This window comes from Rhinopithecus roxellana, chromosome 17 (genome assembly GCF_007565055.1).
Source record: "Rhinopithecus roxellana isolate Shanxi Qingling chromosome 17, ASM756505v1, whole genome shotgun sequence".
In the NCBI taxonomy this organism is placed as follows: Eukaryota; Metazoa; Chordata; class Mammalia; order Primates; family Cercopithecidae; genus Rhinopithecus; species Rhinopithecus roxellana.
This window is the reverse complement of record NC_044565.1, coordinates 99,250,536-99,391,291: the sequence shown is the minus strand read 5'-3', so window position 1 is coordinate 99,391,291 and position 140,756 is coordinate 99,250,536. Positions and strand designations below refer to the sequence as shown.

The 140,756-nt window shown below is 40.5% G+C and overlaps 1 protein-coding gene and 1 non-coding gene across 3 annotated transcripts; one reads left to right on the top strand and one right to left on the bottom strand.

The window, feature by feature from the left end:
• The first annotated feature begins 59,289 nt into the window (after positions 1-59,289).
• On the top strand, positions 59,290-139,164 carry PPP1R21 (protein phosphatase 1 regulatory subunit 21). Of its 2 annotated transcripts, none has more exons than XM_030921490.1 (22): positions 59,290-59,519; positions 71,075-71,143; positions 75,261-75,407; positions 78,824-78,925; positions 80,433-80,597; positions 80,771-80,829; positions 81,818-81,912; positions 85,486-85,538; positions 86,040-86,189; positions 97,686-97,787; positions 97,878-97,966; positions 101,245-101,381; positions 106,517-106,609; positions 113,089-113,216; positions 117,576-117,728; positions 121,901-121,993; positions 124,397-124,639; positions 128,984-129,016; positions 130,858-130,974; positions 133,823-133,921; positions 135,133-135,261; positions 138,483-139,164. In XM_030921490.1, exons 1-22 carry the CDS (start codon positions 59,463-59,465, stop codon positions 138,510-138,512), a joined length of 2,343 nt encoding a protein of 780 aa, XP_030777350.1. In that variant the 5' UTR covers positions 59,290-59,462; the 3' UTR covers positions 138,513-139,164. The 2 variants fall into 2 exon arrangements, with proteins under 2 accessions (XP_030777350.1, XP_030777351.1); XM_030921491.1 differs by having other exon boundaries at positions 75,222-75,407; positions 138,483-138,905.
• On the bottom strand, positions 125,324-125,427 carry LOC115894399. The gene has a single exon (XR_004054526.1). It is a non-coding gene; the product is annotated as a U6 spliceosomal RNA (small nuclear RNA).
• Positions 139,165-140,756: the final 1,592 nt, after the last annotated feature.

Sequence of the window (140,756 nt, the reverse complement as noted above, 5' to 3'; positions counted from 1 at the left end):
ATGTTTAGAGCAGCATTATTCACAATAGCCAAAAGGTGGAAGGTACACAAATTTTCATCAATAGATGAATGAATAAAATATGGCACATACAATGGGTTATTATTTCACCTCAAAAGGGAAGGGAATTTTGACACAAGTTTTACAACATGGATGAAACTTGAGGACATTATTCTAAGTGAAACCAGTCAGAAAAAGAAAAAAAGCTTACTGGTACCTACAATAGTCAAACTGATAGAAACAGAAAGGAGAAAGATGTTTGCCAGGGGCTGGAGGAAGAGAGGAATAGGGAGTTGTTTAATGGGCATGGAATTTTGAATTTTGCAAAATGAAAGAGATGTAGAGATTGTTTGCACAACAGTGTGAGTATGCTTAACACTATTGAACTGTACACACAAAAATAGTAAATGTTACATATATTTTACCACAATTAAAAAAACAAAAACGAAAAAATGAGATATCAAGCTATGATGGAAATTTAAACACATGTTACTAAGTGAAAGAAGCCAATCTTTGACTTAGTTGAAAGGTTCACTTACTGAGCCTTAGAATTCTCTTTTCTGTGATTCCAACTACAATCTTATGTCGCTTACCAACAGGAATACCTTCTGAGAAAAGTGTCAGGCAATTTTCTTATTGTGGGAACATCATAGGGTGTACTTACACAAACTTAGATGGTATGGCCTACTACACAACTAGACTATATAGTAGACAGCCTATAGCTCATAGGCTACAAATCTATGCAACATGTTACTGCCCCAAATACTGTAGACAGTGGTAACGCAATGGTATTTGTGTATCTTAACCATATCTACACATAGAAAAGATACAGTAAAAACACAGTATAAAAGATAAAACATGGTACACCTATATAGGGAACTTATCATGAATGGAGCTTGCAGGACTGGAAGTTGCTCTGGGTGAGTCAGTGAGTGTGAGTGGTGAGTGAATGTGAAGACCTAGGACATTACTGTACACTACTGTAGACTTTATAAACACTACTCTTAGGCTATACTAAATTCATTTGAAAATTTTTTCTTCAATAGTAAATTAACATTAGCTTACTGTAACTTTATAAACTTTAAATTTTTTTTTTAACTTTTTGACCCTTTTGTAATAACACAGCTTAAAACACAAACACATTGTATAGCTGTACCAAAATATTTTTTCTTCATGTCCTATAAGCTTTGTTCTATTCAAGTTTTTCTTCTTACTTTTTAAACATTTTTCTTAAAAACTAAGACACAAACACACACATTATCCTAGGCCCACACAGGATCAGGATCATCAATATTACTGTCTTCCACCTCCACATCTTGTCCCACTGGAAAGTCTTCAGGGGCAATAATATGTATGGTGCTATTATCTCCAATGATAGCAATGCCTTTTTCTGGAGTATCTCCTGAAGGACCTGAGTTTGTTTTACAGTTAGCTTTTCTTTTTTATAATAGGAGTATACTGTAAAATAATGGTAAAAAGTATAGTAAATATATAAACCAATAGCATAGTCATTTATTTTCAAGTATACTGTACCTTATTGTATGTGCTATACTTTTATATGACTGATAGTGCCGTAGGTTTGTTTATACCAGCATCACCATAAATACAGAATGTATTATGATAATATGAGGGTTAAGGCATCACTAGGTGATAGGAATTTTTCATCTTCATTATGATCTTATGGGACCGCTGTCGTCTATGTGGTCTGTCCTGGCCTTCGACTGAAACATCATTATGCAGCTCATGGCTGTATATGACATTCTAGAAAAAACAAAACTATGGAGATAGTAAAAAGATCGGTTACCAGGGGTTGTGGGGGAGCATGGGCTTTTTAGAGCAGTGAAACTATCCTTTATGATACTGTAATGGTGTATATATATCATTATACATTTGTCAAAACCCACATAAATTAAAACCAGACAGAGTGAACCCTAATGTAAACTATGGATTTTAGTTACTAGTGATGTATTAATATTGGTTCATCCATTGTTGTAAGTGTACCACACTAATGCAAAACATTAATAATAGGAGAAACTGGGGCTGTGGTAGGGGGCACAAAGGAGAGTATAAGAGACTTCTTGGTACTTTCCACTCAATTTTTCTGTAAACCTAAAACTACTCCAAAAAAATTAAGTCTATTAATGAAAAAGCAAAACCTAAAACAACTGGCACTTGAAAGTACTTCCAATGGCCAAAGCTAGAACAATATGAGCACCAAAATAAAAATGCAGTCTTCGCTGGTTGCAGTGACTCACACCTGTAACTCCACCACTTTGGGAGGCTGAGGAGGGCAGATCACAAGGTCAGGAGTTCAAGACTATCATGGCCAACATGGTGAAACACCATCTCTACTAAAAACACAAAAATTAACTGGGTGTGGTGGTGCGCACCTGTAATCCCAGCTACTCAGGAGGCTGAGGCAGGAGAATTGCTTGAACCAGGGGTTGCAGTGAGCCGAGATCATGCCACTGCACTCCAGCCTGGGCTACAGAGCAAGATTCCATCTCAAAAACAAAACAAAACAAAACAAATGTAGTCTTATGTCTTAATGTATAAAATATCTATGAGTCCATACTGATATAAATAAATGATTGAATATGTTAATACATGAGGGAAAAGAGACAAATCTCCCATGCAGAAGAATAACACATAAATTATACAGCTACTCCACCCTAAAGGAGGAAGCATAACTTCCCATTTCTTAAATGTGGGCTTGCATAAGGGCTTCCTTCCAGAGTTTAGTGTGGAAGGGACAGTGATGGGGGTAATACCTTCATGGTGGAGAAACCTGACAGACACTACTTCAGTCAGGCATCCTAGGTCAACATCAACAGTCATGACTCATGTTGATAGCACGTGTTGTTAATATTATATACAAATAGACTTTACCTCTGTGATCTGCCTCTCAAAACTAATAGCCTAATTTTTAAAAAGAGATCAGACCAATTCTAGTAGCTTGGCATCCTACAACAAGCCTGACCAGTATTCCTCAAATCTGTCAAGATAATTGAAAACAATCAAAATCTGAGAAACTTTCATAGCCAAGAGGACCCTAAAGAGACACAGCAACTAAATGGGATGTATCCTGAATGAGGTCTTGGAATGGAAAAATGGTATTAGGTTAAAAACTAAGAATATCTAAATAAAGTATAAATTTGTGTTAATAATAATGTATCAATAGCAGTTCATTAATTATAACAAATGTACCATACTAGTGTAAGAGATTAGCAGCAGGGAAAACTGCAAGGCAGGGGGCATATGGAAAGTATCTGTATTATTTGCTCAAATTTTTTAATTCTAAAATGGCTCTTTAAAAAGTTTAGTTTAAAATAAAAAAAAAAAAAACCTCATAGCAAACTCCAAGTCCAGATGGCTTCACATAAATTATATTTATTATTTAAGGAAGAAATAATACCATTATACCCAAACTCCTTAAAAGCAATAAGAAAAAAAGAAGACAAGAAAATATGTCATAACTTGCTTTATGAGGCTATAGGTTTAGCATTAACCTAATACTAAAACTGAGTAAAGACATTACCTGCTGGGTGCGGTGACTCATGCCTGTAATCCCAGCACTTTGGGAGGTCGGGGCAGGTGGGTTGCTTGAGGTCAACAGTTCAAGACTAGCCTGACAAACATGGTGAAACCCTGTCTCTACTGAAAATACAAAAATTAGCCAGGTGTGGTGGCACATGCCTGTAATCCTAGGTATTTGAGAGGCTGAGGCAGGAGAATCACTTGAACCTGGGAGGCAGAGACTGCAGTGAGCCAAGTCCAGCCTGGGCAATAGAGTGAGACTCGGTCTCACGGGGAAAAAAAAAAAAAAAAAAAGACATTACCAAAAAACTACAGACCAATACGCATCACGAATGTAGACACAAAAATTCTTAACAAAATATAATCAAAGAAAATTCAGTAATATACAAAAGAGACAATAACCAATGGGACTGCCCCTAGGAGTGCAAATTGGTTCAATATTAAAAATCATCATTATAATTCACCATATCAACAGAGGCAAGAAGAATAATGTTGGGAACTGGCTCCAAAACTGGCTATAAACAAAATCTCTGCAGCACCGTGACATGTTCGTGATGGCCATGACACCCACACTGAAGGTTATGGGTTTGCCGAAGTGAGGGCAAGGAACACCTGGCCCACCCAGAGTGGAAAACCGTTTAAGGCATTCCTGAACCACAAAGAATAGCATGAGTGATCTGTGCCTTAAGGACATGTTCCTGCTCCAGATAACTAGCCAGACCCATCCCTTTGTTTCAGCCCATCCCTTTGTTTCCTGTAAGAAATGCTTTTAGTTAATCTATAATCTATAGAAACAACACTTATCACTGGCTTGCTATCAGTAAGTATGTGGGTAAATCTCTGTTGAGGCTCTCAGCTCTGAAGGCTGTGAGACCCCTGATTTCCCACTCCACAAGCTATATTTCTGTGTGTGTGTCTTTAATTTTTCTAGTGCCACTGGGTTAGGGTCTCCATGACCGAGCTGGTCTTGTCAAGTGGTGCCCATATGTGGGGCTCAAACCCAGGTTGAACGGTTGCCAGAGCGACAGTTGGAGAACGTGGAACTAAGGAGGACACCTGAGTAATCTTAAGCAATCCCCACAGTGAGTAAGAAGGGGAGCTCGGAAGCATCAGGGTAACAATGGGACAAGTGTGGGCTCTGGTTCATTCCACCTTGGAACCTTTTCACACTGATCATGAGGGGGAAGGAGAGTATAATGAAGTAACAGCAGGTTTGTTTGCCAGCTAAAGCTAAACTGGCAAAGGAGGGAGAGGTTCATTCCTACCCTTCTGCACCCCCCTCCTTATTTTGAAGAAAAAGAGTGGCCTGAGCCTCCAGATCTTTCTTTTCCGGAGGACTCTGGGCAAAAGGTAGTTGCCCCAGTGACTGTTCGAGCAGCACGTCGAGTGACCACTCTCAGTTCTATTCAGGCAGGAATCCAGCAAGCTAGAAGAAGGTGATTTAGAGGCTTGGCAGTTCCCTGTTAGAATACACGCCCGAGATCAACAGGGAAATATTATAGCTACATATGAACCTTTTTCTTTTAAATTAGCTCGGTTACAGGAGTCTCTTAAAAAGGTGATTGCAGGCTGGGTGTGGGCTCATTGGCTCATGCCCGTAATCCCAGCACTTTGGGAGGCCAAGACAGGCAGATCATGAGGTCAGGAGACTGAGACCATCCTGGCTAACATGGTGAAACCCCGTCTCTACCAAAAATACAAAAAAAAAATTAGCTGAGGGTGGTGGCGGGTGCCTGTAGTCCCAGCTACTCAGGAGGCTGAGGCAGAAGAATGGTATGAACCCAGGAGGTGAAGCTTGCAGTGAGCCGAGATTGTGCCACTGCACTCCAGCCTGGGTGACAGAGTGAGACTCCATCTCAAAAAACAAAACAAAACTAAACTAAACTAAAGGTGATTGCAGATTGCAGATTTGGCTGCTCAGGATATAGTGTTGCGGTTATTAGCTTTCAACAATGCTAATCCCGATTGCCAGGCTGCTCTGCGACCTATTAGAGGGAAAGCACATTTAGTTGATTATATCAAGGCCTGTGATGGTATCTGCATCAGGCTGCTCTGCTAGCCCAGGCAATGGAAGGACTGAGTGGATAAAGGAAATACATCGTTTCCTGGAGCTTTTAACTGTTTTAACTGTGGGAAGCATGGTCATGCTAAAAAATGTAGAAAAAATCAGTGAGTCAGTTTACCAGATAGGGGAAAAAAGAAAACTGCTGAGCCTGAAGTATGTCCAAAATGTAAAAAAGCAAAACATTGGGCTAATCGGTGTCATTCTAAATTTGATAAAGATGGGAACCTCATTTCAGGAAATGTCATGGGGGGCCTGTCCCAGGCTCTGTTCCAAACCAGGGCATTACTGGCTCAGGTTATTCCCTCACCCCTGTACAATGTCTGTCCCCTGCCACAGCCGGTAGTGCTGCAGTAGATTTATGCTACATGAAAGCTGTGAGCCTTTTGCCTGGAGAATCCCCGCAAAAGGTCCCATCAGGAGTCTATGGACCCTTGCCAGTGGGTATGATAGAATTACTTCTAGGAAGGTCTAGTTTACATTTAAAAGGAGTACAAATACGTACAGGAGGCATTGATTCAGATTACAATGGGGAAATTGACATTGCTATATCTACTTCTGTTCCCTGGAAAGCAGAGCCGGGAGAGCATATAGCACAGCTCCTGATTATGCCGTATGTGGAAATGGGGAAAAGTGAAATTAAATGAACAGGAGGATTTGGAAGCACAAATAACCAAGGCAAAGCAGTTTATTGGGTAAATCAAATTACTGATAAATGTCCTACCTGTGAAATAACTAATCAGGGAAAGAAATTTAAAGGTTTGGTAGATACAGGAGTGGACATTTTAACCATTTCTCTACAGCACTGGCCGTCCACTGGCCAATTCAACCTGCTCATTTTAACATAGTTGGAGCTGGTAAAGCCCCTGAAGAATATCAAAGTAGTTATAGTTTGCGTTGTGAGGGGCCCAGTGGACAACCTGGGACTATTCAACCAATTGTAACTTCTGTACCTATAAATTTATGGGAGAGAGATTTATTACAACAATGGGGAACACAAGTTCTAATTCCAGAACAATTATATAGCCCTCAAAGTCAACATATGATGCATGAAATGGGGTATGTCCCTGGTATGGGACTAGGAAAAAATTTGCAAGATTTGAAGGAACTGCTTCAAGCGGAAAGACAAAATTCCCACCAAGGTTTAGGATATCGTTTTTTATGGTGTCCATAGTTAAGCCTCCAGAACCTATACCTCTAAAATAGTTGACAGATAAGCCAATTTGGATAGAACAATGGCTGCTAAGTAAAGATAAACTGGAGGCTTTAGAAGACTTAATTACTGAACAATTAGAAAAAGGACACATAGCTCCAACATTTTCCCCTTGGAATTCTCTGCTTTTCGTAATTAAGAAAAAACCAGGTAAATGGAGAATGTTGACAGATCTTAGAGCCAATAATTCAGTTATACAACCTATGGGGACATTACAGCCAGGATTGCCTCCTCCTGCTATGATTGCAAAAAATTGGCCTTTAATCATTGTAGATTTAAAAGACTGTTTCTTCACTATCCCCTTAGCTGAGCAGACTGTGAATGGTTTGCACTTACAATTGCTGCAGTAAACAACCTGCAGCCTGCTAAGCATTTTCATTGGGAAGTGTTGCCACAAGGCACATTAAACAGTCCAACAATTTGCCAGACGTATGTGGGGCAAGCAATTGAACCTACTTGTAAAAAATTTTCAGTGTTACATTATTTATTATATGGACGATATACTTTGTGCTGCCCCCACTCGAGAAATATTACTCCAATGTTGTGATCACTTGCAAAATTCAATTTCTTGCACTGGTTTAATTATAGCTCCTGACAAAATTCAGACTACTACTCCTTACTCCTACTTGGGGACCTTAGTAAATGACACTACAATAGTGCCACAGAAAGTAACCATACATAGGGATCAATTGAAAACATTAAATGACTTTCAAAAATTACTAGGAGACATTAATTGGATACGACCTGCTCTAGGCATTCCTACCTATGCCATGAGTAATCTATTTTCTATCCTTAGAGGAGATCCTAGTCTCACTAGCCCTGGGCAATTAACAAAAGAAGCTGAGACAGAGTTACATTTGCTTCAAAAGCAAGTCCATAAGGCTCAAATAAATAGAATAGATCCAGAGAAGACTCTAGATTTGCTAATTTTTCCAATTCAGCATTCACCTACTGGTGTTATTGTCCAAGAGCAAGACTTAGTAGAATGGCTTTTTCTTTCACATACTAATTCACAGACTCTAACTCCTTATTTGGATCAAATCGCTACTAGGATAGGAAATGGGAGAACTCAGATTGTTAAATTACATGGATATGATCCTGGAAAAATTATTGTCCCTCTCATGAAGACACAAATACAGCAAGCTTTTATAAATAGTCTTGCTTGGCAAACCCATTTAGTTGATTTTGTGTGTATTCTTGATAATCATTTTCCTAAAATGAAACTGTTTCAATTTTTGAAATTAACTGATTGGATCCTCCCTAGAATAACTAAATTTAAACCAATTGAAGGTGCTGAGAATGTTTTTACACATTGGTCTAGTAATGGTAAAGAATATTAAACACATTACTGGCATCCCATATAATTCTCAAGGACAAGTCATTGTAGAACAAATGAATCTCTCCTTGAAACAGCAGTTGCAAAAACAGAAAGGGGGAAATAGGGATTATGGGACAGCCCATACACAGTTGAATCTAGCATTATTCACTTTAAATTTTTTGAGCCAGATGTTATCAGCAGCTGAACAACATCTACAGTAACCAGCTGCAAAGACAGAAGCAGAACAACTGGTTTGGTGGAGAGATCCAATAACAAAAAGTTGGGAAATAGGTAAAATAATAACTTGGGATAGAGGTTATGCTTGTGCAGCTGATTTGGATAGCATCAAGACAGCTGAAGACTTATCATGAGCCAGATGCCGACGAAGAGATTCCAGGAGGATCCTGAGGACCCCCCGGTTGCGGCCATGTCGAGACTGATGCTGAGGAGGACCCCAACTGTCACGAGCAACACCCATCGAACACAGCCACCTACTTGGGGACAGATCAAGAAGCTGTCACAGATGGTGGAAGAAAACCTGAGGAAAACTGGACAACCAGTCACAATGAGTAATTTAATGATAGCTATGATAGTGGTGATCATGATTGCTGTGAGTATTCCTTCAGCAAAGGCTGACACAGAGAACAGTTATACTTATTGGGCATATTTATCAATCTTGGCTGGCAATAATGCCTGGATGTAATCACTCTATGACACATTTACACATGCTTTCTGATCTCATTATTTACCATAATAAATCTGCTCCTATAATTGAGGCATACCACCCTCAAAAACCTATTTGTAAACAGAATTGGACCTGGCCAGACAAAATGAACATACTTGTTTAGGAAGACTGCACTGCAGAACAGGCAGAGGTTCTGCTCAGTGATTCCTATGGAATCATTATAGATTGGTCCCCTAAGGGGATGTTTATCTTAAGTTGCACCACTCAGTCTGAATGCCATGGCCACACTATTTTCAGCTGGTCTGAACAAAATGGTCAGATGGTAGACGTGGTAGAAATGATAAGAAGTATGGCAAGAGTTCCTATTATCTGGAAACATGGCATTATAGTGGCACCTCAACCTCAAATGGTATGGCCTGCTGTAGGAGCTAAACATGAGGATTTGTGGAAACTCTTAATAAGATCAAAATTTGGGAAAGAATAAAAGAGCATCTAGAAGAACACTTGTCTTTGGATATTGCATAATTTTTTTAAAAACTAATATTTAAAGCATCCCAGGCACACCTGACCTTAATGCCAGGAACTGGAGTGCTTGAAGGAGCTGCAGACAGATTAGCAGCTAGTAACCCATTAAAATGCATAAAAACACTTGGAAGCTCTGTGATTTCAATAATGATTGTGTTATTAATCTGTGTTGTTTATCTTTGTATAGCCTGCAGATGCGGATCCTGACTCCTGTGAGAAGTAGCTCACTGTGACAAAGCTGCCTTTGCTTTTATCACTTTGCAAAACAAAAAAGGGAGGCATGTTGGGAACAGGCCCCCAAAACTGGCCATAAACAAAATCTCTGCAGCACTATGACATGTTCGTGATGGCCGTGATGCCCACGCTGAAGGTTGTGGATTTACCAGAATGAGGGCAAGAAAAACCTGACCCACTTAAGGCAGAAAACCACTTAAAGGCATTCCTGAACCACAAACAATAGAATGAATGATCTGTGCCTTAAGGACATGTTCCTGCTGCAGATAACTAGCCAGACCCATCCCTTTGTTTCGCCCATCCCTTTATTTCCCCTAAGAAATGCTTTTAGTTAATCTGTAATCTATAGAAACAATGCTTATTACTGGCTTGCTGTCAATAAACATGTGGGCAAATCTCTGTTCAGGGCTCCCAGCTCTGAAGGCTGTGAGACCCCTGATTTCCCACTCCACAAGCTATATTTCTGTGTGTGTGTCTTTAATTCCTCTAGTGCCACTGGGTTAGGGTCTCCACGACCAAGCTGGTCTCGGCAAAATAAAAAATATGATCATTTCAATAGATAGAAAAGCTTTTAACAAAATTCAGTATCATTCATAACAAAAATTCTAACCAAACCAGAAATTAAAGGAAGTGTTTTTATTGGAAGACAATTTTCTATGGATGTCTTTTTTTTTTTTTTTTTGCAATGTTTTAATTCTAGCAAAATATGTAACATAAAATTTTAATCATCTTGAAGCATACAATTCAGTAACATTAAGTACATTCATGATGTGATGCAACCATCACCAATTTCCATTTCCAGAACATTTTCATCATCCCAGACAGAAACTATATTCATTAAACAGTAACTCTCCATTCCCTGCCCCACCCCTGTAACCTCTTTTTACTGTTTGTCTCCATGAGTGTGCCTATTCTATGTACCTCATTGTACATGCAATCAATCATACAATAATTTCCCTTTTGTGTCTGGCTCATTTTCACTTGGCATAAAATTTTCAGGATTCATCTATGTGGTAGCATGTGTCAAAATTTTATTTCTTTTTAAGGCTAAATAAAACACCATTGTTTGTATACAATATATTTTGTTCATCCATTCTTCTGTTGATGAACATTTGGGTTGTTTTCACCTTTTGTCTCTTGTGAATAATGCTGCTATTAACATTGATGTATAAGTGACTGTTGGAGTCCCTGCTTTCAATTTGTTGGGGATCTATCTAGAAGTAGAATTGCTGGATCATACGGGAATTCTGTGTCTAACTTTCTGAGCAATTGCCAAACTGCTTTCCACAGCAGTTAGACCCTTTATATTCCCACCAGCAATGCACAAGTGTTCTACTTTCTCCATATCCTCTCTAACACTTAATTTCTGTTTTTATGTGTTTTATTTTCATAATAATCATCCTAATGAGTGCAAAGGAGAGTGTCACATTTTTTCATGTCTTGCAAATAGAGGCACTGGCAGTAGTTTTTTTTCCAGACTATCTTTTCAAGGATGTTTGTATAGAGAACAGCCATGAAAAGTAGATATAGTATCTCTCTCCAGAGCAGATGACAAGTTTGTTTGCTGTCCAGTATCATAAAGATAATGGCTTTCTCTGGGGCAAAGGCTGGACAAGTTTGCTCGTACCCTTTGTAAAAATTTGGATTTCCTAAGCAGCCTCCAAGTGGGCTACTCCGCATAGCCCCAAAGGAGTGATGGGAACCAATGTGATCATGAAGCTGGTGTTGCTTGCTGAGCTATAATAAATTCTTTGGTCTTTGACCCAGAAGTCTGATGTCTTTTGCCAGCATCCATGAAACTATTGCAGGCTAGCCTGTTAGCTTGAAAGTAATATAAAAGTTCACACCCTTCACCGTTCTGGACATTCTTCTGCCTGATAAAAGCCATCTATTGAAAATCTACAGTAAACATTATACTGAATGGTGAGAGGCTGACTCCTCCTTCTCCCAATAATGGACCAGCCGAGTATGTCCATACTCACCCCTTCTTTTCAATATTGTTCTGGAGGTCTTGGCCACTGCAATAAGGTCAAAAACTAAAAAAGAAGGAGGAAGAGGAGGAAAAAGAGAAGCAGGAGGGAAAATAAAAGGCATACAGCATGGAAAGGAAGAAATAGAACCATCTTTATTTACAGACACCATGATTATGTATGTAAAAATTCCTAAGGAATCTATAAAAGGCTATTAGAACTAATAAGTACATTTAGTAATGCCACAAGATACTAGGTCAGTGTTTTAAAAATCAATTATATTTATATTAGCAACAAACTTTTGGAAAATTAAAATTTAAGAAGCAATACCATTAACAGTAACATACAAAAAATGAAATACAAAGGGATAAATTTAACAAAATATGTGCAACACATGTACAATGAATGAAAACCACAAAACATTGCTGACAAAACTTTAAAAGATTTAAATCAATGGACAGATAAACACTGTGTCCATGGATTCAAAGACTTAAATATTGTCAAGACGTCAATTCTTTCCAAATTGATCTATACATTCAATTCAATCTCAATCAAGATCCTAGCTGGCTTTTTTTTTTTTTTTTTTTAAGAAATTGGCAAGCTGATTTTAAAATTTGTATAGAAATGCAAATGACAGAATAGCCAAAAATTTTTTGGAAAAAAGGAAAACAAAATTGGATGACTTATACTACCTGACTTTAAAATTTGCTATAAAGCTACAAAAACCAAACCGTATGGTATTGGCATAAATCTAAATATATAGATCAATGGAACAGAATAGTTCAGAAAATAAAAACTCACATATACATAAGCAACTGTTTTTTGACAAGTACCAAGTTAACTCAAAGGATTAAGGATAATTTATTTTTCAACAAATGGTGCTAGAACAATTAGATATATATCAACAATGAGCTTTGACCCCTACCTCTCACCATACATAAACATTTATTTGAAATCAATCACAGACATATATGTAAAAAAAAAAAGCTAACAGTGTAACACTTTTAGAAGAAAACATAAGAGAAAATCCTTCTGATTTTGAGGCAGGCAAAGATTTATTAGATAGCACACACACACACACACACACACAAATTAAAAATTAGCCAGACATGGTGGTTGTGTACCTATAGTCCCAGCTACTCAGGAGACAAAGGATGTAGTGAGCCATGATCACACCACTGCACTCCAGCCTGGGCTACATACTGAGACCCCATCTCAAAACAAAACAAAATAACAATTAAAAAAAAAAAAAAAAGGAAAGGTGAATAAACACATAATGCTGAATTCTTACAATGGAACAAAAAACTTTTAATTTTTTTTCAGAAATAAAAAGAAACAAACTGCTGATACAATGTATATGAAACCAGTCTCAAAAGAACACACATATGTGATTCCATTAACATGAAATTTTAAAAAAGACAAATCTAATCCTCTCTACAGTGACAGAAAGCAGATCAGTGATTGCCTAGGACCCAGGCTTGGGTGTGGAGCATTAAGAATCATGCACATGCAGCAGAAGGGAGAAGAGAAGAGCTTCTTAGTATTCTAATTCAGTGTCTGCAAAACGAAAACAATTTGTCCTGCTTGACCTGTAGAGTAAGAGAAATAATACAAATTTGCTATTAACATGAAAAATTGAAATAAATTGGACAATTTCTATTACTTTCAGAGCTGATGGTTGAATAAAAAAACCTTCAAGTCATACTAATGACTCCAATGTGGAATAGAGATGGATTAAAACATGGCTGGGTGCGATGGCTCACACCTGTAATCCCAGCATTTTGGGAGGCCGAGGTGAGTGGATCACCTGAGGTCAGAAGTTGAAGAGCAGCCTGGCCAACAGGGCGATACTCCATCTCTACAAAAAATACAAAAATTAGCTGGGCGTGGTGGCGTGCACCTGTAATCCTAGCTACTTGGGAGGCTGAGGCAGGAGAATTGCTTTAACCTGGGAAGCAGAGGTTGTGGTGAGCCAAGATCACGCCATTGCACTCCAGCCTGGGGGACAGAGCAAGACTCCGTCTCAATAAATAAATAAATAAGAAAAAGAGGCCGGGCGCGGTGGCTCAAGCCTGTAATCCCAGCACTTTGGGAGGCCGAGACGGGCGGATCACGAGGTCAGGAGTTCGAGACCATCCTGGCTAACACGGTGAAACCCCGTCTCTACTAAAAAATACAAAAAGCTAGCCGGGCGAGGTGGCTGGCGCCTGTAGTCCCAGCTACTCGGGAGGCTGAGGCAGGAGAATGGCGTGAACCCGGGAGGCGGAGCTTGCAGTGAGCTGAGATCCGGCCACTGCACTCCAGTCCAGGTGACAGAGCGAGACTCCGTCTCAAAAAAAAAAAAAAAAAAAAAAAAAAAAAAAAAAAAAAAATAAATAAGAAAAAGAAAGAAATATTAAAAGGTGAGGAGGGTTGGGTGGATGTGGGGAATCAGTCACTAGAAGTTTAATGGCCTTTTTAAAAAAAAACTTCATTAAGAATATTAATGGAATGTAGGCTGGGTGTAGTGGCTCACGCCTGTAATCCCACCACTTTGAAAGGTCAAGGTAGAAGGATCACCTGAAGTCAGGAGTTTGAAACCAGCCCGGCCAACATGGTGAAATCCCATCTCTATCAAAAATACAAACATTAGCCAGGCATGGTTGCAGGCACCTGTAGTCCCAGCTACTCGGGAGGCTGAGGCAGGAGAATCTCTTGAATCTGAGAGATGGAGGTTGCAGTGAGCTGAGATCATGCCACGGCACTCCAGCCTGGGTGAGAGAGAGAGACTCCAACTCCAAAAAAAAAAAAAAAAAAAAAAAAAAAAAAGAGAATACATGGAATGGAATGGAAGAATAAGTACTACTTACTGATTATTTACCACTTGCCACTTGCCAAGCAGGGCAATCACCAAGCCAAGAATTTATATATTGTTTGTTATTTCATTTAATCCTCACATTGACACTATGAAGTTAATGAGGTAAATGTTACCATTTATAGATGAAGAAACGCAGACTGGAGGAGTTTCAATTGCCCATGGTTACACTAGTTAGTAAATGATTAAAAAAACAAGTCTGATTCCAGAATTTGTGCCTTAATTACCAGGCTTTACCGCCTCTGGGTTATAGGAATATACAAGCATGAGAACAAGTTTGGCCATTGATTAATTTGCTAAACAAATCAGCAGGAAGCACTTTTTGTTGTTGTTGTTGAGATGGGGTCTCCCTCTGTCACCCAGGCTGAGTGCAGTGGTGCAATGTTGGCTCACTGCAACCTCCACCTCCCACATTCAAGCAGTTCTCATGCTTCAGCCTCCCAGGTAGCTGAGACTACAGGCACACACCACCATGCCTGACTTGCTTGCTTTGTGTGTGTGTGTGTTTTTTTTGTTTGTTTGTTTGTTTTGTTTGTTTGTTTGTTTTTGTATTTTTAGTATAGACAGGGTTTCTCTATTTTGGCCAGGCTGGTCTCGAACTCCTGGCCTCAAGTGATCCACCTGCCTCGGCCTCCCAAAGCACTGGGATTATAGGCATAAGCTACCGCACCCGGCCAGAACACGAAGCACTTTTTTTTTTCTTTTTGAGATGGAGTTTCACTCTTGTTGCCCAGGCTGGAGTGCGATGGTGCGATCTTGCTCGGCTCACCACAACCTCCTGCCTCCCAGGTTCAAGCGATTCTCCCGCCTCAGCTTTCCGAGTAGCTGGGATTACAGGCATACACCACCACGCCCGGCTAGTTTTCTTGTATTTTTAGTAGAGACGAGGTTTCTCCATGTTGGTCAGACTGGTCTCGAATTCCTGACCTCAGGTGATCCGCCTGCCTTGGCTCCCAAAGTGCTGGGATTACAGGCGTGAGCCACCACGCCCAGCACATGAAGCACTTATTAAAGCCCCACCACTGTATTGGGCCTTGGCAGTTGGTAGTGAACAAAACAGACAAGTCTCTGCCCTCGTGGAGCTTATATTCTAGTGGGAGGATAATAGACAAAATAAGAAATTGAAATAAAATATCAGAAGTCATAAATGCTATGAAGAAAAATAAGGTGAGGAAAAGGAAGTAGAATCAGGGTGACAGTTGCTATTTTAGATGAGTTGGGCATCTGAGCAGAGCAGGGAACGGAATGATGTGCAGAAGACTGTCTGCCAGTATCTAGAGGAGGAGCCTCTAGGCAGGAACCAGGGAAGGTAAAGGAAATGCAGCCCTTTGATGTGTTCACAGGAACCGCAAGAGTAGGAGCTACTGTACCCAGAGGAAACTGCGAAGGAAAGACTGGTAGGAGATGACAACTGAGAAACATTCAGGTTCCAGGGACTATGTCATGTGTGGACCTCGGCAGGGGCTGTGGTAAGAACTTAGAACTTAAGATCAGGGGAGCAAGGAACCAAATGTACATTTCAAAGAGTCACTATTGTGTCATGAGATTCGAAGATTGCTCATAGCAAATCTTAAATAAAAAATCTTGGTCAAATACCTTCTGACAAAACAGTATATCCTATGTACTATAAGCTGTTACAGTTACCCTTCAAGCCAAAATAACTCCTACATCACGAAACATATAATCCAGGAAGTTAAGAAAGAAGGAGTTGTTTCTCTAAACTGGTATCCATATTACTGTACCTTATTTAATTATTTACTTATTTTTTTTTAGAGATAGGGTCTTGCCCTGTCACCCAGGCTGGAGTTCAGGGGCACGATCATAGTTTACTGTAACCTCACACTCCTGAGTTCATGCAATCCTCCCACCTCAGTCTCCTGAGTAGTTAGGCCTACAGGCATGCATTGCCATGCCCTGCTAATTTCTTTTTTATTTTGTAGAGATGGGATCTCACTGTGTTGTCCAGGCTGGTCTTGAACTCCTAGCCTCAAGCGATCCTCCTGCCCTGGCCTCCCAAAGATTACTTTACTTTATTAACAAATGGTTTTATAGGGTAAAATCTTACCTATTCTCATTTGTATAAAGGTCAGCCTACATTATTGAAAAGTATATTAAAATATATACTTACTGCTTTTAAATGTAATTGGAACTAAACCATCCAAGTTTTTCAGGACATTAAGGGAACAGAGAAAAGTAACGTTATAATTAGCCTATCTGATAGATTTCATTAAGCAATTCAAACATTCTCTTGAGGTCTTGCTTACAGTATTGCATCTCTTAATAAGTAGAGTAAAAGTAAGTAAAAAGCTGAATCTTGATCAAATTATAATACTATCAATTCTACAACAACATAATTTAGCTGAAACACTTACTAATCTTTCAAGTAACTGCCAGCCAGCACACACTTTAAGAACTCAGATGTTTTGGTGTCTTTCTAGTCAAATGAACAAGAAGCAGTAGGAAGTTTCCAGTAGGAAAACTTCCCCTCACATCATATTGATTTAATTTAAAGGACTCCCACCCACTTTCTGCCTTCACTTGCACACCATTCTGAATTTTTCTATTTTAAAATATAAATTTTTTCTCGAATGAAAATATTTGATGATAATTCTGTGTTTCCTTGTAATTTGATTCTGTGTAACTACTATCTTTCCCTTCTTTTAAATGAATTTTCCCCAGGAAATGTATGGTCAGCTTTAATCCACTTTAAGAACAATCGTTGATTATTCAAATGAGAAATTGCAATGTTTAAATACTTTCAGCCAGCTGTTGGAAGAGGCAATGGTGTACTGACACTTTCAGCTGATATACTACAGGCTCTTTATCAGCGGAGGTAAAAGCATGGTCATATATAATTCATTAGTATTCTCTCTCTCTCTCTAATTGCTTTCTAGTAGAATTGCAGAAAGGAATTCTCACTCTCTTCTGTTTCCCTTGGGGGTTTGCCTTTGTTACGACTCAACTATAAGCTTTATATGGAGTTGCAGATTTGAAATAGAGCATTAATTGGAAGCAATTATTCAATTATAGCAGCTGTGGCTATGCTGTATCCTGAATATTTACCAAGAAAAGAAAGCATTTAACAGATGATTTAATATAGCAGCTTGGCAATAATGAACCTGAAACCAACACTGCAATTGCATAACTAATATCTTCAATAGCTGAAATATTCAAGAGTACATGGTATAAATTTAAAAATAAAATAAGACTATCAGGCTTGATTTTCAAAGCACTGCAAAATGTGTGAAGTCAATTCAAAAGTAATCAAAGAACTTATGTTTGTTTATTATCTAAAAATGTGTGAGATTTCTCCAACTGCTTGATTTTAAAAGTAGGTATGTTTTCAACTTTAATCGATTTTTTTTTGTTTTACTCTTTCGATGCCTCATGTATGTACTCTGAAGTCTTATTATAAGGCTGCCCTTGAAATTGATGCTTTGGAACCACTTTAGATACTTCTCAGATAAGCACCAAGAAGAACCTGCCCTGTGTGAAATTCCACTCTGTAACCAATGGTGTGATAATGAGCTGCCAGCTAGTCATTTTCTGCCTGTAATCTATTCAGCTTCTCGAGTGCTGACCAAGTGCTTGGCAGGGAATGGCTTTGGCTGGGCTAGGATTGATTAAATGGATGTGAAGACAATCCATATGCTGTCAAAAAATATTTTTATGGGCAAAAATCCACTACTAATACCTGCATTATTGGTTCTGAAAGAAATGGAGAAAATGTTTCATCAAATTTATTAGCTCTATGTTAAAGAAACGAAACAAAGGAACCGAAACACTTTGCTGCCAACTCTTGAGTCATCTTATTGGTGCTGTCTTGACAAAGAGATGCCATTCTTTTATTTGCTATGATGTCACCTTTGTCCAATCATAACCTTCCTTATGAGAGTAGGATAACTCTGGAGACAAGGTGAGTGACAGCAGCAAGCAACGCAGCAGTCACTAGGCAACAAGATCCAGCCTTCAGTGGAAGAGAATCTTAAAACATTTAACCCTCACACTGTCTGGGTGTCTCATTGCTGAAATGGCAGTAATCTCTGGACAAAAGCCTAATGTGAATAGGTAGCTTGTTTCTAAAGCCATGTTTTTTCAGGCACTGTGAGGAAACTTCCTTCTTAGACTAAGAACATTACTCAGTTTGAAAAGATTGGTAGAGTTAGAAATCTTTAAAACTGCTTTTTCACAGGGTCACAGTTTAAGCCACATGAGGATCCCCCCAGTGTGTTTAGAACTGTTATTCAATTGCTCCCCATAAGGCAGGCTGCTGCACAGGTCTTGTAGTCTGTACTCTGCACAAAGTCATACTGTAGAAGGGGTGAGTGGGACTGAAATCAGCCTGCACCCCCTTGCCAAGATATACCCTTGCTAGGGCAGTCTGGAGAAGGGTGTCTTTATCTAATTGGTTGCCCTGATGGGGCACCATTTTGTAATTTGTCTGCCTGGAGGAGGCACTTTTTTCTAATTTGCACAAAATTGCTCAGTGAGCTCTTAGGTGCGGGGCACTGCAAATACATCTTGTGTCCCCCACTAGTCAAAAGCTCTCCAAGATGGTCTCTCCTCTTTCACTTGACTCTTGCTGTAGAATTTAGCACAGGCTGGACAGACCAGGTGTGGACTCTCCTCTTTCACTTGACTCTTGCTGTAGAATTTAGCACAGGCTGGACAGACCAGGTGTGGACTGGTGGTGTTGTTTCCAAACTGGATTTCCAGAATTGCCTCATTCAGATTGTTTTGGTTTGTTTCCAGAAAAAAAAAAAGGCACTTAAAATTTTTCTCATGAAGCAAATGTTTTGTCAGTTTTTGAGAGCTTAATAGTTTAATATTATTTTCTGCCCCCAAACAGTTACACAGTATAATGATTTTCTTCAGATAAACCCTACTGATTTTAGTCAGATCAAAAAGTGATTTACAGGCATTTATTAAGTGGGCTTTTTCAGAACAGTGGGTACCATGTTTCTCTAACAGTGTCTGGCACAGAGTAAGTGCACATATCTCTTTGCATGAGTGCATTAATCAGTTGATTAGTTAATTAACAGTATTCACTTGGTGGAATCCAATAGTAGAGTTATATAATACTTTGGAATTATTAGAAAACCTACAGGGTTTTTTGGTTTCTTGTTTTTGAGAAAAGGTCTCATTCTGTTGCCTAGGCCGGAGTGCCACGGCATGATCATAGCCCACCGCAGCCTTAAACTCCTGGGCTTGAGCAATCCTTGCCCTTAGCCTCCAAAGCATCTAGGACTACAGGCATGTGCCACCATGCCCAGCTAATTTTTGTAGAGATGTGGTCTTACTATATTGCCCAGGCTAGTCTCGAACTCTTCACCGCAAGTCATCCTCTTGCCTCAACCTCCCAAAATGTTAGGATGAAAGACATGAGCCACTGTACCTAGCCAAGAAACCTCACAGGTTATCCAGTACAACAGTTGTTATGCAGTTGAGGAAACTGAGACCCAAATAACTAGCCAATTTGTACATCTAGTTAAAAGCATAGCCAAGTGTCCCTATAATTAGCACAATGTGGAGACTAATTTAGATTGTAATCATGTAGAGGGCAAAGATCATTTCCATTGACTTTGCTACACGCCTAACCTATAGTATCATTAAACCTGCATTCAGTGTTGGTGACAATATAGTTCATGACTATAATGAGTTTGCAAAAATAAAAATTGGATCCTGTTCAGAAATAACCATGCCGTGGTTGGCTCATTGTGACTACTTTTCTTCTGAAATATAAAAATCTCATATTATAGTGATTATTGCTTTGCAACCTGTATTTTGTTCTGTCACTGAAAGTTTTTACAGTCTAATTAAGGAGACAGGACTAACACAAGATAAATTAGAGAAAATACAGCCAAAGACTTACTAAACCAGGCATTTTATATCTTATCCTCACAAAGGGCAGATCCAGCATATCAAACCAGTTTTCTTATTCTGAAACGTTTTTATCCTGAAACCAATACTTCCCAAACTTGTCCTTCATATTTTTCATACTGTCACCTGTGCTATTTCTTTAATATTTTTCTTTAGATTGACCCACTTTTATCTTAGTGTTATTCTAAGTCATAATACTCCTTAATATGTATAACAAATACATATTTTTCCCAATGTACATGAATATATCTAAAAATGTTTATTTGTGTGCCTTCAGCAGTACAGGGTCACTCCTTGGGAAACAGCAGACTACACCGTGCTTTTAAATGTGCAATGACATTAAACATTATTGAGTGCCAAGCAATGCCATGCATTTTCCAAAAAGGAGGAAAGCCAGTACTGACTTACAACTGATTTAATTTGACCCTAACAAGATCTTCATGAAATTAAGTTAGATATCACAGTCTTATGTTCAAATTTAGCTGCTAGTTCAAGCTTTGCCATTAAATGGCATGATCTGGTATCCTTCTGTTTCCTCACAAGTCAAAGAGAAGATTGGATTAGACAAATTCTGAAGGCCAACATTATAGGAGCTCAAATCATCTGCATTACTCGTCTCTCCAGTTAGACAAAGGATCCCTGTATGCTGAGAGATCCCCATGCAGGAACTTAAAATGTGATGGAAACACAGTGGCCATAGTAAGTGTGAATATGCTAAAGTTCCTATTAATGACTTTCAAATGATTTCTTTAAAGACCAAAATTAGGTATGTTGTTAACAAGACATATTTAAACAAAATGAAAACCACTAAAAATAAAAATAATGGACTAGACAAACATAGCAAACAAGCCTCCCCCTGCAAAAAATAAAGGTGGTAAAATTAATATCAGACAAAACAGCATCTAAGGCAAAAAGTTTGAATAAGAAGGGGTATTTCTTTAGAATTAGGAGTATTTCTTTTTTTTTCTTTCTTTTTCTTTTTTTGAGACTGTCTCACTCTGTCTCCAAGGCTGGATCTCGGCACACTGCAACCTCTGCCTCCCAGGTTTAAGCAATTCTGGTGCCGAGTAGCTGGGACTACAGGTGCGCACCCAACACACCAGCATTTTTTGTGTTTTTAGTAGAGATGGGGTTTCACCATGCTGGCCAGGCTGGTCTTGAACCCCTGACCTCAGGTGATCCGCCCACCTTGGCCTCCCAAAGTGCTTGGATTACAGGTATGAACCACCGCACCTGGCCAGGAAGGATATTTCATTTTGACAAAAGTATAGTCCATGAAGAAGATGTTATAATAGTTGTGAATATTTATAGACAAAACAATTAAAGTAAAATTGTTAGAAATATGTAGAAAATTTGACTAAATCGCAATTAGAATGGAAATGTTAATAAATCTTCCTCTGGATTTACAGGATACATAGAGCAAAATAAGATAAAGAGAGTCTGAATTATGTATATACTTAGTAAGCTTGAAAATATATATATTCTTGTCAAACAAAATTTGTAAAAGTAAAAATTACACCTTTTTTATTGTCACATTCTCTGACGGTAGTGAAATAAAACACAAAATCAATAAGAAAAGGCAAGTTTCCCTCCCACCCAATTACATTAGTTGGCAATATTCATACAAATTTAAGTCAAAGAGGAAATCAGAACCGAAATTATAGATAATTTAGACATTAACAAATGAAAATATACAGTAAAAGATATTAATATATTCAGGGGAAAATCCATAAAGTTAAATGCATTTATTAATGAACATGAAATGTTGAAATACTTGAAAGAAAGTAGAAGGAACAACAAAATAATATGAAGGAGAAATTAAGAATTAATGAAAGGATCAAAGCAGAATCTGATTTATTAGAAAAAGCAAAACCAGCTTCGTATATAAAACCAGGAGTTGTCAGTCCGAAAAACAACGAAATAGAGAAACTTCTTACAAGTGTGATTATGAGAAACCACAAATACACAATGATAGAAGTGGAAAGGGAGTGTAATGACAGGCACAACAGAATTTTTGTTACAAAAATGTTTATAGTTTTATGCTGATAAATCTGAACATTTAGATAAAATGAAAAATTTAATAGCAAAATTGAAAATCCAAACAGACCAATTACCATAGACAAATGAAAAAGTTTGTCAAACACCTACTACTTCCATTCCCAGCAAAACACCAGTCCAGGGGCTTCACAGTGAATACTACCAGTTTTTTCTAGGAGTTTCTCTCTTGTTTCAGCTGTTCTAAAGAATAGGGAAGGAAGGAAGGAAGGAGAGTGTCTTAGTTTATTTTATAAAGTTATAAACACCTGGTACCAAAACCAACAAAACATCACAAAAATGCTACAGATCAATCTCCAGAACTGGCCTTTTTCACGTATAAAACTGGCATGGCCAATGTAACTTAACACTGGCTCCATGTTGGCAGGTGTACGCAATGGTACAACCTTTGTGTCAATGAAATTTTGAGTGTTCACATTTAACCTAGAAATTCAATTTAAAGGAGTTTATCCCAAGAAAATAATAAGGCAAATGTGCAAAAACACATAAATATTTTAAAACTTCATTGCAACATCCGTGATCTGATAAGTGCAAAAGGAGATTATAAATAGAATGTGTAGCACTTACCTATCTGTTCAGCAAAAATCTAACAAGTATGTGTGTTTATACATTAAGAAGTCATGTTCTAATTCCTGGAACCTATGAATGTGTTACCATTATATGGCAAAGAGGAAAGAAGGTAGCAGATGAAATTGTTAGCTAATCAATGAACTTTAAGAAAATTATCCTGGATTATCTGGGTGGGCCAGATGTAATCACAAGGTCCTTAAATGTGAAAGAGTGGGGCAGGAGAGGGAATGTCAGAGTGGTGTTATATGAGAAAGACTAACTCTGGCATTGCTGGCTTGAAGATGAGCCAACAAAGCCTCTAGAAGCCGAAAAGGGAAAGGAAACACACTCCGCTTGGAGACTCCAGAAGGAACAGAACAGCCTCGCCAACACCTTCATTTCAACCCAGTGAGACCCCTTTCAGACTTCTCACTTCCCAATAATAAATTTACATTGTTTTTAAGTCATTAAGTTTGTGGTAATTTGTTATAGCAGCAATAGGAAACTAATATGATAAATGCCTTCATTTCTTAGTAAGAAAACACATTTTCTAAGATTTCCTCCAAGGGTATCCTGAAAGTATGGGACAGGATCACTTCTTTAGTGGTATTCTAAACGTTTTTCCAGTAGAGTTAATGCAAAAGATAAACACATATTATCTGTAATCACCTATTTCAGGGATCTTAAAATGATCTTATGGCATCAAAAGAAATTATTTGCATGTTGAACTTTTCATTTTTCCCTATTTTCCAAAATTAATAACATTTTGCATCAGCCAATGACACAGGTTGAAACCTTCCCCTTTTGCCAGTGGTAATTGGAACCCAGGTCCTGGCTGCCTGAATGTGCCTAAGTTCCCATTCTTCAAGGGATTTTTTTTTTTTTTTTTTTTTTTAATGAGACGGACTCTCACTCTGTCGCCCAGGTTGGAGTGCAGTGGCGTGATCTCGGCGCACTGCAAGCTCCGCCTCCCAGGTTCACGCCATTCTCCTGCCTCAGCCTCCCGAGTAGCTGGGACCACAGGCGCCCGCCACCTCGCCCGGCTATTTTTTTTAATTTTTTAATTTTTTAATTTTTTAATTTTTTTATTTTGAGTAGAGATGGTGTTTCACAGCGTTAGGCAGGATGGTCTCCATCTCCTGACCTCGGAATCCGCCCGCCTTGGCCTCCCAAAGTGCTGGGATTACAGGCTTGAGCCACCGCGCCTGGCCGGATCATCTTTTTTAAGTGAAATTGTTAGTATTGAAGTAGAATTGGGACAGGCGTGGTGGCTTATGTCTGTAATCTCAGCACTCGGGGAGGCAAGGAGGGTGGATCACCTGAGGTCAGGAATTCAACACCAGCCTGGCCAATATGGTGAAACCCCGTCTTTACTAAAAATACAAAAATTAGCCGGGCAGTAGTGGCATGTGCCTGTAATCCCAGCTACTCTGGAAGCTGAGGCAGGAGAATCATTTGAGCCTGGGAGGTGGAGGGTACGGTGAGCCGAGATCGCACCACTGCACTAAAAAAAAAAAAAAAAAAGAAAGAAAGAAAGAAAGAAAGAAAGAAAGAAAAGAAAGAAAGAAAAGAAAAGAAAAGAAAAGAAAAGAAAAGAAAAGAAAAGAAAAGAGAAGAGAAGAGAAAAGAAAAGAAAAGAAAAGAAAGGAAGAAAGGAAGTAGAAAGTAGAACTGATTTCACTTCTCCTGAATATATGATGGTAAATCAACATCATTGCCAATATTTCCAGGGATTCTGAGCCCACAGGGTTGGGTAAAGATGCTTTTATTTTTGCTAGGGATAGTGATGATCAAATTTCCACTGATTTTTCTTGATCTCCACTCTGCATTTTGCCTCTCATCTCTGTTCACCATTTTATATACCTTGTTACTCAATTAGGTATTTTCCTTTCCAATCTCTTCACTCTGCCAAATACTACTATGACTTAAGGCAATGGCCATAGCAGGCTTTATTAAACGTTTAGAGCAATGGAGGGTTGCACTGCATAAAACACAGACAATCACTTAACGTTGTATATTAGAATTCCTTACTTTTAAATGTGTGTTGGTCATTTTCAGGACTGGGGAACAACATCACTTTGACTTGGGCTCCAGCCTCCTGCTATGATGCTGCGTCTTCTCTCTTCTTCCCTTGATTGCTCCTTTCCTCTTTAGTTCGAAGTTCTCCAAACCTCAAATTACTGCTCATTTCTCAGGGAGAACCATTTACTTTCATCTCTGTCCCAACTTAGGCCACCCTACCTTACAAGAACGTTATTTTATTTTATTTTATTTTATCTTATTTTATTTTTTGAGACAGTGTCCGGCTCTGTCACCCAGGCTGGAGTGCAGTGGCACAATTTCAGCTCACTGCAACCTCCATCTCCCAGGCTCAAGTAATCCTCCCACCTCAGTCTCCCAAGCAGCTGAGACCCCAGGCAGCCACCACCGTGCACAGCTAGCTTTTGTATATTGAGTAGAGATGGGGTTTCACTATGTTGCCCAGGCTGGTCTCAAACTTCTGGGTTCAAAGTGATCCCAGCCTCCTGCCTCAGCCTCCCAAAGTGCTGAGATTACAGGCATGAGGCACTCTGCCTGGCCAGCCTTTTTTTTTTTTGACACGGAGTCTTGCTCTTGTTGCCCAGGCAGGAGTGCAATGGCACAATCTCGGCTCACTGCAGCCTCCACCTCCCGGGTTCAAGCAATTCTCCTGCCTCAGCCTCCCAAGTAGCTGGGATTACAGGCGTCTGCCACCATGCCCGGCTAATTTTGTATTTTTAGTAGAGATGGGGTTTCTCCATGTTGGTCAGACTGGTCTAGAACTCCCGTCCTCAGGTGATCCACCCACCTCGGCCTCCCAAAGTGCTGGGATTACAGATGTGAGCCACTGTGCCCAGCCCAGCCTTATCTTTTTAATAAAAGTTTTTGAAGAACAGATGTTCCAAGACAAGACATTTCTTCCTGAGGGAATTTTGTTTTGTCAGCTTGCTGCAACAGTTGTTCTTCTCCCGCTACCCAAGTAATTTAGTAATTTAAAATTTCTTAACACTTATACTAAATGTCTATTTCATAGTATATGGAACGTATCTCAATTTTTGAAGTAAAACAAGAAATTAAAAAGAAAAAAAAATCTCTACTGCACTGGGGCTATTTCACACTACAGCCCCAGGCCCCAAAGGAGGCACGTGTACTTTCACTCCCTTTCGTGGTTAGGGGTACTTAAGTGGAAGCTTCAGAAGCACTGGTCTCTTTCTGTTTCACTTTTTCATAATAAAAGTTTTCAAGTGAATGCAAAGTAAGTACAAAAAGATAATAAATTTTTATGTATTTATAACTCAGTTTCAATAATTATTAACATATGGCCAATGTTATTTCAAACAAATCCCCCTCATTCTCCACGCTTTCTCACACTAGATCATTTTGCAGTGAATTCCAGATGTTATATTCTGTCCATAAATACTTCATTATCTATATCTAGAAGATAAAGATACGGGACCCTAATTGTCCCATGAAAGGCATTTGACAGTTGTTGAGAAGCACTGTTTTCAGGCATTACGCCCTCTCACAATCCGAAAATGCATACATTTATTAGCTCCTTTCATGGGAGTAGTTGGCACTCAGTGATGAAAAAGAGATATTGTTCGAAGACTAGTCCAGCTTTGCTTATTTTATTTTTTTCTTTTTCTGGAGCAAGACATCTCCAGAATAGTCTATTCTCCAGACTAGCTGAATGACATTTTAATTTGCTCCATGAGCAGTCTCAGCCTTACAAACAACCAACGAACGACTTAATCATACACAAGGCTTCCTCCACACCTGGACCCTCTGTTGCCGAACAGGGGAGGTTTTAGAGAATCTGTGCATTCAGGAGTCAAAGGAGAGAGAGTTGTGCAAACGAAGGCCAGCCAGGGGGATGGACCCTCCAGAGAGGGATGACTACTACCAAGTCAAGGCTTCCTCACTACCTGAACTGCCCAGCTACTGTGCACCAGAAATCAAGTGATTCTACCCAGTGAAATGCAGCCACTGTTTGCTGTGAGCCCCCACGGGACAGATGCTTGTCTTGCTGACCTTTGTATCTCCAGCGCCTAGCTCCAAGTCTAGCAAACAGTGGACTCTTAGGAGACTGAAGCTCCAAGTTCAGACTAGTATCTTCCTGAAACTGGCAGAATCAGGTACACTGGGGGAATTGGGTGCCTTGGTGAGGAGGACGTGTTAGTAAGGGTGGGCAATTTGAATTGCGCAGGCCTGGGGAGTATGGCACAGAGAGGTGCCTCACAGCTCCAGCTCTTTGTGGTGAGGCAGTTAGAGGTGAAATATTGATGCAAAGTGAATGGTCAGAGGGATTTGCTGACAATGTTTGCCTGTTTTAAAGATGAGCCCTGATTTGGCTAATTTCAAGGGACAGAAATTTTTTCTTTATTCTCTCCCTCCTTATTTCAAATGTATGCTGTATGGTCTTTTGTTGTTAAATAGGCTGTTTAGGGATGGCCCAGGAACTGCCAGAATCAGGGTTGGCGGGCCAAACTGGAGAAGGCAAAAGCTGGGAATCCACCCTGACATGCCAGATATGCAGGAGGAGTTAGTTGAGAATCCTCTGAATGAGAGTTAGAGGCCTTTCTCACCAGATGTAGAAATTTAGATGAATGTGCTATACTTTTATAGTTCATGCCATTAAATGAGGTAATTCTAATACGGGTCCCAGGGCTAAAAAAAAAAGCAAACAAAAATATCTTGGAGGAATGTAGCCTTTGCATCTTCGGGAATTGGTGCAGGACTTAACACATAGTAGGTGCTCAATAAATATTTGTTGAAGGGACAGAAGGGTAAAATTAAAGAATAGACACAGAAATGCATTTCAGTTCTCAAAGCTTTTGTTACATGGCAGATTTGCCTGTATTTGGCTATATTTGCTACAGTCACATGAACCAGTGAACAGAAGGTGGTTTGAAGTCTTGTGAGCTCTTTTAAGCAGCCAATAGATATGTAAAATGGCACTCATTGTCCAAACTAATCCCAGAGAAAGCCTCACAATGAAAATATCATGGTAGGGTAATACACTGTTTAAGGACACGTTTGGGTGGATTAAGTCTAAAATATTCTTCAGATTTATTTATTTATTTATTGAGATGAAGTCTCACTCTTGTCACCCAGGCTGGAATGCAGTGGTGCGGACCTCGGGTCACTGCAACCTCTGCCTCCCAGGTTCAAGCGATTCTCCTGCCTCAGCCTCCCAAGTAGCTGGGATTACAGGCGCCTGCCATCACATCCAGCTAATTTTTGTATTTTTAGTAGAGATGGGGTTTCATCTTGTTGGCCAGGCTGGTCTTGAACTCCTGACCTCAGGTGATCCACTCACCTGAGACTCCAAACTGCTGGGATTACAGGCATGAGCCACCATGCCAGGCCTGTTCTTCAGTTTTATTAATTTTAGTCTGGTTGACTAAGGTTTCTTAGAAGTGAATCTTATAAGGAAAGTTAAAAAAAAAAAAATGCATAAAACAAAAACCTAATGTGCCAAAATGTATGGGATGCAGCTAAAGCAGTGTTTGGGGCAGGAGCAGGGGGAAATTTATAGCTAAAAGCCTATATTAGAAAAGAAGAAAGATCTCAAATCAGTAACCTAATCTTCCATCTTAAGAAACTAGAAAAAGAAGAGCAAACTAAACTCAAAGCAAATAGAAGATGGGTAATCATCATGATAACAAGGGAAAGAAATAAAATAGAAAAACAATAGAGAAAAGTGATGAAACCAAAAGTTGGTTTTTTGAAAAGATCAAGAAAATGGGTAAACCTTTAGCTCTCCTGATCAAGACTAAAGAGAGAGAGAGACAGAAAAGACACAAATTACTGAAATCACGAATGAAAGTGGAGACATCACTCCCAACTTACAGAAATTAAAAGAATTCTAGAGGAATACTGTGAACAACAGTATGCCAATAAACTACTTAACATCGGGAAACATTCCTAGAAAGATATGAATTACTGCAACTGACTCACGAAGAAATAAAAAATAAACGTGTGTACATGGACATTGTTTTCTGGAAGAGTATTTGCCCTTTAAGAATTATTTTTCTTCTAACATATGTACAATGCAGGTAAAGAAATGAAGTACAGCTAAACAAAAAAGGGGAAATAACTTCATGACCAAAGGTAAGTACACTGATAACTTTTTTTTTTTTTTTAAGAGGCTGAAGTGCAGTGGCACAATCATAGCTCTCTGAAGCCTTGAACTCCTGGGTTCAAGCAATCCTCCTGCCACAGCCTCCCGAATAGTTGGGACTACAGGTGTGCCCCACTACGCCCAGCTAATTTATTTTTATTTTTCGTACAGATGGAGTCTTACTATGTTGCCTAGACTGGTTTGAAATTTGTGGCCTCAAGTGATTCTCCTGCCTTGGCCTCCCAAAACATTGGGATTACAGGTGCAAGCACCCAGCCTACTGACAACATTTTGAAATGAAACCTGCAAATATGTGAACCTGTAAATGTATATAACAGGGTGCTAAAATTGGACTCTTCTTGCTTACTTTTGGTAAAAGCTCTGAAGGCTGATAACAATACAATAGATACCCAAAGATTCCCACATCCTAAATATCCAAATTGGGTGCCTATTCCTCCTATGTAACCTATGTAGAGTGGACTTGAGAGATTATGAAACTGATTCTGCAGGAAATAAGCAGTCAATGAAAAGTGAGGGCTGAAGCATTAGTGAGTGAGGATTTCATGGACAGCCTGTGAGTGAGCTGGGTCCCACCTTCCTCCCAGGGGAAGAGGAGGGAATGCATGACCTCATCCCAAGCCAGTGAGAGGGCCTTCCAAAGACCCCCTTAGAGAGCTTCACATGGGCTCCCTGAAGTTTGGGGACTGGTGTCTGCCTTTTGCCAAGAGAAGCTAACAGGGGAGACTCTGGCTAGAACTAAATGGGGGTGGCAACAAAGAGATAGAAGTGGCTGACAAAGATGCATGAGTTTTACTGGGAAGCCACGCAGACCTGGGGAGGGAGCTGGCCTGGGTTGTTTTAAAGGAGAACCGCACAAGAGGACTCCTGAGGAGGGGGTAAAGGGCCAAAACAAGAGGGTTAATATAAGGGACGCTGCTGGAAAGCCTGGGCTGAGGGGAGAAGTGGAAGCTTCCAGCTGGAGGAGAGACAGCGTCCTCCATAAAGGATTTTGGGGACAACTTGCAAAACCACCTGCCAGAGAAAGAGCCTGCAAAGGTGCCTCTGTCACACCCTCAGGAACCAATGGTGGCTCAGGACAGTGCCTGCCAGGAAAGAGGGCATCCTTCGCCCCATCCCCATCCTCAGGGACCCACCTTGAGGGGCCAGAGACCGAAGCGAAGAGGACAAGTTGTGAGGGGAGGATGGCAACCACTAACCCTAACCCCCAACTTCTTCAGCCTGCAAGCTTGAAGTAGGTTGGCCTGGAGGAGGAGAGTCCTTTCCGTTGAAAGCGGTTCAGATTGGGCTGGACATTTTAATGACTGAAGACAGTCCAGCTGACTGAAAGGGACCAGAAGGCTTTGAGATCTGCCTGAGATTTCATCCAGGGGCAGGAAAAGGGCAAATCCCGAGAGTGAATTTGAAATAAATGTAGGAGAAAGGAAATCGTTGCTTCATTATTGCATTTGTGCTTGTCTTGTTCAACAAAGTAGTAACAAATATTTTTAAAAGGTGTGTTTGTTTGTTTTTGTTTATTTTGAGACAGGGACATTCTGTCACCCAGGCTGGAGTGTAGTGGTACAATCTCAACTCACTGCAGCCTCGGCCTCCCAGGCTCAGGTGATCCTCCCACCTCAGCCTCCTGAGTAGCTGGGACTACAGGCGCCTGCCACCACACCCAGCTAGTTTTTATATTTTTAGCAGAGATAGGTCTCGCTAATGTTGCCCAGGCTGGTCTCAAACTTCTGGGCTGAAAGTGATCTGCCATCTTTGGCCCCTCAAAGTGCTGGGATTACAGGCATGAGCCATGGTGCCTGGCCTAGAAAATATTTTTAAACAAGTTTTGAATCATACTGGGTTCTTATATAAATAAAATGACAGCATATATGTAGCGCTCCTGGCATGATGTTTGGCACATAATAAATGCTCCATAAGTGTTAGTATTATTATCACTACTACTGTTTTGTAATCTGCCTTTTTTCACTTAATATATCCTAAATATATTTTTATGTCAATAAATACACTTATGGCAGATAACTAGAACAAGAGTTCCACACCATTCCGTTTACTAATATATCCTTCTATTTACAACAGTGCTTGGCACATAGCAGGTAATCAATGAACAGTTGTTAAATGAATCATTTCAAGTGGATGCAATGTGGTGCTGTATGGAATGTACAATATTTATTTATTGATCGGTTATTTTTGGTTAGAATATGTTGGAAACAACCACATCAAGGTGGATTCCAATCTTTCATTATTATAAACCAGACTCTCACAAACATCTTTATTTTTTGCATCTTTGTGTATATCCTTAATTGTTTTCTTGGTATAAATTCTTAGGAGAGGAACTGCTAGGTCAAAGGGTATGAACATTTTATTCAAACTTGGAAAATTGTCGCCAAATTGTCCTCCAGAGGGATTTTGAGGTTAAGGAAGAAATAGAAATTTATTAAGTATAAAGATTATTTTTATTATCTTGGCATATCTCTGGATATTCCCCAGTTCCAAGAGTTTGGCATGGCTTTAGCCCAAAAAGGATTTCTGCAAGAAAATCCTTGCAGAAATAAAATAAAAACATATTTCAGTAACTTTTTCTAGGGCATAGTTGATGGGATAAAATGGAAGGGAAAACAGAGCATTCAGCAACAGAAGCAGCTGTGAGTAACTCCTCAGCCCAAGAAACCTTAGCTCTGAAAAGAACAGAGTCCTCTCCCGGCATCACAGATAAAAATTACAAGTCAAAATACAACTATTCATTGAGCACTTACTAGGTATGGCACTGTGCAGCTGTCATGGACAGACAGTGCTTGCCACATTCCTCCCTCTCCCTCTGCGCTGACTTCAGAGTGCACTGGCCTGTGTTCCCACTCTCTCCCCTTGCCCCATGCCTGGACTGTAAGCTCTCCAGAAAAGGGAACTTGTTGGTTTCATCTTGCATCCCTGGAATGCAGCATTGTATGTTTGCAAAACTGAACAGAACTGCCCTAGGAGAACTCCAAAAGGATTGGTGCAAACTCTGGAAAACACACAAACTTATATGCATATGAATGACGAAAGTAAAAAGTGTGGGAGTCTAAAACACCGCCATCTTGATTTCTCACACAAGAGACTGAAGCAATTTGGGGGATTTTGAGCCCCTTATCCTCAGATGGGCCTGCTGTCCCAAGATTTAGTTTAGTACCAGGATCTAGTCACCATGGATCATGGCGACCAGATCCTTCCCTCTGCTTCCTTGCATAAAACAGCAGCCTAAGATTGAAGCCCATGTGAGCTTAAGCCCATAACTCAAGCAACCCAAAAGACTGCCTACCTCTCTTAGAACCTGTGAGTTGAATCTGTATTTGGGGGCTGCAGGAGGTTCCCCAGACATTGTCTGTGGGTGAAACAATGTGGTAGGGATGGCTAGCTGCCTACCCAATATCCCATCACTTTGGCTTTCTCGCCATAGAGCTCAATATTATTAGAGACAGCAAAGCACCTAACTAAAAACTTCTATTTCCAGGCCTGTTTTGAGGACAGGGATGGCCAATGAGATATAAAGAGAGTTGTTGGGTGGGATTTCCAGGGATACTCCTAAAGGAGGTTTATTCATCTACCAGGTGGCTTTGCTCTTCCTGCCTTCCTCCTTGTTTACTTCTTCCTACCTAGATCACAGATGCAATGGTTGGAGCTTCAGCAACCATTCTGTTACCAGGGATTTGAAGATGGAAATCAATGCTAAATAGGGATGTTAAAGCAGAAAAGATAGGAGGCTTGGACAAACGAAGCTAAGACTGCTAACTGCCAAGTTTATCTTATTTGAGAGAGAAACAAACCCCTATCTTGTTTAAGCTATTGTCAGTTGAGGACTCTGTAGTAATGACCCAAGGTAATTGTTAATGAATGGCTTTCTATAGGTTGAAGGACACTGTACTAAGGGCACCTTGGAATTTTTTTTAGAGAGATTGCATTTTTGGTTGTCACAATGAATGGGAAAACTACTTGGATTTAACAGATGAGAGCCTAGGAGGTTCCGTCCCAGATGTTCATGTGGATTCAAAGCAACAACAAAATGTTTATAATCAATTACCTGTGCCTTGAACCTAACTATATTTTCCATGTGAAAACAACATATTTTTTGCAAGGATTCAGACGTACCTAATTTTCCATGAATTTAACTGTCACGTAAAACAAATAAATCTTGAACTTTGCTTTTTGGACCTTTACTAGGATTTGTTCACTATTTACAGAGTTATATCACCACTGGCAACACTAGCTGTATTCAGTATAACACACCTGTATTAATCTGTGTTTATAGTTGTCCTGTTTATGGTGGATGTATGAATAAGTATAGAATTTGACCCCTTCATCATATCTTCTGGGGTAGCTGGTTCTAAGCATTTCTGTATTGAAATACATATTACTTTATTAAAAATTACTTCCCTTTTATTTCTCCTTTGCATCTTTCCAGGGAAAGCCTTATGCTGATTCTCTTTTTGAGAAGGTATGTGTAGGTAGATTATATTATCTATAAATTTAATTTCAGGATCATAATAGTTGCCCTACAAATTTAGCAGGGAGAGCGCTTTGCTCTTGACCATGCCTGTTGTCCTAACTGATACCGATGAATAAACACTCAGCCCTTTGTCTGCCTTCTTTGCTTTAGTGCTAAGAGGCAGAAAGGACTGACAATAGCCAGCTAAGTGTTTGGGGTCTGTATTTCAAACGAAACAGGAGTGATTTTAAATTCATCTGTGGCAAGCCTGGGTTTGGACACAAATGCAAAAGATGCCTCCTATGCAATGTGATTGGACAGCTAATTCTCTCTGAGGGTTAAGTATTAATCCAAGATCTTCCATGAACTATTCTGTACACATTAGTTTATTAGAGGACACAGATTGGGATAGGACTCTCTGTTGATATGGGGGAGGCAGGGCCGATACAGCTCTGGAACTCTAGGGGCTCAGAAAGGGAAAGAGGGGCAGGTGAAGAAACCACACTGGCCATCTGGGGGGAGGAAGGAGTGCCAGGAGAAGCAGCATGCACAGGGCCACTGAGAGGACCTGAGGCCAGTGATGCCAACCTCACCGTTTGCCTTGGTCAGCTCGCTGGGGTGACTGAATTAACCACATCTCTCTCTCCTTAATTGGAGCAGATAATTGGCAAGCTGGCTTTGTGCACAGGAAGTGTGTTCAGATAGATTTGGCGGAGTGTAACAGGAAGAATGGGGACCACCTGATTTCATCTTGTGCCAAGGAGGGCGACACAAAGCGGCAGTGTCTCCTATGGAGCCTGGCCCAGGCAGAGCAATGGGGGCAGAGAGCCCTGTGCAAACCCATAGGCCGGTGCTCCCTTCAGGAACCTCAGCTGGCTGGGCTGAACCGGGAGGATGCTGGAGCAGCTGACGCCCAGGAGCCCCGGGGCGGGCTCTGTAATTCAGTTGCTTTGTGACTTTGGCCATGTAATTTAACCTCTCTGTCGGTTTCCTCGTCTGCAGAACAATTGAAAAAGAAATGTTATAACGCCTTTAAGATTATGTCACTCTACGCCATGCAACCTACAGATGCTGCCTGAACGCCTCCTCTGTGGGTAGAGCTGCTCTGGGAGTTCTGCCGACTTCCTGGTGGTCCCTTTTAGGAGTGAGAGGAGTGCAAAACACAAATATAAACAATAGACAAATCACTGCAGGACCATTTAAATCTTCACCTTCTCCCCAGATAAGTCTTCAGCACTTTCACGTCAGGTTGGAATATATGGCCAAACCTCCTCCCCCAGCCCTTTGCCCAACTCTTTTTCAGAGATACCCCCAGGAGAGGGACTGTTTAGAGATAGTTGTTGCCAGGGTGACAGAAACCAAACACTGACAGAAGTGTCACTATTTCTAAGGATATGTTGAGTGAAGTGCTCGCCTGATGACCGACCCCATGACTGCCAGAGGCTCTTTTCCAACTACTTTTTGGAATCTTTATCTTAGAAAACCCTTTGTTGCTGTGAAATGATCTCAGGTCCAGAAAGGAAGTGAGGGTCAGTCAGCAACGCAATCACAACCCCCCAGCGCACACATGCCCGTACTTGCACACAAACAGCACTGTGGAATAGCAACTGTTTTTGAAGGACTCATCTTCATTTGCCCCTGGCTTAGAGTCGGTCTGTGAGGGCTGTTTCCTGGGGATTTCCACCTGAACTGCAAAGAGCCCTGGTCCCAGCTCATGCCATGTGAGGGACGGAGACAGCTGTATTTCTTGTGTGACTTTCTCTGTGTGACAAGAGGTAGATGAAAGGAGTCAAGGACAGAGCAAGTCTCTCTACAATCCTGAGCATCAACATAGCAACAGAAGCATTTTGTAACTTGTGTTCCTAAGGGTAAGTTTAGGACAAATTACCAAAGCGCATAGAATACACATTTGTAACTGACATTATTATCATTATTTTGCTTTTAGCTCAAGATTTATTCTTCATGACCTAGCAGTTATTCAAATGAGGATTTTCTTTTAGTAAAATCATTTGGCTTAGAGCTATCCATCTATTACTATTATCATTTATTACAAACGTTTGAATGCAGACACGCATTTGTATTTTTTAAATTAATCTTAGTTATCATGGATAGTTGGGTTTGAATTACAGACATTTGCAAGCTCATAAAAACTGTAAGGGGGATACATTCATAAAATTTATTCTACAGATAAATAAGCTGTAAGAATCGTCAAATATCTCCAAAGGTAAAATGAATCAGGGAGTCACATGTCATTCTCATGACCAGCTTCTTAATCAGAGATTCCATAATTACATTCTCACTGAGCTGTTGTTCTTGTGAGGCTTCAATAAGAATATCAAGTTCTTGGTGCCCAGTAGGCATCTAATAAATGAGAGTTGTTATTGATATGTTTAATCCTCAAAAACAGACATACCTACAAAGACACGCGCACACACACACACACACACACACACACACACACACTTCTGGTCCTTTTACAGGAATTCCATCTTTGGTGGAGACAGATGGATACCCCCTTCAGACTCTGAGCATGAACACTGAATATCTATTCTTTGCTTTTTTGGAGCCTGGGTCACCTGAATACAATAAATGTCCCTGAGAGCCTCTGTGAGTTCAGCCCTGGCTAGGTCAGCCCTGAACACACGCTACCAGGCTAACTGGGAAAACAAAACATCTAAGTATGAAAAACATCCCAAGACTGCATCTCAGTAAGTAATAACTATTCTGTGACATAGGTGGGGTTTGAACTTCAAGATCCACCTGGAATACAATTGCAAGTGCTGTGCGGAAAGACTCTGTGGAGCCAGGCGCGGTGGCTCATGCCTATAATCCCAGCACTTTGGGAGGCCGAGGCAGGCAGATCACTTGAGCTCAGGAGTTCAAGACCAGCCTGCGAAACATGGTGAAACCCCATCTCCATAAAAAAATTAAAAAGTAGCCAGACATGGTGGTGACACGCCTGTCATCCCACCTGCTCAGAAGGCTGAGGTAAGAGGATCACCTGAGCCCAGGATGTGGAGGCTGCAGTGAGCCATGATCGTGCCACTGCATTCCAGTCTGAGCAGCAGAGTGAGACCCTATCTCAAAAAACAAAACAAAACAAAACAAAAAACTTCCTCCTGGCCCTGATGGAGGAATATCTTCAAAACTGCTTGGAAGTTCTGGCTCCTGTCTGGGGTACACCTGAACAGGACCCTCTTTTCCAACCCTGTCTGCTGCCTCTGCCCACATAACTGGTTCAACAGCCACACTCCTCATTTCTGTCCCCAAATAGAATGTGTGCTTATGGGCGTGGCTTTTCACATGCTGTACCCTGTGCCTAGAATGCCTTTCCTCCCATTTCCCCTACAACGTCTACCAAAGCTTGGAGCCCCCTGAACTGCTCTCCTCTCATACCCCACACCCTGTCTGCCAAGACATCCAGGTGGGTTTCTATATGCTGCCTTCAGAAAACACCTAGAATCTGCCTTTGAGTCACCATATTAGTAGTGAATACCTAATCTTTGAACATGTTCTCTCTTACCTGAAACACTGCAAGAACATCCTAAATGTTCCCTGCCTCTGCCCTTGCTTCCCTGGCCCGGTCTACTCTCAACACAGCAGCCAGAGTGACCTCTTTGCAACACAGTCAGATCATGTCATATCTCTGTTCAGAACTCTCGGAAGCAGAGGTGGGCTGGAATGGCAAGCACTGGTTAGTGAGGGCCAATCCTGCACATCGCTTCCCTACTCTGTGGTCAGGAATGCCACACTCATGGCTTGAAATAGGCCAAGGTGGGAGATTTACACCACAGAAATTGGCAAATGCTACAAACCAGGGTTTGTTTTTTTCTTTTAGACCTAGTTTGCCAGCATATCGCTGCTCCTATGATGGCACATTTCTCTCAGAGCCAAAGTCTAAGTCTTTAAAACTCCCCACAAGGCCCTCTGCAATCTGACCTTATCTCCTCCTTCCCTGCCCTCTGCTCCAGTCACACTGACCTTGCTGTTCTTCAAACATGCCAGCACATTGTGGTGACGGGGATTTTTGCCCTGGTTGCTCCCCATGTCTGGATCACTTCCCCTAGATAACCATACCTGGGGTCTGCTGTTTTCTTCTCTTACGGTAAGTTCTTGCTCAAATGTCACCTTCTCCATGAGGCTTACCTGACCACCTCCTCAAAAATGCTAACCCATCTCCAACTCTCCTGTCCTCCTTACGCCGTTCTATTTTCCCCTACAGCATTCTAACCTGCTATCGAATGCACTTACTTACTTATTCTGTTTTTTATTAATATTTATGCTCGGCACCCCCACCGCCACCCCACTAGAATGCCACCTCCATGTTTTCTTTCCCTGATGCATTCCAGCACCTGTAACTGCCTGGCACCCAGAAGGCACTCAGTAAACATTTATTGGCTGACTGGCTAGCCTGATCTTCAAATGCCCACCTGCTCTGTAAATCTTCCCTAAACTTAGCACCTTCCTATCTTCCTCCTCTCCATCCCCAGAAGATCCAGGCTCTTGTCCCCCTATGTTAGTGGAGTCCTCTTTGTACGTGAAGCTGCTAAATTGCTTCTGTTGCACCATAATGTTTTTCTTACTAACTGCCTCCCCCGTCAGCTGGCTGTGTCTGAGCTCTTCAAAGGCATCTCCAGCACCTATCCCAGTGCCTGGCACACACACCACTGCAATGGTCTGTTAAATGAACACGTGAATGTATAGATGAACAGTAGCCAGAATTTAATTTTTCACATTGATTCCTTTTCTCCTCCAGAGGCCCCCTCTGGTGACAGCTCTGCTAGGAAGGCCTAAGCAGGGAGGGACTGGGAGATATCATAGAGGGAGGCAAAAGGGGTGCTTCTGGACTCCATGCTCTGAGCAGTCTGGTTATGACTATCATGCTCCTGACACTTCTCTGCTCAGCCCTTACTCCTGCCTTTCATAAGCTCTGATCTCCCTTGATCCCAGGCTAGGGTCAGCTTTATGCACAAGGAAAGGAGACTGCTGATGGTGGTGTGATGCCAAGAGCTTCAGGAAGGTTCCTCATTCTCAAATACTTTATTTCCCCTTGTGCCACTTTCCTTGGGGTCTTCTTGGAAAGCAAAGCCTCAGCTACCTGGTTCACTGCTTGAGGTCGTGATGGATGTGTGGAGTATTTTCAGTTTTTCAAAAGGTTTTATGGAAATGCTGTCGTTTCTGTGTTGCTCAGAGTCTAGTGGGGGAGTCAGAAGCATGGGGTTATGGTTGTGGCAGAAGCTTCCAAGGAAAAACTCAGGATGCAGGAAGAATGCCTGAGGGGAGGCCTTTGGCTGGGAGCATGAAGGGGTCCAGGAGAGGAACTCTTCAGGGAGAGCCAACAGCACCTCGTTGAGTACAGGGCAGTCGGGACTCAGAGGGCTGGAGGGCAGTGAACACGGGCAGCGCAGAGTGGCACTGAGGAGGGAGGGGCTGATTGTGCAGGCCCCCTAGGCCATGACAGGGCATCTGCTTTTTACTGGAGGCCACAGGGAGCCATCCGAAGCTGCCTCCTGTAAAGGATTTTCTTGAGCGGGAAGTAGCAGGATCAGATCTGCAATTGAGAGAAACTCTCCCTCTCTCATCCTCCCCCTCAAGCCCTGTGTCCTCTGAAGACCTGGCTCATGGAGCAGGAAGGTGGTCTGGAGCCCAGCAGGCACTCACTGCATGGCCGGAGGGAACGGGAGGCCCAGGGGTGTGCAGGAGAATGGGCGCCCGAGCCTGCAGAGCGCCTGGCAGTTTAGAGCGGTCCTGCCTGCCACAGAGGCTTCTGAAGGTCGAGGCCCCTCATCTGTCCCCAGTGACGCCCCTGTCCACATGGGCCAGCTCACTCCTGCTCTGCCAGCCAGGCCTACTCAGGACAAAGAAGGGGCCGTGCCCCTGCAGAGAGGGGTGACTCGACTCCCTTCCCAGCCATCAAGTGAGGAGGAAGGGTCCACACCCAGAGCTAAGCCCCAGGGGAAGACAGGATGTCCCAACACATCCTGTAGAAGCACCTAGTCATCTTCCAGTTACTAATTTGCCTTACTTGTTCTGTTCAAACAGGGTAATTGTTTCCCCAAAAAGACTCGGGTATAGTGGAATGAGGTCACCAGAGACGTGCCTAAACAATGACAAACACTGGTCCTGGGCGCGCCGAAACCCTAGTAACCAGTTACTCAGACTGCGGGGCTGATTTTATCTTTCCTGAAGCAGCCACGGAGCAAATTCAGTGAGGGCGCGACCCCTGGTGGTAATACGAGGTTCTACCAGGCAGAAAGGACCGTTCTGGGAAGCGATTCCTCTGGGTGGAACGGAGAACGGGGGGAGGAGGAGGAGGTTTCCGGACGTTCTCAGCGGCACATATTCATAGTTAATACTCAATAAATACTGATTTGTTGATTGAAATATGAAATAAAAGTGATTAATGTAACCATTAGTAATCAAGGTCTTGGAATGTGAGAATTTTAATAAAAGGTAAATCATCAGCCAAGGCAGGAAGAAAGCAGGGAGAGTTGGTCTGATAAGAGAAATAACTTTGAGAGCGTCCATATACTTTCTGCTTTGACACTGTGGGTATTATATACTCTCTTTGTTTACCTAAGGCAGCCTATCTTTTTATTTTGAAATTTTTCAAATATATACAAAACAATGAAAATAACTATAAATCCCCGTATACCTACCACCCAAGTTCTGGAATATCAAGTTTTTGTCACTCTTGCTTTATGTATCCGATTTTTTATATTTTGAGAGAGAGTTTTGCTCTTGTCCCCCAGGCTGGAGTGCAATGGCATGATCTTGACTCACTGTAACCTCCGCCTCCCAGGTTCAAGAGATTCTCCCTCTTCAGTCTCCTAAGTAGCTAGGACTACAGGTGCGTGCCAGTCTAATTTTTGTATTTTTAGTAGAGACAGAGTTTCTCTATGTTGGCCAGGCTGGTCTTGAACTCCTGACCTCAAGTGATCTGCTCACCTCGGCCTCCCAAAGCGCTGGGATTACAGGCGTGAACCACCTTGCCAAGCCGGCATTTTCTTACATAGCCACATGCTATTATTTCATCAAAAACATTTTATAATTCTTTGGAGTCATCTACATGAAGCTCGTCCAACCCGTGGCCTGCAAGCCACATGCAGCCCAGGACGGCTTTGAATGCAGTTTGATGGAAATTCGTAAACTTTCTTAAGACATCATGAGATTTTTTGGTGTGATTTTTCTTTTATCAGCTCATCAGCTATCATTAGTATTAGTGTATTTTATGTGTGGTAAAAGAATTCTTCTTCCAATGTGGCCCAGGGAAGCCAAAAGATTGGACACCCCTGATCTAAATGACCATATAAACAGTCTACATTTAGGCTTTCTTGAAAACTTATTGCAGTTATCTGATTGTTAAGTCTCTCTCTCTTTCTCTCCCTTCCTCCCCCCCCCCCTTTCTCTCTCTCCACCTCCCATTCCTTGTCCTTCCCCTTCCTCCCTCACTGACTTATCCTTACATATAGTGAAATGCACAGGTACTAAGCACACAATTCAATGAGTGTTGACAAACGCACACACCTGGTAACCCACACTCTCATCAAGATAGCCAACATTCCCACCACCTCAGAAAGTTACCACCTGTGCATTGGCAGCGACCTGTGTCCTCACCCCCCAACCATTTCTCTGATTTCTTTCACCATGGATAAGTTTTGCCTGTTCTAGAATTTTACATTAAATGCACACTTGCAGTATGTAGTCTTTTTGAGTATGGCTCTTTGTGCTCAGCATGATATTCTTGAGGTTCATCTGTGTCGTTACTGAGGTGCATTCCATTGCTTGCATTTACTACAATTTGTTTATGCATTCTCCTCTTACTGAGCATCTAGATTGTTTCCAATTTGGGCTATTATGAATAAAGCTGCCATAAATATTTTTGCATAAATCTTTTTATGGACATATGTTTTCAGAGTGTATACTTAGGTTCAGCTTTATGAGAAAACCTTGTCTCATCTAAAGCATTTCTTGGTCTCCCTTTTTGTTCAGTTGTCCAATAGTTCAATATTCTGCACATGCCCATCAGCTTCCTTGTGGTATCACTTACCTGGTCCCTCCTTTGATTTCTAGATTTTGTTTGTTTTTTTGTGTTTTAGAGACATGATCTCAGTCACCCAGGTTGGAATGCAGTGGTACAATCATAGCTTACTGCAGGTTTAAACTCCTCCTGAGCTCAAGTCATCCTCCTACCTTAGCCTCCCAAGTAGGTAAAACTACAGGTGTATGCCGCCATACCCAGCTAAGTTTCAGAAAAAGACTATTTTTTGTAGAGATGGGGTATCGCTATGTTGTCCAGACTGGTCTTGAACTCATGGCCTCAAGCAATCCTCCTGCCTCAGCCTCCCAAAGTGCTGGATTACAGGCATGAGCCACTGAGCCTAGTCAAAATTCTGAAGGAAAATGCTGGAGTTTTTATAAACTGGAAGTTGGATCTAAAACCTGGAAGAGGGAGGCAGAGGTTGCAGCCAGCTGATATCGCATCACTGCACTCCAGCCTGGGTGATGGAGTGAGACTCTGTCTCAAAATAAAAAAATAAATAAATAAAACCTGGAGAAGATTCACGTTAGTCACTCTGGCAAGAATGACTCAGAAGTGATGCTATATAGTTTATTCTGCATCTCATCAGAAAGCACGTAAGTGGCACGCTTGCCCCAGTTGCAGTTAAGACAATAAGACCGATCAGTAGATCTAAGGAGTGGAGGCCTGATTCCTCACTGTACCCTGCATCGACCTCTCATCTTTTGGCTTCAGATGATCTTCGCTTTGAATCAATTCCTTTGTTAAGAATTACAAAATAGTGGTTTTTAAAATTCTGTCATCCCTCCACATTTATTTTCTGGAATTTTTCTGTGAAGAAGCTTCCTTTATCAACTTTCCCTCATTGTCATTTGGCAAAGGCAGGAAAATGTGTAACTATTTGTCTTTAATTGCATGTGCCACTAGCAGTTTTAATGCACTAGCAATTTTAATTGCTAGCGAAAATTTTTAATCTGGCTTATTGGTTGTTAGAAACTTTCTAAAAGCTAAGACAAGAAAAGCTCTCATAATGAAGTATTATTCAAAATGTAAATATGAGGGCTCCCTCATCTTGCTTTAAGAAAAAGATACATAATACAGAAAAACATTGACGTATCAATGGACTTGGATCCACTCTGGGCTAAGCAGTTGTAACTGTAATGATAATAACTACTAACATTTAGGGAACATTTCTTATTGATTTAAATTAATTAATAATTCAATTGAATGAATGTTTATGATAACAGTTATCATGAAGATAAAAGTGCTAGTCGTTGTGCAGTCTAGAGGGCTTTAATAAAGTTAGATTTAACTTTTCCCCTTGAGGAAATCATGGATTCGTTTCATTTAGTTGACATTTATTGAGCATTCACTTCGTTGGTAAAACAAAGATGAATTAGACCCAGACACTATGAGGCCTCGAGGGACCTAGTAGATGAATTTTGTCTCAGTGGTTCCTGGGACTTGCTTTGGCCAGATATTTATGGTCTTTGTTGTGATATGTACAAAGAACACCCTGAAGCTCTTGGCAACACCCCAAGGTCAGATATCACCCGCCCTATATGCAGGTGACAAATAACCGGCTCTGGGATGGGGGAAGGGAGAAGGTTTGATTGGTATCATTTGCCTATTTCCATGGTGCAAATACTCCCACCATGGCCTGTTTCAAGCTGCCAAAATGATGTCACTGAATGCAGAGTTGCAAAGATATGCATAGCACACCTAATACTATATAGTATTTCCACTATACAGATGCAATAGAGGTAAATGACTTCACAAGCACAGATAATGATTAAATAAAGTAAGGAACAGATGAGCTTTGAGTATTTATTATCTTTGTAATATAACTTAATTGTAAGTTTATATAATTTAAGTTTTAATGATGACTATGTTTAACAAGTGGTTTGCACAATCTCTGAAAATTTAACAATTAGCTCTAGAGAGCCAGTATGTATGAGCCTGCTCCAGCACACCACTGCTTACACTCATGCAGTAGTACAAGATAGACACTGTAATATACTCATGGAGCTGGGGACTTGGAACAATGTGGCTGGGATGACACTCTGAGTGGGGATGGTCAGTGGCCTTAGGGCATGGTAGAAGAGAGGAGCTGGGTACAGTAATATGGGTTATTTCCTTTTCTCTTCTGTGGGGGTTATTTAGTTTCCATCTACTGGTGTAACAAATTATCCCAAACTTAGTGCTTTAAAACAATACAAGTTTATTATCTCACAGTTCTGGAGGTCAGAAGTCAGACAGGGTTCTCAATGGGCTAGAATTAATGTGTTTGCAGGGCTGTGTTGAAGGCTCTGAGGGAGAATCCTTTTCCTTACTTTTATCAGCTTCTAGAAGCCACCCACATTCCTTGGCTTGTGCTCTCTTTACTCCGTCTTCAATGTTGGTAAAAAATTAGCAACATTGGTCAAGTCCTTTCCCATTGCCATCTCTTCGATTTTCAATTTGGAGAGCTGATTAGCAACCTTAACTCCATGTGCAAACTTAAATCCCCTTTGCCATGTAACCTGACACATTTTTAGGTTCCAAGGACTAGAATGTGGCTATCTTTGAGAAGCCATTATTCTTCCTAGCACAGGGGTGCTGACAGATATCTCCAGCTGACTCTGCACACACTGTACTCTGGGATAACCTTCTGGAGAAGGTGCTTGGAGCCCTAGAAGGTAAGATACAATGAGAATCCCATGGAAGCTGCTGATTTGCCTCGGGTAATCAGCAAGTATAAATAAGTGTTAGGAAGAAAATAAATAGCAGGCAGAGAGAGAGAGAGATGGAGAAGTATTTTAGTAGATGGTAAGGGAAGGTCTCTCTGAAGTGTTGATATGTGAGCTAAGACCAGCCATGCCAAGATCTGGGAAAGGCCAGGCGAAGTATAATGTCACCAAGGAAGTGCTGGTTGGGGCTGGAGTTTAACTGCCTTAACCATCCTAAATAAGTAAAGCGGTGTGTTTACTATGCACTCAACTTTTAAGCTAAGTCCGCCACCTCATTTCCTCTTCCAATCAGGTTTATCCTGTTAAATCTCTCCTAATGGAAATTGTGGCATGCCACTGGAGAAAAATGAGTACAAAGTTTCTGAAGATTGGCATGTTTGAAGAACAGAAAAAAAGAGCAGTGGAGATGAAGGCTAATAGCTTGTTATAATAATGGCACGCAGAGAATCATGCTTCCCTATGTCCATGCCCCTGTACAATTGATGTTCTGCTCTTTCTGTCAAGAGATATTATCTGTTTTTCCACCCCCTTAAATCTGGGTTGGCCTTGTGACTTGCTTGTTCAGTAGAAAATAGCAACAGTGGTAGTGTACAATTCCAGAGCCTAGACCTTAAGCGGCCTCGGGGCTTTGCTATCATCACGCTCTTTGAACCCTACTATGCCATGAAGAAGCTCTGTCTAGCTCACTGGAGAATAGGCGGACACAAGGAGAATAACTGAGGAGCCCAGCCAATAGCCAACACCAACTGCTTCACATACACATGAGGCTGTTTAGACCTTCCAGCCATAGCTGCACCATCAAGATGGCTGTACCTGTGTGAGTGCTTTTAGGTGAGGCCAGCAGAAAAACCTACAGAATCACAGGAAATAATAAAGCATTGCTGTTTTAAATCACTATTTTTTTTTGGTGGGGGGGTTGTTATGCAGCAATAGATAACTGTTACATGAAATGGGGAGGTCTGAGGGACCAGATCACATAAAGGTTTATTAGCCATGGTAGGGAACTTGGATTTTATTCTAAGTACTCTAAGGAATCACGGGGTTTTAAGAAGGAGAGTGACTTCCTTTAAAAGATCATTCTGGACTGGGCATGGTGGCTCACGCCTGTAATCCCAGCACTTTGGGAGGCTGGGGTGGGCTGATCACTTGAGGTCAGAAGTTCAAGACCAACCTGGCTAACATGGCAAAACTCTATCTCTACTAAAAATACAAAAAATTAGCCTGGCATGGTCGCAGGTGCCTGTAATCCCAGCTGCTTTGGATGCTGACGCAGGAGAATCACTTGAACCCAGGAGGTGGAGGTTGCAGTGAACTGACATTGCGCCACTGCACTCCAGCCTGGGTGACAGCAAGACTCTCAAAAAAAAAAAAAAATAAATAAATAAAAGCCGGGTGTGGTGGCTCACACCTGTAATCCCAGCACTTTGGGAGACTGAGGCAGATGGATCACCTGAGGTCAGGAGTTCGAGATCAGCCTGGCCAACGTGGTAAAACTCTGTCTCTACTAAAAAATATAAAAACTAGTCAGGCATGGTGGCACGTGCCTGTAGTCCCAGCTACTCGGGAGCCTGAGGCAGGAGAATTGCTTGAACCCAGGAGGTGGAGCCTGCAGTGAGCCGAGATCGAGATCACACCACTGCACTCTAGCCGGGGTGACAAAGTGAGACTTTGTCTCAAACAAACAAACAAACAAAGAAACAAAAGATTATTCTGGGGTCTATGTGGAGAAAGGATTGCAGTTGAGCAAGAATAGAAGCAGGGAGACGAGTCAGAAGGCTTTTTCAGGCATGCAGACAAGAGATGATAGCAGTGGAGATGGAGAACAGTGGACAGATTTGGGTCCTGCTAATGGACTGGCTTAGGAAAGAAATAGTGAATAACAATCTTCTTTGAAATTCAGAGCTATATAAATAAATGTACTTTGGACTGGGCGTGGTGGCTTATGCCTGTAATCCCAACACCTTGGGAGGCTGAGGTGAGAGGATCACTTGAGCCCAGGAGTTTGAGACCAGCCTGGCCAACATAGTGAGACCCTGTCTCCACAAAAAGTAAAAAGAAAAAAATTGTCAGATGTGGTGATGTGTGCCTGTAGTCTCAGCTACTCCTCAAGAGGCTGAGGCAAGAGGATCACTTCAGCATGGGAAGTCGAGGCTGCAGTGCGCTGTGATTGTACTACTGCACTCCAACCTGGGTGACAGAACAAGACCCTGCCCCAAATAAATAAATACATACATGTACTTTGCATTGTCTTTTCTTCCTTTGGTGGACAGGGCGGTGCTTGACAAGTGACAGTAAAGAGACAGAAACTTGGAAGCCTGATGAGCACTGAAGTTATGTTTTGAGGTGCGGTCAACATTAACAAAAACTTTTTTTGTTTTGAGAGAGAGAGTTTCATTCTGTCACTCAGGCTGGATAGAGTGCAGTGGTGTGATCTCAGCTCACTGCAACCTCCACCTCCTGGGTTCAAGCAATTCCCCTGCCTCAGCCTCCCAAGTAGCTGGGATTACAGGTATGCGCCACTACTCCTGGCTAATTTTTGTATTGTTAATAGAGATGAGGTTTCACCATGTTGGCCAGGCTGGTCTCAAACTCCTGACCTCAAGTGATCCACTTGCTTCGGCCTAACAAAGTGCTGGGATAACAGGTGTGAGTCACTGCGCCCCTCCAACAAAAAGTTAAAAATAAATTAAGTTAAAAAGCAATTGTCTTGTAAATGTTTTGCTCTGAAGGATCTGACAGGCAAAAGACACCAACAGGCTTATGGACAATACCACTGCCCTAGTAGATTGGGAAACCAGAGCCTTGGGAAGTGAAAGCCATGAAAGTATGGGGGAGGGAACACAGAGGAAGAAGATGAAGGGGAGAGAGATCAGAGGGAGAAGGTGAAAATGGAAACCCATTCAGAAGTGGGCAGAAACACAATGGGAAAAGTAAGAAAACCACCCTGTGTTTGTGGGAGTGTCATGTGGCTGCTTTCTTTCTGATGATGGACTGCCCTGTACCCCTCCAGATGCTGCAGGCATATTTGGGGGCTTACTCAGGCATCCCTGAGTATAGAGGGCTAAATAAGATGCAGTCCTAGATGAGCATGGTGGCTCATGCCTGTAATCCCCCCTGGGAGGCCAAGGTGGAAGGATCACTTGAACCCAGGAGTTTGAGACCAGCGAGGGGCAACATAGTGAGATCTCGTCTCTACCAAAACAAAAGACAAAAATAAATAGCCAGGCATGATGACACATGCGTGTAGTCCTAGCTACACAGGAGGCGGAGGTGGGAGGATCGCTTGAGCCTGGGCAGTCAAGGTTGCAGTGAGCTGAGATCACACTACTGCATTCCAGCCTGGGCAACACAGCAAAACTGTCTCAAAAAAAAAAAAAAAAAAAAAAAAAAAAAAAAAACTTCTCATTACTTCTCATGCTAAGAATCTTAAAGTTTAGTCAAGGGCACATGACTACACATGGTATAATAGGCATTTAAATGTAAATAATGGTCCACATTTTAAAAGTGCTAAAGTGCCAAATGATCTCCAAAAATGGGGAGGAGATAATGTTTGAGAAGGAGTTGTGGAGGTGACAGGGAACAGGGAAGAGGGTGTGTGCAAAGACACAGGGGGTGCTGGAGAAGCTAGTTGAAAATCAGAACTATTGAAGCTGAGTGCAGGAAGCAGGGTGGGGTCCAAGAATTCGGGTCTTTTCCCCTGGGAATAGAAACTTGTTTTTAATCTATGAAGCTAGTAATCTGTGGCAAGAAAGGGGATGGACTGGAATCAGGGAGAATGGTTAGAAGGTCGTTTCTAAGTAGACCAGCAGCCTCAGATGAGGCTCATCATTGCTACTATTTGCAGAGCTGTGGAGTAAGGCAGTACCACCCCGCACCTAAAGGGCTACTTACAGAGTCCAAAAGACCTGTGCCCTTACTCTGCCTCTTTATGTGATACTGGCAAGGAATAAAATAGTGACATTTGTAGTAGAATAAGAAGATAAACCGTAGACAATGGTAAAGCATCTTTAAATACTGAAGACACAAGTGGGTGGGTGATGAGAAATTGCTTAGTGGGTACAATGTACGTTATTCGGGTGACGGATACACTGAAAGCTCAGACTTCGCCACTACACAATATATCCATCTAACAAAATTTCACTTGTACCCCTTATATTTATACAAATTTTTAAAAATCAGAAAACAACCCCGAGGACATAAACACGCGCATGAAAGTATGTTCAATATATGCATTAGCATGTTCATCGCAGCATCATTCACAATGGCAACGAAATGGAATCAACCCAGGTGCCCATCAGTGGTGGGCTGGATAAAGACAGTGTGGTACATATACACCATGGAATGTTACCAGCCATAAAAAGGAATAAAATCTTGTTCATTGCAGCAACAGGCATGCAGCTGGAGGCCATTATCCTAAGCGAATTAAAGCAGAAATGGAAAACCAAATACCGCACGTTCTCATTTATAAGTGGGAGCTAAACATCGGGTACATGTGGACACAAAGATAGGAAAAATAGAGGCTGGGGACTATAATACCGAGGAGGAAGGGACGAGGGCAAGCATTGAAAAACCACATACTGCGTACTATGCTTACTGGGTAACAGGTTCAATCATACTTCAAACCTCAGCATCACACAATATACCCTGTAACAAACCTGCACATGTATGGCCTGAATACAAAATAAAAGTTGAAAATTTTTAAAAAGCATGTTCAATATTACTAATTTTCAGGAAAATGCAAATCAAAACCACAATGAGAAAGCACGTCTCACCCTCTAGTTCAGCTACTATTAAAAAAATTAAAAAGCATGTTCTGTATCACTAATCACTAAGGAAATGCACATCAAAAACCAGTGAGAAAACACTTCTCACCCAATCGGTTGGCTATAATGTGAACAGACAAACAAAAAAAGATAGCAAAAGAAAGTAACAAGTGTTAGTAAGGATGTGGAGAAACTGGAACTCTTGTACATTCCTGGTGGGATGTGCAGCCACTGTGGGAAATGGCATGATGGTTCCTCCAAAAAAAAAAAAAAAATTAAACATAAAATTACTATATGACTTTGCAATTTCACTTCTTGGTATATCCCCAAAACAACTGAACATTCTCGGTATATCCCCAAAACAAGTGAACACAGGAACTTGAACAGATATTTGTACACCCATGTTGATAAGAGCATTATTCCCAATATCCAAAAGTTGGAAAAAAACCAAATGTTCATCAATGAATGGATAAAAAAATATGGTATATACATACAATGGAATATTATTCATCTTTAAAAAGAAATTCTGACACATACTACGACAGGGCTGAACTTTAATGACAATATGCTCAGTGAAATAAGCCAGACACAAAAGGACAAAACATTATATGAGTTCACTTATATGAGGTCCTAGAATAATGAAATTCATAGAGACAGAAAGTAGAAGAGTGGTTGCCAGGGGCAGGGGGCAGGAGGATGACGAGTTTTCATTTCAGGGATATAGAGTTTCAGTTTGGGAAGATAAAAAAGTCCTGGATGAATGGTGGTGATTGCACTACAATATGAATGTACTTGATGCTATGGAACCATACACTTAAAAATTGTTAAAATGGTAAAATTTATGTTATATATTTCAACATACACATACGAACCCCCTTCTGTACACACACATAAACTGAGGACTATCCCCTACCTCCCCACTCTGAAGGGCCAAACTTAACAATCCAATACATTCTACCCTCCTTTATCTGATCTGGTCACTCATTGCTCCTCAATACACATCTTTTGTTTTACAGCCAGTAAGTAGAAAGAACAAAATCAGAGTTTAAGAGCCTAACAATGGAAAAAGGGAAGGCATGACTCATGCTTAAGAAAAGAGAACTCTTTAATATCTAATTTTAATTCAATATTAATATCTATTGGGTGTTGAACTATATAACAAACAGAGTGGCTCTCCAAAAGAAAACGGTGTGAATTTGGGAATAGAACATTGCAGTGGGAATACGTACGAATGCCATAGTGGGAATACGTACGAATGCCATAGTTAACTATGTGTGTGTTCAGGGAGGTAAAGGAAGACAAAGGTTTTTAAAAGAAGAAAATGAGAAAGATTACACAGTTGTTTCAAAAAAATTATCTTTGGCTACAAAGATCAGTAACAAGGATAATGCCCTAATGCCAGTCCAGGTTTGGGCAGACAGTTGCTGGGCAGCTGTCCCCGCAGAACTATTTTTTGTTTAATGTTGCGATAGCATTTGTGTAAGGTCGTGGTTTTTCCAGAGTCTTTTTTGCTACCAGGTATACAAGTGTGAGAACCCTCTTTTCAAGGCCTCCCCAGTCTTTCTTTGTTAAGGTTTTTTGTTTTTAAGTACTAGTGACTCTATTTTGATTGTGACAACATTCACATAGGTTATCAAGATTATCAAGATTAACACTTTTCTAGTATGTGCCCTTAATATATTGAAAATTACACTTTATCTGTTTTTCCTCCCAAAAATTCGGCCTCAGCTATCATATGGAAACATTAGCCAAATTCCAACTGAGGCATGCTATACAAAATACCTGACCAATATTCCTAAAAACTCTCCAGGTCAGCAAAAATAAGGAGAGTCTAAGAAACTGTCACGGTCAAGAAGAGAAAAAAGATGTCAGAAAAAAAACAACAAAAACACCTTAGGGAATATGAATAAAGTATGCACTTTAGTTAATAATTACGTAAAAAAGGGGGAGCTCGGGTTGGGCATGGTGGCTCACGCGTATAATCCCAGCACTTTGGGAGGGCGAGGTGGGCTGATCACTTGAGGTCACGAGTTTGAGACCAACCTGACCAAATGGTGAAACCCCATCTGTACAAAAAACAAAAACAAAAACAAAAACAAAAAAATTAACTGGGTGTGGTGGTGGGCGCCTGTAATCCCAGCTACTCAGGAGACTTACTTGAACCCAGGAGGTGAAGGCTGCACTGACCTGAGATGGCGCCACCGCACTCCAGCCTGGGCAACAGAGCCAGACTTCCATCAAGAAAAAAGGGCCAGGGGAGCTCTTTTCTCTTAGAGATGTGTACTGAAATATTTAAGCATAAAATAATGTCTGAGATTTATTTTAGATGAATCAAGTGGGGTGAGAAAACGTGGATGGATTTATAGACCTAAAGTTGGGAACTGCTGAGACTGGGTAATGGGTACATGGGGTTCACTACATTCTTATTTTTATTTTTGCACATCTTTTAAAACTGTCCATGATAAAAAGTCATAAACTTAAAAAAATCTAGTATGCTAATTTATATAAATCTGGGTGCTGTATGTGGCTATTTCCTGCCATTAAATAGGCAGGCAGGAAAAAAAACCAGTTTTGGGAGAAGAGAATAAACAAGAATGAAGCAGAGATAGAAGGAGAGAAGTGGAGAGAGATGAAGTTCGAGCTGTAAAATGTTACTGTGTCTGCTTCCCACCCACTCCCTGAGACGCTGCTCTTGGATTTTGTGAGCAAAAAAAGTACTGGATACTTTTTTTTTTTTTTTTTTTTTTTTGAGACGGAGTCTCGCTCTGTCGCCCAGGCTGGAGTGCGGTGGCCGGATCTCAGCTGCAAGCTCCGCCTCCCGGGTTTACGCCATTCTCCTGCCTCAGCCTCCCGAGTAGCTGGGACTACAGGCGCCCGCCATCTCGCCCGGCTAGTTTTTTTTTATTATTATTATTTTTTAGTAGAGACGGGGTTTCACCGTGTTAGCCACGATGGTCTCGATCTCCTGACCTCGTGATCCACCCCTCTCGGCCTCCCAAAGTGCTGGGATTACAGGCTTGAGCCACTGCGCCCGGCCAGTACTGGATACTTTTATCAGCCCACCCTGATCCCCTGATCCCCTCCAAACAACTCTAATGCTATGTTTTTGTGAAGGTACAAGTTCAAACAAATACTGAGAAATATAAGGCTCGTTTGGCACTTCACCCCGGTCTAGAACTCATTCTTCCTCTTTTTAAGCTAAAGAGTAAAGTGTTTCCCACATGGGGGCACTTAGCCTAACTTAGGGAAAGTACAATCTGCAGTAGAGGTGGAGTACCTGGGTCCTGGTTTCGATTCTGCTGTGCCGCCATGTGACTTTGGACAAGATATGTCAGGACTCTGTGCTTGCTCAGTTGGTCTTCTGTGTTGCTGTAACTGAGATAGGAAAAGCACTGGAGTAAAGTCAAAAAAAAAAAAAGTTGCAAAACTTCAAAGTACTGAATTCCTATTTTTAGTAGGACTCCTCAAAGTTGCAAATCATCAGAATTTGTTCAGATTTTTGCCTCAGTGAGCACTTATTAAACCTGAACTTTGGAGCTAGTTGCTCAAGAGAAAATCACGTGAAGGAAGAAAGTTCTTTTCTTCCTTGCCCACCCCTCTCCTCTTTTCCTTTCAATTTAAGATAGAGTGACATGCATTTTTGCACTGGATTAAAAACAAAAATAACAACAAGGACAGTATGTTGTAATAAAAAGCCCACCAGGTGCCTTCCTTAAATCTTCCCCTCCGTCCTTCCATATATACATCTTAATTGTTCGTTAGCCCAGTAATCAAGTATGGTAACCAGCCATGGGGACTGTAAAACCAGGCCAGAGAAAATCTTTGCTTAGTTATTTTAGTGACTGTTTGGGGAAGTGCTAGTGGGGCTAACTGGTCTTCCAATATCACTGTAGTAGCTGCCACATTCAGCAAGTTACTATGAAGTAGAATGCATGATTTAAAGGACGTGGAGAGAGCCCTGAAACTTGAAAGAAGCTCTTGATTTTCAAGTGTGCGCAAACATGGAAAATGTATCCCACAGCCAAGATAGTAAACACACGACTCTACTGATGGCATAATCAATGATTGTTTGTGTGACCAAGGGAAGTTCCACACTGTTCTCGATCTATAAACAATTCGTTCTCATTACTTATAGTAGTTGTACTCTAAAAATTGCAGCAAACACTGAATCAGCAAATCACATTACTCCTAAGGAAAATACAGGGTTAAGTTCCTGTGACCCTCTGGTCATAACATTTTCATCAGCCGATCAATATATAACTTTGTTTTATGTGTGTTTCTGTTTAAATATACCTTACTAATATATATTGTTAATTCATTAACATCAAACAGCACCATAACTCATGCCTGAATAAAACTTATCATACATCTGTATTTTCTCCATTAGGCACACCACAGCCTTCTGGTGCTTAGGAATACTGGACGGCACTTCAGCACTTTGCTTGCAGGTCATTTTAAAGAGCAAAATCACCAACAGAAATGCAAAAAACATGATCAGCAAAAGGATCACACATTTACAATATGAGAGCTAAAACAAGAAAGTGAGCATCGTCTTCTCTGACTGCAGCTGGGAATGTGGGCTTCCAGTGACTCAAATCTTTTCACTGCTCTGTGCATGTCTACAAATGACCATGAAAGTACTGTGAGTATTGATTTGGGGGTGACAAATAAATTTTAGCTGGTAGGCAAATTCGCAGATACAGAGTCCATAAATAATGAGGATTGACTGTAAACACTACATACCAGAGCCTGCTGTAAGTCAGCAAAATCCCATTTTTTGCCCCCATTATGTGAATTTTTAGGGATGTGAGGGGTTAAGTGTGCAATGTATTCAAATATGAGTCACTCACTGTTAGATTGGATAGATTATGTATCCAAATGGCATTGCATTTAAAATAGTCCTCAATTAAGAGTTCAAGACCAGCCTGGCCAACATGGCAAAACTCCATCTCTACCAAAAAAAATAAAATAAAATAAATTTGCTAGGCCTGGTGGTGCACACCCATAATCCCAGCGACCCAGGAGGCTGAGGCACCAGAATCGCTTGAATCCAGGAGGTGGATGCTGCAGTGAGCTGAGACTGCACCACTGCACTCCAGCCTGGGTGATGGAGTGAAACTGTATCTAAAATAAAATAAAATAATAAAATAGTCCTCAAATCAGGAGCTATTCTTTCATCTTAAAGACTTGATACCCATCCTCCAAATCATGGGTTGCCAAGCTTCACTCAGTATCTCACTTTTCATCTTTGTATCAGCCATTATCTACGATAATAAAATAAGTATGTACCCTTCCACTACTATGCAGTTTTCTGTCTACCCACCCACCTGCCACATGCCTCAAAAGTATCCAATCTTTGTGGTATGGAACATCCTCCACATAAAAGTGAGGTAGCCTTTCAGACAGGACCTGGATGGTTCCTATCTTAGTCCCCTTTTCTGCCCCAGGGCCCAACTTAATCTTGCACAGTCTCCTATATGAGAGCTGGCAAGCTCTGTTCTCCATCACTATCCCTCCATGATGCATAAGGAACCAAGTCCTGTTTTATGCCAGATCTATTGTTCAGGGTGATATACGAACAAGACAAGCAAAACTTTTTTCTTGCTCATGCTGTGTGACCACAATTGATTCATATTATGCTTAGGTATGCAGAGAAAAGGCAGCCTATCCTTTCTCTGTGACAGATCTAGTCTTCCTCAAAAGTCTATACTCCACTGGAAGGGCAACGGCTAACTCAGTTAATACTATCCTAGTCTCTTCAGTGTAAACAATTTTCTTCTGGTTCACAACGGTTCCTTCTTTCGTAAATGCTCATTTGTTCTGAGTTGTCTTCACCCTCTCGCCTCCCAAGATGGCTTCTAGGTATGTGCCTTCAAGGGAAGGGCAGGGAACCTTGATCTGCATCATGCAGGGCCTGATGTTGCCTTCTGACCCTTGCTGGCCTCTGTGGTGGTGCGTTCCTTGCTTACCCTGGTGGCATCTGCCACAGAAATGTTCGTTCAGGGAAAGAGTGATCTAGTCTATCTTGGCTTGGTCAGGACCTAGGGGTCCTCCCAGCTGACTTGCCTGCCTGTGTAACTAAAACCTCAAGCTAGATCTGACTGTTCCAGGGATAGGCACCTGACTGAAGCAGGGCCAATCACAGACCCTCCCTGAAATTTTTTCAAACTGGAGCTAAGCAATCTGGTTCTTCTTTGGAGGGAATGGAAGCAAAACCATGAGATGGAAGGCTCAGTGCAGTGGGCAACTATGCTTGCTGCCCTGTAGAAGCTGATATAGACCTGCAAGAAGAGACAGAGAATGTGAGAGCTGAAGAAGCATTCAGATTTCTGGTCTAGGTTGTGTCTTAGGTCCTGTATCTCCTAATTTCTTCCTGTTTTTCTGCGAAATAGCCACACATCCTTCCAGTAAATTCCCTGAGTCCAAGCTAATTTGAGTTCAGCTGCTGACACTTGCAACTGAAATTTTAAAAGCCCCAGCAGTATGTTTTTAAATGACTTAATGACCATTCTAGCACTTGTGTATTTATAATTCCCATCAACCTTCCTTTACACCATTCCCCAAAGTATACTATGTTTATAGGTTGAAAATTATTGCTGGCAAACATGAGACAATTGAGATTTTTAAAAATTTCATTGGCCAGGTGCGGTGGCTCACGTCTGTAATCCCAGCACTTTGGGAGGCCAAGGCAGGCAGATTACAAGGTCAGGAGTTCAAGACCATCCTGGCCAATATGGTGAAACCCATTCCTACTAAAAATACAAAAATTAGCTGGGTGCGGTCGCAGATGCCTGTAGTCCCAGCTACTTGGGAGGCTGAGGCAGGAGAATCACTTGAACCCAGAGGCGGAGGTTGCAGTGAGCAGAGACTGTGCCACTGCACTCCAACCTGGGTGACAGAGTGAGACTCTGTCTCAAAATATATATATAGTGAAATGTAATACCAATACAAAAAACTACACAGAACATATATGTAACTTGTAAGGAATTATCATGAAGTTAACACAGCCGTGTCATTATTACACAGGTAAGAAATAGAACACTGCCTATACCCTCTAATACCATCTCATTCCCCATACAAATAGTTACCATTTCCTCCTCCCCAAAAGTAATCATGCTCCTGACTTTTATGGTTATCACTTCCTTACTTTCCTGTTTTATTTGCCCAAGCATGCATACTTGAATCTTTACTTGAGTTCTACCATTCTTTGAACACTATGTAAACAAAATCATACAATGTAATTTGTTTTCAAAGATCAGACTTTTGCTTTGGATTATTTGAGACTTATCTAAAATTTACTGCAGCTGTAGGTCAGTCTTTTTTGCTGCTGTTTAGTATTCCATAACATGAATGAATACTCATTTACCTATCCATTTTGTTGATAGACATTTGGAGGCTTTTTTGTGCATTTTTGGCTATTATGGATAATGCTGCTGTGAATATTCTTGGTGAATACACGCACATTTTTACTGGCCATTTACATAAGAGTAGAATTGCTAGGTCGTAAGTATGTATCTTTTCTCTTCTTTTTTGAGACACAGTCTCACTCCTGTTGCTCAGGCTGGAGTGCAATGGCGCCACCTCTGCTCACTGCAATCTCCGCCTTCAGAGTTCAAGCGATTCTCCTGCCTCAGGCTCCTGAGTAGCTGGGATTACAGGTGCCCGCCACCACGCCCAGCTACTTTCTTCTATTTTCAGTAGAGACAGGGTTTCACAATGTTGGCCAGGCTGGTCTCAAACTCCTGACCTCAGGTGATCCACCCATCTTGGCCTCCCAAAGTGCTGGCATAACAGGTGTTAAGTCACCGCACCCAGCAGTATCTTTTCAAATAAGTAGATAACACTGATTATTTTTTTGTAATTGACTATTCCAGTTTACATTCCTACCAGCATTTTATGAGTTTCTCGTTTCATATCCCCACTAACACTTGTCTTTTTAATTTTAGCCATTTTTGTGTGTGTGCTGTGGTGTATCACTGTGGTTTGAATTTCACTTCCTCCTCATTATTAATGGAACTGAACACCCTATTGCCTGTTTATTGGCCATTTGTCTACCTCCCTTTTTGAAGCCCATTCTATAGGCTCTCATGATTCTCTTCCCCTCTGGAAGTCTCTTGGCCATTTTTCTATTTGGTTGCCTTTTTTCCTTAATGATTTGTAAGAGCTCTTTATATATTTGGATAAGAGACCTTTCTACATTGGATATACATATAGAAAACATCTTTCGCCCTGTGGCTTGTCTTTTCACTCGCTTAATAGTGTCTTTTCAGTAAGAGATTCTTAATTTAAATGTATTCAGATTTATCAATTGGGAGTTTAAAACAATGCATCTGATAGAGCAACTGGATTCAGTAGTGCAAAATAAAATTCTAAATTCAGTCAAATGAACTTATACAGACTCTCTGGCTAACACTGCACATTCTTTCCTTGGAATGTCATTTCCAGAATGGCAAATTTTGTTTTTTTTTTTGAGACTGAGTCTTGCTGTGTCATCCAGGCTGGTGTGCAGTGGCGCCATCTCGGTTCACTACAACCTCAACCTCCTGGGTTCAAGCAATTCTCCTGCCTCAGCCTCCCAAGTAGCTGGGATTACAGGCGCCTGCCACCACGCCAGACTCATTTTTTGTATTTTTTGTAGAGACAGAGTTACACCATGTTGGCCAGGCTGGTCTTCAACTCCCGACCTCAGGTGATCCGCCTGCCTTGGCCTCCCAAAGTGCTGGGATTACAGGTGTGAGCCACAGCACCCGGCCGGCAATTTTTTAAATAATAAAAAATTCCATTATTTTACATAGCATTGAGACACACTTACAATATTTAATTCTGCCTCTTGGTGGTGCCATAGAAAACTAAGAGTAATAATTTTAAAAATTATTGTTCTGAAAGTTTGCTAGACAGTGGGATCTATGAGCAAATTGAAAACTATGAACATTTTTTAAAAGTTTGTAATTCTCTTACACACTACAATGGCTGAAAATTCACTATAAAATTCCTGGCTAATAGTCAAATAAAAATAGCACCAATACTTTTTTACTCATGGAAATTTTCAAGCATTCTAAAGTGCCAATGTAATATTCCTCTATCTATTACCTAGATAATAAACGTTAAAATGTTGTTATACTTACTTTAAAAAATTAAAGAAATAAGGAGAAAGTTTATGCTCCCCTCATCTCCTTTCCCCTTTTCTCACTAAAGGCAACTACTATCCAGAATTTGATGTGTTCCCTTCCAGTTTTTGTTTCTGTATTTTTAGTACGTGTCCATTAACAACAAAAATGTTACTCTGTATTTTAAAAGTATCCTTTCATACTATAGTATACTGCAATTCGCTTTTTACATTTGACATGGTTTGCCATGTTTATATACACATATATAGATCTAGGTTATTAATTTTAACTGCCACATTGTAATTTATGAGAAACATATACCCCATATTTACTCATTTCTCTATTAATGAACATTGTAATGCTGCAACGCATACACTACCTAGAACAGTATCTTTAAAACATTTAAATGAAGGAGGCAGGCTTTTAATTCAAGCAATATCCGCATAAAATCTCTCAGGCAGACTATTTTTGCTTCAATTTTTTTTTCGCTGTTCATATCTACTCTGCATGCATAGAAGGAATAAATACCTGAAATTTCCTAAAGGTCTTTTACTCAGTCCCCAGAAAAAAGCAGCTCTGATGTGGTATGTGTAAAGGGGGAGGAGTGGGCGGATGAAGTGGGTAGAGACGGACACAAAGAAATGTCAATGACAAAATACATAACAGTGAAAGTTTGGAGCCGGGGCCAGTGGCAGCGGCAAAAGTTACCAATTTGGGGGAGGTCTGAGAGTTTACAGTGCAGAGCATGTTCTGTGCTATCATATGCGGATAACAAAATAGCCGAATACACAAATCTTTCCATGCTTGTGAAAGACGTAACTATCTAGCTACAGGCGGTTGCCATGGAAACCCGGGGCTGCGGGGAGTCGGCCAGAATTCTTGATGCGCTTAGAATGTTTCTTCTTCTGGCCTTCTGCTCTTCGCAATTATCGTCCCTCTCCTAGGTCCTACGCCCATTTTATAGGCTCTCATGATTCTCTTCCCCTCTTGATTCTCTCGTTGCGCGTTCCAGGTCGCCACCTTGGACCATGCGTCAAGATGGCGCCCCGTGGTCCCAGAGGTACAGCCCAGGCACGCCGGGGACGCTACGCACGCACGTATTCGGGTGCGAAGGGTGGGGCAGTGACGCCAGACGTCTCCCCGCCCTCTGTAGTCGCTCCGCCCCCGGCCCCACTCCGCCTTCCTCCCACCCCGCGAACCCGGAAGTGGAGGAGGAGGCGCGGCGGCGGCGGTGGCCAAGCAGGCAGAGACTCCCTGAGCTGTTCCCGGGAGCTTGTCTGGGTTTGGGGGCGGGAGACAGGCTGAGCCGCCTGGGCGGCCTGGCCTGTACGGGGAGGGGGAGGCCATGGCCTCGGCTGAGTTGCAGGGGAAGTACCAGAAGCTGGCTCAGGAGTACTCGAAGGTACCCATCGTGATCTGGGAGTAGGGGGTCCCCTGCCCTGCGGCCTCGGGTTGCTGTGGCAGCGACTTGTCGGGACCGAAGGGTACTGCGGGAGGGGCACGCGAGCGCGCCCCACCTTTTCCCTCCGCCGCCTCCGTCCACCATTACGATGCCTCCACCTGCAGCTCCTAGGAGATGGGGCCGGGCGGTGTCTGCGTCCGTGAGCGTTTCTGCAGGAAGGAGCTGGAGTTTGATTCTTGCTTTTCACTGAAGTAGCAGGCTTGGGACTGGGATGTCAGAAATTCTGGCTTCTTGCCTCTAATGCTGGCCGAGAAGGGAAGGGAAAGGTGTGGACCACTCCTCCCCTCGCTGATTCCTCAATTTTCTCAGCCTAGGGATGGGGAAGATCAACCCTTCTCCCCTCCCACAGGGATGATATGAGGTTAAAGAGATTTATCTTCCCCCGAATCAATTCGAGAGGGTGGAGACATTCGGGTAAACTGCTTCACTAGGGATGCGTGGTTATGAATGTATTCACTGCTTTGGCAAGAGGTTGTCAGGAATGATTTTGAAAGCTTGAGTGCTACGGCTCTATCCTTTTCTTTCTCTTGTCCCTCGGTCACCTGGAATGGGGTAGACACCCAGCAGGTGCTCAATACATGTTAAGCAACATGGGGACCTGCCCCTTTGTCGTGTTTATGGCATCAGTCTTTTAAACGATAGAACCCTTTCCTTGGAAAAGGATGCTGCAGTTTCTGGGTGGAGTGTTTCTAGTTTAAGAATATTTTAATGAAGTTATTAAAGCAGAATTTTACATCTTTGGAAATTGATTCAACAATCATTAAGCTTAGTTTTCAGTGATCTTGGCATTCATGGAGTCAATGGGAAGATGGTAATCCCTTTTTGCAATTTGGAGAAACTGAGACACATTTTATACGTTAGGATTTCATTCAATAATAGCAAGATGAAATATTCTTTGAAAAATAAAACCAGTGCCTAAACATACACACTTAAGTCCTCACCATCAAATAGGAATATTTCGAGATACTATACTTATTTCAGTGATGCTACCATTAGCAAAACTTTGTTGCATTTCCATTTGAAATTGTCTTAACAGCCTGTGGCACAATGTTAGTGATGGCAAGTCTTCATTTTTTGAAGGAGTATTTCCTTGCTTGAAGGGCCAGAAGTTGTTTGGAACAAATCCATGTGATGAAGGGAGGTGGGTGGAGGTTGGCAATGCTCAAATTTGGCTCTACTATTTTTGGTTGAAAATGTTTCATGATCAACACCTGTGAAAAGAAGGAAAAAAATAAGAAAATGTTTCATGAGTATAAAGAGAGGGGACTGATTTTCTTCTCCAGAGAGCCAGCAAGCTCAGAAGGCCATTCCAAATGGCAAGAGAGGCGTTCGAAAAATGTTTTGAGTAGGGACTACATTGCTGAAATAATTGTATAGCCTCCCAAAGTAATAAAAAGTGAAAAATTTTTGGATATGTAAGCTTGTTCAACACACAATATTGCCCCCTGTGAGCAGTCTGCCAGGGTCTGTTGAGTGAGTCAGGGTTCCAGCTTAACAAGTCACCTTTAATGGAGTATTCTAACGTAGTACATAGTTATGATATAGTATGACAAGTGTCAGTTCAGTGGGACTACCGAAGACATTGAGTAAACGTTGAGGTTATAGTGGGGATTAGAGAAGAGGAAATGAGGGAGTGGTAGCTTTCCAGGCAAAGGGAACAGTCCATGTTTGCTGGTATGAAAGTTCATTAAGATTAATCTTAATGAGCCTTCACACGGCAGAGAGTGGTGAAATGAGGTTGGAGAGATAATTTGGACCCCATCATGAAAGGTTGTGAATGTCAGGTAAGAAGAGTGAACTTTACCTTTTGAGTAATGGAGAGACGCCAAAGGTTAAGCAGGGGAGTGACGTTACTTTTAGGAAGGACACTGATAACTGTGAAGGATGGATTGAAATAGGGAAAGATTGGTGGGGAAAAAAGCAGACAGTAGACTGTTGAAATAGATTTTGGGAGAGTAATGTAGGTTTGTATAAAGTTAATGACTTCTGGGCTGTAGAGAAGGGGCTTGATTCAGAAATTATGGTTAAAAAATGCTTTTCAGCTTTCCTTTTTTTCGAGTGCCTGCTATGTGCATGGCACTAACGAAAGATACAAGGCATTCATCCTTGCGTCTCATTCATTTTGGGACTTGGTGAGTGTGGGAAGACTCAGAGTTGTCCCTGCAGTTCTGAGCCACCGACACAATGAGGGCTGGCAGGAAGAAGGGCCCCTTAAGAGTGAAGGGCTATAAGGGAGGTTAGATACAGTCTAGGAATTTTAGGGTTGGAAGGCACACTAAATTTGTTATTCACGTATGAGGTGATGTTGGAAGTAATGGCTGAAACTTTCTAATGGAGATGGACTGACTAAAAGTCAGGACAAAGGCTAGCACTTTTGGAGTTAAGTCCCATCACGATGCACTTTGAGAGTTAATCAGGGTGGAAATTGGGAAACACGTGTGGGAAGGATGTGCCTGGAGGAGGAAGAGATGCTAAGGAGACTGTAGGAGGCCTGCCAGACTTGGGGTCATCTCCCCTATTGGACCAGGCCAGTTTTCATTCTTTTAATTGCAATGTGATGGGAATTTCAGAACACAAGAGAACAGATCCTGAAAAAAAGATTTCTTGTGCTTTTTATAACCTGTCAATTCTAGTAGCAGGCAATTTCTAGATAAGATCTGTGTTCTCTCCAGCCCTGTGCCTAAGGTATTCCACCTTTTTATTACCTTCCCTGGTACAAGTATCGTTGTACGTGTACAACTTGTACAACTGGGCTGATGTTGAAATCCAGTTGCATAATTTTTCTGCCTTATTTAGGATACAAAGGAAAAAGATGTCCTCTTAATCTGGAGAAGGAAGCCCATCAAGAGAGCAGCAAGCATGATCTCTAAGCCAAGGACACTGGCAGAGTCTTACTCTTCTTTAATGCAGATTTCAGCCTTTGTTCCAGGAAAGGTCCCACCACTCATAATCTTTCCTCTTGAAAAGGAAGGAAAAAAAAAAAAAAGAAACAAATAGTGGTCTGAGGAGCTCCCATTACAGAGAGTCCAGTTAGATAAAAGATGAACTGTGGAGGTCAAAGCAGATGAGAACTGCTGAGGCAAACAGGTTGCTAAAAGAAAGTGTTATGGAAAGGTTAGTAAAAATGAAGATTAAGACCCAGTGGTTTGGGCAATTAGAGGGTCGTTTGAGGTTTTTAAAATTTCAGGTTCAATAGAGTTTGGGGAGGGAGAATGAATGTGTGTAGAAGTTGGTTTTCAGAGGTGTGTGAAGTTAATAAATAACAGATGCGAGTTACCTCCTTGAGATGTGAAGGAAAGTTAATCAAGACCTCAGTTGCTACATTATAGATTAAGTATGAACAACCATTTCTGACTTGCTGTTTCTTCCATGACCTGCTCAGCTTCTGATGCTCTGTTGTATCTTCATTGTGGAGAAGAGAGGCAAAAAGTGCTCAGTTCTGGCTCATTTGATTTTAGCCTGCTTTCTTTATGGGAGCACTCTTGCCTGGCACCGTGGTATGTGTGTAAGCAAGTTTCAAGTTCTAACTGTCTTCCCAGGGTTTGTGTTACCCTGGGTCAGTGATTCTCAAAGTGTGGGACCTGAAACAACATCATCTGGAAGTGGATTCGAAATGTAAATTCTTGGGTCCACCCTGCACTACTGCATCTGAAGCTAGCAGTGAGACCCAGCAATCTGTGTTGTAACAAACCTATCCAGTGATTGGATTCATGCTAACATTTGAAAATCATTGCTCAAGGAATGGTATTGGGAGAGTAGCCTTGGCAGAAATAAACATAATCTTTTTAAAGCTTTTTTTTTTGTTTTTTTGAGACAGTGAATGCCAGCAGGAAAGCCAAACATCCATTATTTCTCTACAGTTTACTTTGCAATTGATGCTTCCTTTACTTGCAAAGGGGATTGCCTTTGGGAACTTTTTAGACTTCTGCTCTTAGTACACAGCTCCTCATATTGAGAAAGGATCAGTTTTGATCCAGCATGTTTGCTCTCCAGATAACAGGATTTGGCAGTACCTGATTTATCACCCACTTTTATAGAGAAATAGACTCAGGAGCTGGATGGGGTTAAAATTGAGTATGAGCTTTTTTTTTTTTTTGACCCTGATGTGTAGGTAGGATTCACTAGTAAAGTTGGGTTGGAAAACAGGTTTGTGTTCAGTGCTATCCAGTGGAAGTTTCCATGAGAATGAAAATGTTCTGTGTCTGTGCTGTCCAGCAGGGTAACCACTAGCCATGCATGGCTGTTGAGTGCTTGAAACGTAGCTAGTGTGTGACTGAGGAACTGAATTTTAGGTTTTATTTAATTTGAATAATTTAATTTAAATGGCCACATGTAGCTATTGAGTACTCTGTTGGACAGTGCTAGCTTAGACCCTGGGTCTGTGCATCACAGACGTAAATGTCTAAATTACTCACTTGAAGACCTTGTTAAACTGCAGATTCTGGGTTAGTAGGTCTGGGGTGGGGCCTGAGATTCTGCTTTCAGGTGATACTATTGCAGCTGTCCAAAGACCACACTTGGGACAAGGCCCTAGAAAGACAAGGGGCAACCTCCTCTTCCTCTTTAGTTTAACTGATTTACTCACCTGTTCATGGAGGGTCAGCTAAACTGCAAGGGTTGGGGTTTTGTCCTAGTGAGTTTCCCTGCATGGGAGCAGGAGCAGGAGAAAGGATGCCATTTGAGGCAGATGTGAGTTTTTTCCTGCCTCAGTGACAAAGTAACCCCAGCTACTGCATAATATGTAGCCTGCACATACTTCATCCCTGTCCTGGAATAGGAACAAGTAAGTAGGCAGAAAGAAAGACTAAGTAGGATTCCCAGTAATTTGGAATACTTAAAATGTTAGAACTGGAAGGAGTTTTAGGGGTCATCCAGGCCAGATACTGCAGCTGGGGTCTGCACATGACTTCAGTATTCTGAAGCTTTGAATCAGGGTTTTAGTGTGGCGTGGGGTTGTCTTGCACACATCACTATATATTTAAGAAAAGACTGTATGTTTAAAGGTTTGTTTTATAGGGTTATAAAATATGTATAAATGTCAAAAAAAAGTCCATTGCATGAAGACGGTCATGTAAAAGTGGTTCTAACGCAGAAGATTTTGAGATTAGCTGAGAAAATGCATATGAGTGGTTCATCTCACTTTCCCAACAAATTCTTCCAATGTTTTGTGATTGAAGGTAATAAAGCCCCAATCTTGGGCCATTTAGTCTATCACATATTGTCAGAGTGGCATGAGAGAAGTCATAGTGAGCTTACCACCACTCTCTGTCCTAGGAGAAACAGCTGTGTGATAGGCCTGACTGAAGCTGGGCTATTCCAGAACCAGAGTTATAGAGAGCAGGTCTGGGCACTGGTCATTAGAGAGTTAGGCTCAAGGCTTTTAAGGATTTTTGGTGTCCAATAGGACCATGAGGTTCACATTATTTGGAGAGTCTTCAAAAAGAACTGTTAAAGTAATGGCAATCTCTTATATAATGTGTTACATTTAAACACCTTTATATGTAGTATAACTTATTAATTTGATTTGATTAATTTGATTAATCAAATTAACTGATCTGATTAACTAACTGAAAATTTATTGAGTTCCTTCTCTATCCATAGCATTGATCTTTCATTGCAGGCAGGAAATACAAGGAAGTATACTGTAGTCTTTACCATGGAGAATAGTTTAAGTTGGCAGGTGGGAAATGAATACAGAAATTGATTGATTGATTGATTGATTTGCTCTGTCTCCCAGGCTGGAGTGCAGTGGTGTGATCTTGGCTCACTGCAACCTCTGTCTCCTGGGTTCAAGCAATTCTCCTGCCTCAGCCTCCCAAGTACCTGGGATTACAGGTGCCTGCCACTGTGCCTGGCTAATTTTTGTATTTTTAATAGATACGGGGTTTTGCCATGTTGGCTAGGCTGGTTTTGAACTCCTGACCTCAGGTGATCTGCCCACCTTGGCCTCCCAAAGTGCTATGATGACAGGCGTGAGCCACCGCCCCCAGCCTGTACAGAAATATGTATATTAGTAAAATGTAAAATTTACTGATTTTAGAAGTAAAATTAAAACTGAATAGTTTAATAAAGAGATGTTTTGTTGTTAGTAAGTGCCAAAGGAACTGAGGCACAGACTCTCTGTGGGCCACAGGGAGTCAGGGAGTGATTAGGAAAAATTATGGAGGAAGTAGGGCCAGAGGTAAAAAGTAGGATCCTAGAGAACAGGTGGGATTTGGTTGGCCAAACGGAGGAAGGGCTGTGCTTTCAAAGTAAGGGTAAAATGAATCAGAAGATTACAAAACAAGGAAGTATGAGATTTAAAAGGATTAAGAGGGATTCAGAGGTACTCTTCCCCCACTGAATGGCACAGAAGAGCTTGGTGCACAGCTGTTGAAAATAAGCTCTATCATCTGTCGGAGAGTTTTTCTGTACTAATAGAGACTTCAGGGCAATTGTTTCTCAGTTATGTCATGTGCATTGGAGTCTCCATTCTGGACTCCTAGAGGCAGTAGTGACCATCCGGTAATCTTATACCTACATCTGAAACAGAAACAGCGTTCATTTGCCTCCCCTCTGTGGTGAATACTGGTGCAGAGAAAGATAGATTCTAAAAGAGCAGGCTGGCTGGATGTGGTGACTCACGCCTGTAATCCCAGCACTTTGGGAGGCTGAGGCAGACAGATCACTTGAGGCCTGGAGTTCAAGACCAGCCTGGCCAACATGGTGAAACCCTGTCTCTACTAAAAATAAAAAAATTAGCCGGGTGTGGTGGTGCATGCTTATAATCCCAGCTTCTTGGGAGGCTGAGGCAGGAGAATCGCCTGAACCCGAGAGGTGGAGGCTGCAGTGAGCTGAGATCACACCACTACACTTCAGCCTGGGCAACAGAGCAAGAGTCAGTCTCAAAATAAATAAATAAATAAATAAATAAATAATTTTTAAAAATCAGGCTAATAAGAGCAGCTCAGCATTTTATAAGCTGCTCATTCAGTAATGCAGTAAGAGTGGCAGAAGTGATGCTGAAATGCAGAAAAACGTCAAATGCCACAAAGAGTAGTTAAAATGGCAGTAGAGTATGCAAGCTTATCATCTTCCTTCATTTCTACCTACTAAGTAATAGAAAGGTGTTTCAGATAACAGTTTCTTAAAAAGCTGCATTGTCTGTTAAATGGTTTCATTGAAACCGTGTTTGAGTTACCAGTTTAGCAAAAAGTATTTTCCAAAGGAAAATCCTAATTTTTTTTTGTTATAATCAGTTATATTAAATTCCTAACAGCAATAGCTTGAAAGTTTCATTTTGCTTTTTAACAAAGCAGTCTGTTCAGTTTGCTTTAAATACTCTTCGGTGTGCCTTAGGAATGAAAGATGAGGTTATTTTTCTTAAAATTAATTGCTGTTGTTCTGGTCCTACAGGAAATTATCAGTTCAGTGAACTTCAAGCTTCGTTCTTAGTCCTTGAAGTAGTCATTAGGAGTTTCTAAATACCACACAATGAAGACATGTAAGAGATTACAGATCGCAGCTAAGACAGGGATATGAAATAAAATCTAAAGACTTTAGGTTTATAAAATAAAATCTAAAGACTAGGTTTATAAAATAAAATCTAAAGACTTCAGGTATATAAAATAAAATCTAAAGACTGAAGCAGTATTGTTATTTTTTTGGCTACATGGATTTGAAAGTATTTATTGAATTCTGCTAAGTAGCACATTATTCAAGGGTATGTTGATATTTGCTTAAAAAGTAGAACACTGCTTCATGGAAATCAACATTAAAGTGGTATTTCTCTCTTTTGAACTTGTAGAGCAGAAGTTACCAAACTCTGTAAGAGGCCACACAGTAAATATTTTAGGCTTGAGGCTATGTGGTTTCTGTTGCAGCTACTCATGTCTTCCATTGTACCTCAAAAGCAACCATAGACAGTACGTAAATGAATGAGTATGGCTGTGTTCCAATAAAACTTTAAAAATAGCATGCCAGTTTGGCCCTCAGACCTTAGTTGGCCAACCCATGTTCTAGAGAATTTAATATCTTCTACTTTTTTTTTTCCAAGCAGGAAATACTAGTATTGCTAGTTATCTTTTAATATTTTATCTTCCCTTTTAAAGTGTAAGTTCTTTGAAAATAGAGACCACATGTTTTACATCTCTCCCCCATATCAATCAAGGTGTACAATGACTTACACCATGCAAACTATAATAAAGGTATCTGTTGTCATTTTGAATCTGTTCTAATCATAAGTGTTCTGTTTCCATTTGTGGAGCATTTTATAGTTTAGAAAGTGCTTTGACATAGGTTTCTTATCTGGTTCTCACAGTAGCCTCAGAAGAAGGAACATGGGGTAAATGAATTTACCCATTCTATAGACCATATAGCTGAAGCTCAGAAAGGTTAAGTGAATTTACCAAGTTTATATTGTCTAATAAATGGCAGAGCAAAGATTTGGATCTGCTTTCTTTTTTTTTCAAAATTACCCAGTGCATTTATCCAGAAATTATGTATACACTTACATATTTGCCTTTCACACATTTAGTATAATTTTATATAAAACATTTATAACTTTAATTTTTATATAATAATTAACCAAAATACATTTTGTGAAAGAAATTATAGCTCATTATATTTTACTATTGACAACTTTTCTTTTTATAGTCATACATGTTCTTGACTTAGTTATTTGGTCAGCCTATGTCTTCAGGTCATTTTTTTGAAGGGAAATGTTCATGTATTATAACATTGTAAGTCCCTGCATGTCTGAAACTACCTCTGTTGTGCTTGAAAGACAGTGTGGCTAAGTATATAATTCTTAGGTGATACCTATTTTCTCTCAGAACCCTGTGGATACTTTTTCATTGTCTTTTGGTGTATAGGGTTATAGCAAAGAATTATAAGACCAGAATAATTTTCTTCTTTGAACACAGCCTGTTCTGTTTTGTTTCAGCCTAGATGTGAATAATACTTTTTATTTATTTCAAGGTTGAAAATAAACTGAAGGGTTTCTTTCCTTGTTAATTGTGCCTGGTACTCCTTGAGTGCTTAAAATTGGTAGACTCAGATATCTCTGAGTCTACCAATTTTACTTAAAGTTTACCAATTTTACTTAAAGTTTACCAAGAAACTTTAAGGAATTACACAATATATGGGAAATACTGGACCAGATTGTGGGCAGGGGGGAAGAGAGAGAAGCACGTGAGGAACAGCTGTAAAGAAAGAGGCAGAAATCCTTCAGTGCTTGATCAACCACCAGTCTGAGAAGGGGTGACGCAGGAGGCAGGGAGCACCATGGGATAGTACAAGCATATTTGCAATCTACCAGCATTTGGGGAAGCAAACAAGGGATCCAAGGGCACACTGTCTGGGTATTCTGCAGCTGTACTTATTCATAGCCACTTTAGATCTAGCATAGAGAGCATACCAGGAACCTAAACTGAGGAATTTACTCATGCAACATGTGTTATGTACCTACCTTCCACAAGACAGATGCTTTTCTAGATGCTAGGGTTATAACAGTAGACAACAATAGAAAAGTCCCTTTCATAGAGCTTACAGTCTAAGGTGGGAAATAGGCAAGAAACAAATAAGCATATCAGTGGGTGATAGATTGGGGGTGGCTCTACTTTCCTATTTTATGAAGTAGTAAGGACTTTCTTATCAGAGACCTGAAGTGGATATTCAGGAAAAGAATATTCCAAGCAGAGGGAACAGATACGCAGACAACCTGAGGGATAGGTTTGTATGATGTGATTGGGGAAGAACAAAGAGTTCAGAGTGATTGTCACAAAGGGATGTGCGGGGAGTCACAGGAGATGAGTTCAGAGACAGGGCCTCCAGCAACGATGCAGGCCTTCCAGTTTAGGGTAAAGACTGGATTTCATTCTGTGTGTGATAAGGGTCACGAGCAGAAGAGAGACATGATTTGATTTTTGTCAGATCAAAACAAAGAAACAGTGGAAAGATGTTTTTAGAATGGATCTGCTTTCTATTGTGGTAATGAACTGTCATCTCTAACTTTCTAAAAATAGAAGAATCTCATCTTTTTAGTCTGTTGCTTAAACTGTTGAATATCCTGCAGTATTCTTGCATTTTATCTCAGAATCTTAGCTAAATTTTCCATTGAGTTTTAAATACTCAGTTTAAGATTTAGCATGCAAATATGCCTGTTCTTTTGGCACAGAAAAGGGTCGTTTCTGTTCTCTGTTCTCAGGAGACAGATCTGAGTTATGCAGAATTAGAAAGATTTAAAAAATTTTTTTATTTTTAATTTTAGAAATAGATTTTTTTTTTTTAAAGCTCACATAGAAGGATGTCTCATTCTTTCAGTTTCTCAGAGAAGAACCTGGTCTTTCATGATATCTGCACTGAGCCCTGGGAATATTAGTCTATAAACCTTTTGCTTCAGCTGCAGTGAACTTGTTTATTTATACTTAAGTGCTCTATGTTCTTTTCGCTGAGAATATTTTCCTCTTATTACAGAAGTAAATTTTATCTTTTAAAACCCTGTCAGTGGTGGTTGTATAGATGCATACATAAGTAAAAATGCATTTAGCTGCATAATTTCTGATTTGTATACTTTATTTAAAATAACGTTATTTCTCAATATTTAATAATTAACTGTGAAAAAAAGCCCAAGTTTTACCTCTTTCTCGAAAGGCATCTCTCGCCTCTCCAGCGCACTGCTTTTTTCACTTACATGTAGCTTTGTGAAATAGCCAATATTGTCTAATTGACATTATGACTTTGGAATCCAAACTGGTAGAGTCTGAATCTCAGCATTGGTAGTTAACCTCTCTGTGCCTCAGTTTCCTCATCTGTAAAATGGAGGTAATTAGAGTATCCACTTCATAGGATTGTGAGGATTAGATGAAGTAATACATGAAAGTACTTAGGATGGTGCCTGGTTTGTAGTGAACATTCAGATGTATGTTGGTATTATTACTAACTTTTGAGTGGAGCCTACTTCGTAGTTGCTTTTGTATACTGCCCCAGCTGATGCCTGAAGCCATTGTCGATGATGACATTTACATGTCTAATATTAGGCACAGTGTCCTGCTGGGTATGTTGATGCCCCAACATTTTTATTTTCTGTGAAATTCTTACTTAATAATTAGTCCAGTTGTATGTATTTTACAAATGAATTGTGTGTCAGAATTTCAAGGAACATGGCATATTCAGTACCCTGTTATTTATTGTATTAGTTTTTATTTAGGGATGGGTCTTGGTTTTATAGAAAGAGTGACACACTAGAAATTAGGAGACTGGATTTTAGTCCCAGTTTTGCCGTTGATTTTTGTTATGTCGTTAGGCAACTCAGCCTGTGTGTCCTTATCTGCAAAATGGTGAATTATTCTATCTACTACCCTCTTTGGGTCTAATACTTTTTTGTTCTCATATATTTGTGAGAAGCTACTTAGTTACTCAGTGTAATGTAATGTTGCCTGTAAAATTGATGTGGTTTCCTTGATATAACCAATTGCTTTATATTAAAAATTAATTATTGCTTTCTCTGTTTTCAGCTTCGGGCTCAGAATCAGGTTCTGAAAAAAGGTGTTGTGGATGAACAAGCAAATTCTGCAGCTTTAAAGGTGGGCAACAGGATATTTGTGTTGTGAGGGTTATTAGCATTTGGTGTTGGCTCAAAACAGGTTCATTGGGTTTTCTGGGTTAAAGTTCCAACTCTGACACTGATTCAGTAGGGATAAGGGACAGTAATACAGTTTTTTGTGGTTAATTTTCCTACTTGCTTAGGTAAGAATATGAGGTACTTTACTTTCCTTAGCTAAAAATTATAAAAAAGATATTATGTGACTTTGTCTAGTGCCTTACTCCTGTGCCTCAAGGCCTTCACTTAGCTCAGTTTATCTGGATTATTGAGGCTTCTTATCAGTTGTCATCAGACAGCTCTCTGAGGGAGGCTAGGTCATATTCCTATTTGAATCCCTCTCACTCAGCAGATGGGAGGTCTCTAATAAGTAGATTCCATTGTGTGAATCATTTAGCCCCTAAATCTTGCCTTTAGTTGAGCTATTTAATAGTAATAACCTGTGTTAATCAGGATACTCTTTGAGTGATACATTTTACCGTCAGCACTTTTGTTAACTGAGGGGAGAAATATGATAGATGAAGGAATTTATTTCTGCCTCATTTCTAGTAGGCATGTAGTAAATATTGCTTAGTGATTTTTTTTTTTTTTTGAGACGAAGTCTCGCTCTGTCGCGCAGGCTGGAGTGCAGTGGCCCGATCTCAGCTCACTGCAAGCTCCGCCTCCCGGGTTTACGCCATTCTTCTGCCTCAGCCTCCCGAGTAGCTGGGACTACTGGCATCCGCCACCTCACCCGGCTCATTTTTTGTATTTTTAGTAGAGACGGGGTTTCACCGTATTAGCCAGGATGGTCTCGATCTCCTGACCTCGTGATCCGCCCGTCTCGGCCTCCCAAAGTGCTGGGATTACAGGCTTGAGCCACCGCGCCCCGCCGATATTTTTAAATGGATAAATTAATCCTAGGATTTGGATTTCTTCTTGGCCAAGTTTCAGTTAAATATACTGTCTAGCTCACTCATTTGCTCTTTCCCTTGCTTGCTCCCTCTGCTCTCTTTAGACAGATGGGATTAGGATTCTTCTTACTCCCATCTCTTTCGGGAGAAGCCCCTGATGAGTAATATGTCTAAGGTGGCTCCACGTAGGCAACTAAGCCACAGAAATTGTCCTTTTAGGTAGCCAGTTGTTGGATCCTATAGGAGAGAAATCTGTCTCTGAGTGTCTCCTCCTTAGGTGTGGTTAGCACAGTCTAAGGGCTGAGATGGTTCTCAACACCCCACCCATACTTCCAGGCTCTTTGCACCCAAGCCAAGATGATTAAAAAAGAAGCTTTATAGTCAGAATTTATTAGTCAAGTTATTATTTTACAAAAATTGTTGAAGAAATGATCATTATATCTCCCAATAATATTTAAACTTATTGCTGGGGAAGGTCTTTCCTAGTTTGTCCTAGTAGCCTGCGCTGGTGTTTCATACCCTCCTGTTGCTGGTTGTGTTTGATTAACTCTGTGATGGCAGCAATGGTAGGAACAGTGGTAGGAGTGGTGACAGCTGGTTCTGTTGATTGAGCACTCACAGTATACCAGGCATTGTGCTAAGTACATTATATCCATTATCTCATTTAGTGTTCACAACAACCCTATGAGGTCAGATAACATTATCATCCCCATTACAGAAACTGGAGTTTAACGAAAGGCTGGGATAGATGTTTTCTGAAATTAATGATTGGCTAATGGAGTTGGAGCATTAGTTCATTTTAAGAACTAGAAGCATAATTGTATATTATAATTATAAGAATATAAATTATGAGAAAAAATAATTTTTTTTATTTTAATATTTATTACAGTAGTCATTGTAATTATAGTACACCAAGTGACAGTATGCCAGTTTGCTAGACAGGAATATTAGGATGTCCTGTGTTACAGTAGGCTTTTAATTTTATTACTGGGTTTACCCCTTCAGTGAGGTATAATCAGTGTTCATTGATTTGAAGTTTTAAAATTCGAAAGACAGGATGGTTTGGACATGGGCTCGGCCTGAATTTACCTTTGAGCTACAAATGAAAATTAAGGTTTTACTAAACAAATGTAGGAAAAAAATGATTTTCTCCTTAACAGGAGCATATTGTTCTATCCCTCTAGTACTGTTCTCAACATGCAGGTAATGTCAATAGAGTGTAGACACTAGTCTATGGTTTTTAGGTTGCTGTTCCTTTTTTTTGTGTGTGACAGAGTCTTACTCTGTCACCCAGGCTGGAGTGCAGTGGCACGATCACGACTCACTGCAACTTCTGCCTCCCCAGTTTGAGCGATTCTTGTGCCTCAGCCTCCTGAGTCACTGGGATCACAGGCATGCACCACCCTGCCTGGCTAATTTTTGTATTTTTAGTAGAGTCGGAGTTTTGTCATGTCGGCCAAGGCAGTTTCAAACTCCTGACCTCAAGTGATCCGCCCACCTCAACCTCCCAAAGTTCTGGGATTATAGGCGTGAGCCACTGCACCTGGCCTAGGTTGCTGTTTCAATATAGTTAAATCATCTGTTCGTTAAAGCATGACCCTTATGTTTTATAATTGTTTCAGTGACACTGGTAAACATATAGTTCTTTATTTTTTTATTTTCTATTTTTTAAAATAGAGATGAGGTCTCACTATGTTGCTCAGGCTGGTCTCCAACTTCTGGGCTTAAGCAGTCCTCCTGTCTTGGCCTCCCAAAGTGCTGCGATTACAGGCATAAGACACCGTGCCAGCCCACTTCTTTAAATATACAGTATTATATGGCCGTCTGTGTTTGATAATCAGTGAATAAAAAGTTGTCAGAACATCGTAAGTAAAATATAGTTAGAATAATTCTTTTAAAAAATAGAGTGAAAGTAAATATTTCTCATTAGTTTCCCGTTTTCTTACCCCATTATGGCATAAACAGAACAAAGTGGTCAGCAGAGGGTATGTCAGAAAGGTTAGCAGAATATTTTAGATTTTGTTTCTATTGTCATTTAGCTTTAAAGTGAATTATTGTAGGACAACATCTGAAAATATTTTTGGTATGATACTGATTTTTATCTTTGCTATGTCAGAATAGTTGAAGAAAAATTAAGTGTGGGCCGGGCGCGGTGGCTCACGCCTGTAATCCCAGCACTTTGGGAGGCCGAGACGGGCGGATCACAAGGTCAGGAGATCGAGACCATGGTGAAACCCCGTCTCTACTAAAAATACAAAAAATTAGCCGGGCGCGGTGGCAGGCGCCTGTAGTCCCAGCTACTTGGGAGCTGAGGCAGGAGAATGGCGTGAACCCGGGAGGCGGAGCTTGCAGTGAGCCGAGATCGCGCCACTGCACTCCAGCCTGGGCGACAGAGCGAGACTCCGTCTCAAAAAAAAAAAAAAGAAAAGAAAAATTAAGTGTGTTGCAAAGACTTTATTTTGACTAATTTAAATTCAGGGAGGATTTACAGAAAAACTGGAATACAGATATATTTCTTCCCATTCTTGTTCACTGAAGGGAATCATCAGTAAATCAGAGGTTCTTTTTAAATACCCAAGTTCGGCCAGGCACGGTGGCTCGTGCCTGGAAACCCAACAGTTTGGGAGGCCGAGGCGGGTGGATCACCTGAGGTCAGGAGTTTGAGACCAGCCTGGCCAACATGGCGAAACCTTGTCTCTACTAAAAATACAAAAAAATTAGCCAGGCGCGGTGGTGTGCGCCTGAAGTCCCAGCCACTTGGGAGGCTGAGGCAGGAGAATCACTTAAACTTGGGTGGCAGAGGTTGCAGTGAGCCGAGATTGTGCCACTGCACTGTAGCCTGGGCAATAGAGCGAGACTCTGTCTCAAATAATAATAATAATAATAATAATAATAATAAGTAATGTCTAAGTTTATAAACTTGTAGCCTCAATCTTTGTGTCTGTTCACTGTCACAGGATGTTTAGTTGATCGTGATCTGTTACTTTAGTATAGTTGCTCTTATTTTTATGTTTACTTGGTTTAGCCAAAAGATTATCTTTTCACAAAGTGCTAAAAACTTAAGAACTGAAATGATGCACATACAACCTGAATTTCCTAAAGCAAGAGGTTTTGATTATATTTTGGTGAAACAAAAATAATTTTTAATAAAATTTCTAAACCTTACAGCTAAACTGTGAGGACCAATCTGTTTTCACTTTGATATAGGAGCAACTGAAAATGAAAGATCAGTCATTGAGAAAACTACAACAGGAAATGGACAGTTTGACATTTCGAAATCTGCAGCTTGCCAAGAGAGTAGAACTACTTCAAGATGAACTAGCTCTAAGTGAACCACGAGGCAAGAAAAACAAGGTAGGTTCAAATACAGGCAAGTTAGTGTGACCTTGTCATTAGTAACTGACACCTACAGGGCATCCTGGTTTTAACAGAAGACCCCACTGCCGAATTATTTGTTTGTTTGAGACAGGGTCTTGCTCTACCACCCAGGCTGGAGTGCTGTGGTATGATCTTGGCTCACTGCAACCTCTGCTCCCAGGCTCAGTGATCCTCCCATCTCTGCTCCCAGAGTGGCTGGGACTATAGGCGTGCACAACCATGACCGGCTAATTTTTGTATTTTTTAATAGAGATGGGGTCTCACTGTGTTGCCCAGGCTGGCCTTGAACTTCTGGACTTAAGCGATCCACCTGCCTTGGCCTCCCAAAGTGCTAGGATTACAGGTGCGAGTCATCATGCCTGGCCCTGAATTTTTTTTTTTTTTTTGAGACAGAGTTTCACTCTTGTTGCCCAGGCTGGAGTGCGAAGGCATGATCTTAGCTCACCACAGTCTCCGCCTCCTGGGTTCAAGTGATTCTCCTGCCTCAATCTCCCAAGTAGCTGGGATTACAGGCGTGTGCCACTCCCAGCTAATTTTGTATTTTTAGTAGAGACGGAGTTTCTCCATGTTGGTCAGTCTGGTCTCGAACTTCCGACCTCAGGTGATCTGCCCGCCTTGGCCTCCCAAAGTACTGGGATTATAGGCATGAGCCACCGTGCCAGGCCCTAGCCCTGAATTTTTAATGTTCCATTATTACACCTGGATATTAGGTCAAGAAAGCAGACATTTATTATTAATATATATTAAATGTTAGAAACATTTTTATATGATAGTCAATTTAAAATAATTTATTAGGAGCAAATATACATAGTTGGTTAGTGACCAAGAAGAGACAATGGAATATCTTACATTGCTAAAATTGTTGACATCTTTTGGTTTTACCAGGTTGCCATTAATCCAAGGTTGAGCAAATAAAATGAGGGAGATTGTCAGTGCTACTACTCTTATGAAAGTAGCAGTTGAAACACTCATACCTTAGGTTTGTAAGTTTACTGCAGATGTAATTTCTTAGCATTTATTCTTATGAGGCCAGTTTGGTGTTCTCGTCTTGAGATTTAGAGATGAGTTTTTTTCCCTTATGGTTTTATATGGTGAGGCAAGATTGTTATTGCTCTAAGGTGGTTAATCTGGTACTTTCGAACACTGTGATTAAGAGGTTGCTGCTTTTTTTTTTTTTTTTTTTTTTTAGGGTAGAGGTAGTGATTGAGTCTTTAAGTCTTGTATGTGTATAGACTAACACTCCACAAATGTATGTATTGAGGCAGTAACAGTAGAATGGGTAGAAGGGAAGGAGAAGGCACACAGTGACTCTGAAGGAGCTGCAATATGGCCAGAAGAGCATAGGCCTCAGATTTAAGCCCAGGCTTGAATTCTTTGGTTGCCTTTAATAAATCTATGATTTTCGGCACAATTTTTTTTTTTTTTTTTTTTTTTTTTTTTTTTTTTTTTTTTTTTTTGAGACGGAGTCTCGCTCTGTCGCCCAGGCTGGAGTGCAGTGGCTGGATCTCAGCTCACTGCAAGCTCCGCCTCCCGGGTTTATGCCATTCTCCTGCCTCAGCCTCCCAAGTAGCTGGGACTACAGGCTCCCGCCAACTCGCCCGGCTAGTTTTTTGTATTTTTTAGTAGAGACGGGGTTTCGCCATGTTAGCTAGGTTGGTCTCGATCTCCTGACCTCGCGATCCACCTGTCTCGGCCTCTCAAAGTGCTGGGATTACAGGCTTGAGCCACCGCGCCTGGCCTTGGCACAATTTTTAACCTTGTAATCTTAGTTTCTCCATCAGCAAAGTGACAATGAACCTTTCAGGTTTGTTGTGAGGATTCTATGGGATCATGTAAAAGTGCCTAGGGCCATATTTCCCATGTAATGAGCAGTTGCCATAGTTATATGTTAATAGTTTTCCTATATGCATTTTGCTACATAGAATAATTCACTAGAGTGTTAGAGTTCAAATAAAGGAGGCAACAGAGAGGGTATAACATGTATGTATTAGAATCACTCGGGAAACTTTTTCAAGATATATGTGCCAGGCCGGGCACGGTGGCTCACCGCTGTAATCCCAGCACTTTGGGAAGCTGAGGCGGGCGGATCATGAGGTCAGAAGTTCGAGACCAGCCTGGCCAGCATGGTGAAACGCTGTCTCTACTGAAAATACAAAAAATTAGCCCGGCATGGTGGTGCACGGCTATAATCCCAGCTACTCAGGAGACTGAGGTGGGAGAATTGCTTGAATCCAGGAGGCAGAAGTTGCAGTGAGCCAAGATCACACCATTGCACTCCAGCCTGGGCGACAGAGCAAGACTCCATCTCAAGAAAAAAAAAAAAAGATGTACATGCCCTGGAAATTCTGAAAGACCCTTGGGGAGACAATAGTCATTTGTACTTCAAACATGTTCTTCAGATTCTTAATATCCCTGCCTAGGACTGTTGAGCAGAGGTTTGGGTGTAATACTTGAGAATTAATTTTAATTAAAGCTCATCAAATTTGGAAGCACTGAGGACCCCGAATATGTCATTCTGCAGTGTTCCTTATGCACTTCTTGTTTTTCAAACATGATGGATATTTAATTTCTTTTTATATGGCTACTCCATTTTCAAAGGGCTTTTAAATCACTGATTCAAATTAGATTAGTAGGTGACTTCATTTTAAGTGAGAAGTGAGACTACAAAAAAAGCAGAGAAAGGGTGATGACTGATGTCTGAACACAGTTTCATTGTTAGGCTGTTCCTTGAATAGTCTCAGTTCTATGTATTACATGAAAACAAATGCTTATTATTAGATCTTTTAAATAGTGCTATTCTTCTATGTAGAATGAGTTCATATTAGTAAAAAATTAAAAGAAAGGGATTTTTTAATAATCTTTTAGAATTTTCCTATTCATTTATAATAACTTTATTTTATATATTTTTTTAACTTAGAAATTTATATGAACTTTTGTATAAACTTACCTTTGTGGATGCTGTTACAAAATTTATTACAATTTCTTATGGAGTTTAACAACTCCGACTCATGAAATTGCTGTAATTCTGATTTCCCAAACCAAAAGATCAAATTGAAATTATATTTATGAGCTTATTTTATATTGCTGGAGCTTTCTAGGTCTGCTCCATCTTCCAACAGAACTACTCATGAATTCATCTGCAAAGAATAGTAAGCCTTATCTGTTCTTTTCTCTCTCTTTTTAAAACTTTCCTGCTCGTTACAATATTTGCAGTTTCAACTTGTGTCACATAGGAAAAGTTAAATGATGAACTGTATACCTTTTGCAGGATTGTTTGAGAATGGTGAACACGTAGAAGAGACAAGCTTCTAAGGTGATAGAGAATCTGTGTACCTTAGGATGTTTCTCTAAAGGATGAAAGTTATGTGGACATAACTTTTTCTTTCCATCAGAAAAGTGGAGAATCTTCTTCTCAGTTGAGTCAAGAACAGAAGACTGTCTTTGATGAAGATCTGCAGAAGAAGATCGAAGAGAATGAACGGTTGCATATACAAGTGAGAAAATCTGTTTTTCCATGTGAATTAAAAAATAGGTCTGTGATCTGTTAATGTGGAAAAGCGAATGCAGCTGGAGTGTTTCATGTCTGCGTGGGTGTTTTAATGCCTTCTGTAGTCTTCAAGTATATATGTCAGTGTCACTTATTCATTTCTTAAATATCACACAGTCTTAATGTGGATGTGTGCTTTGAAGTATATTCATTTGTTCAGAAGACAGCAGAATGGCTTTATAATTTAACAGTGCGAAAGTATACTGAGCATTATTCATTTTATATAGGAAGTGATTACATGTATCATTTAAATGGGAACTTACCAATAAGTGGTGTTTGCTTTTTTCCATCCCCACCCCTCCCCTTTTTTTAACTGATGTTTAGGTCTTTAATTTACCGGTGTTTAGTTGGTTTTTATCCCTACTCCTGTTAAACTGTAAGGTCTCTGAGGGTATGAACCATGTATGTTCTCTATGTCCAGTCCCAGGACAGTGTCTTACTTATGTCAGGTGCTCAGATATTTATGGAATGTTGAAAAGTTAGTGCCTGCCCCCAAACCATTGAGCATGTTCTAAGATTCATAGTGGGCCGGGCGCAGTGACTTATGCCTGTAACCCCAGCACTTTGGGAGGCCAAGGCCGGGGGATCATGAGGTCAGGAGATCAAGACCATCCTGGCTAACATGGTGAAACCCCGTATCTACTAAAAATACAAAAAATTAGCCGGGTGTGGTGGCAGGCGCCTGTAGTCCCAGCTACTTGGGAGGCTGAGGCAGGAAAATGGCGTGAACCCGGGAAGCAGAGCTTGCAGTGAGCCGAGATTGAGCCACAGCACTCCAGCCTGGGCAACAGGGTGAGGCTCCATGTCAAAAAAAAAAAAAAAAAAAAAAGATTTGTAGTGTAGTGTATCCAACTATAACCTCCTGATTTTTTTTTTTTTTGTCAAATGGTAGGAAACACACTTTTCAGTCTTTGAAAATGTTAATCAAGTTTTTGACCTCAGTGTATTTTACATCTTAAGTATTCATAATTCTTTATTAGTATTGGACTCTAATTACAGGAAAGAGCTTTACCTGTTCTAGGAATAACACCTATTTTAATTTTGATTATTTTATGTGAAAGTTAGCTTAGTAGAAAAGTTATACTCTGATCAATTGAATTCTATGTATGCCAGACATTGTTTAAAATAGAAATTCATGAGACTAAGAGGTAGGAAGTACAGGCTTTAGAGTAGGTTTCCTGTGTTCACATCTAAGTTCTACTATATTTTAGCTGTGAGACATTAGACTAGTTATGTAACTCGTTTAAGCTTGAGTCTCCATATCTATAAAGAGGAATAACAGTAGCTACTTCTGATATACTGTGAGGATTTAATGAGATAATGCCTGTGTGGGTTTAACATAGTCAGTGTATGGAACCATATGGAAGTTGCTCAGTGAATAGTCACTGCTGTTATTTTTCTCATTTATGTATATTAGGATATTGTGAGAAGAGAAAATGGTCTTCTCTTTTTAGTTTTTTGAAGCTGATGAGCAGCATAAGCATGTGGAAGCAGAGCTGAGGAGTCGGCTGGCCACTCTGGAGACAGAAGCAGCCCAGCACCAAGCTGTGGTTGACGGTCTCACCCGGAAGTACATGGAAACCATTGAGAAGCTGCAGAATGACAAGGCTAAACTAGAAGTAAGCCCCATTGTGAGAGCACACTAAAAAATAATTACGACTTTTATATTAATAAATTGTCTATGCACTTAGTGTTAGTCATTTCTGGTGAGACTATTGCCTGCAAGGTCTTACTAAGTGTGCTCCTATCTGTAGCCTGAGCCATCTACTTTTCTTTTTCTTCTGAAATTCAGATAAAATCTCAGACTCTAGAAAAGGAAGCCAAGGAATGTCGACTTCGAACGGAAGAATGGTATGTGGAAACTTGAATTCCAAGAGGGTTCTGAAGCAAGGCTCAGAAGACATGAGTTTTGGTTGTAGCAGCTCCTGTGTCCTGTCTTACATTTAAAAGGAGAAAATGGGAGTCATCTCCAGGGTCCTTTTCAATTCTGGGATCTCCGGGGCCCTAGGCGTTCTTGATAGGGTGGCCTGTGTATTAGTCCTCAGCCTGCAAGGGTTTGGGGCTGTGGCAGATAGTGTTCTGGAGCTCCTGTACTGAAGACTGGAGACTTTCTGTTTGAAACTATTCTAAACAGAAGGGGCCTCTGATAGTCCCAGGAAGGAAAACTGATAATCACCATATCAACCTTTTAATGGTACATTTTGAATAAAATAGAGGTTACATGATCTAATTTGGAGATATATAAATCTTAAAATCAAAATATTAGTAATGCATGGTAAAGGTATACTCCAACATTTATTTGATAATAATATTTTAGTTTTTAATAGGATCAACTAAGTGAATTTCTCATATCAATTTTGTTGCATTGTTAGAATTACATGCATGATTTAGATGTGTACCTGTGTGCATAATTGAACCAAACCCAGAAATTATCAGCTTTTGAGTTCAAGGGGAAAAGAAGGCTAATATAATATGTACTTAAAAAAAGAGTCTACAGTGATACTAGGGTGAATACTTACATGTTGTAATGAGAACATTTATGACTTTGAAGTGGCTCTAAGATTACTTTGAGCTTGGGGAAATAAATGTAAGGTTGGCTAAGACACTGGGACCATGATAAATTTCTCCAGACTTCCACATCATTCTCCAGAAGTCCCTGGGACTTGAGAAGCCAGGTTAGCGTTTTTGTTATCTTCATCTTTTAACTACTCTCTGCCAAGAGTATGCCAAATGTCAGGTGCAGTTCTCTGGAAGTCTACTACCAGCTGTTGAGGTAACAAATAAATGAGGATTCACTCAATGATTGGTGATAATGTGGTTTTGTATTTTTTTCTTGCAGTCAATTACAGTTAAAGAATCTTCATGAAGATTTGTCAGGTAGATTAGAGGAATCCTTATCAGTCATCAATGAAAAAGTACCTTTTAACGATACAAGTAGGTATTATGTATAGTTTTCCATTATTTGTAACTTTGAATCTCTCTGTGGTAGCCAACTAATTAAAGTAATTTCTGATCTTTTGGGCAAAAAATTTAATTGGCCCAACAGTGGATTGCTTTCTTTTTGTTCATTTGATCAGCCGTGGCAATAATATTTAACAAGATGATTTTAAATTGTCATGTAACTACTCCAAAGCCGGTCTGCTTGGAAGAAGCCCAAATCCACATTTTTTGATTGCATGTATTTAGCATTTCCCAAGGTAAAAAAAAACCTGTACATAAAATAGTTGGATATTTGTACAAGAAAAATTGTTGATTGGGGTAGGGGAAATGAGGCTTGGTGGTGGGAGTTAAATCTTCTCAAAGTGATGTCTTACCCCTTGGTCAATTCCCAGCGATAGCTAGGAAGCTAACTTGGTTAAGCCTTGCTTCCTGTGCACCCTGGGAATGGTTTGGTAATTTACATTCCCAAGAACAGCAAAAAAGAAGTTAAAAAATACTACTTTACTTGTATAATAGGTGCCAAATTTGCAACCTTTAGGTAAGAAGTCAAAACCTCAAAAGCAAAGAAAAAATTTTCTTGTTTGGATTTTGAAACTTACATTCAAATTGATGCACATTTCCTTTTTCTGTAATCACATGATTGAAATTAATATTTTATTTCCCCTAAATTTGTTTAGGGAAGACCTAAAAAAAGAGGAAAAAAAAAAAAAAGAAAAATAGCAGTTCGATTTAAGATTAAAATCAGCCCATGTCATCATTATATCAAAAATTTAAACTCCCCCTTGAAAATAACACCTGTTTCTAGCTTCTACATTAATGTAAATACTACTGGATTCACTGGATTTGAAACTGTGGCATTACATTTTCTGTTTAAGCCTTGTCTCAATCATTAGGTTCTAATAATTTCCTTCTGAATCATGGATTTATCCTTGCTTTTGTAATACTAGTTGTCACCCTGTTTTAGGTCCCTTTCATGTCACATGTGGATTATTACTTTTAGTCCTGAAATATTTAAAGATCATTTGCCGAGTGCCTAGACAAGTCGGTAGCTGGTGGTGTGGTGTGGGGAAGCCTTCCCAGAAAAAGGGTGCTTTGAGCTGGGCCTGGATGTGTGAAGCAGGTTTTATTGGGCAGAGATAAGGGTAAAATCTAAGGAATTACTTGAAGTATGGTGTATAGGACCAAAGGTGGCATCATGCCTTCAGGAGCAGTAATCCAGTATGACAGGAGGCTTAGGGTGGGTGGGATGTGCAGGGCAAGGACATGTTAAGTTCTGAAAGGTAGGGTGGGACTGGACCCTAGTGTTCTGGGCTAAAGACGGGGAACTTAATTCATAAGGCCATGGGGTTGTTGGAGAAGTTTTTGAGCCAGGGAACATCATGTTGCTATATGTGTACTCACAAGGTTAATCTGGCAATGGAGTGTAGATTGCCTTGGAGTGGGACAAGGGAGTCAAAGACTATTGTGATGATAGTTCTGGTGTGCTGTTATGGAGGCTTAGCCTGGGTTGTTAGGGAGACGTGGAAGATCTTGTGGAAAGAGAGGGAACAGATTGGTCCTTTCAGGGAGACAAGGGAGAAGGAGGCAGTGATGGGGAAGATGGTGATGCAGTTGACCAAAAGAAAAGAGGTAGACAGGAGCAGGTTTGTGGGAGAGACAACGAGGTTAACTTTGTTGTTGTTTAATGTTCTGACAGATGGGTTCATATGTATCTATGTAACTGTTGATGTATGCCTTTCTAAATGAAAGACTAGACTTCAGGAGAGAAACTGATGTCAACACTATTGGGCTGGAGGAGCCCTCATGTTGGGAGTGGTGGGCGCACAGTGCAGTCAGGCTTGTGCAGGGTCCTTGGTGAGTTCTCCATCCCAGTGATCAGGAGGCAGAGAGGAGCTGTGGAAATGGGGTGAGGTAGAAGCTGGAGAAGGGAGTTTTAGCAGTTTCACCCTGATGGTGCAGGTCATTCTGCACATTGCTGTAGAGAGGTCAGAGGGTGATGCAGCAAGGCGACTGGGTTTGGTGACTGGATTTTGTGGCCTCGAGAGGACTAGTATACTTTGCGAGGAGCGCTTCTATGCAGGGTGTAGGTTGACACTAGATTGCCAGGACAGGGAGTTGAGGTGAATGGGTGCTGAGGAAACAGGCAGAGCAATGCTATTTTTTGAGCAGTGGAAATGAAGGAAATGGAGAAGCATGAGAGCCTGACAGATGGGCAAAGTGAAAGAAAAGGCTGCATGTGCTGGGGACAGGAGTCAGGGCAGAGAATTAAGTGTGATTAGTAATGGAAGAGACTCACTGTGGAGACAGAGTTAAATGAGCTGCAGCAAATGCTTTATTTGTAGTGAGGAGATACTGAAGATAGAAGCAGGGAGTGATTATGTCCTAAGGTCCTGAGGGGATCAGAAGCAGAAGGGCCCAGGAGGACGGCTAGCTGAGGAAAGGATATGCAAGCAGTAGACCAAAGTGGAGGGTGGGGAGCATAAGAACTCTTTTGCTTTGGCTGTGATTTTCTTGGTAGAGTAGGGAGAGGCCATCCTATCCATTGGGTAGCAGGGAGTAGAGGAGGAATGATATTAGGAGCTTAAAACAGAAAAGGTTTGGGATAGATGTCATGGGAAATAAAATAGGCACAAGGCAATGAAATTGTGGATTACTGAGTAGAGTTGAAGCCCCCTGGAGTTAGGCAGAGTAAATTGTAGTGGACCTTACTTGGGATTTGTGTTAGCAAAAGCATTGTTGAAATAATGGACCAGGCCGGGAAGCAAAACAAGCAAGGCTGAAAGATGGCTGATAGAAGTGTCCTGAGGTGTTGGTGGACAGGAGACCAAACTGGTAATGCATAGCCCAGTGAGTAGCAATGGAGACATAAGAGGGAACTGGGTGAGTATGCCACAGGAGCATTCCAAATTGTATTTTGGGACTGGGGTCATTCTGACTGAGAACCTGGGCAGAGAAGGGCAGGTTTGAGTGGCTGAAGGGATGAGTAGAGATGAGGAAAGATGCAGCTCATTAAGGAGGAGGTTGAGGAGGTATGGATAGGTGTGAGGAAGCTGCCAGAGGTTAGCGACAGACCAGGATAGAGAGGAAGACTGAGAAAGATAGTGATGCCATCCAGGAAAGTTAGGATTGTGTCATTGGGATCCACAGTGGCAGACAGTGATAGATTTTTCCGGTAGTGTCGTGTCAGGAAAACAGTGGTATTTTTTGCTGATTAGTGTGGTGGCTTTGTGGAGGGTTATTTTAGAAGGGAGAATGACTGAAAACAGCAAGAACATCATGAGCCTTTCTAAGTAGTCTTGATAAGCCCGAAAGCAGTGTTTGAAATGATTTCTTAGAAATGGAAACACCGGATTTGTTTGGGTTTTTTTAAGCCTGAAGTTAAAAAAAGATGGGAAGTATTACTTTATCTGAGAAACCACTGATTCTATGTAAGTTCTGTTATTCTGTATTGTTCATTATTTTAAATTCTTATGCAAAGCTGATTTTGCTTCAGAGCATTCATTATATTGCATTTAAGCCGGTATATGTGAAATGAGAGACTTAATGTACATTATTTTTCTTTTGTAGAATATAGTCAGTATAACGCTCTGAACGTTCCACTCCACAATAGGAGACACCAGGTAAAGAATGAAGTACATGTTTTTATTTTCAGTTATGTATACATCAAACTTTCCAGAAACAAGAATTAGTTGTTTGGAACTCTGTTTAGTGCATTCTGTCATTGCGTTTAACTGTTGCTTTACGTGTTTCTCATACATTTATTCAAATGTAGCTTGCTTTTTATTACATTCATAAGTAACACAGATTTTTGCTCTCTTGTCTGATAACATTAGAAATAAGTTATGAGATGCATTAATGGTTTGAGCCATACTCTTTTGTAGGTTGGTAGGCCTATATTATACCTAAGTGTTCTGGGTTAAGTGCAGGAGGTGTATTTGCCATACTGGTGGCTTTCTAATTTACTTAGATAGGAATATTAAAATTCAAGTGGGAGCAGATGAATTTAAATTAAGGAATAATCACACTAGGATTCAAATGTTTTCTCCAGAACAGACTCAATAAAGTTCTTTTAGGATAATAATTTGAGAGTTGACCTTAACTGTGTATTTTTCATTTTAAAGCTGAAGATGCGAGATATTGCTGGGCAGGCCCTGGCTTTTGTTCAGGATCTTGTGACGGCTCTTCTAAACTTTCATACCTACACAGAACAGAGGATTCAGATTTTTCCTGTTGATTCTGCCATTGACACTATATCTCCATTGAATCAGAAGGTAAATTTAATTCAGAATACATTTTGTTTGCCCTGAAAAAAATAGGTAGATATTATTTGTTTTCGGACCTCTTCTGTGCACCATCCAAGAACTGCAAAGGACATGAAAAAACCCAAAGTCATAGTTTTTACTCTCAAAATAAAATATGGCAAAAATGGAGATTCTTAAGAAATTAAATACTAGGGAAGTGTATTAGTCCGTTTTCACACTGCTGATAAAGACATACCGGAGCGGGGGCGCGGAGCAAGATGGCCGAATAGGAACAGCTCCAGTCTCCAACTCCCAGCGCGAGCGACACAGAAGACCGGTGATTTCTGCATTTTCAACTGAGGTACTGGGGTCATCTCACTAGGGAGTGCCGGACAATCGGTGCTGGTCAGCTGCTGCAGCCTGACCAGCGAGAGCTGAAGCAGGGCGAGGCATCGCCTCACCTGGGAAGCACAAGGGGGAAGGGAATCCCTTTTCCTAGCCAGGGGAACTGAGACACACAACACCTGGAAAATCGGGTAACTCCCACCCCAATACCGCGCTTTAAGCAAACGGGCACACCAGGAGAATATATCCCACACCTGGCCGGGAGGGTCCCACGCCCACGGAGCCTCCCTCATTGCTAACACAGCAGTCTGCGGCAATCTAACCGCAAGGCAGCAGCGAGGCTGGGGGAGGGGCGCCCGCCATTGCCGAGGCTTAAGTAGGTAAACAAAGCCACTGGGAAGCTCGAACTGGGTGGAGCTCACAGCAGCTCAAGGAAACCTGCCTGTCTCTGTAGACTCCACCTCTGGGGACAGGGCACAGCTAAAAAACAACAGGGGAAGAAGCAGAGGCCTGTGCAGACGCGAACGACTCTGACAGCTTTGAAGAGAGCAGTGGATCTCCCAACATGGAGGTTGAGATCTGAGAACAGACAGACTGCCTGCTCAAGTGGGTCCCTGATCCCTGAGTAGCCTAACTGGGAGACATCCCCCACTAGGGGCAGGCTGACACCCCACACCTCACAGGGTGGAGTACACCCCTGAGAGGAAGCTTCCGAAGTAAGAATCAGACAGGTACACTCGCTGTTCAGCAATATTCTATCTTCTGCAACCTCTGCTGCTGATACCCAGGCAAACAGGGTCTGGAGTGGACATCAAGCAATCTCCAACAGACCTATAGCTGAGGGTCCTGACTGTCAGAAGGAAAACTATCAAACAGGAAGGACACCCATACCAAAACCCCATCAGTACGTTACCATCATCAAAGACCAGAGACAGATAAAACCACAAAGATGGGGAAAAAGCAGGGCAGAAAAGCTGGAAATTCAAAAAATAAGAGCACATCTCCCCCTGCAAAGGAGTGCAGCCCATCGCCAGCAACGGTTCAAAGCTGGTCAGAGAATGACTTTGACGAGATGAGAGAAGAAGGCTTCAGTCCATCAAACTTCTCAGAGCTAAAGGAGGAATTACGTACCCAGCACAAAGAAACTAAAAATCTTGAAAAAAGAGCGGAAGAATTGACAGCTAGACTAATTAATGCAGAGAAGGTCATAAATGAAATGACGGAGATGAAAACCATGACACGAGAAATACGTGACAAATGCACAAGCTTCAGTAACCGACTCGATCAACTGCAAGAAAGAGTATCAGCGATTGAGGATCAAATGAATGAAATGAAGCGAGAAGAGAAACCAAGAGAAAAAAGAAGAAAAAGAAATGAACAAAGCCTGCCAGAAGTATGGGATTATGTAAAAAGACCAAATCTACGTCTGATTGGGGTGCCTGAAAGTGAGGGGGAAAATGGAACCAACTTGGAAAACACTCTTCAGGATATCATCCAGGAGAACTTCCCCAACCTAGTAGGGGAGGCCAACATTCAAATTCAGGAAATACAGAGAACGCCACAAAGATACTCCTCGAGAAGAGCAACTCCAACACACATAATTGCCAGATTCACCAAAGTTGAAATGAAGGAAAAAGTCTTAAGGGCAGCCAGAGAGAAAGGTCGGGTTACCCACAAAGGGAAGCCCATCAGACTAACAGCAGATCTCTCGGCAGAAACTCTACAAGCCAGAAGAGAGTGGGGGCCAATATTCAACGTTCTTAAAAGAATTTTAAACCCAGAATTTCATATCCAGCCAAACTAAGTTTCATAAGTGAAGGAGAAATAAAATCCTTTACAGATAAGCAAATGCTTAGAGATTTTGTCACCACCAGGCATGCCTTACAAGAGACCCTGAAGGAAGCCCTAAACATGGAAAGGAACAACCGGTACCAGCCATTGCAAAAACATGCCAAAATGTAAAGACCATTGAGGCTAGGAAGAAACTGCATCAACTAACGAGCAAAATAGCCAGTTAATATCATAATGGCAGGATCAAGTTCACACATAACAATATTAACCTTAAATGTAAATGGACTAAATGGTCCAATTAAAAGACACAGACTGGCAAACTGGATAAAGAGTCAACACCCATCAGTCTGATGTATTCAGGAGACCCATCTCACAGGCAGAGACATGCATAGGCTCAAAATAAAGGGATGGAGAAAGATCTACCAAGCAAATGGAGAACAAAAAAAAGCAGGGGTTGCAATCCTAGTCTCTGATAAAACAGACTTTAAACCATCAAAGATCAAAAGAGACAAAGAAGGCCATTACATAATGGTAAAGGGATCAATTCAACAGGAAGAGCTAACCCTCCTAAATATATATGCACCCAATACAGGAGCACCCAGATTCATAAAGCAAGTCCTTAGAGACTTACGAAGAGACTTAGACTCCCATACAATAATAATGGGAGACTTCAGCACTCCACTGTCAACATTAGACAGATCAACGAGACAGAAAGTTAACAAGGATATCCAGGAATTGAACTCATCTCTGCACCAAGCGGACCTAATAGACATCTATAGAACTCTCCACCCCAAATCAACAGAATATACATTCTTCTCAGCACCACATCGCACTTATTCCAAAATTGACCACATAATTGGAAGTAAAGCACTCCTCAGCAAATGTAAAAGAATAGAAATTATAACAAACTGTCTCTCAGACCACAGTGCAATCAAACTAGAACTCAGGACTAAGAAACTCAATCAAAACTGCTCAACTACATGGAAACTGAACAACCTGCTCCTGAATGACTACTGGGTACATAACGAAATGAAAGCAGAAATAAAGATGTTCTTTGAAACCAATGAGAGCAAAGATACAACATACCAGAATCTCGGGGACACATTTAAAGCAGTGTGTAGAGGGAAATTTATAGCACTAAATGCCCACAAGAGAAAGCAGGAAAGATCTAAAATTGGCACTCTAACATCACAATTAAAAGAACTAGAGAGGCAAGAGCAAACACATTCAAAAGCTAGCAGAAGGCAAGAAATAACTAAGATCAGAGCAGAACCGAAGGAGATAGAGACACAAAAAACCCTCCAAAAAATCAATGAATCCAGGAGTTGGTTTTTTGAAAAGATCAACAAAATTGACAGACCGCTAGCAAGACTAATAAAGAAGAAAAGAGAGAGGAATCAAATAGACGCAATAAAAAATGATAAAGGGGATATCACCACCGACCCCACAGAAATACAAACTACCATCAGAGAATACTATAAACGCCTCTACACAAATCAACTAGAAAATCTAGAAGAAATGGATAATTTCCTGGACACTTACACTCTCCCAAGACTAAACCAGGAAGAAGTTGAATCCCTGAATAGACCAATAGCAGGCTCTGAAATTGAGGCAACAATTAATAGCCTACCCACCAAAAAAAGTCCAGGACCAGATGGATTCACAGCTGAATTCTACCAGAGGTACAAGGAGGAGCTGGTACCATTCCTTCTGAAACTATTCCAATCAATAGAAAAAGAGGGAATCCTCCCTAACTCATTTTATGAGGCCAACATCATCCTGATATCAAAGCCTGGCAGAGACACAACAAAAAAAGAGAATTTTACACCAATATCCCTGATGAACATCGATGCAAAAATCCTCAATAAAATACTGGCAAACCAGATTCAGCAGCACATCAAAAAGCTTATCCACCATGATCAAGTTGGCTTCATCCCTGGGATGCAAGGCTGGTTCAACATTTGCAAATCAGTAAACGTAATCCAGCATATAAACAGAACCAAAGACAAGAACCACATGATTATCTCAATAGATGCAGAAAAGGCTTTTGACAAAATTCAACAGCCTTCATGCTAAAAATGCTCAATAAATTCGGTATTGATGGAACGTACCTTAAAATAATAAGAGCTATTTATGACAAACCCACAGCTAATATCATACTGAATGGGCAAAAACTGGAAAAATTCCCTTTGAAAACTGGCACAAGACAGGGATGCCCTCTCTCACCGCTCCTATTCAACATAGTCTTGGAAGTTCTGGCTAGGGCAATCAGGCAAGAGAAAGAAATCAAGGGTATTCAGTTAGGAAAAGAAGAAGTCAAATTGTCACTGTTTGCAGATGACATGATTGTATATTTAGAAAACCCCATCGTCTCATTCAAAATCTCCTTAAGCTGATAAGCAACTTCAGCAAAGTCTCAGGATACAAAATTAATGTGCAAAAATCACAAGCATTCTTATACACCAGTAACAGACAAGCAGAGAGCCAAATCAGGAATGAACTTCCATTCACAATTGCTTCAAAGAGAATAAAATACCTAGGAATCCAACTTACAAGGGATGTCAAGGACCTCTTCAAGGAGAACTACAAACCACTGCTCAGTGAAATAAAAGAGGACACAAACAAATGGAAGAACATACCATGCTCATGGATAGGAAGAATCAATATCGTGAAAATGGCCATACTGCCCAAGGTTATTTATAGATTCAATGCCATCCCCATCAAGCTACCAATGAGTTTCTTCACAGAATTGGAAAAAACTACTTTAAAGTTCATATGGAATCAAAAAAGAGCCTGCATTGCCAAGACAATCCTAAGTCAAAAGGACAAAGCTGGAGGCGTCATGCTACCTGACTTCAAACTATACTACAAGGCTACAGTAACCAAAACAGCCTGGTACTGGTACCATAACAGAGATATAGACCAATGGAACAGAACAGAGTCCTCAGAAATAATACCACACATCTACAGCCATCTGATCTTTGACAAACCTGAGAGAAACAAGAAATGGGGAAAGGATTCCCTATTTAATAAATGGTGCTGGGAAAATTGGCTAGCCATAAGTAGAAAGCTGAAACTGGATCCTTTCCTTATTCCTTATACGAAGATTAATTCAAGATGGATTAGAGACTTAAATGTTAGACCTAATACCATAAAAACCCTAGAAGAAAACCTAGGTAGTACCATTCAGGACATAGGCATGGGCAAGGACTTCATGTCTAAAACACCAAAAGCAACAGCAGCAAAAGCCAAAATTGACAAATGGGATCTAATTAAACTAAAGAGCTTCTGCACAGCAAAAGAAACTACCATCAGAGTGAACAGGCAACCTACAGAATGGGAGAAAATTTTTGCAATCTACTCATCTGACAAAGGGCTAATATCCAGAATCTACAAAGAACTCAAACAAATATACAAGAAAAAAACAAACAACCCCATCAAAAAGTGGGCAAAGGATATGAACAGACATTTCTCAAAAGAAGACATTCATACAGCCAACAGACACATGAAAAAATGCTCATCATCACTTGCCATCAGAGAAATGCAAATCAAAACCACAATGAGATACCATCTCACACCAGTTAGAACGGCAATCATTAAAAAATCAGGAAGCAACAGGTGTTGGAGAGGATGTGGAGAAATAGGAACACTTTTACACTGTTGGTGGGATTGTAAACTAGTTCAACCATTATGGAAAACAGTATGGCAATTCCTCAAGGATCTAGAACTAGATGTACCATATGACCCAGCCATCCCACTACTGGGTATATACCCAAAGGATTATAAATTATTCTACTACAAAGACACATGCACACGTATGTTTATTGCAGCACTATTCACAATAGCAAAGACTTGGAATCAACCCAAATGTCCATCTGTGACAGACTGGATTAAGAAAATGTGGCACATATACACCATGGAATACTATGCAGCCATAAAAAAGGATGAGTTTGTGTCCTTTGTAGGGACATGGATGCAGCTGGAAACCATCATTCTTAGCAAACTATCACAAGAAGAGAAAACCAAACACCACATGTTTTCACTCATAGGTGGGAACTGAACAATGAGATCACTTGGACTTGAGAAGGGGAACATCACACACTGGGGCCTATTATGGGGAGGGGGGAGGGGGGAGGGATTGCATTGGGGAGTTATACATGATATAAATGATGAATTGATGGGTGCTGACGAGTTGATGGGTGCAGCACACCAACATGGCACAAGTATACATATGTAACAATCCTGCACGTTATGCACATGTACCCTAGAACTTAAAGTATAATAAAAATAAATAAATAGAAAAAAAAGAAAATAAAGAAAAAGACATACCGGAGACTGAGCAATTTACAAAAGAAAGGTTTATTAGACTTAACAGTTCCGCATGGCCAGGGAGGCCTCACAATCAAGGCAAGGAGGAGCAAGTCACATCTTTCGTGGATGGCGGCAGGCAAAAAGAGAGCTTGTGCAGGGAAACTCCCATTTTTAAAACCATCAGATCTCATGAGACCCATTCTCTATTGTGAGAACAGTGCAGGAAAGACCCACCACCATGATTCAGTCGTCTCCCACTGGGTCCCTTCCATAACATGTGGGAACTATGGGAGCTAGAAGATGAGATTTGGGTAGGGACCTAGAGACAAACCATATCAGGGAGGTTTTTTTTTTCTTTTCTTTTTTTTTTTAAATTGAGGCAGAATCTTGCTCTGTCACCCAGGCTGGGGTGCAGCAGTGTGATCTTGGTTCACTGCAGCCTCCGTCTCCTGGACTCAAGTGATCCTCCCTCTTCAGCCTCCCAACTAGCTGGGACTACAGGCGTGCACCACCACACTGGCTAATTTTTTTTTTTTTTCCCTATTTTTAGTAGAGCCAGGGTTTTGCCAGGTTGGCCAGGCTGGTCTCAAACTCCTGACCTCAAGTGATCCGCCTGCCTCAGCCTCCCAAAGTGCTGGGATTACAGGTGTAAGCCACTGTGCCGGCCTTAGCGAAGTTTTTAAAAGACCTTAGTGTGAGCGAGTGAGTGTTATGGCCAGTAAGTGGTATGAGATCACCAGGGAATCGCTGTAGGCGGTTATGTCTGGGAAAGATTCTTTGGGGATTTGAATGGGTCTTGAAAAATTAGCAAGGTTTGAATAGGAGGGGAGAAGTGGGATACACTTTTTCCCCCAGAAGAGAATGATATGAACAAAATCATGAGCAGGAAAGCATAGGGAGTGTGGGTGTTGGGAACAGGGTGAGGCATGGGGAGGGAATAATGAGCAAACTATCTTGACTGGAATGTGAAGTCCTCGGAAAGGGAGGAATGGGAAGTAAGGTTGAAAGAGAAAAAATGGCTCCAGATTCTAAAAGGCCTCTAAGGGCAGGCCAAGACATAGACCTTTACTTTGTTTGTAGGATTGAGGCCTCTATAGCTTTTTGATCAGGGGGTGACATAAAAGTGCCATTTTATTGTTGGGAAAATTAATTTGCTCGCGTTTCTGTCCCTGATTTAGTGTAACTTTCATCATTGGGTATGTTTAGGAGTAAAACAACCTGTGTGGTATAGCTGACCTTTTTCCTTCCTGCTAAGTTATAGAGTGGGAGACAAACTGCTTATCCAGTTGAGCTTGGGGGGCATTTTCAGGGTTTGTGAAGTTCAGACAGGGTTTAAAAATGTCACTTCCTTCAGTCTATGTGCTTTTTTTTGAGCCATTAGATTTTGATTCTTTCTTTCCCTTTTTTCTCCCCTGCTAATTCTAAAAAACAATTGAAGGTAGCTTACAAAATTTCATTTAACTGAAAAGGATAAAATAAATGTTGTGAGTATATTAGCTATGTATTGCTATGTAATAAATTACCTCAAAACTTAGTAGTTTGAAACAACACACATTTACTATCTCACAGTGGCTGTGGGTCAAGAATGGAGGAGCTAGTTAGCTGGCTCATGATCTGTCATGAGGTTTCAGTCAGGATGTCACTGGAGCTGGGGTATTTGCATGCCAGGTGGCCCACTCACATGCCTGGTGAGTTAGTGCTAGTTGTTGGCTGGGAACCTCAGTTTCTTATTGCCTGGCTCTTTGAGTGTCCTCATAAATGGCAGCTAGCATTTCTCATAGCGAGTGATCTAAGAGCAAGGTGGAAGCCACAGTGCCTTATATGACATAGCCTGGGTAGTCACACATCATCACTTCTCCAGTATCATATTGGTCACACAGACCAGACCACCTTGAAACAATGTGAGAGGGTAGTACACAAAACCAAAAATACTAGGAGGTGGGGACAATTGAGACCATCTTAGAAGCTGACTCTCCCAGGGTGGAAATTGAGGGAAATTGCTATATATGTGTGCTCTAAGTGCCTCATGATGTGGCAGTCTGAAATGTGAGTCATGCCGTTCATCCTACATAACCTGATTCTTATTCCCTGCTTCTTTTGTGCATCATGCAGTATTTTCAGGGTTTGAATAGTGTTTATGTCTGTGGTTCCCAAGACTTGGACTCAGGAGTCAGACTTCCTGGGTTCCCAGTCCATTTCTGCCACTTTCTCAGTTATGTCCTCTTGGGAAATACACTTACTCTCTCTGCACTTCAGTTTTCTCATCTTTAAAATGGGAGATAGAATACCTGCCTCACAGGTAAGCGTATTTGAGGATTCAATAAGATAATACATGTAAAACACTAAAAACAGTGCGTGGTGTGTAGTACTAGCACCCAATAAAGATTTGGTCTTAGGATCATCATCGTTATGCTTTACTCATAGGAAGCCATCAGTAGGTGCTTGGCTTTCATCAGTTTTGGTCTGACTCTACACATCTATTGAAGTTTGTAAAAATTAAACAGTGGGCCTTTGAAATGTCTTTAATATCGCTGTGGGAGAAAGCTTTCAGAAGACCTGGATAGGGAAGACAGTACTGCAACAGTTTAATGTAGTTATGCTTTCTTTTATACTTCCTGTAATATTAAAAAATATTTTCTGACCAGACACAGTAGCTCACACCTGTAATCCTAGTACTTTGGGTGGCTGAGGCGGGTGGATCGCTTGACCTCAGGACTTCAAGACCAGCCTGGGCAACATGGTGAAACCCCATCTCTACAAAAAAATACAAAAATTACCCAGGTGTGGTGACTTGTACCTGTAGTCCCAGCTACTTGGTGGGCTGAGGTGGGAGGATCCCTTGAGCCCAGGAGGCAGAGGTTGCAGTGAGCCAAGATCGTGCCACTGCATTCCAACTTGGGCAACAGAGTGAGACCCTGTCTAAAGAAAGAAAAAATAAAACTAGCCGGGCGAGGTGGCGGGCGCCTGTAGTCCCAGCTATTCGGGAGGCTGAGGCAGGAGAATGCATAAACCCGGGAGGCGGAGTTTGCAGTGAGCTGAGATCTGGCCACTGCACTCTAGCCTGGGTGACAGAGCGAGACTCCTTCTCAAAAAAAAAAAAAAAAAAAAAAAAAAAAAAAAGAAAAAATAATGTATGTGTGTGTATATATATATGTGTGTGTGTGTGTGTGTGTGTATGTGAAAGTCCATCTTCACACTGCAGATAAAGACTTGAAAGACGTTTCCGAGAATGGGAAGAAAAAGATTTAATTGGACTTAGAGTTCCACATGGCTGGGGAGCCTCAGAATCATGGTGGGAGCAAAAGGCACTTCTTACGTGATGGTGGCAAGAGAAAAATGAAGAAGAAGCAAAAGTGGAAACCCCTGATAAACATATCAGATCTTGTGAGACTTACTATCATGAGACTAGCCCAGGAAAGACTGGCCCCCATAATTCAGTTACCTCCCGCTGGATACCTCCCACAACATTAGGAATTCTGGGAGATACAATTGAAGTTGAGATTTGGGTGGGGACACAGCCAAACCATATCAATATATTGAATAGTGTATACACACACACACACACACACACACGCTAACCAGTGTTGGATAGTATATTCCATCCAATACTGGTTCTTTGTCCGTTATTGGAATTTTATTTTAGCTTGTTGCCATGTTATACCCACATAGTGAGAATCAAATATATTAATCTTAATTTGTTTGAAACATTTCATTACTTTGAATAATTCATATATTTCTCAATACTTTACCTTTGGTGCTTTGACCTATAAAAGATCCTATGTGATTTTTCTAGTAAGTCTATATTATTGAAGGAGATTCAGAAACCATTTGTTAAAAGACGACTGGAGTGCTTAAACCTGTTCATAGCATCATAAAGTAGACCTTTAGACTTGTAAGCTTAGAGTGCATTATGTTATACAGCTCTAAAGATTGAAGCCCAGAGAGATTAAGTAAGTTACCCAGGGCCATGTATCTGTGTAGTTTGTAGTGGATGGGGTCAGTTGAATCACATTTCTGCAAAATGAGATCTTATATTTCTATACTGAGAAATTGAAATTTGAGCTATTATATAATATTAGATAATTGAGATATTTAATAAATGAAAATAATCTTTTTGCCTATAAATTTTCCAAATGCCTATAGGATTTTTTTTCTGAAGCTATTCTTCATACTGAATTAGTCCCTTATAAATATTAAGGTTATCAGTGACAGTTATAAAAAGTTTTTAAGCTGGGCGTGTTGGCTCACACCTGTAATCCCAGCACTTTGGGAGGCTGAGGTGGGTGGATCACCTGAGGTCAGGAGTTCAAGACCAGCCTGGCCACCATGGTGAAACCCCATCTCTACTAAAAATACAAAAATTAGCTGGGCGTAGTGGTGTGCATCTGTAGTCCCAGCTACTTGGGACGCTGAGGCAGGAGAATTGCTTGAGAACCCAGGAGGTGGAGGTTGTGGTGAGCCAAGATCCCACCACTGCGCTCCAGCTTGGGGTACAGAGTGAGACTCTGTCTCATAAAAAAAAAAAAAGTTTCTATATCCTCATTTTGATAATTACATCCTTGGAATTTGTTAACCCCAAATACTGTATACATTTAAAATAAGCTGTCCTCAGTAGGCTTGTTTTTTAAAAATTGGGTATATAACACAAACATTTTTGTCATACAGTCTTGATTTTCAAGTCTTTTTTGTTTGTTTGTTTTTATACTGGGACCCCTATGGAGAAGCAGGTGTTCAGGGAAGCTGACCTGTTCGTCCTAGGTTCTAATGCAGTATTCCCTCCCTATTTCTTCTGATGCCTGGTTATTAATTGTGTCACCCCTCTTCTAGTTCCTCGATTTAGAATGGGATAGGGACTTGGGGGTATCATCTGGGACTATTAGAGGGGAGCATCTGTGTTTGGCTTTTAAGCCAGATTTCCAAAAAAATGTTTCCAAAACTTGAGTACAGGAGTTTGAGGCTGCAGTGAGCCATTATCAGGTTTATAATTTAGGTTTATAATTTAGGTGGGTCCATTTAGAAATGTGTTGATGTTTGTTACTTTCCAGTGATTTAATTCACAATACTTTCCCTCCTATTTAGTTCTCACAGTACCTTCATGAAAATGCGTCCTATGTCCGCCCTCTTGAGGAAGGAATGCTTCATTTATTTGAAAGTATCACTGAGGATACTGTGACTGTCTTGGTAATTTTCTTCCTTGTTTTACTTCTGGGAACTGGGAGCTCCTTTTTGTCCAGTAGCACTTTTAACCTTGAAATTATTTTTCTTTTCCAGGAGACAACTGTGAAATTGAAAACTTTTTCAGAACACTTAACCTCCTACCTATGTTTTCTTAGGAAGATTCTTCCCTATCAGTTAAAAAGGTAGTTAACCCCAGAGGCCAGGGAACTTGGGAAATTGTGGGTGTAACCTGATCTGGGCTGGCGTTAATAAAATAGTAAAATGTGCCTCTTGTCATCTGCCTGACTTTTCTGCTCCACAGTTAATTTGCACTTCCATGAAAAAGGAAAGCATGGTTGAGCAGCATAAACTTAAATTTAAGAAAGTTGAATTTTAGTCTGTCAGTTGTGGATTTTCAGTTGTTCTCTGCTGTGGTTATCATTATTATCCTTTTGCAGTTAACATCTAGATGGGCGTTAATAATAGTTTCCTTCTACTTTAGGATCTATAAACTTTAGGTTTCTTTGAAATGGTGTATTTTCTTATTTTTGTTATTAGTGACTTGTTATAAACTAAAAATCTTGTCTACTCTAGCCCTTATAGGATATGTCATTTAGTAACCTTTGATATTTTACCTTAAGTATTTCTAGAAAGGCAGAAAAAATAATGCATATTATTGGAAATTGGATAATATTGCTTGTAAGTTTTGATACTTTTGGTTTAAAACTACCAAGACACCTATTTCATTTAAATCTTTCCATTCTAAGATTTAGCCCTTTTTTTTAAAACAAACAAACAAAAAAGATCAGGTACCAGTAGCTCATGCCTGTAATCCCAGCACTTTGGGAAGCTGAGGTGGGTGGATCACCTGAGGTCAGGAGTTCGAGACCAGCCTGGCCAACTTGTGGAAACCCATCTCTTCTACAAATACAAAAATTAGCCGGGCACTGTGATGCATCCCTATAGTCCCAGCCACTTGGGAGGCTGAGGCAGGAGAATTGCTTGAACCTGGGAGGTGGAGGTTGCAGTGAGCCAAGATCGCGCGAGTGCACTCCAGCCTAGGCAACAGAGGGAGACTCCATCTCAAAAAAAAAAAAAAAAAAAAAAAAAAAAAATTCAAAGAACAATACAACTGGAACATAAGTAATATTTTATAATAAAATAAAATTTAGAAAATAAGTAGGTTGGCCAGGTACAGTGGCTCATGCCTGTAGTCCCAGCACTTTGGGAGGCCAAGGAGGGTGGATCACCTGAGGTCAGGAGTTTCAGATCAGCCTTGCCAACATGGTGAAACCCTGTTTCTACTAAAAATATAAAAATTAGCTGGGCGTGGTGGCACACACCTATAGTCCCAGCTACTTGGGAAGCTGAGGCAGGAGAATCACTTGAACCTGGGAGGCAGAGGTTGCAGTGAGCCAGAATCACATCACTGCATTCCAGCCTGGGCAACAGACTGAGACTGCGTCTCAAAAAAAAAAAAAAAAAAAAGTTAATTACTTACAGATACTGAAAATAGGCCAGCATGGTGGCACATGCCTGTAATCCCAATACCTTGTGAGGTCGAGGTGGGAAGATCACTTGAGGCCAGGAATTTGAAAACAGCCTGGGCAGCATAGGGAGACCTGTCTCTACTGAAAATAAAAAGAAAACTAACTGGAGGTAGTGGCGTGTGCCTACAGTCCTAGCTACTTAGGAGGCTAAGATGGAAGAATCACTTGAGCCCAGGAGTTCGAGGCTGCAGTGAGCTGTTACTCCAGCCTGGGTGATAGAGTCCCTGTCTCTTTAAAAAAAAAAAAAAAAAAAAAATATATATATATATATATGTAATTATATCATAGCTCCTTGTAAAACTAAAATAGTAAGCTTAGCGTCTCAAACATAAAATTTTGTTAAAAAAAATTAATATATATTAAGAGACATCTCTCCTAATTCTAACCTTACAAGGTATTTCAGTAACCAAATTCTATGATTTGTGCATGTGATAGGATATTGGGAAATACTGGGAATCAGATAATTATGGCTTAAACTAATCATTATGAGCTAATAGTTTTATTTTAGATCCTTACATGTTATAGTTCAGTATAAAGATTTTTTGAAAATCGACTCTAGAAGTTTAATATTAAAGTTGAATGTAACTTTGATTTGGCTTATGTTTAAAAAGAATCTGTTCAAGAACCATTGCACAAGTATTTACTATTTGAAAGAGTTATGAATTTTATCTTGCTTCATTTTTTCCACGATTGTATTTTTTAAAACACTGGATGAATTCTTTCTTAAGCTAAGATTTCTACTTTTGGAATGTTCTGTCCCATATGCTTTCAGCCCTGCTTCATGAGTTACTAATATTTTTTGGCAGTTTTCGGGGCATTGATTTAAATACCACTGTAATTGACAAGAGGACCTCTTGTTTAGCAGTAAATGGGCTTAGAATGGAATGAAGCTGTCTGCTGTAAATAAAGTAGAAGAGAAGTTGCAAGGGAGAGGAAATGAATATGATTATGATTCCTATGCTGCCTTTTCTGGCTTTGTCTAAAAACCTTTTTTTTTTTTTTGCTTGATTACCTCCACATTTTAAAATGAATAGCTAAGATACTACATTTTTAAAAAACCTTATAATTAAGTTTTCCCAAGTAACTATTTAAAATCAAAAATGGTAAAATGCATTTTATGAATGTTAAGCATTTATTTTTAAGTTTGAGCCTCTAGATTGTAAATCTGTTTGGCTTTTGAAAAACTGTATATACTGGAAAAGATTTTCTAGATACTCTTGCTAGTATAAGTGTTAATAATACCAGTTCCTGTTTAATTCGTTTTCTTTAGGAATTTAGTCTGTGAAAATTTTTTCCTGTAAATATTTTAATGATTTTTAACATTTAGAATATTTAAAAATGTGGACGGGCACGGTGATTCACACCTGTAATCCCAGCACTTTGGGAAGCTGAGGCGGGCGGATCATCCGAGGTCAGGAGTTCGAGACCAACCTGGCCAACACAGTGAAACCCCATCTTAACTGAAAGTACAAAAATTAGCCAGACATGGTGGTGGGCTCCTGTAATCCCAGCAGCTCAGGAGGCTGAGGCATGAGAATGGCTTGAACCTGGGAGGCGGAGGTTACAGTGAACCGAGATTGTGCCCCTGTACTCCAGCCTGGCAACAGAGCGAGACTCCGTCTCAAAAAAAAAAAAAAAGAAAAAGAAAATTAAAAATATTCTAATGTTTTGTGCTGCTCTCAGGATGGAAAGATAATGGACATGTGCCTTTTTATCTGTTACTCCATTTAATTCTCTCTTATTCCATTGGTATTTGCAGCAAACAGTGTATGTATCATGATGTAAAAAAATGGAGCCATACAAATGAGATCAAATTCCTTTTTCTGCAGTTTCTCTCTTTAGATATAGTTATTTGAGAATTTAGTTGGCTGCTAATAGCTAATTGAAAATTGTTTGGGATGCTCACTTCTTGAAAATCTGCCTATTCCTAGTTTAGAAGAAGAATGTGAATCCTCTCTTTGCACATCTGCGTTAAGAGCCAGGAATCTAGAGCTGTCCCAGGACATGAAAAAAATGACAGCTGTGTTTGAGAAGCTGCAGACTTACATAGCTCTTCTTGCCTTGCCAAGTAAGTATGTTTGTTGCTTAGGGGTCAACTTCAAGGACTTAAGAGTACAAGAAGCTGGAAAAGGGAGATGGTTTAGCTAAGTAGAGTGAGAGGAGCATAGGATCTGGTGTCAGGAAAACTTGAATTCAAATACATTTTATGACCTTAGGCAAAACTCTTGAGCTCTCTGGACTTCTGGTTTTCCATTTATATGATGGAGTTAAATGTTGTGATTATTGAGTTAAATTAAGAATGTACGGCGGGGCCAGGTGACTCACACCTGTTATCCCAACACGTTGGGAGGCTAAGGTGGGAGGATTGCTTGAGGTCAGGAGTTCAAGAGCAGCCTGGGCAACACAGGGAGACCCCCATCTCTACAAAAAATTTAAAAATTATCCAGGTGAGGTGTGGTAGCACTTCCCTGTAGTCCCAGCTACTCTGGAGGCTGAGGTGGGAGGATCACTTGAGCTAAGGAGGTCAAGGCTACAGTGAGCTATGATCACACCACTGCACTGCAGCCTGGGCAACAAAGTAACACTGTTTCTGAAATAAATAAGTAATAAAAAGAAAGTGTGTAAAATGTCAGACATTGAACATGCATTAAATATTAATTGCCTTCCCTTCCTTCCTCTTTTTTGTGTGGAAAGGAAAAAATGATAAGAATTTTTAGCAGCTTTCCAACAAGTAGCATAGGGGAGCTTTAGTAGTAAAAATGCCATTTGTTCCCGTTTGGCCTAACTTGAAAAAAAAGTATTTTCAGGGCTGGTCGCGGTGGCTCACACCTGTAATCCCAGCACTTTGGGAGGCTGAGGTGGGCAGATCACCTGAGGTTAGAAGTTCGAGACCAGCCTGACCAACATGGAGAAACCTTGTCTCTACTAAAAATACAAAATTAGCCGGGTGTGGTGGTGCATGCCTATAATCCCAGCTACTCGGGAGGCTGAGGCAGGAGAATCGCTTGAACCCGGGAGGCAGAGGTTGCAGTGAGGTGAGGTTGTGCCATTGCACTCCAGCCTGGGCAGCAATAGCGAAACTCCGTCTCAAAAAAAAAAAAAAAAAAAAAAAGTATTTTCAGGTAACTGAATGGAGCTCAGTTTAAATGACATTTTTAAGAATGCCATAATTTTTCTGGTACTATGATTTTTGGTTTAACAGCATTATTGTGATGTAATTTACATACCATACAATGTGTTAATTTAAAGTTTACAATTCAGTGGTTTTTAGTATATTCACAGGAATGTGCGTTGTCACTACAGTAAATTTTGGAACATTTTTATCAGCCAAAGAAGAAATGCTGTGTATTTTAGCTATCGCCCTCCTATTCCCCTGTTCCACCTCTCCCTAGCCCGAAAGCCCTAGTAATTTACATTCTGTCTATATATTTGCAAATTCTACCCATTTCATATAAATGGAATAATATAGTATGTAGTCTTTTCTGACTTCTTTCACTTAGCATCATGCTTTTTAAGATTCATAGAAGTTGTAGCATGTATCAGTACTCAATTCCTTTTTATTGCAGAATAATATTACATTTTATGGATGTATCACATTTTACTTACCCATTTGTCATGTAGTGGACATTTGGGTTGTTTCTACCTTTTGGCTATTACAAATAATGATGCTATTGACATTCATGTACAAGTTTCTTTGTGGACATCTCTTTTCATTTCTTTGGGGTGTATAACTAGGAATGGAATTCCTGGGTCATGTGACAACTCTGCTGAACTGTTTGAGGAGCTGCTGGAGTGTTTTCCAAAGTACTGTACCATTTTACATTCCTACCAGCAGTGTTTGAGGGTTCTAATTTCTCCACATCCTCTTCAGTGCTTGCTATTACTTGGTTTTTTGATTTTAGCTATTCTGGTGGGTATTAACTGGTATCTCGTTGTGGTTTTCACTTGCATTTCCCTGATTGCGAGTGATGTTGACTATGTTTTAATGTACTTATTGGCCATTTGTATATCTTCTTTGGAGAAATGTTTATTGAGATCTTTTCTCCATTTTTCAGTTAGGTTGGCTGTTTATTATTGAGTTGTAAGAGTTCTTTATGTATTATACATACAAGTCCCTTACTGGATATTTGATTTACAATATTTTCTTCCATTTTATAGGTTGTCTTTTAACTTTCTTGATAGTGTCCTTTGAGGAACAAAAGTGTTCAATTTTGATGAAGTCCAATTCTCCATTTTTGTTGTTGTTGTTGTTGCTGATGCTTTTGATGTCATATCTAAGAATCCACTGTCAAATCTGAGGTTATGAAGACTTACCCTACGTTTTCTTCTAAGAGTTTTATAGTTTTAACTCTTACACTTCAGTTTATGATTAATTTTGAGTTATTTATTTGTTTGTTTATTTATTTTTAGACAGAGTCTCACTGTGTCACCCAAGCTGGAGTGCAGTGACACACTCTCAGCTCACTGCAAACTCCGCCTCCCAGATTCAAGCGGTTCTCCTGCTTCAGCCTCCTGAGTAGCTGGGACTATGGGTACGCACCACTGCACCTGGCTAATTTTTGCATTTTTAGTAGAGATGGGGGTCTCACCATGTTGGCCAGGCTGGTCTCGAACTCCTAGCCTCAGGTGATCTGCCTGCCTCAGCCTCCCAAAGTGCTGGGATTACAGGCGTGAGCCACCACAGCAAGCCTCATGTTGAGTTAATTTTTGTATATGATGCCTGTGGCTATGCAGTTGTCCCAGCACCATTTGTTGAAAAACCTGTTCTTTCCTTATTGAATGGTCTGGGTACCCTTGTGGAGAATCAGTTGACTGTAGATCTATAGATTTATTTCTGGATTCTCAGGTCTATTTCATTGATCTGTCCTACACCAGTACCATAATATCTTGATTATTGTTGCTTTATACCAAATTTTGAGATCAGGAAGTGTGAGCCCTCCTACTTTGTTCTTTTTTTCCAAGATTGTTTTGGTTATTTGAGGTCCCTTGCAATCCCGTATGAATTTTAGAATCAGCTTGTGTCGATTTCTACAAAGAAGTCAGTTGGGATTCTGATAGGGATTTGCATTGAACTTGTAGATCATTTTGGAGAGGGTTGTGAGTTGAATTGTGTCCCCCAAAATAATATGTGAAGTTCTAACTATCAGTACCCGTATGTGTGATCTCCTGTGGAAATAGGATCTCTGCAGATGTCATCAAATTAAGATGAGGTCATACTGGATTAAAGAGAGTCCTAAATCCAATGAATGGGATCCTTATAAGGAGAGAGAGATTTGGAGACAGAGACACAAAGAATTTGGGATTTGGAGACAGAGACACGAGGGGGAAGGCCATATGAAGACAGATGCAGGGATTGGAATTATGCTACCACAGCCAAGTAACACCGAGGGCCCACAGAAGCTGGAAGAGGCAAGAAAGAATTCTCCCTTAGCGCCTTTGGGGAGAGTGTGACCCTTGCCAACACCTTGATTTTGGACTTCTGGCCTCTAGAACTGTGAGAGAACAAATTTCTGTTGTTTTAAGCCAACTTGTTTGTGGTACTTCATTAGAGCAGCCCTAGGAAATTAATACAGGGAGTATTGTCATCTAAGCTTAGTCATCTGATTCATGAACATGGTATGTTTTCCCATTTATGTAGCTCTTTAATTTCTTTAAACACATCTTCTAGTTTTTAGCATATAAGTTTTGTGCCATGATGTTGCTTCTCAGAGGATTCAGCCTTGGGCATGCACACAGTCACCCTGGGATGACGATGGTGGCAGGGCTCTCCTTCACTGTCTCCTTCCTTGATCACACCCACGTTTAAGCTCCGCTGATTGCTGATTGATTGCTCTCATTTTCAATATGCTGTGGGGCATCAATTGTCTATTCAGGGAATCAATTCAGTTTGGGGTCTTTTATAGGTATACTTATAGACCTAGCGTACACCTAGCAGGGATAGTTTTTTGAGATCAGTGTTTGAGCTTCATTCTGACCCCAGGAGGGCTCTTGTTAGCTATTTCTGTTTCTGGTTCTCTCTGGTAAACCAGCCAGCCCACAGTTTAACTTATATCTCTAATAAATCTACCAATTTCTTCTTCATTGCTTTCACAACAGCTATAATTTTTTAGAGTACACCCTTAGGCTTGAACTTCTCCACACCCTATTACAAATTAAGTCAGTTCCTTAAGAAGAGATTCAGAGCTCTTGTTCTAAGGCTTGCTTATCTCCTGGGCTAAATCTCTGGGGGCTGGGGACAGTGGTCATACTTTTCTCTAAGTGGCACCCCCTTGTTAGAAACTGAGCACTTAGTGGAGGGGGTAGGCAGCAGCCCCCGGTCTCCTTGGTCTGCCTCTTTCATGGTGGAACTCCTGTTGATGAGCTGGGGCAAGGGTGATCAGGGCCCCACTTTTCTTGTCAGCACCATGCCCAAGGTAGAGACTCCATCCTAGGAGTAGGGGCGGGGTGAAAGAAGGGGAACATTCCCCGCCTCTGTCCACACTTGCTCAGAATTTAGCTTCAGTAACAGGTAGCTGGGAGCAAGAGGAGAAATCTAGACCTCTCTAGGAGTTGGGAGAGAGGAAGTCCTGTATTCTTGGCTATACCTATTGGGAATGGAGTTTCTTTCTCCCTGAGCTGTGGGAGGGAGGTAGTGATTCTTGGTTTAAATACCATAGACTCTCACTGTTATTACTGAGTTGTTACAGATTTTCTTGAGTAAATCATGTGCTGTGTTGCCCTTAGAACCGTTTCTAGAGACTTTGATTGTCCTTTTTGCAAATTTTACCAGTTTTGCAGAGGGCAAGCAGGTCCACAGAGCTCCTTATGCTGACATGGCAGAAGCAGAACTCTGTGATATTTGGGTAAGAGTGTTTCAGCGATGTTCAACAAATAATGTGTAGGGAATGAAAAATGTCTTATGTAATAACAAGGTAAAAATTCATAAAGACTTTCGTTTTACAAAGAATCATGACAGACTTAATCCTGCCTAACAACTGAATTTTGTTTCTCAACCATTAAATATTTGTGGACGTAGGAGATGCAAATCATTTAGATGTGTTTATGTGTATCACCATTATGTCTGAATGTATCTGCCAAGATTTTAAGAGCCATTATTTCTAGCATATTACAAGCAGTCTTCATTCTCTGTCTTAAAAGTAGAGGGGTACAGTGGGCAGTCCATTTTTCAGGAAAATGCTTAGATTTGTGATTTTGATTTCCTAGGTACAGAGCCAGATGGACTCCTTCGGACAAACTACAGTTCTGTGTTAACAAATGTTGGTGCTGCTCTGCATGGATTTCATGACATTATGAAAGGTAGGCTTTGAAAAAGAACGTAAGCTTAAAACCTTTGCCCAACTTCCTTCGATCTGCCTGAATAAGATTTAAACAAACACTGCCAGGGGTAATAGACCCCAGATAAAGGCTTAGTAGCATTTGGCTTATGTTGAGTGCACAGCTCACTGCCTTCTGCTTTTCCCTTCTGCTTTATTTCTGGAGGTAAACGAAGTGCTGAAGAGAAATCCTTGTGTACAGTACTTTAGCCAGAAATACATTACACTGACTTTAGGCAGGTGTGTGAATTGTACGAAACCAGACATGCTATTCAGAGGCCTTTTGCAAAATACATTGCACTTCTTAGAGCCCAAGCACAAAGGAATTGAGGAAACCAAGGCTTCAAGTCCCCAGAAGGAATACACTAACTTTCCACCATCTTGTGCATTTTAATGTTTTAAGTGCCTTTTAAAGTCCTGTCTTATGGGGCATAGCCATAAGAAATGAAAGTCTGGTTTTACATTTTGGTCAGTTTTCAATTGCTTCTGTGCTCCTAAAAATGTAGTCTGCTGAAAGGCCGAGGGGAACCTTTTAAAGCATTTCATGTGCTTCTTAGTGTGTGATTCTGAGTCCTGACTAATCTACAACTTTGCAATTGCTTGTAGGTTTTTTTCCCGTTCTTTTCCTTTTAGAGACTGTTGGGGTAGGGAAAGCAGGGGAAGGAGAAGAGGGACAGAAGCAATCATTAAGGACTATTGGAAATAGTCCAGATGCCTAGATGATTCATTGTGTTTAGTTAACAATTAGTGACCAATTACTAATTGCACAGAATTTAAAAGTTATTTTTAAAAACCTAAAGCTGTGTTTCATAACATGGAAAAGAGGGATATATTGGGGGACCTGATCTATGGCACTGGGATTCATTCTTAGTCTCAGCAGTATTACCAAGCACCAGTTTACCATTCACACTCGAGTATGGGCCTTTCTATGGCTTGTATTCAATTATAAGGAATTTTATAATTTTTTTGAGATTGAGTTTCACTTTATTGCCCAGGCTGGAGTGCAGTGGTGTGATCTCCGTTCACTGCAGCCTTTGCCTCCTGGGTTCAAGTGATTCTTCTGCCTCAGCCTCCTGCGTAGCTGAGATTATGGATGCACACCACCATGCCCGGCTAAGTTTTGTATTTTTGGTAGAGATGGGCCTGGCTGGTCTTGAACTCTTGACCTCAGGTGACCCACCTGCCTTGGCCTCCCAAAGTGCTGGGGCTACAGGCGTGAGCCACTGTGCCTGACCCCAATTATAAGGAACTTTGAATGTCACTATACTTACAGAATTAGCCTTGGTTTCAGAAATCACAAGTTGGATAGGCAATATGGGTGGTAGTTAATGATATTCAACTCCAGTCCTACAGAATTTAGTTTGGTCTATAGAAAAATCCAAGAGATGTTGCTTTTTTCCTGTGCGGCTTTTGGTTTGAGGAGCTAAGACTCAGTTGTAGTCCTCTCTTCCAGAATTTTACTTAGCCTAGAACCAGGCCATTGAAACCTCAAGTACCTCTGTAGCTACAAGTTTTTTAGTTTTGTTTTAAAATGTTTCCTCTGCTGGCTGAGTGCAATAGCTGATGCTTATAATCCCAGCATTTTGGGAGGCCGAGTGGGAAGATTGCTTGAGCCCAAGAATTTGAGACTAGCCTGGGCAACATAGGGAGACCCTGTCTCTACAAAATGAAACAATAAAGTGAAAAAAAAAATAAATTTTCCTATGCTAATACAGGTTGAACATTCTTAATATGATAATCTGAAATCCAAAATGCCTCAAAATCTGAAACTTTTCAAGTGCCATCATGACACCACAAGTGGAAAATTCCACACTTGCCCTCATATGACATGATAAAGTTGTAGTCAAAACTTAGTTTCATGCACAAAATTATTAAAAATATCGTACAAAATTACCTTCAGGCTATATGTATAAGGTATATATGAAACATAAATGAATTTCTTATTTAAACTTGGATCCCATCCCCAAGATACCTTCTTATGTATACGCAAATATTCCAAAATCTGAAGAAATCTGAAGTCCAAAACACTGCTGGTCCTAAGCTTTTTGGATAAGGGATTCTTAATTTATTGGATGATAGCTTGGTCTCAGTGTAAACAGAGGGATTTATAAAAATATGTATCCGACATGGAATTAAAACAGAAGTGACTTAATTATTTAACAAGTGGCATTTTGTTTTGTAAAAGAGGAGTATATGTAGTCACTTCCAAATGTTGAAGGAGCTGAGAAACCAAAGAATGAGGCAGACAAATCCACTTTGTTGGTATAGGGTGATTTATTGGGGTAGTTTATAGACAGAAGAATGGTGTTGGGGCAGTCATAAGACAGGAAGGTCTTTGTACTGCAACCTCCCAGGCACAGGGCTTATATCTTGAGGGAAAAGTACATGTGCTCTGGAAGGAATGTGTAAGTGGGTATAGCATCACAGCCTATGATTTTTTGTAACAGTATCAAGGGTTGTTTTGGAGGAAACTTATAGTGAATACATGTTTTTATATAAAGAGTAATATATCAACTAGACATTTTGGAGGTATTCCCAGACTCGGGGTTAGCCAGAAGTTATATAGCAGATTAGCATTTAAAAGAAAGACAGTTTTTTTTTTGTTTTGTTTTGTTTTTTATGATTTCGACTTTATTCTAAAGTGACTATAGTATAGTCTGTAGTTGTAGTTATGAAAATATATAGACCAATGTTTCCCAAAGTTTAGTATATATACACATCATCAGATGACTTTTTTTTTCCCCTAACTTTTGTCTTAAGTTCAGGGGTAAATGTGCAGGATGTGCAGGTTTGTTACATAGTTAAATGTGTGCCATAGTGATTAGCTGCACAGATCATCCTACCCCCTAGACAGTAAGCCCAACATCCATTTGTCATTCTTCCTGATGCTCTCCCTCCTCCCATCCCCCACCCTCCATCAGGCTCCTATCTGTCTTGTTCCCTGGCATGTGTCCATGTCTTCTCATCATTCGGCTTCCTTTGACAAGTGAGAACATGCAGTATTTGATTTTCTGTTTCTGCATTAGTTTGCTGAGGATAATGGCCTCTAGCTCCATCCGTGTACCTGCAAAGGACATAATCTCATTTCTTTTTATGGCTGCATAGTATTCCGTGGTGTATATGTATTACATTTGCTATAAAATAAAGATACTTTTTTTTTGAGATGGGTCTTGCTCTGTCACCCAGGCTGGAGTGCAGTGCTGTGATCTTGGCTCACTGCAATCTTTGCCTGCTAGGTTCAAGCGATTCTCCTGCCTCAGCCTCCTGAGTAGCTGGGACTACGGGTGTGCGTCACCATGCCGACTCATTTTTTTGTATTTTTAATAGAGACAGGATTTCGCCATGTTGGCCAGGCTGGTTTCAAACTCCTGACCTCAAGTGATCCGTCTGCCTCGGTCTCTCAAAGTTTTGGGATTATAGGCGTGAGCCACTGTACCTGGCCCAATGTCAAAATCCGAAAATTCACAGGAAACCATAAAAGGGGCCTGAATAGCCAAAGCAAACAGCTCAAACGATAAAGCTGCAGGCATCACATTAACTGACTTGTACTGCTTTATAAAGTCATTTAGCAAAGTAGTGCACGTAGTATTTTATCCTTCTCTACCCTCTTTCTTGTAATGTACAATGAGAAACAGAACAGAGTACACATTGTTCCAACCCAAAGTGCTGGGATTATGGGCGTGAGGTACCGCACTGGCCAAGAGTGTCTTTATTTTAAATGCTAATCAACCATGTAACTTCTGACTAACCCTGAGTCTGGGAATGCCTCCAAAATGTCAATTTAATATATTACTCTTTCTTATTTTTTATTTTTAAAATTTCTTTTTTTTTTTTTTATAGAGGTGGGGTCCTTCTGTGTTTTCCAGGCTGGTCTCAAACTCCTGGACTCAAGTGATCCTTCTGCTTCAGTCTCCCAAAGTGCTGGGATTACAGGCATGAACTACTGTGCCCAGCCTAATATATTACTCTTTATATAGGAATACCTATTCACTGTAAGATTCCTTCAACACAAACTTTGATGCTATTACAAATCATAGGCTGTGATTCCTGTAGCCACCCACACATTCCTTCCAGAACACGCATACTTTTTCCCCAAGATATAAGCCCTGCATTTGGGGGTTTGCCATGCAGCGATCTGTTTTGCAACCACCAAAGACCATGCTTCTGTCTGTAAGTTCCTCCTAGTAAATCTTCCTATACCAATAAACTGGATTTGCCTGCCTCCTTCTTTGATTTCTCGGCTCCTTCAGCATTTGGGGGTTGTGCTGCAAATACAGCCCTTTCAAGGAACATATTCTAAGTGATAATTGTTTGATCTTTAGTCTCAGAGGTCTAAAGTTGGTAGACTCATGGGAAACATAAAAGGAAAAATAAATCTATGGTCTAAGCCACATGATTCTTTTGTACATTTTGGAGTTAAAATTTAATGTCAAGAAACACGCTAAATAATTAAAAATAAACTTTTTTTTTTTTTTTTTTTTTTAAGACAGAGTCTTGCTCTGTTGCCTAGGCTGGACTATAGTGGCATGATCTTGGCTCACTGCAACCTCCTACTCCTGGGTTCAAGCAATTTTTGTGCCTCTGGCACCCGAGTAGCTGGGATTATAGGCACATGCCACTACACCCAGCAATTTTTGCATTTTTAGTAGAGATGGGGTTTTGCCATGTTGGCCAGGCTGGTCTTGAACTCCTGACCTCCAGTGATCTGCCCACCTCGGTCTCCCAAAGTGCTGGATTACAGGCGTGAGCCACTGCATCCTGCCAAGAGTAAACCTTTTGATTGCGAGAATGACTATAATCAAACTACAATAGCATTATTCTTAGTATTGTCCTTTTTTCGTGAGTACCTCAATTACCATCAACCAAGATTGCTTACCAGCCAAACTGTATTATTATAACATTGTATACTTCCAGTAAAATATTGAGTAAAACTGATGTGTAGAAAGAAATGTTTGTTAGGGATGAGCAAGTTCTGTATGCAAAAAGCATTCAGTACTTATAGACTGTTGGTGGGATGTCAATTAGTTCAACCCCTATGGAAAGCAGTATGGAGATTTCTCTCATTTTTAGAGTTCTAAAAATAGAATTACCATTCGACCCAGCAATCCCACTACTGGGTATTAACAATCCCACTATTATGTTCACCATTTGGCTGATGGGCTCAATAGAAGTCCAAACCCCAGTATTACACAATATGCCCGCATAACAAACCTGCACATATACTCCCTGCCTCTAAAATAAAATATAGAAAACATAACAAAAAATATTCAGCATCCTAATTGAATTTTTATATACTTGGACATCTTATGACTATATTGAGGATAATTTCTTTTCAAAAATATATTGAATGTAATAGTAATGTGCCAATTGGTTGGTTCCTTTTCTGTGACAGCTGTACCATAGTAATATAATATGTTAACAATAGGAAAAACTGGCTAACAGGTGTAATGAAACTCTAAAACTATCCTAAGTCAAAGGCGTATTTATACAAGTGTATATAAATATAGGAATATATTAATTATTTTTAAATTCCCTAGTTTTAAAACGTTAGTGAAAATAATCTCATTCATGGACCATAGTAATCTTGAGTTAAAATATCATGATCATTTCAGGTTAAATCTCAAATACTATTTCTTTGCAAATAGTCTTATTTCCTCCATTAATTATCTATAGTCTAAAATCAACTAAATTTCTTGATTCTGAATGAATGATATTCTCTGTGTACAAAATGGCTATAAAAATTTTCATGTTTTGTGATTTACGTATATAAATATATATAATTGTATATATTAGCTAATATATACAATTGTATATACAATTAATATATTATTAACTCATATATGCAATTATATATAATTAATATATATGTGTATATATGTATGCCTCTTCTATGCTTTCCTAACTACAGGCCTTTATTGTAATATCCTTGGACTGGAGATGGTTGCACAGGAAGCCAGGCACTGGAGTATCCAATCCGTATTTGGCTGTGCAGATATTTCTCATTGCTAGTTAGGGTGTGCACTAGAAAACTAGCTACGGTCCAGTAAGGATTGTGAGACATTGTGGTTGTGTTGGTTATTCCTTTCCAGCCTCTTGGGTTGTTTATATAAGTACAAGATCTTTTCTCCTTGATGCCTGTTATACTATTAAAACTGGTTTTTAACTGGTAAATACTGGTCAGGATCATTTACCCAATGTTAGAATTAATACTCCGATGAGGAAATCTTGGTAGCTGTAGTAAAGACAACCAAGGTGGTGTTCAGAGATCCTTACTTCTCTCTGTTCTTTCCATGTAGATTTGTGACCTAATTGATATTCAGTGCATTCCTGACACTTGAGACCATTCTTTGTCAAATTTACTTTATAAATTTAGAAGAATAGATGTGAGAAATGAATGGGGTGGTTATCTGTATGTGACTTACATATAGACAATAATGAATTTTCATTTAATTGGTTTTATAGATATTTCCAAACATTATAGTCAAAAAGCTACAATAGAGCATGAACTTCCAACAGCAACACAGAAGCTGATAACAACTAATGACTGTATCCTGTCATCAGTAGTGGCGTTAACAAATGGAGCAGGAAAGGTAATTCTTTTCTGGCTTATATTGATGTTAAAACTCTTAAATATGTGCTTTTTTCCTGAATGACATAGGAAAATGGATCTGTAAAAGGATTTTGGAATATAAGGGTTTAAGGTAAAATAAAGCTGTCTCCCTTTCCTCTGCTTCCTACCCAGTATTCACTCTGACATATTATTTTAAGAAAGGGATCTCTCGCTATGTTGCCAGGCTTGACTCAAACTGCTGGACTCAGGGGAGTCTCCTGGGTGGCGGGGACTATAGGCACATGCACTGCATGCTGCTTCCCTACCTAATGTTTAAAGCAATATGACAATGACTGTTGAGCATTTGTCTTGAGTGTATAGATCACTCCCTGTTTATGTTTTAATGCAGTATTGGATGATTAGAAGATTCTAGGTAGTCTCAATATAGATCCTTGTACATATGAAGGGTCTGCCATATACAACACCGGGAACATACAAAAAAAGAAAACAAACCCACCACAATATACGTTCCATTAATATTTTGTTTTTTTCCTCCTAGTGTTTTTGTATTTTTTTTTTTTTGGTAACACTTGTGATAATACTACCTCTGTGGTTTTGTATCTTAACAAGTACTTTAAAGTGACTTCAACGTGTGTCTTTTCGTTGAACCTTTAGTAGTAGGTCATGATCGTCTGGATCATTAAATACTTAATTTTCACTGTAAACTGACTAAAGTGCAGTTTCTTTAAGAATCCTTTGATAAGCCAGGTGCAGTGGCTAACACCTATAATTCCAGCACTTTGAGAATCTGAGGCGGGAGTATTGCTTGAGCCCAGGAGTTCAAGACCAGCCTGGGCAACATGTCAAGACCTCATCCCTACAAAATTAAAAAATTAGCCAAGCATGGTGATGTGCGTCTGTGGTCCCCGCTACTTGATTGACCCAGGAGGTTGAGGCTGCAGTGAGTCGTGTTTGAGCCACCACAGTCTAGCCTAGGTGACAGAGCAAGACCCTATCTCCAAAAAAAGAGAATGTTTTGGTCATGGATATTCCTGTTTCAGCAGAAGTTATATTCTCAGAGTGTGCGTTCATGTGGCTGTCATCAACAACTTTAATGATTAAGATTTCTCTGAGAATGTCCTACATGTATAAAATCAAAAGGACTGTGTTCAGAACTATCTTAGCCCATTTATTTCAGCAGACTGAGCGTGATTTCCAAAGGAAATGCTTATCTCTGTGTCTGTCTTTATATACTATTCTGCTTCTGACAGGTTGACCATAATAGGAACAAATATTCTTCAAGTGATTTACAAGTCAGAAATGATCATAAATCATGTTAGACATTCCAGTGTCATCTTTTTCAAAGTTGAACTGGTCTTGTGACCACTTGCTATAGTGTGGGGTCGTGATTAAAACGTGTTATCTTTAGATTCTGTCAGCTTACAGATCTATGTGGACAGGATTCCTGAGCCAGAGGAACATCCCCATGGCCTTCTTTTTCACCTCCTTCATCCACGGCATGCCAGATGCTTTCGGAGGATAATCCTAACTTTGATTCAGTTGAGAAAAATTCTACAAAGAGAGAATGTTGGTATTTTATGAATCTTTGTATTTGCCAACTGTTTTTTTTTTTTTTTTGAGACGGAGTCTCTCTCTGTTGCCCAGGCTGGAGTGCAGTGGCGCCATCTCAGCTCACTGCAAGCTCCACCTCCAGGGTTCACACCATTCTCACGCCTCAGCCTTCCGAGTAGCTGGGACTAAAGGCTCCCACCACCGCGCCCGGCTAATTTTGTTTTTGTATTTTTAGTAGAGGCGGGGTTTCACTGTGTTAGCCAGGATGGTCTCGATCTCCTGAGAACTCTGAAATAATTAAATACTTGTATATTTCATAGTTTATTTTAGCGTTACTTTGCCTGAAACCATAAAATGTCATCTCAAGGAAAGGTATCTGATCTTTACTCTGGAATTTTAATAAATGGTTTTCAACTAAAATGTTTGAACTAATGTTAGTTGGTGTCAGCTTAATACTAAATACTTAGCTGATATGATTTGATTAACCTAATTTTACAGTTCGTAATTTCTTTAAGAGCCCAGTAGAAGAGTGTAGTATATTCATATTAAAGAAAGTCTGGAAAATGTAGAAATATTAGAAAAAAGAAAATAAACCTCACAATATACTACCACGATCCAAATGCAAACACTGTGTGAATCCATGTCATTCACAAGGACTATATAGCTCAAGGTTTTTGGAATCCTTACTTTATTGAATACTACCTAACATAGAATTTCATTTGATATAGTAAAATATCAGTGAAAAATATAACCTTTCAGACCATTAGTAATTAATTTTTGACCAATTTTTGCCAAAGTAGAATACTCTGTTTTACAAATTACTTTTTAAAATTTACCAAACTACAGTATTCTTTAATTTATACAAGACTGTAACTTTTCTGGCTAAAGCATTTAGCCAGAATGGGAGGCTCAGGCAAGAGGATTACTTAAGTCCAGGAGGTTGAGGCTGCAGTGAGGCCTCCTGCCTCAGTCTCCCAAGTAGCTGGGACCACAGACGCACACCGCCATGCCTGGCTAATTTTTCAATTTTGAAGAGTTGAGGTCTTGCCATATTGCCTAGGCTGGTCTTGAACTCTGGGCTCAAACAATACCCCCACCTCAGCCTCAAAGTGTTGGGATTACAGGTGTGAGCCACTGCACCTGGTTTATCAAAGGATTCTTAAAGAAACTGCACTTTGGGCTGGGCGCAGTGGCTCACGCCTCTAACCCCAGCACTTTGGGAGGCCGAGGTGGGTGGATCACGAGGTCAGGAGATCGAGACCACGGTGAAACCCCATCTCTACTAAAAATACAAAAAAAATTAGCCGGATGCGGTGGCAGGCACCTGTAGTCCCAGCTACTCGGGAGGCTGAGGCCAGAGAATGGTGTGAACCCAGGAGGTGGAGCTTGCAGTGAGCCGAGATCGCGCCACTGTACTCCAGCCTGGGGCGACAGTTGAGACTCCATCTCAAAAAAAAAAAAAAAAAAAAGAAAGAAAGAAACTGCACTTTGGGCTGGGCATGGTGGCTCACCTGAGGTCTGGAGTTTGAGACCAGCCTGGCCAACATGGTGAAACCCCGTCTCTACTAAACACACAAAATTAGACCAGGTGCAGTGGCTCACACCTGTAACCCTAGCACTTTGGGAGCCCGAGGCGGGCAGATCATGAGGTCAGGAGTTCGAGACCAGCCTGACCAACATGGTGAAAACCTGTCTCTACTACAAATACAAAAATTAACTGGGTGTGGTGGTACATGCCTGTAATCCCAGCTACTGGGGCAGCTGAGCCAGGAGAATGGCTTGAACCCAGGAGGTGGAGGTTGCAGTGAGCATAGATTATGCCACCGCCCTCCAGCCTGGATGACAGAGCAAGACTCTGTCTCAAACAAACAGACAAAAATACAAAAATACCTGGGTCTGGTGGCAGGCATCTGTAATCCCAGCTACTCAGGTGGCTGAGGCGGGAGAATCAGTCAAACAAACCCAGGAGACGGAGGTGGCAGTGAGCCGAGATCATGCCACTGCACTCCAGCCTGGGCAACAGAGCGAGATGCCGACTTAAAAAAAGAAAAAGAAAAAAAAAAAGGAAACCACACTTTGGTCAGTTTGTAGTGAAAATTAAGTATTTAATGATCCAGATGATCATGATCTACTATTAAAGGTTCAATGGAAAGACACATGTTGAAGTCGCTTTAAAGTACTTGTTAAGATACAAAACCACAGAAGTAGTATTATCACAAGTATTACCAAACACTAGAGATTCAAAATCATGGCTCAGAAAGTTATAGCAATAGATCTTTGTGGCTGCTTACATAGAGTTAACAAATGTTAAATCTGTAAATGACAGTCTACTGAATTTTCAGTCTTTCTTTTCTGTATTTGTAATTTATAAATTGAGATTTATAGAATTTAAATGGAGGTTACATATTCAAGATACTATGCTATATCTTCTGTTAGAATATGAAACATTCGAAGTTAAAATACAAATGGAATCTAGAAATCCAAACATGGATATTTTAAGAACAGCGGCAGAAATCAATGAGGTAAAGAGCTCATGAAAGTCACCTACAGAATAAATGAGTATCAGTCTTGGTTTTCAGGAAGAATAGAAATTGTTAGAAAAGGACATGTCAGAAATTTGTTCTATTTATACTGGTGTCCTCTTTTTATTATAATCCATTGCCTAGGTATTCTCAAATAAATAAGTGTGGGCTTTGGGGCAGGTGTTGGAATTTCATTTCCATTTCCGTTCTCAACATCTTTAAACTTTGCTGCAAAAAGTATTAGATATATATTTTAGATATATTGTTGGAAAACAAAATCTATTTTCTTGTCACACTATGTTTAGATTGCATCCTTCTTCAGCAACAATTTGGACTACTTCATTGCTTCACTGAGCTATGGACCTAAGGCAGCAAGTGGATTCATTAGTCCTCTTTCAGCTGAATGCATGCTCCAGTATAAGAAAAAAGCTGCTGCCTATATGAAGTCTTTGAGAAAGGTTTGTTAGCTGCTGTTAATGTTTAAATCACAGGAAACATCAGGAATCATTCTATAGAATGGCAAGAGGTTTTCTGCAGTTTATATTGCTGACATTTTATATGATATTGGGGTGCAGGTTGTTGGTGGGTGTTGGGGGAGGACTGTGGGGAAGAGGAGGTGACAGGACCCAGACTTTACCTGATAAGCAGCATTGCCTATATTCATAGGCCATGTTGGACTCATGTCCCAAGTGCCTGATAGAGTGCCTGGAGTGAGGTAGCCAGGCAAACAGTAAATATTGAACTTCAGAAACTCTTAAACTTGTGGAAACAGAAAAAAGAGAAATAGGTGTGTGACTTTTTTTCTGAATAAGAATATGTAGTTGTTGCAAAAAAAAAAAAAAAAAAAGAAGATACTACAGTACATTAAGAAGAAAATTGTGGTCACCTGTAATCCTGCCACCCAACTGTAGCTACACTTGACTTTGTTAGAAAACAATATATTTATGTCCAAAAAATGTTAGTATATGTTGTGAGTGCATGTGCACACACATACTATAAAAAGCAGAATGTATTTCGGTGCATGGACTGTTTTAGAATTTTTTTTCTCTTAATGCATTGAGGATATATTTATATATATCTCAAACATTGTATCTATAAAATACATGACTCAAGGGACATCATTAAAAAAGAATGAAAGAAATAGGAATAATAAAATATAAAATATAATATAAATTACTATTATATTTTTTTATTTTTTAGCTGCTCCTTGCGGAGCAGGGCTAACTTACAGACAGTGCACCCAGAGCTGCCAGCTGTCATCATTATTTATAGTGTTTCCTTCTGTAAATGTATAATTTAATTAATTCATTGCTGGTAGATATTTAAGTTGTTGCCTGTTTTTCACTGTTACAGTGTAGTGCTACAGTGGATATTCTTGCACATGCAATTTGTGCATTTTACTTTTTTCTCTTCATTTCTTTAAACATTTTAACTATGCAGTGCATAAACACATTCTTATATTAAATTCGATCATTACAGGTAAATTATAATCCCTAATTCCAGTTCCTCTCTAGAGGTAACCATAGTTATCAGTTTGATGTGTAACCTTTCAGGCTCTTTGAGCATTTATAAGCATGCAATCTATAAACAATACACAGAATTTTTCTTCCTTCCTTCCTTCACTTTTCTTTTGTTCTTTTCTCCTTTTTTCTTTTCTTGTCTTTTTTTCTTACCAAATGCATGTTTCATTGTGCAATTTGCTTTTTTTCTTTAAAATAGTGATTTAGAGACTGTCTCTAGCATTACATGTGGTACTCACTATATTCCTTTTAGATATGGCATAGAATTCTATAATATGGATGTTCCATAGTTTGTTTAGGTTTCCCTTAATTGGTAGGCATTTAGGTTAATTCCACTTTTTTGCCATTACAATAATACTGCAATGGATAGCCTTGTAAATGGTTCCTTGGGCACATGGGTGGAATATGAGAAGTAGAATGTTGTAGGCCATGTGGCTTGTACATTTTAAGTTTTAATAGTAGTTGCCAGTTGTCCTTCAAAATGGGTACTCTGAAGGATACTTCCCACAGTATAAAAGCTACCTATCTCCCTATGTGAATTGCTGGTTCAAAGTCTGTGAATGTTTCAAATTTTGGCATGTTTTTCCAGACTATACTCCAGGGAGGTTACCTATTTATAGTTTGCCAGTAGTAGAAATATGAATTTAACCCATGCATTTAATATTTGTCCGTCTCAGAAGTTTCTTGCTGTTGTTTTGGTTTATATATCTTTGCTTGTTAATGAGATGGAACATCCTTTCATGGTTATCACTTGTGTTTATTGTATAAATTCTCTATTCAGGTCATTTACCTATTTTTAAATAAATGTTTCTAATTAGGATTGAAAGAGCTCTCTCTATATTAAGAATGTTAATTTTGTGTTTATGTGGGAAATATTTTTCTCTAGTTTGTTGTAGTAGTTTTTCAAAATAGAAGTTTTTATTTTTGTATCATCAAATAGGTCTTTTTCTTCATGGTGATCATTCTTAGCCAGGGTTACTTTCCAAGGTAGAAATAGTCACCTCTATTTTCTTCCAGCATTTTTGCAGTCTAAATTTTTACATTTGGACAGGCAGCCTGTAGTAGCTGGAAAAAAATGCATAAATAAATAATTTTTAGATTTGGATCTTTAATTCAACTAGAATTTATTCTGATACAAGATGTCAAAGAAGGATCTACATTACTTTTTTCAATAATTAGCTGGTTGTTTTTGTGTCATTTATTTAGTCCATCTTTTCTTCAGTCAGAAATGCAATATTTGCCACATAATACATTTTTATGTATGCTTTTGTTTGTTTCTGGATTTTCTATTCTGTTCTTCATCTGTCTATTTTGGTGCAAGTCCATATGGTTTTAGTTAGTGTAACTTATACTGATGCCCTGTGACTTATGATGGAATTACGTCCTGATAAGCCCATTGTATGTTGAAAATATTGCAGCTGGGTGCAGTGGCTCATGCCTGTAATCCCAACACTTTGGGACGCCAAGGTGGGAGGCTCACTTGAGCCCAGGAGTTCGAGATCAGCCTGGGTGACATAGGGAGACCTCGTCTCTACAAAAAAAAAAAAAAAGCCTGGCATGGTGGTGCATGCCTGTAGTCCCAGGTACATGCTTGGGAAGCTGAGCTGAGGCAGGAGGAGCCCTTGAATCTGGGAGGTCAAGGCTGCAGTGAGTCGTGATCACAGCACTGCACTCCAGCCCAGGGTGACAAAGTGAGACCTTGTCTGAAAAAAAAAAAAAAAAATGTCAAAAATGCATTTAATGTACCTAATCTACCAACCTAGCCTGCCTTAAATGTGCTCAAAACATTTACATTAGCCTACACTTGGGCAAGTCATCTAACATAAAGCCTATTTAATTAAATTAATTTATTGTTTTATTTTTGAATCAGAGTCTTGCTCTGTCACCCAGGCCGGAGTGCAATGGTGCAATCTTGGCTCACCACAACCTCTGCCCCCTGGATTCAAGTGATTCTCCTGCCTTAGCCTCCCACAGGCTTCTGCCACCACGCCTGGCTAATGTTTTTTGTATTTTTAGTAGAGACAGGTTCACCATGTTAGTCAGGCTGGTCTCAAACTCCTGACTTTAGGTAATCCACCCGCCTCGGCCTCCCAAAGTGCTGGGATTACAGGCATGAGCCACCGTGCCTGGCCTTATTTATTTATTTTTGAGATGGCGTCTCACTCACTCTGTCACCCAGGCTGGAGTGCAGTGATGCAACCTCTGCTCACTGCAACCTCTGCCTCCGGGGTTCAAAGGATGCTCCTGCCTCAGCCTCCTGAGTAGCTTGGATTACAGGTGTGTGCCACCATGCCTGGCTAATTTTTGTAGTTTTAGTAGCATCAGGGTTTCACCATTTTGGCCCAGCTGGTCTGAAACTCCTGACCTCAAGCCATCCATCACCTCGGTGTCCCAAAGTGCTAAGATTACAGGAGTGAGCCACCAATCCCGGCCAATTTTATAATAGTGTTGAATATCTCATATAACTTACCAAATACTGTACTGAAAGTGAAAAACAGAATGGTTGTATGTATGAGTTATTCAAAAGTGTGATTTCTACTAAATGCATTGATTTTGCACCATTGTAAAATCATCAGTCGAACCAAGGTAAGTCAGTGACAATTTATAATTGTTATAAATTATTTATTATTTTTCCCTTTTTTTTTTCTTTTTGAGATGGAGTCTCCCTCTGTTGCCCAGGCTGGCATGCAATCGTGCAATCTCTGCTCACTTGCAACCTCCGTCTCCCGGGTTCAAGTGATTCTCCTGCCTCAGCTTCCCTAGTAGCTGGGACTATAGGCGTGTGCCACCACACCTGGCTAATTTTTATATTTTTAGTAGAGACAGGGTTTCACCATATTGGCTAGGCTGGTCTTGAGTTCCTGACCTCGTGATCTACTCGCCTCGGCCTCCCAAAGTGCTGGGATTACAGGCGTGAGCCACCGTACCTGGCCTATTATTTTTCTTTTAAAAAATTATCTTTCTTTTCACATGTACTAAAGAAAATAGTCTACTTTGACATACATCTGAACTTATTGTCACACCTTGTTTAGCATTCTTTGTGTATGTTGGATGCAGGGGAGGGGTGATACAATATTTTTTCTTTAATTCTTATGATGCTTTTTTCATAGCCCCTCTTGGAGTCTGTGCCTTATGAGGAAGCACTGGCAAATCGCCGCATCCTTCTCAGCTCTACTGAAAGTCGAGAAGGCCTTGCACAGCAAGTATGGGACTGGGAAAATCATGGAAATTGTTAAAGAACAGAAATGTTAAATCCCCCAAAGAAAGTTTTTAAGATATGTAGAATGATTCAAAAGTCTGCATAAAAAAAATGTGAAATGAGTTGTTTAATACATACTACAAAGCAAATGGACATAATTTGTTGAAAAACATGTTGACACTCTAAGTCATCTTGATTCAATTGGTGTTATAATTGGAACTAAAGTACTATCAACACACTTTGGCCATGATGATTCTTTTTTTTAGGTAGTAGATTTCAATGTCTGAAATACTAAAGTACAAGAGGGGCAAGAGCTAGTGACTCTGAGTTATTTTCATTTCTTAAAGGAGCAGGAATGAAAAATTTGCAGTATTTAGTAGTCAGTTGAATTTGGGGAGTGGGTAGGAGTGGGAGGCACCATCTTTTTCAGAAAAAAAGGAAAAAAAAATATGTATATATTTGTCCATGGTTGCTGGCTCATAACTGCCATAGTCCTTGTTGCAGTAAATGGAATCTCTCTCTCTGATCTTCTCTTGCCCTCTTTTAACTTGCCTAAGGCAGGACTGTAATCTGACTATATGGCATTATACGGCATAAGACCCTCATTCTAGAGGAGGTCTTGCCCCATACCCTAGAGGAAGAAATGCTGCTGCACAGAGAAGAATCTGAACAGACAGGGCTTATTGGGTTTTGTGGGGGTTTTTTTGAGATGGAGTCTCGCTGTGTCTCCCAGGCTGGAGTGCAGTGTCGTGATCTCAGCTCGCTGCAACCTCCGCCATCTTGGGTTCAAGCAATTGTCCTGCCTCAGCCTCCAGAGTAGCTGGGATTACAGGTGCATACGACCATGCCTGGCTAATTTTTGTATTTTAAGTATAGACAGGGTTTCGCCACATTGGCCAGGCTGGTCTTGAACTCCTGAACTCAGGTGATCCCCCTGCCTTGGCCTCCCAAAGTGCTGGGATTACAGTCATGAGCCACTGTGCCCAGCGGGGCTTGTTGGATTTAGATCCAGTCACATTGCTTCGTGGTTGTCAATTATGCCTATCCAGTGCAGTCTCCATAAAAAGCCCAGGAGGGCAGGGTTTGGGAGCTTCTGAATAGCTGAACACATAGAGACTCTTGGAGGGTGGCATGCCCAGGGAGGGCATGGAAATTCTGCACATCTTCCTCTGCTTCACTCTAAATCTCTTAATCTGTATCCTCGGTAATAAGCCAGTAAACATGTTTCCCTGACTTTTGTGAGCCACTCCAGCAAATTAATCAAACTCAAAGAGGGAGTCATGGGAACCTCAGCTTAAAGCTGGTTAGTCACAAGTTCTCAAGGTCCAGACTTGCGACTGCTGTCTGCAGGGGAGGCATTTTTGGGAACTGAGCTCACAATCTTTGGGATCTAACACTATCTCCATGTAGATAGTGGTGGAATTAAATGGGAGGACACCCAGCTGATGTCCACAATAAAACTGACTACTTGTTTGTTGGTGGGAAATATCCCCACATATTATCTTCTGTATTGATTGTTAAAGTGTGAGAACAGAGAAAAAACGATTTGAGAGTTTTTCGTAGCAAAGATTTACCTTAAAAATTACTAGGACCTTAGAAGCCTTCCTCATGCCCATTTCCAGTCACTACTGTCCTCTCCCCCAAAGGTAGGAGAGTAGTGACTGGATACTCTCCTGATACTGAACTTTTTTTTTTTTTTTTTTTTTTTTTTAACCTGATACTGAACCTTTTATTAAATGCAATTATGCTCTTTCTGATCTGGCTTTTTGCGTTCAGCACAGTGTATGGTATTAGGTTGGTGCAAAAGTAATTGCAGTTGTTGATACTACTTTTAAATAAATGGCAAAACTACAATTACTTTTGCACCAACCTGTAGTTCTAATTGTTCACTAACATGCCCATTTTTGTATTCTCTATTTTTTCTATTTTAGTTAAGTGGATGGTTGAAGTTGCTGTGCTTTGATAATTAGTGACATTGCGTACCTTTTAATTTGCTTATAGTCTTGTTCAAGTCTTTTGTTGTTTTTTTTTTTTCTTTGCCTTTTTCTCTATTGAGTTGTCTATATTACTGGTTTGCAAGAATTCCTTGTGTGTTCTGGTTATTGGATCTCTGTTGGATAAATGCTTTACAGATTCTAATTTGATTCTGAGTTTTCTTTTCACTCTTGATGTTTTTCAATGAGTAGAGTTTTCTTTTTTTTTATGTTACTATAGTTTAATTTCTCGATTTATGGTTGTGCTTTTTGTATCATGTCTAATAAATCTGTCCCTATTCTAGGGTCAAGCTTTATTATTATATTTTTACCTCTGTGGGGTAGTTTTGGTTTATATTCTGTAAAATACTTTTTTGGCCACTAAGTTTTATCTATATTAGTCTCTAAGATACAACACTCTGTTACTTTTCAAGGTTCAACAGAGTTTGGAAAAGATTTCTAAACTGGAGCAGGAAAAAGAACATTGGATGTTGGAAGCACAATTAGCCAAAATCAAGCTAGAAAAAGAAAACCAGCGAATTGCAGATAAGCTGAAGAATACAAGTAGTGGCCAGCTGGTTGGGCTGGCCCAGGAAAATGCTGCTGTGTCAAATGCTGCTGACCAGGACGAAGCCACAGCTAAAGCTGTGTCCGAGCCCATTCAGAGCACCAGTCTAGTAAGTGTCTTCTTGGTTGCCCTCAGTTTTCTTTTTAAAATGCTGATTGGTAAGGATCTAATGTTCAACATTAACCATTGTCTTAGTTCATTCAGGCTGCTGTATCAAAATACCATAAACTGAGCATCTTGTAAACCACAGAAATTTATTTCTCACAGTTCTTCAGGCTGGGAAGTTCAAGATTAAGGTGCTGCGAGATTCACTGTCTGGTTAGGGTCTATTTCCTGGTTCATAGACAGCAACCTGTGTGAGATTGTAGGTACTGTCATAACTCCATTTTATAGTTGAGGGAACCAAGGATCAAAGAGAAATAACTCACATGAAGTCACACACTTGATAAGTGATGTGATGTCTCATCCCATCCCTTGCCCTCTTAACCAAGATGGCCTTGTGTCTTATCCATGTCAGAAAACAGATTAGCCAACATAAACTCATTTTATGTTGAGTCCCAGCTACTCCGGAGGCTGAAGCAGGAGGATCTTTTGAGCCCAGGAGTCTAAGGCTGCAGTGAGCTATTATTGTGCCACTATACTCCAGCCTGGACAACAGAATGAGGCCTTGACTCTAAAAACAAAAAACAAAAATAAAAATCAAATAAACTCATTTGCTTACTGCTTGCCTTACTGAGGTGCTGGAATTGGTAACACTGGCATATATATATTTTTTATAAATTAATAAAAATTTTTAAACGTGGATTGCTTCATGAATTTTCATGTCATCCTTGAGCAGGGGCCATGCAAATTTCCGTATCATCCCAATTTTAGTACATGTGCTGCTGAAGCAAGCACAATGCTGGTATATTTGAGTTGTTAATGTCAATTGCTGAAAGTTTAGAATTATCTTTTTATTTGAACATTTTCAGTGGAAAACCCTATTCTTACATATGTAATTGAAAAAAATTTCTAGGGACATGAAAAATCTTTAGTACTGAACACTATTGGGCCATGAGTGATGATGACCTTAGTTGGGTTTGGTGACTTTAGAAGTTGCTATTTAAATCAACTAGTTAGTGTAGGGGTGGAGAGGACCTGATACCTTTCCTCTCCATCATAAGGGTCACAGCCAGCACTCCTATAACAAAAGACAGGTTAACTACCAACAACAGATTTCTGCCAAAAATAACCTGGAGTCTTGCCTTGCACACAGTGCACAACAGAAATAAAAAGAGATGGAGTTTTCTGCTTTCCTTGATGTTTCTACTTTTCAGCCTTTCTTTTTACCCCCATGTCCTTTAAGTGACCTTAAGGGAACTAAGTGTGTGACCGTGTATGTGTGTGTGTCTTTGTGTCTTTTCTGTCTTCTTCCTCTTGGGTGCTGGGAGCAAGTCTGTGCTCATTTCAGTGTTAATTGATTAACAGAGGAAGCTCATCTTACCGGGAGATTACTTTGGTTCAAACACTTTGAGGCAGAAGAAGTAACCTCAGATAGAAACTTATTTCTAACTCTGTAACATTTCAAGAGTCAAATGCTTGTAATTTTTAGCAAGATCTCTAGTATTATAATTTGAATATTCAGCCACCTATTATATATTATAAAAAAAGATAGCAATAACCTTGAAGTAAAAGCACAAAACAATACACATTTCTGTTTTTTGCTGGAATTGAAAAGCATTGCTTAAATTAATAGAATCTTTAAACATATATTTTAAGTATAAAAATGACATTATCCTGAATAATCAAGCCACCATTTTTTTTCCTGCTAAATTTCATATACAGTTGAGATTGTACTACATAAAATTTCAAATCTTTTAGCATAATGTTAAAACATAAACCTCCTGTTATGAGAAACTTAGTATAAACTTACTGATTTCATAGTATTCCATATCTCTCTCTTTTTTTTTTTTTTTTTTTTTTGAGACGGAGTCTGGCTCTGTCGCCCAGGCTGGAGTGCGGTGGCCGGATCTCAGCTCACTGCAAGCTCCGCCTCCCGGGTTTATGCCATTCTCCTGCCTCAGCCTCCGAGTAGCTGGGACTACAGGCGCCCGCCACCTCGCCCAGCTAGTTTTTTGTATTCTTTAGTAGAGACGGGGTTTCACCGTATTAGCCAGGGTGGTCTCGATCTCCTGACCTTGTGATCCGCCCGTCTCGGCCTCCCAAAGTGCTGGGATTACAGGCTTGAGCCACCGCGCCCGGCCAGTATTCCATATCTCTTATACCTTAGTTTACCTATGATTAGACATTGCTGACAGCTTTTAAATAATGTCTCATTTTTATGTATAAGATTATTTCTGCATGTTAAATGATTACCTCAGGATGTATTCTCAGGGTTGGAATTACTACATCAGAAGGCATGAGTATTTTCAAATTCCTTGATCTTTATTACCAAATTATTTTTTAAAAGGACTGTATCAGTTTATACTCTTGTTAGTGTCATATGAGAGAATGTTGAAGTAATCTGTGTTAAAAGTTTTCCTTGCATTGCTGGGCATGGTGGCTCATGCCTGTAATCCCAGCACTTTAGGAGGCCGAGGCAGGTGGATCACGAGGTCAGGAGTTTGAAAACAGCCTGGCCAACATGGTGAAACCCCATCTCTACTAAAGATTAAAAAGAAAAAAAAAATTAGCTGGACGTGGTGGTGGGCACCTGTAATTCCAGCTACTCAGGAGGCTGAGGTAAGAGAATTGCTTGAACCCAGAAGGCGGAGGTTGCAGTGAACTGAGACTATACTGTTGCACTCCAGCCTGGGAGACAGGGCGAGACTCTGTCTCAAAAAAAAAAAAAAAAAAAAAAGTAAAAAGTGTTCCTTGCATTTAAACAATACCATTCCTTTGAAGGACTTGGTGCTGCACCACATTTTCAGATCATAACCTGGGAGTAAGGGGGTGAGGATGAGCAGGTGAAATAGATGTTTTCTTGCAGTTTATTTTTATAAAATACAGTCATATTTGAATATGTAAAATTAAATGATTGGAGTATTATTCCAAGCAATTTTTAACTAAAAGAGTAATTGCTACTTCTGCTTCATTGAGTAGAAAAATTATGACTCTTCTATTTTGAAAGGTCTTATCAAAGACTCTTTTACAGCCAGGTGGGCATAACATTCATTAGTATACATTCAGTTTATATACTCACAGTGTTGAGAACAATACTCCAGAGAATACTATTTAGAATACATTAGAACTGTTTGTTGACTGGGCATGGTGGCTCTTGCCTGTAATCCCAGCACTTTGGGAGGCTGAGGTGGGCGGATCAGGAGGTCAGGAGTTCAAGACCAGCCTGGCCAACATGGTGAAACCCACCTCTGCTAAAGTTGCAAAAAATTAGCTGGGCGTGGTGGCGTGCACCTGTAATCCAAGCTACTCGGGAGGCTGAGGCAGGAGAATTGCTTGAACCCGGGAGGTGGAGGTTGCAGTGAGCCTAGATCGCACCATTGCACTCCAGCCTGGGCAACAGGGCGAGATTCTGTCTCAGAAAAAATGAGAAAACAAAAAAAAATCTGTTCATTGAGTATAATCTCTTATTTACAGAACCCATTGACACTGAGTTTCCAGTAGTTTCCTTGTAATTGTACCCAAGCACATGCCCCTCCACCTTGAACAATAACCAGAATTAAGTAATCATGACCATCTGTTTTTGAAATCTTAAACTATAGAAACAAACTTTTAAAAAATCTAGCAGCACCCAAGCACGGTGACTCATGCCTGTAATCTCAGCTACTCAGGAGGCTGGAGATGGAGGATCTCTTGAGCCCAGGAATTCGATGCTGCTGTAAGCTATGATTGCACCAATGTAATGCAGCCTGGGTGACAGAGGGAGACCTGTGTCTAAAAAAAAATTAGAAAAAAATCTAGCAGCATTTTAATGTGTTTAAAATTACATTTTTGTTTTCATTAATTTAAATCTAAAATTTATGCTTACTCATGTCATAATAACATTATATCAAAAGTGTGTTTCTTCATTCTCCTTTTGAGCTTTCAACCAGAGTGTCTATTATTTGCATTTTCTGTTTGGAATGTTTCATTATTATAGTCACCGTAAAACTTTACCCCTTCTTGGCTACTGGTTTGGAAATAGGTGTAGAAATGGCAAGCTGTGGTTAAAAGCTGATCTTCTCCTCTCTCCTGGATGATTTGTTGGGTTTCAGTGAGAATGGCTAATCAGCATTTTGATAGAAGATTTAGTGATGATCATTATTGGTTACTGCCTCATGGCAGAAATAGTAAATGCAGTTACCTATCTTCATGTCCTTGTAGTAAGACAGTCCGAGGATGATCTTCTAGTACTGTACCCTCAATGCTCTGTAAAACGGTATGAACGGAGAGGAGAAAATATTACAAGTGTTTGACCTATTGTGCTTGAAATGTACACATTCTGTTCTAAAAGATTTTTCCCCTTATGTTCTAGATTGGCACTTTAACAAGGACATCGGACAGTGAGGTAACGTGTGCTTGTCATCATGTTGTTTGTTAATATATATCTGGCAGCATGTTTGTCGACAAAGTCCTGTAAAAGCTGTCTTTGTCCAATTGTTGTTGTTGTTTTCTGATACTTCTAGCAAATGTGGAGCCAGTGTTTTCCACCTTAATTGATGGATCCATGTACCTTTTCTTTGGTTCTGTTTTGACGGTCACCAACAAATTATAGCCTGTTTTTATAATTGCCTTGTTGACTGACTTGCCATGGAGATTTGACAAGGTGTGGCTCCTGCTTGGGTCTTCATTCGCTGGCATACTACATGAGGCTGAGAACCGTGTCAGTCCTCGCAGTGGGCAGCCAGGAAAGCAGGGCTTAGCAAGGGCTATCCAGGGCCTTGACTAAGTACAATCTCCTTGGTAGCTGTTTCCTGCCCTCAAAGCAAGTGAACCCAGGTCAGATTTGGCCTGTTGGATAGGTTTGCACTTTTGAATTTTGAAATAATCTAAGATGTAACCCTGTCTGTCTGTCTGTCTGTCTATCTATCTATATCTATCTGTCTATCTATCTGGAGTCTCATTCTGTCACCCATGCTGAAGTGCAGTGGCATGATATCAGTTCATTGCAACCTCTGCCTCCGGGTTCAAGTGATTCTCCTGCCTGAGCCTCCCAGGTAGCTGGGACTTCAGGCGCATGTCACCACACCCAGCTAATTTTTGTACTTTTAGTAGAGACAGGATTTCGCTCTATCGGCCAGGCTGGTCTCAAACTCCTGAGTTGAGGTGATCCACCTGCCTCGGCCTCCAAAAGTGCTGGGATTATAGGTGTGAGCCGCTGTGCCCAGCTGCTTTAAGATGTAACTTTATAAATAACTGTTAAATAAATACCAAAGTCATCCAACTTACCACTCAGTATGGCAAACTGGTTAATATAGTTCAATTAAGCTTGTAGATTCTTTGATTTCTATATTTACTCTTGTAATATAGATAATCATGAACTTCTGTGTGTATTTTTAAACTAAACTCAACAGGGTGTCATTGTTTGAGTAACTAGTAGAAATATCAGTCTGGGACAAAGGCCACAAACTCTTCAATATAGAAATCGTTTAATTTATTAGTATGTTTAAAAGTATTAGTGTTGTCTTAAGATAATTTTGGAGAATACAAGAATGTTTGGATTTTAGTGGTTCCAATAAATATGCCCCTTTCCCCTGCCCTCTTCCAGTTGGAGGAGGGCATAGGAGTCAGACAGATGGACATTATGAAAGTCAGGTTTGTGTTTTGCTGGGCGCAGTGGCTCACGCCTGTAATCCCAGCACTTTGGGAGGCTGAGGCAGGTGGATCACGAGGTCAAGAGATCAAGACCATCCTGGCCAACATAGTGAAACCCTGTCTCTACTAAAAATACAAAAATTAGCTGGGCATGGTGGTGCGTGCCCATAATCCCAGCTACTTGGGAGACTGAGGCAGGAGAATCGCTTGAACCTGGGAGGTGGAGGTTGCAGTGAGCCAAGATCATGCCACTGCACTCCAGCCTGGTGACAGAGTGAGACTCCATCTCAAAAAAAAAAAAAGAAAGTCAGGTTTGTGGCTAATAAAAGCTGGATGGAGGGACATGTTTCCAGTGGGCTTCCCAATACTTTAGTTCTGTTCTCTTGAAGCCATAACTTCATTCTGAAATAGAAAGGATGCTAAATAAAATAAATTTGGAATATACACTTCCCTGCTATGTCTGAAGTTTCTTTGAGGGGTAGGAAAACAGTGATTCCTCCTCAAACTTCAAGTGAAAATGTACAAAATGTTGTCTTTTGAAATGCTTCATCTCACTGGCACTTGTTTATTTATGTGTGTTTGTGTTCTATTTAGGTTCCAGATGTGGAATCTCGTGAAGACTTAATTAAAAATCACTATATGGCAAGGATAGTGGAACTTACGTCTCAGTTGCAGCTGGCTGACAGTAAGTCAGTGCATTTTTATGCTGAGGTGAGTGTAGATTTAGATTGGTGGTTTTTTCCCTAACCCCTGCAGGAATTAGGTCACTGTCCTGTTTTCCTACTACTCACTGTAAGAGAGAAGTCAGTTTCCCAAGTAGTTGGAACTACAGGCATGTACCAGCACACCCGGCTAATTTTTTGTTTTTTTAGTAGAGACAGGGTTTCACCATGTTAGCCAGGGATTCGATCTCCTGACCTCGTGATCCGCTGGCCTTGGCCTCCCAAAGTGCTGTGATTACAGGCGTGAGCGGAGTTAATATTGACTAGTCTGTATACCAACTAAAAATATTTATTTCAATAAATATAAGACTGATTTGAGCCAGGCGCAGTGGCTCACACCTGTAATCCCAGCACTTTGGGAGGCCGAGGCAGGCGGATCATGAGGTCAGGAGATTGAGACCATCCTGGCTAACACGGTGAAACCCCGCCTCTATTAAAAATACAAAAAATTAGCCAGGTGTGGTGGTGGGCTCCTGTAGTCCCAGCTACTTGGGAGGCTAAGGCAGGAGAATGGTGTGCACCTGGGAGGAGGAGCTTGCAGTGAGCCAAGATCATGCCACTGCACTCCAGCCTGGGCGACAGAGCAAGACTCCATCTCAAAAAAAAAAAAAAAAGCCCCCGCCTCCTGGGTTCAAGTGATTCTCCTGCCTCAGCTGCCTGAGTAGCTGGGATTACAGGTACCCGCCATCATGCCTGGCTAATTTTTGTATTTTGTTAGAGTTGGGGTTTCACCATGTTGGCCAGGCTGGTCTTGAACTCCTGACCTCAGGTGATCTGCCTGCCTCAGCCTCCTGAAGTGCTGGGATTACAGATATGAGCCACCACCCCCGGCCAAGACTCTGCCTTAAAAAAAAAAAAAAAAAAAAAAAAAAAAGTTATTCCACTATGCAATATTATCTATAAAATTGTACACAATTCATAGAATTGAAGGGGGGGAAATGAAGATAGAAAGAGATACCAAGGAGTAGGAAACAAATGGTAAGATAGAATGGATGCTGCTCAACGTGAAAGAATGCCTTCAAGGTCTCTGACTTGAAACTTTATATTGAAAGGTCAGTTATGGATGGCAGATAGATAATTATAATGCTTAAAGTTGTTAAATAAATTGAAAAAGAAAGGAGAAACCCTTTATTGAGACCTGACTTTTTGATTTTCTTTTTTACTAGTAAAGCTTTTATTGCTCCTATAATGTGGTCTCTAATGAAGGACTTTTAAAACACAAGAAAAGGAGGCCAGTTGCTAAAAGTGAAGAGGGGCTTTGCATCTTTTTCCTGCTAAAATAAATCATGTGCTTAGCTCAGTGTTGTTCACAAGCAGCCATCGCATACACGTTTGATAAGCTGAGCAGTAGTGACAGCTTGTTGGAATGCAGGAAAGCGGGAGGACAGCAAACTGAATGACTAGCAGTAGAAATGCTGAATCACTAAGCCAGCAGTCCAGCAGGCGTGGATCCTCATTGTTTGATTCTGAGTTAGTGTCTCAGACTCGATTGTCTTTTTCACAAGGACCTGTGCCTTGCATGTCTGTCTTCCTCTTTGTCAGGTTCATTGCTGAGCACAGAGGCGATGTTTGGTTAGTAGGAGGCGGTTGATTTGGTTGGCTGAACTGCCCTGAAATTTTGTGAGAAATGAAATGAGTGAGGAATTTTTTTTAGGCTGCTTTATTTCCAAGAGATTTGGTTATTTTAGTAAATATCTTCTGCGCAATTGTGATTCAAGAATTTTTAAATTGTCCTACTTTTTCCTTATTGGTAAACAGGAAGTGGTGACCTCCCCCCCAACATGACTTTACTGCTCTGAGAGCCTTATGATGACATAGCATTTGCGTGTGTCTCAACAGATCCTCCTTGTCAGTAACCTTATCAGAAAGTTTAGTGAGCCTTTTAATCTCATACCCTCTTTGAACAATATTGTGAAATAGGATTTTTCTTTTATCGTTTTGATCTGCACACTCTCTGGATAGAGTTGGTTTGGTAGAACCCCTAAAGAAAGCAGCCTGGAATTTTTGCAATCTTGTGCTCATTTTTTCCCTTGTAAGTAGTGCATAATCTGTTGGGTAGGATGGTAAAGCTTTTATTGCTCCTATAATGTGATCTCTAATGAAGGACTTTTAAAACACAAGAAAAGTACCTTAGGATCCATAGTGCATGGTCAGGAGCTCCTGATAATTTTTGTAATAATCACTTTTCTTTTTATCTAGTATAAATATAAATGAATCCTAGATAAATGTATAAAGTTCTTATGTAAAGAACAGGTGCTGTGGCTCACACCTGTAATCCCAGCACTTCGGGAGGCTGAGGTGGGCAGATCACTTGAGGTCAGGGGTTTGAGACCAGCCTGGACAACATAGTGAAACCCGTCTCTACTAAAAATACAAAACTTAGCCGGGTGTGGTGGTGCATGCCTGTAATCCCACCTACTTGGGAAGCTGAGGCAGGAGGATCACATGAACCCAGGAGGTGGAGGTTGCAGTGAGCCAAGATCATGCCACTGCACCCCAGCCTGGGCAACAGAGCGAGACTCCGTCTCAAAAAAAGAGAAAAAAGAAAGTTCTTATGTATTATGTATAACCACTGGTCATCAGGCTAGAGCGAAGAAAAAAACATTGATCTTAAGGTGGTAGACTTTTTTCCCCTTACTGAAATGACAAAGGTGGGGGCCACTTCTTTCTTATGTGTACTCTAATGTGTGATACAATGCCTATAGGTATTCAACAGATTATCTGTGGAATGAATGAGTAACTTTGCCTTTGGGAAGTGTTTTTAACAACCTTTCCTGAAGCACATTTAGTTTCAGAAAATGCTCCCTCTAGTAATGGAATGTTTTCTGATTTTACAGTGCCGAGCACTCTCTAAAAGACTGGCCTTGGCGGAAAAGTCTAAGGAAGCATTGACAGAAGAAATGAAACTTGCCAGTCAGAACATCAGCAGACTTCAGGTGAGTTAAGTGTTACCTAAACGGTTTTAATGTTTTTTCATTGAAAGTTCTTTGGTAGCAAAGCAGCATTTCTTTTCCAAAGGCATTTGATCTCTAGATAATGCTTTTTAAAATAACCACTGTATTTCTAATTCATTAAAAATAACATCTTATGTTAGACAAAAAGTAGTTGTATTGTTTCTCTGACTTGATTCTAATTTTAAATCATTTTATAGTCAGCATTTGCTTAAATAATACTTATTTACCCAGAATCTTTCCTTCCTTGTACATACCCATCATGGTGAGCTGTAGGCTTGTTCTGTACATATTACTCTGTTCTTTTTCTTTCCTGTGTCATAAAATGGATCTAAACTGAAAGGTGGGGCTATAATATATTCCCTCTTACTCACTGCCTGGTTTTAAATCTTTGTTTTCAGAAAGCCTCTGTTAATAAAAACATGATGCCAAGCAAGGAAAAAACACAGCACTACAGCAACACCCACTTCCTCTTTGCTTCAGATTCGTTTATCAGATTAATTAGGCACACAAGATTAGATTTTAGGCAGGAGGAGAGAGCATGAGAGATGGGAAGAGAGATGAAGGATGCTTCTTTCAGGGACGGTGCTGCCAGGAGGGCTGTAGGCCATTGAGGCGTAGGATGGAGGCAGTGTGTTGTAGGCCTCACCTATGGCTCAGCAAAACCTAAGGGAATTTGGAAAGATAATGATGGCTTTTCTTATAATTTTATACCTGGCATAGAAAGAAACCCTTAAATTTTTGCAAAGAAATTATGAACATATTTTGAAGGCTGAGAAAAACGTTTTCCCATTTCTTTTATTTTTATTCTCTTGTTAGGCCTGTGCCTTAACCTTCATGTTAATTGATCAGATAGACCATTTTGATACGTTGCTTTTCCAATTGAAAGAATTTTTTTAAAAAATTGATGTAAATAGTTGTACATGTTTGCGGGGAACGTGGTATTTTGATTATTATGATACCTTTGTACAATGTGTAATGATCAAATCAGGGTAATTTGGATGTCCAGCACCTCAAACATTTATCTTTGTGTTGGGAACATAACAATTCTTCTTTTGTAGCTATTTTGAAATACACAGTAAATTATTGGGAAACTATAATTTCCCTGTTCCACATTTTTCTTTTGTGAATTAAAAAAGCTTCAGAGTGGTATGACTAGTGGGATGTTGATTTTTCTCTTCTTCTTTGCTATTTAGGATGAACTGACAACTACCAAGAGGAGTTACGAGGATCAGTTAAGTATGATGAGTGACCACCTGTGCAGCATGAATGAGACATTATCTAAACAAAGAGAAGAGATTGACACACTAAAGATGTCCAGTAAGGTATGTGAGGTGAGGTGAGGTAGTCTCTCTGTAATATAATATTTAATATGAGGCATTTTATTGTCATGCATTTCAGGAGCAAGAGGACATAAGATTTAAAGTGTAAAGGCCAGGTGCAGTGGCTGAAGCCTGTAATCCCAGCACTTTGGGAGGCCGAGGTAGGAGGTTCCTTTGAGGCCAGGAGTTCGAGAGCGGAGTAGGCAATATAGTGATACTTCATCTCTATAAAAAAAATGAAAAAATTAGCCAAGCATGAGGGTCTGCGCCTATAGTCCCAGCTACTTGGGAGGCTGAGGTGGGAAGATTGCTTGAACCTAGGAGTTTGAGGTTACAGCAAGCTATGATTGTGCCACGGCACTCCAGCCTGTACAACAGAGTGAGACTCTGTCTCTAAAAAAGAAAAAAAAAAGTATCTATAAATAATTTTCTTTAGTATCATCTGTCCTTTTTTCCAGAAGTATTAAGTGTCTTTGGCTGAGTTAAAAGCTGAGAAAGTCTGGCCTCTAAGGCTTTCATACTGTATCAGCTGCTTTTTGGCATTTTTGGCATTTCTTCTACTGTTGCATAAGAGTTAGGGAGACTCACAAAACGCTTGAAGAAAGGGATTGCTCTTTATTTATGTAAGACCTGAAATGGTACTGTTGAAGAGTAAACTTGAGAAAATTTATTCTCATAAATATTCATATAACCTTGGAATGTCTTACCCTTTTAACTAGATTTCCTTTGATTTCCTTTCCCATAATCCCTCTGCTTGCCCAGACTGAGAGAGTAGATGTTGGGTAGTAAGTTTAGGCTGAAATGCAGATCCACATACCGTGTCCTTATTACTGTAACAATGTATATACCGTTTTGCCATGAAAGGTAAACTTTGGGGGGCCAGGGGCTCACTCAGTTGGCATAATCTCATGTGCTTAGCCCATTTTCATAACAATATTATACCACCACCAGCTGGGATTTACCATCTCCAGCCTGCACTCTTTGAGATCTGCTGCCACCCCTTTTTGATTCAGCAGGCGTTTATTGAGTTCCTGCTGTGTACACTGGGGAGAAATAGAGATGAAGAAACCATGGCTTTATTTTAGCATCTGCTATTGGTGTAAGGACAGGATTTTGTTCATTTAGGGTCTTGGAAAATATATCATGTTAATGCATTGGAATCTGCATTATATGATTTTGTTTATCAGCGTAGTTTCTTGATATTCATTGATTGTGCTGCTTTGGAGGCTGTCTGATGCTTTTCTGGCTGTTTCTGTGATTATTGTTACCACCCAGTATGGTTCTCATTATGGTTCTCCAGTTACTTGTGGTTCAGGAAACTTGAGCTTGGGGGTAAGGGAGTTGGGGGGCTGGTCCTTTTAAGGAAGCCTCCCTTAACCTTTTGGTTTCTTGATACTCCATATTCCAGCAGAGCAGTATCTAATTCACAAGTTACATTCTTAGTAGTGGTAGAAAACACACATTGAAGAGGTAGTGTTTTGGGTTTTCTCGTGGTATGTATAATTTGTTTTAGTGTAGTAGTATGAGAAAGTCTGTTTTAGCACCTAAAATTTGAAAAGAAGTAGCAATAATTTTTGAAAACTCTTCAATATCTGGAACTTCAGAAGTATTTGGTTTTGAATTGAGAGGGGTACACGTTGAGTACAGCAAAGCTCATTGTCCTGAAGGTAAGTGGATTGCAGCTACTTCAGAAGTTAGGGAATTTTCAAGTTTCCTCTGACATTTTTTTTTTTTTTCCTTTGATAGAGTCTTGCTTTGTCACCCAGGCTGGAGTGCAGTGGCGAGACCTTGGCTCATTGCAACCTCCACCTCCCAGGTTCAAGAGTTTTTCCCACCTCAGCCTCCCTAGTAGCTGGGACTACAGGCATGCACCACCACACCCAGCTAACTTTTTTTGTATTTTTTTAACAGAGTTTCACCATGTTGCTCAGGCTGGTCTCAAACTCCCAGGCCCAAGTGATCTACCGGCTGCAGCTTCCCAAAGTGCTGGGATTACAGGCGTGAACCACTGCACACAGCTGCTTAGAGCTTGTTGATAAAATACCAGCCATTAATAAAACTCTAAGAGACCCTTCTTCAGTTTGAATTCATATCATTAACCTGTCTTTGATCATTCTGTAATCCTATATTTTGCTTTTCCCCCATTTAGTAATTTACATTACTGTAGCATCATCTTTATGGCTGACATTGTCTCCACTGGATACTAAGTAAACACTCTCAACCATTTGTTTGCTATGATCTTGCTCTTAGTGTTTGTATTCTGCAAGCATTTCTTCCATGAAGAAAACGTATTTAAGCCTAAGAGTTAAATACAGGCATTTAATTAAAATGTATTCCCAAGAAGGGAGCCTCTCCAGAAAGAAGAAAAATTACACAAAACTAGAAAACTCAAATCTCCATATTTGAGGAAATGGAGTAAGTTGTCTTCCCTCTGATTTGTTCTCAGCCAGTATCCAAGCTGACTTTTGACAGATAATCAGTGCTGTTTGGGTGTTAGTTGGCACATATTCAGAGTTATTACCTATTAAGACCTTTAAAAGGTGTTTATTTAAACAATGATGAGACATGTTTAGGGTAACTTTTTTTATTCAGCTTCTTGAAATCTTAGACTCTCTTGTCTTTGGAACAAAATGAATGTTTGTAGTTTTTGTTTTGTTTTGTTTTGAGATGGAGTCTTGCTCTGTCGCCCAGGCTGGAGTGCAGTGGCAGGATCTCAGCTCACTGCAAGCTCCGCCTCCCGGGTTTAGCCATTCTCCTGCCTCAGCCTCCCGAGTAGCTGGGACTGCAGGCGCCCGCCACCTCGCCCGGCTAGTTTTTTGTATTTTTAGTAGAGACGGGGTTTCACCGTGTTAGCCAGGATGGTCTCGATCTCCTGACCTCGTGATCCGCCTGTCTCGGCCTCCCAAAGTGCTGGGATTACAGGCTTGAGCCACCGCGCCCGGCCTATGTTTGTAGTTTTGATAAATCCAAGATAGTAGCTTTCTTTTCTTTCTTTATTTCCTGTCCTCAGCCCCGAGAGGGATAGGGTCTGTGGAAGCAGAGAGGAGAGAGTATAACAAACTGCTTTGTGATTATTGAATATAAATTAATGCAAGGTTATCAGCTATTCTCCTGTTTGGCAGTGTTCCAAAGTGAAATATGGCTTTCAGACAGCTTGGTTTATAAACTATGTGAGTTATTTTTTTATGTTTGTGTTCTTATTATTCATATTTTTCTTTGCACAGGGGAATTCTAAAAAGAACAAGAGTCGATAGTTTTCAAATAGCTGGTTGGCGACTGTTCTTTCCAGACCTGCTCCTGCTGCACAGAGCTGCGGGGCTGAGACCACGTCCATGCTGGCTGCCTTCAGGAAGCTGAAGTATTGTTGGACCTAGTAAACTAGTCAGTGTTGGAAATGGCCTTGAAATATTTAAAACATACTTGTAACCAGTGAGGCAAATACAGAAGTTGATGTCGGCAGTAATTGGAAAACGATACATATATCATGGATATTGTAGGTTTCCTTATGCTGTTTTTACTGTGCACTTTTTGAAATTAGGTTTTAATTTCAGTATGTAAGAACAACAAATATTTTGTATACTTTCAAACTCAATTATATGGTAATCGATTTGGTATCTATGGAATAGATATATGTTTCTGGAAAAAAATGCTTGAATTGTCCAACTGTCATTACTTCTTACTATAGTCGAAGGCATTCTCCAGATTCTTTTTAAAAAATTTGTTCATATTTCTCTCTCTCTCTCTTTCTTTCTGTCTCTCTGTCTCTCTCCTTTCTCTCTGAGGGGGAGGGAGCCCTGCAAACTTCAGATCCTGTGGGTTTAGTACATTATCTTCAGCTCTTTGATACCCTGTGTTAGAGTAATAGCTAAAGGAAGTTCATGTCAATAAATTCATACTTATATCACACTTTCAGTCTCTCTATGAAAATTTGATAAAGGAAACAACCCTATTAAAGTTGGCTTTTACAAAACATATCAAATGCCAGCCGACTTAGGTGTAATCCTCTGATCGATTCCTCAAATTGGAATAATTCTACAGTTAATCCTTTAGTAAGGCTGTTGATTTTTGCCTTGAAAGCTACTTAAAACCACACTTCAAGCAAAAAGCCTGAGCCCTTAAGGCTCCCCTTGGCTTATATCATAAACATTGTGTTGTATCAGTGTCAGGAGTGGCTCTGCCAGCACTCTCCACTCCTACTCCCGAGGCCCTAAATATATTACTCCTTTCTGAACTGCTTACACAGGCCCATTTCACCCATGTCCAGGTCTCCAGATTAGCTGAGGGGTTCCTGAAACCCCCTTCTCCTTACCTCTCCACCTGTGGCACCATCTTTCTTCAGGCTCCTCTCTAGACAGTTGCGAGTCACCCTCTAAAATGTTTTATTCCGGAGTTTACCTGAGAGCCCATCACCAGCTTCCCTCTGTGCTCAGCACAAAAGCCAACTCCTTGGCCTCTGCCCGAAGTCCTCAGCTGCCCGCCATGCAGAGAGACTCTGGTTATTAGGCCCAGTCCTCACCACAGTGAAAGCATTCGGATCCTGAGTTGGGGGATCTCTGGGTTGGTTTAGTTCCATTTTTCCCAGCCCTTCATGTCCCTAGCCTACTTGCCCTTTCTCTTTTCTCTGCCCTGTGCATTGTTAGTTTCTGTCAACTCAGCCAGCTGTTTTCACTGCAGCTGTGTGTAGGCCCCCAAACACTGTGAGGGAAACATCAAAGAGCCATGCTGAGCCTGGCACAGTGGCTCACACATGTAATCCCAGCACTTTGGGAGGCTAAGGCAGGTGGATCACTTGAGGCCAGGAGTTCAAAACCAGCTTGGTCAACATGGTGAAACCCCATCTCTACTAAGACTACAAAAAATTAGCCAGGTATGGTGGCATGTGCCTGTAATCCCGGCTGCTTGGGAGACTGAGGCAGGAGAATCACTTGAACCCAGGAGATGGAGGTTGCAGTGAGCCGAGATAGCACTGGTGCACTCCAGCCTCAGCGACAGAGTGAGTGAGACTCTGTCTTAAAAAAAAAAAAAAAGAAGAGCCATCCTGATTAGCTCTGTCAAGAACTTAGGGTTTCGAGCCCCTGCCAGCTTTTCATTGTTCCAGGACAGTCCTTGGGGTATTTTTAGTCCCTTTTTATTCTAAATTTCAATAATGGCCACACCACTTCTCTCCTTAAGGACTGCCCCCTTCAGTCTTAGGATCTGTACCATCAAAATCACTTCTCAACTGCCCCACTGCTTTGTATATTTACCCATGCTTCCCATTCTCCCCTGCTTCAGAGGCGGAAGCGTCTCTGCTACCCTTAAAGCTAGGGTATTTCTGATGCTCTGAATGCCGTACTTTTTGTAGTGCTTGTTTTTTCACTTTTAGATCTTCAGTGTCTCATTCTACTGATTTTCTCTCCCTCAGCTTCCAAATAGACCGAACTTACCCCATACTTTTTTTTATTAATTGAATTTTTTTGAGACAGGGTCACACTCTGTCACCCAGACTGGAGTGCAGT

What these genes read in the sequence shown, in the direction of transcription:
- PPP1R21 (XM_030921490.1), top strand. Translation starts at nt 59,463, where the DNA reads ATGGCCTCGGCTGAGTTGCAGGGGAAGTACCAGAAGCTGGCTCAGGAG. An exon ending in CGACTTCGAACGGAAGAATG is followed by an intron (nt 80,830 to 81,817) that starts GTATGTGGAAAC and finishes TTTTTCTTGCAG; the next exon opens with TCAATTACAGTTAAAGAATC. An exon ending in CAAGGACATCGGACAGTGAG is followed by an intron (nt 129,017 to 130,857) that starts GTAACGTGTGCT and finishes TGTTCTATTTAG; the next exon opens with GTTCCAGATGTGGAATCTCG.